Below are 144,179 nucleotides of genomic sequence, written 5' to 3'. Positions count from 1 at the left end.
GCAGTTCAGTAGCAAACTTACGCTTCCAAGTATCTACTGCAGGAAGATTATTTTTTGCCCCTTAGATGCTCACTATCAATCAGTCAATCACTCATAATTATTGAGCACTTACTGTGTGTAAAGCACTGTACTAAGCACTTGAGAGAGTACAATACACCAATAAACAGCCACATTCCCTGTCCACAATGAGCTAATAACCCACATTCTGAGAAGTATGCATCTCTTTAGAACATGCAGAGCAAACTTTATCAAAAAAAATAAAAGCTGGACCCTTTCTCACCCTTTTCTCAGATAGTGCCAGAGAGCAGACATGGCTTTTCTCCTACATTTCCTTCCTCCTGGCCTTTGATATTCACTATATTATATGATCAAGTTACAGCTTGCTCTTGACAAGGAGTGCAGCCAATTACTCTGTAAAAGCATCGTTACAGGCTTATGCAAAGAAACTCGAATTGCTTGCTTTAATTTTACAAACACACCCACATACATACATATGTAGATATGAAGTTTGTAAGTTACATGAGCAATAGAATTCTCAATGCACAAGTCTGTAATAATACTCAAGTATAATTTATAGTTGTATTTGTAGAATGTCTTAACGTGTATGTGTACATATAAATATACGGATGTGCATGTAAGATAAAGCAAGAGATGGAATTTTTTTAGAGAGACAGACAGAGAGGTAGATGATATGGCTTTCATGTTCAAAGAAGATGCCCCTGATGGTAAGTCCACTTGCAGGTGCGTGGTTGAAAAACCAGTGTGGGACCCACAGTCACCTCCACATTACGATCCTTACAAAGCTTCAACTTGAGAAGAAACACTCCTTTCTCGATGCCAGCGTGTCACGCTGGTCTATCTGCAGCATTTGATGCTTACTTTTTCACTTGAGATACCTCACTGGCTGAAGCTTTGTTTTACTGAACTTTTAAAACACTTCTTCTATACTTCTTGTTTTTGGTTTCCCAGCTGTTTGAGTAGTCTACTGTTGCCCATTCCCTTCACATATCCCATACAGCATGGCTGGGTTGAAAATATCTGTAATTGATGCTTATGGAGTTGTGTATCTGATAATGTCAAGTGTGACATCTGTGGGGGAGTCCAGGTTTCATGGATATGTATGCATATATACATGTGTGTGTGTATGTTTTTATCCTTTGTATTTATAAGTTGACACTTGATGGAGGCCCCCTCATGCACCATGGAAAGGTTGCAGATATTGTTTGAATGTACGCGGTTCTGTTGCCATACCTGGTATGGGCCTTAGACCCTGCAGCCCACTGGCTGGGTCAAGGAACCAAACCAAATAAGGAGGTAGACTCAGCCCAGCTCTGTACCAAATCTGCACCAATCCAGTCCCCACTGTTTTCAAATCTACCAATCACTGTGATCAGCAACAGCGGTATATAAGCCCATTGTATCGGGCACTCGGGGCCTTAAGGAAATTCCCTTAAGGAAATGAGCCTGCCAGGTACGTTACCCCCTATTCGATCTTCGGCCTTACCAATAAAACTGTATTAAAACTTTCGGCAGTCACATGCTGTCTGACTAATTCTTTAGTCACCCGGTGACTTGGTGGCCATTCGGAACAACCGCCGCCATCATTTTGGTGACCCATACGGGGAGATCCAGTAGATGTGACTGCCGCCATCCTGGCTGACCACAGCACAGCCTGAAGCCATCGGAGTGGCGAGTTCTTTTTTTTGAATTGTTCTTGTCTGTTCTCACGGAGGCACCCTCTAGTTCCCGGGTACACTGGGGGGAAGGAAGAACCGACTGGGTCGGTCCAGGAAAAGGACTTCTCATCTGGAGGCGGTCCAGGGAAGGGACCTCTCATCAGGGGACACCTTGAGTTGGAGGGACCACAGCTTGGGCAAGTGGGACGCCACGCGGCACTCAGGCATAACCTGAGACAGGCACAGAACCAGAATCATCATCATCATCAATCGTATTTATTGAGCACTTACTATGTGCAGAACACTGTACTAAGTGCTTGGAAAGTACAAATTGGCAACATATAGAGACAGTCGCTACCCAACAGTGGGCTCACAGTCTAGAAGGGGGAGACAGAGAACAAAACCAAACATACTAACAAAATAAAATAAATAGAATAGATATGTACAAGTAAAATAAATAAATAAATAAATAGAGTAATAAATATGTACAAACATATATACATATATACAGGTGCTGTGGGGAAGGGAAGGAGGTAAAATAGGGGGGTGGAGAGGGGGACGAGGGGGAGAGGAAGGAAGGGGCTCAGTCTGGGAAGGCCTCTTGGAGGAGGTGAGCTCTCAGTAGGGCCTTGAAGGGAGGAAGAGAGCTAGCTTGGCGGATGAGCAGAGGGAGGGCATTCCAGGCCCGGGGGATGATGTGGGCTGGGGGTCGATGGCAGGACAGGCGAGAACGAGGTACGGTGAGGAGATTAGCGGCAGAGGAGCGGAGGGTGTGGGCTGGGCTGTAGAAGGAGAGAAGGGAGGTGAGGTAGGAGGGGACGAGGTGATGGAGAGCCTTGAAGCCCAGGGTGAGGAGTTTCTGCCTGATGCGCAGATTGATTGGTAGCCACTGGAGATTTTTGAGGATGAGAATGATTCTTGTCTGCCCTCGCGGAGGCACCCTCTAGTTCCCGGGTACACTAGGGGGAAGGAAGGTCGATCGGGTTGGTCTGGGAAAGGACCTCTCATCAGGAGACGGTTCGGGCATTTCAGCACCAGTGGGATGCCACTCAGTGCATGGGCATAACCCGAGACAGACACAGAACCGGGATTGTTCTTGTCTGCTCTCGCGGAGGCACCCTCTAGTTCCTGGGTACACTAGTGGGGAAGGAAGGCCGACCGGGTCGGTCATAACCCAAAACAGACATAGAACCTCAAAAAAGGAACGTTTTCCACCCATTATGGGACAAATTTTTTCCAGCACCCCAAAAGAGGAACGTTTTTCACCTGTTATGGGACAAGGTTACTCAATCCCAGGTGACTCCCCATTGGGTTGCCTGCTGAACACCAAGAATAAGGACAAATTTGGTTTGGCCAATTTAAAATGCCTGCACTGATTTTCTTGTGCACCACAAAATGGCCCCAGTATGAATTAGAGGATCAGCAGGTCTTGCCCGAATATGGGTCCCTAAGTTATAATACTATTCTCCAGCTGGATTTATATTGCAGGCGGTTAGAGAAATGGTCAGAAATCCTGTATGTCCAAGCTTTTATGGCTTTGTCCCAAAGCCCTGAAGGAAAAAACTGCCGCATGTGTTTTTCCTGGGTCCCTCCAGGGGGTCCAGCCCTTAGGTCCGATTCCTCAGATATACTGGATGATCCTCTCCTCTGCAGGAGACCCCGGGAGGATGGCTTTCCCCCTCCCTCTGGCTGGGAATCCCAGGTACCTTCGGGCCCCCCCTCAGCCCCCTGAGGGGATGGGAAACACCACCACTACGGGGCCCACCCCTGTGTTATGTCCGCCTCCATACCAGTCCAACTCCTCGTGGGCCCTAAGCCCTTCCAGAACCTGGGGAGGCACACGCTATGCCCTTCTGGAGGGAGGGGAAAGGATACTCCCCTTGAGGGAGGTTGCAGGGGAAGGGGGAAAGATAGTGCGGGTCCAGGTGCCCTCTTTGAGTGAATTGGAAATGGCAAAACGGAAATTGGGACAATATTCTGTGGACCCCACGCGCTTTTGGGACAAATTCCGGAGCCTGACTTTGCAGTACGACCTGTCATGGGAAGATCTTAATCTGTTGCTTTCCTCCTGCCTGACCGTAGAGGAAAAGAGAGTAGTTTGGGATTATGCTGAAAGGGCAGGGGATGAAGCTGCCGTGAACAGTCATGGGCACCCACTGGGAGCGATAGCTGTCCCTTGCTCCAAACCAGATTGGTATTATCAGGGAGACAGTACTGATAGACAGCTCTGGGATCATATGATTACATGCCTACTGGAGGGCATTGAGAAAGGAATTAGGAAGCAAGTTAACTATGATCGGGTCCAAGCTGTGACCCAGGACTCTACCGAGAACCCCGCTATGTTTAGACTCAGACTGGCGGAGGCGATTCGAACGTACACCCAGCTTGATCCTGACTTGGTAGAGAGAAGTGTCATTCTGAACATGTATTTTATTAATCAGTCAGCTGAAGATATCCACCAAAAATTACAGAAGGAGCAGTTGGGGCCACAAACCCCCACGAATCAGTTGATAGAGGCTGCCTTTAGAGTTTTTAACAACCGTGACCAGGCAGCCCGGGATGACAGGGACCGCAGGGCCAAAGTGAAGGGCAGAGAGCAGGCCCAGTTACTTGTGGCGGCCCTGATGATGGGTCAGTCTCACCCTGGAAGGTCGCCCGACGTGGCCACAATGCTTGTCCGTGGCCCAGGGTCCGGGAAGCCCTGTTTTGTGTGCCACCAGTCTGGCCATTGGGCTCGGGAGTGCCCCCAGGCATGGAGGCCTGGTCACAGCCGCCAGCCACCTGGACCGTGCCCCCTCTGCCGGAGACGCGGACACTGGAAGTGGGACTGCCCACTACTGGAGGCAAGAGCCGACCCGGAGGCTGGCCAGTTCTTGGCTGTTGGCATGTCTAAGAGTCGGGACTGACGGGGCCCAGGGAACGGCCAGGCCCCCACAGGAACCATCTCCATGGCCGAACCCAGGGTGAGCGTAGAAGTGTCTGGTAAGATTATAAATTTTCTTATCGATACAGGGGCCACCTATTCTGTCCTTCCCAGCTTTCCCGGTCCTACCCATCCATCTGACATGAGGGTGGTGGGGATCGACGGCATCTCAAAATCTTGTCGCCAAACTGACCCCTTACCATGTCTATACCAGCAGGAATTGTTTGAACATAGATTCCTTATTATTCCCTCCACCCCCGCACCCTTACTGGGGAGGGATATCATGACCAAGTTGGGATCCTTCTTTTCATTGGCCCATCCAGGTGGCATCCTCATTGCCACATCCAATAGGGTGGACTTACCTAAGTACCCTGTGGAAAAAGTTGACCCCCTCATTTGGGATAAAATTCTCCCGGGCCGAGCCATTAATGCAATCCCCATCGAGGTGCGCCTAAAGGATCCCTCCGATTTTCCACACCAACGCCAGTATGCACTCCCAACAGAGCCACAGGCAGGGATCCAACCAATTATCGAGCGATTTCTTGAACACGGGTTACTTGTGCCATGCCATTCCCCTTGCAACACCCTTGTCCTCCCGATAAAGAAACCAGATGGGACCTATCGCTTTGTCCAGGACCTGTGGAGGGTGAATGCAGCTACAATCCCTATACACCCGATAGTCGCAAACCCATACGCTCTCCTTGCACAGGTACCGGGGGATACTAACTGGTTCTCAGTAATAGATTTGAAGGATGCCTTCTTTTGTATCCCCTTGAGTAAAGGGTACCAGTATATTTTCACTTTTGAGTGGACCGGACCAAGGGAAAAGTTGAGATGTCAGTACACCTGGACAGTCCTTCCGCAAGGATTCTGGGGTAGCCCTCATCTTTTTGGGGAATGCTTGGGCCAAGATCTCCGTGACCTTGAAATACGTGAGAGCACCCTAATTCAATACATGGATGATCTCCTCATTTGCAGCTCAAATGAGGAGGGCACGAAGGAGGACATTGTCCGGACACTTAACCACCTGGCCTGTTGTGGGTACTGAGTCTCCCCTTCGAAATTACAGGCCTGCAAACAAGAGGTTCGATATCTGGGTCATGTATTAAGCCCTTTAGGGAAGACCCTAAGCCTAGAGAGAAAAGACACTATCCTACAAATCCCAGCCCCCCAGACCAAGCGCCAGTTGCATACCTACTTAGGAATGACCGGTTTCTGCCGCATCTGGATTCCAAACTACGGGATCCTGGCCAAACCTCTGTATGATGCCCTTGCTGGTCCAGATGACGAGCCACTGGAGTGGGATGGCGAACAGATGGACACATTTCGAACTCTCAAGCAGAAACTTTCCTCGGCCCCAGCATTAGCCTTGCCTGACCAGAGGACGAGCCACTGGAGTGGGATGGCGAACAGATGGACGCATTTCGAACTCTCAAGCAGAAACTTTCCTCGGCCCCAGCATTAGCCTTGCCTGACCTAGCCAAACCCTTTGCCTTATCTGTAGATGAGTGGCGACACCACTGTGCCGCGGTTCTAGGTCAATCTTTGGGACCAGACATTCGGGCGCTAGCATATTTTTCCAAGCGGTTGGAAAGTGTTGCCTCTGGTTGGCCAGCATGTCTCTGTGCAGTTGCAGCCACTGCCGTGGCGGTACAGGAGAGCAGAAAGCTGACTTTGGGCCAACCCCTTACTGTCTATGCCCCACATTGGGTCCTAGCAGTGCTTGGAAATAGGGGCAAGTGTTGGCTCACGGGAGGCTGCTTGCTGCAATATCAAGCCCTCCTTCTTGACACCCCTGAGGTTATCTTAAAGACCTGTAACTCCTTGAACCCAGCAACCCTTCTCCCTCTTCCAGAAGATGGGGAAGGGGACTGGCCAGCCCCAGTTCATGATTGTTTAAATGAAATTGACGAGAGTTACTCTAGCAGACCAGACCTTAGGGACTTACCCCTTGAAAATGCGGATGCTAACTGGTTCACGGATGGGTTCCAGTTACATGGACCAGGGAGTCCGATATGAAGGGTACGCGGTAGTGAGCCTCCATGAGGTCATCGAGGCACAGCCCCTCTCTCCAGGGACCTCTGCACAGAAAGCAGAACTAGTAGCCCTATCTCGAACTATGGAATTGGGAAAGGGGATGCGTCTTAATATATTTACTGACTCCAAATATGGCTTCCATGTCTTACATGCTCATGGAACTATTTGGAAAGAGCGAGGTCTCCTCACTGCCCGAGGCACCCCTATCAAACATGCAGAGGAAATCCTCCAGCTACTCGCAGCAGTTTGGGAACCCCGGGAGGTGGCTGTAATTCACTGTCAGGGACACCAAAAGGGGAATACAGAAATAATCAAGGGAAATCATTTTGCGGACTCAGCTGCTCGACAGGCAGCCTGCACCAGGACCGAGGCAGCCAGCACATTGGCTCTTGTACCGACCCTCTCGGAGCTTGCGAGTGCCCCGGTCCATTCCGAGTTGGAGTTGGGCAAAGCAGATGAGGAAGGCTGCATCCTCCAGATGGAAGGATGGCTAGAAACCCCAGAGGGAAAGCTCCGCATTCCCCAAGCCTCTGCTTGGAAGTTATTGAATGGAATGCATCAGGCTACTCACCTGGGTCGGGATGCCTTACATACCCTCTTAGAACCCATTTTTGTGGGACGAGATATGCGGGAAACCATTAAGAGGGTTTGCCGTGCTTGCCCAATCTGTGCCAGAGCTAGCCCTGAGGGGGCCGTGAGGAAGCCTCCCTTACTGACGCCAGTACAACGGCGCGGCCAGCTGCCTGGGGAGGACTGGCAAATGGATTTTACACACATGCCTTCTTGTTCTGGACGCCGGTATCTGCTAGTCCTGATTGATACCTTCACGGGATGGATCGAGGCCTTCCCATGATGCACTGAGCACGCAATAGAGGTGGGCAAGTGGCTCCTTAGGGAAATAATCCCTCGCTTTGGACTCCCCCGCTCTCTCCAAAGTGATAACAGATCTGCCTTCACCTCTCAAGTGACCCAGTCCATTGCCCGCGCTCTAGGGATTACCTACTACCTGCATGCTGCCTGGCCACCCACAGTCCTCAGGGAAGGTAGAAAAGGCTAATCACACTTTAAAATGTATTCTGACTAAGCTCTGCCTCGAGACCTGAAAATCCTGGGTTCAGTGTTTGCCTACGGATCTCCTCCGACTCCGTATGGCGCCCCACAAAGGCCTGGGCCTCAGCCCCTTTGAGCTGCTGTACGGCCGCTCCTTTCTCACTACTGATCTCGTGGTGGACCCAGAAGCACAGACTTTAGGGCACTTTGCTTCCCAGCTAGGAGCGGTACACGCTGCCCTGTGCAGGTATGCAAATTCTCATTTGCCAGCCCCCGATGTAGACGGGGCTCCAGTGGGCACCACCATAAGACCAGGCTCACTTGTTCTCTTAAAAACTTGGCAGACGGGGGGGAAGGCGGATTTAGAGCCAGGTCCTTTCCGGGTGATACTTGCTACCCCCACTGCTGTGAAACTGGAGGGCCAGTCCTCGTGGACTCATACCTCATGCATTAAACCATATACACCTCCTGTCCCAGATTTTTCTGATACTCCCCAGGAGGATACTCCCTCACAATGCACCTGTGACCGAATCGGCGACCTCTGCCTCCGGCTCTGCAGGGAAGAGCACCAACCCACGGGACAGAAGTCACCTGAGGAACCTGAGGGGGACACTGCCCCCATCTTACAGACTCCACGAGAAATCACCCCAACACCACCACCATCTCGCCATCGAGCTCACGGCCAGTTTACGGTACACCCATACGACCCTAAACACATCTAGTTATGAGTTCATCGCCCACTGTCAGCATGAAGCCGCTCCAGAAAATGGACTATTGACCCTCAGCAACCCCTTAGGAATAAGGGTCGTATGTCTTTGAGGGGGGAATGATGGGGGCCCCCTCATGCACCATGGAAAGGTTGCAGATATTGTTTGAATGTACGCAGTTCTGTTGCCATATCTGGTATGGGCCTTAGACCCTGCAGCCCACTGGCTGGGTCCAGGAACCAAACCAAATAAGGAGGTAGACTAGACTCTGCCCAGCTCTGTACCAAACTTGCACCAATCCAGTCCCCACTGTTTTCAAATCTACCAATCACTGTGATCAGCAATAGTGGTATATAAGCCCGTTGTATCGGGCACTCGGGGCCTTTTCCCTTAAGGAAATGAGCCCGCCAGGTGCATTACCCCCATTCGGTCTTTGGCCTTACCAATAAAACTTTATTGAAACTTTCAGCAGTCACATGCTGCCTGACTAATTCTTTAGTCGCCTGGCGACTTGGTGGCCATCTGGAACAACCGCCGCCAATACACTGGCATTAAAATTCACTTGAGTGTGTGTGTGACTGAAAAAAATCAATGCAGCACTCACAGGTCCCAGCCCCATTGTGTGCATTAAAATGCTGTCCCTTTTATGCTGTCTTATTTGATGTCTGCATCATTTAATGCTGTTTTCTCTTTGGCCTCCTTGCCTCTCATTCCTTATGAAGCTTTGCTCAGAGCCACTGAGCAACATACTCGACAATTGACTCCCAGTTTGCAGGTGGGATGCAGCACTAATTTAGGCTCTGTTTTGTCTTCTGCTGAAAATGCTTCCCCTATTCACCATGCTCTTACAATTCCAGCTCTCCATACAGCAGGCATTTGGGAATCCTGCTCTTGTTTATTCTCTTCCCATGTCCCACCCAGGATAAATTATGCTGAGGTAAATGTAGTTAGCTTTGATGCCAAGAGACTGAGTTCAGTCCAGAAGTTTATTGTTTGCGATACTGCCTTGCCATTAGATGTAAAGCACAGGTCAAAATGATGTGGCGGGAACTGCTCAAAGAGCCAGGTGAGGTACCTATGGGGACCAGATCAGATTGTGTCAGATAATAATAATAATAATAATGATAGTGGTATTTGTGAAGTGCTTACTATTTGCCAGGCTCTGTACTAAGCACTGGGGGGAATACAAGCAAATCAGGTTGGACACATCGGGCTCACAGTCTTAATCCCCATATTACAGATGAGGCACATAGAAGTGAAATGATATGCCCAAAGTCACAGAGCAGACAAATGGCAGAGCAGGGATTAGAACCCATGACCTTTTGACACCTTGGCCCATGCTCTATCCAGTAGGCCATGCTGCTTTGGTGTCTCATTACTCTCCATTCAATCAATCAATGATCAGTAAATTAATGGTATGTATTGAGCACTACTATGCGCAGAGCACCATACTAATCACTTGGGAGAGTACAATATAACAGAATTAATGAGCACATTCTTCATTGTCAACAAGATCCTAGGTGGAGTGCATCTGAATCAGCTATTAAAGAACTAAAGAGCATCATTGCTGAATGTTCCCGGAAGCACCACCTGGCACAGCTAAGGCGATTGTGCTGTCTTTCAGATATAAGAGAAGGGCAGGGAATAGTCCCAAGACCTCTGAACATAGGCTTTACCAAAGCATTTGAAAGGACTGAAACCAGAATGTTGTGGGGCCAAGAAGAAAATCAGTGGAAATAAAATTACCCTCACCAAGAATTTAGATAGAAATTCCTCTCCGAACTCCTTGAACAAGTTATCTACACCCGCTACCTCAAATTCCTTTCCTCCAGTTCTCTCCTTGACCCCCTCCAATCTGGCTTCCATCCCCTTCACACCCCAGAAACTGCCCTCTCAAAGGTCATCAATGATCTCCTTCTTGTCAAATCCAATGGCCACTACTCCATCTTGATCTTCCTCAACCGCTCAGCTGCATTCAACACTCTGGACCTCCCCCTTCTCCTGGAAACATTATCCAACCTTGGCTTCACTGACTCTGTCCTCTCCTGGTTCCTCTCATCTCTCTGGCTGTTCATTCTCAATGTCCTTTGTAGGCTCCTCCCCTGCATCCAACCCCCTAACTGTGGGGATCTCTCAAGGTTCAGTTCTGTGCCCCCTTCTATTCTCCATCTACACCCACTCCCTTGGAGAATTCAATTGCTCCCATGGCTTCAACTACTACCTCTATGCGTATGATACATCTCCAGCCCTGATCTCTCCTCCTCCTTGCTGTTTCACATTTCCTCCTCCTTCATGGCATCTCTAGTGGATGTCCTCCCATCACCTCAAGCTTAACATGTCCAAAACAGAACTCCTATCTTCATACCCAAATCCTGTCCTTCCCATGACTTCTCTATCACTGTCTCACAAGCCCATACCCTTGGCATTAACTTGACTCCTCTTTCTCATTCAACCCACGTATTCAGTCCATCACTCAATCCTGTCGGTCCCACCTTCACAACATCGCTAAAATCTGCCCTTTCCTCTCCATCCAAACTGCCGCCATGTTAATACAATCACTCATTCTATCCTGTCTGGATTACTGCATCAGCCTCCTTGCTGACCTCACAGCCTCCTGTCTCTCCCCACTCCAGCCCATACTTCCTTCTGCTGTCTGGATCATTTTTCTACAAAAAACATTCAGGACATGTCTCCATGCTCCTCAAAAAACTCCAGTGGTTGCCCATCCACCTCCGCATCAAACAAAAACTCCTCATCATTGACTTCAAAGCATTCCACTACCTTGCCACCTCCTACCTCACCTCACTACTCTCCTACGACAACCCATCCTGCGCACTTCACTCCTCTAATGCCAACCTTCACACTGTGACTCGATCTCACCTATTTCACTCCTGACCTCTTACCTACTTCTTGCCTCTGGCCTGGAATGCCCTTGCTCCTCAAATCTGACAGACAATTACTTTCCCCTCCTTCAAAGCCTTATTGAGGAAGCAAACTAAGCCCCCACTTTCCTCTTCTCCCACACTCTTCTACATTGCCCTAACTTGCTTCTTTTGTTCTTCCTCCCTTCTCAGGCCCACAGAACTCATTCATTCATTCATTCAATTATAAGAATAATAATAATAATGATGATAATAATGGCATTTATTAAGTGCTTACTATGTGCAAAACACTGTTCTAAGTGCTTGAACAGCACTGTACTAAGTGCTTGAGAGCGTATAATACAACAATAAACAGGCATTGCCTGCCCATAATGAGCTTACAGTCTGGGGTGGAGGGACATGAAAATGGTCATGAATACAAATGAATAAAGTTACAGGTATGTACATAAGCACTGTGGGGCCTGGGGTAGAGCAAAGGGAACAAGTCAGGGTGATGCAGAAGGGAGAGGGAGATGAGGAACGGTGGGGCTCAGTCCAGGAAGGCCTCTTGGAGGAGACATGCCTTCAATAAGGCTTTGAAGGGGAGGAGAGTAATTGTCTGTCAGATCTGAGGAGGGAGGGTGGCAGGATGTGGCAGGCTGGAGGCAGGACGTGGGCTAGGGATAGGTGGCAAGATAGACAAAATCGAGACACACTGAGAAGGTTGGCACTAGAGGAACAAAATATGCGGGATGGGTTTTAGAAGGAGAGAAGTCAGGTGAGGTTGGAGGGGGCAAGGTGCTGGAGTGCTTTAAATTCAACAATGAGGAGTTTTTGTTTGATGCAGAAGTGGAAGGGCAACCACTGGAGTTTTTTGAGGAACAGGGTGACATGTCCAGATCGTTTTTGTAGGAAAGTGATCCAGGCAGCAGAAAGGCAGGCTTCAAGGCTCTCCATCACCTCTCCCCCTCCTACCTCACCTCCCTTCTCTCCTTCTACAGCCCAGCCCGCACCCTCCGCTCCTCTGCCGCTAACCTCCTCACTGTGCCTCGTTCTTGCCGGTCCCGCCATTGACCCCCAGCCCACGTCCTTCCCCTGGCCTGGAATGCCCTCCCTCCACACATCCACCAAGCTAGCTCTCTTCCTCCCTTCAAAGCCCTACTGAGAGCTCACCTCTTCCAGGAGGCCTTCTCAGATTGAGTCCTCTTTTTCCTCTCCTCCTCCCCATCCTTTTTCCTCTCCTCCTCCCTGCCCTACCTCCTTCCCCTCCCCACAGCACTTGTATATATTTGTACAGATTTATTACTCTATTTTACCTGTACATATTTACTATTCTATTTATTTTGTTAATGATGCATATATAGCTTTAATTCTATTTGTTCTGATGATTTTGACACCAGTCCACATGTTTTGTTGTGTTGTCTGTCTCCCCCTTCTAGAGTGTGAGCCCGTTGTTTGGCAGGGACCATCTCTATATGTTGCCGACTCGTACTTCCCAAGCACTTAGTACAGTGCTCTACACACAGTAAGCGCTCAATAAATATGATTGATTGAATGAATGAATGAACTGGACTGGAGTGGGGAGAGACAGAGGACTGGGAGGTCAGCAAGGAGGCTGATGCAGTAATCCGGGTGGGATAGGATGAGGGATTGTATTAATGCGGTAGCTGTTTGGATGGAGAGGAAAGGGTAGATTTTAGCGGTGTTGTGAAGGTGGGACTGACAGGATTGAGCGATGGATTGAATATGTGGGTTGAATGAGAAAGGGGAGTCAAAGATAATGCCAAGGGTATGGGCTTGTGAGACTGGAAGGATGGTGGTGCCATCTAGGAACTTACGGGACGACAGGATTTGAGTGGGAAGATAAGGAGTTCTGTTTTGGACATGCTAAGCTTAAGGAGATGGGAGGAGACCCAAGTAGTGATGTCTTGAAGGCAATAGGAAATGCGAAACTACAGAGAGGGAGAGAGATCAGGGTGGAGATGTAGATTTGGAAATCATCCACATAGAGGTGGTAGTTGAAGCCATGGGAGTGAATGAGTTCTCCAAGGGAGTGGGTATAGATGGAGAATGGAAGGGGACCCAGAACTGAACCTTGAGGGACCCCCACAATTAGGGGGTTGGAGGCAGAGGAGGAGCCCACAAAGGACACTGAGAATGAATGGCCAGAGAGATAAGAGGAGAACCAGGAGAGGACAGAGTTGGTGAAGCCCAGGTTGGATAATATTTTCAGGAAAAGGGGGAGGTCCAGAGTGTTGAAGGCAGCTGAGCAGTTAAGGAGGCTCAGGATGGAGTAGAGACTGTTAGATTTGGCAAGAAGGAGAACATTGGTAATTTTTGAGAGGGAAGCCAGTTTGGAGCGGGTCAAGAAGAGAATTGGAGGAGAGCAGTTGGAGACAGCATGTGTAGACAATTCACTTAAGGAGTTTGGAGAGGAATGGTAGGAGGCAGATGTGGTCATAACTGGAGGGAGTTGTGGGGTCAAGAAAGGGTTTTTTTTAGGATAGGGGAGACATGGGCATATTTGAAAGCATGGGAAAGAAGCTATTGGAGAGCGAACAGTTGAATTTGGCTGTTAGAGAAGGAACAAGAGGGGGAGCAAGAGTTTTGATAAGGTGTGAAGGAATGGGGTCGTATGCACAGGGAGAGGGGATGGCTTTTGAGTGGAAGCCAGATATCTCCTCTAGAGATACTGCAGGGATGGATGGGAGAGTTGAAGAAGGGGCTGGAAGGGAGAAGGACTGAGGAGGGGGAGGAGTGATTTTAGGTATCTCACACCTGATAGTGTCAACTTTCTTAATAAAGTAGGTGGCCAACTGGGGGCAAGGGATGGGGGAGGTAGGGGAACAGGGGACCTGAGGAGGGAGTTAAATGTCTGTTTATTTAGTTTATGTCTTTACTTTATTTCAGGCTCACTGCCAAGTCCACAAAGCTGTCCCGGATCTGGGAAGCAATTCATAGGTCACACTGTACTTCTCTTATTTTTCCATGGCGCCTTCATGGTGACCTTCCCTGACTAAGATAATAGTGTCCAAAGCAAACTTAAAGGCCTTAGTCATTTCTAAAGATATCAGTGTAAACCAACATGCCATTTTGCCATTAAACAAGACTCACAGAAAATCTTTTCTAACCAAACAATCCAATTAAAGGTCACTGTAAAGGCTAATGTCATTAAGCAATTGCCATTTATGATAGACCCACTGCTGAAGATGAAGTATCGTTTGACAAACAGTGTCTGTATTCTCCCTCCCACTTCTTCCCAGAAAGGACTCTTGGTTTACTCAATTTTCACAATGGACTATTCTGGGCCAAATGCTTGTGTTGGAAAGAGTTTGGGTTCCTCATTAATTATTTGTCTGTAGAATTCGCAATGGGAAGGGCAGTTATTTTCTAATTTAGCCTTTAGAGAAAATTCAGCCCAGAATGGCTTAGTACTTATTTTTAATTTCTTTGCCTAGCTAATATTCAACTGTATCCTGGAAGCTGAATGAAGCCCTGGAGATTCCGTCCTTTGCAAAAGGATAGATGGGAAGAGAGAATTTTTGCATGATTGGACCCATTTAAGATGGGCCAGCTGTAGATAGGATGCTAGGCATTATAGACTCCAAACATTTTGAGGTAAAATTGCACCCACAACTTGTGGCATGGGCTTTTTTTAAAAAAATGAGATTCCTCAAAAAAAAACAAACTGACAGAAATGGATTCTTTTCCCCAAATGAGCATTTTCACAGGCTATGTTATATAGAACATTTAGGACTTTTGACATAAAATATTGGGGTGAGGCTGACTCTCATGGCTTTTAACAGTAATAGCAATCAATCAATTGTATTGATTGAGTGCTTACTATGTGCAGAGCACGGTACAAAGCACTTGGGAGACTAGAACATCACAATATAACAGACACAGTCCTTGCCCACATTCATTCAATCAATCAATCAATCAATCAATCAATCATATTTATTGAGTGCTTACTGTGTGCAGAGCACTGTACTAAGCGCTTGAGCTTAGTAATAAGCCCACAGTGAGCTTACAGCCTAGAGGGGCAGAAAGACATGAATATAAAATAGTATCTATTAATAGCTTGCTATTATTTGTAGAATATTGTACTAAGCACCAGGAAAGAATACACAGGTTTCTGTTCCCAACCCAAGAATCTAATGGCACTCTTAAGTTTTTTGTTCAGCTTCACTTCCAAAATCAGATCTCTAATATCTTGCACTTTCTAAGTTACCAATCTCTAAACTCCGGTCATTTATATCACCACTCTCATTTCTGAGACCATTTCTTGGGGTCTGGAGTAGCTGTACCAAGGACTTCAGGGATGTTAGGCTGGAATGGGACGCTAAAGCCTGTAAAACAGGCCCCAAGTCCATTTGAGCTCTTTCACATAGCCACGTACTCCTGGAGGCTCAAATGGCATACTTCATAAAAATAAACATGGAATTGATTTAGTACTTGCTCTGTGCCAAGTGCTAGGATAGATACAATATGATGGGGTTGATACAGGGAAGGAGAGGAGATAGTTAATTCCCAATTTATAGATGAGGAAACTGAGGCCCAGAGAAGCTAAGTGATTTGCCCAAGGCTACCCAGCAGGCAGGTGGCACAGCTAGGATTAGAACCCAAGTCTCCTGACTTCCAGTCCTGTACACTTTCCATTAGGTCACATGGTTTCTCCGCTAGCTTCTTCTTGAACTTCTTCTTTGTCATCTACTCCTGAATATGCCTCGTTCTCCTCTTCTGGAGTGGGACTACATTCACAGGTTTATCCACCTGTTATCCTGCAATCTTGAAAAACCGTGCTGAAGTGCAATCACAGGAAACAAGAAGAATGGATTTTACTTTACATATTGGGAAACAAGTATACTCTTGAGAGCAATGGGTAAATTCGTGAAAATTGTACAGTTGACCTCCTATTCAGAGAGGACAATGCTGATGATGAGAGTCTACCCATTAGGGTGAGTGTCCCTAAGAGAGAATCTCTTGCACATTGAGCCCCCCAAATTGCTATTGCTCAGGCAACGTTGTTTAAAGAGCGAAAAGTCGAGCCTCTCTCCAGAGGGACATGCAGTTGTTTTTGCATCACTGGTGATGGCTGGCAATGAGCTACACCCACTCTGAAGCCCATTCCCATTGCTCAGGGGCTGAAACTGTCAGGCAGTTGGCAGAGAGATCAGATGCAGCCTATGGTCCCAGAACAGGTGATTTCTGAGCAGGTGAACAGCAGCAGACCCCACCGTGCCCTCACCCATTTGAATATGCAGCCCAAAGAAATTTAGTAAGAGCTGGGGGGGATGGTAAAAACAGGGAGTCTATTTCCCAGCAAGAATCAGGGTAAAGGAAAATCAACGAATGATCAAAAAAGCAAAGAGCAACAACAATATGAGTTGCCTGCCACACAGCTAAACTCAGTGGAAGTAGCAAAACCACAGCAATTTCAGGGTGGAGCATATGCTGGTGAGGGCAGATGTTTTCAAGGACATCTCAGCATCCCCTGACAGTTACTTCTACTAATGAGAAGATTGGGAAGGCTGGACCCCAGCATTGTCAGATTACAAAATCGCCGCTTGAGAGCCACTACTCTAATGATTATTCAATCAATCAATCATACTTATTGACCACTTACTATGTACCAAGCACAAAGAGAGAGAACAACCAAAAGTAGAACTGTTGCTTATCCTGCTTGATATCCCACATGCCGATACAGGAATATGGAAAACAATATGCAACTAGTAGGATCCTGGCATTTTTGAAGCGTGGTTTCAGCACTGACTGTAACCTGAGTCCAAAAATCATTCCACTGCTATTTCAATTGATTAGTGAAAAATTCCTAACTTGCCTGATTATCATGGAGCTGTTTCTAGATTGTGAACCCCATGAGGGATGGAACTGTGTTTAAATTCCCACCTGCGTGTTTTTTCCCAGCACTTAGTATAGTGCCTGGTACACAGTAAGCTCTTAGTAAATACTATTACTACTAAATACTATTACTACTAATCCAGTCCTTAGAACAGAATTTGGTGCCAAATAAGTACTTAGCAAATACCACAATTGTTATTATTGTTGTTGCTAAAATTGAAAAGGCAACAGCTCGAGTAGCTCCTAAATCAGTATGAAGCCCATTGCCTATTTATCAAAAGTGATCTCAAGTTCAACATGTCCAAAACTGAACTCCTCTTCCCTCCCAAATCATCTTCTCCACAAAATCCTCCCATTTCAGTTGATAACATCACCATCCTTCCTTCCTGCCTCTCAAGACCGTAACTTTGGCACTGCCCTTGACTCCTCTCTCTCTCTCTTTCAGCCCCCGTATCCACTTTGTTGGGAAATGGGATTGGTTCTTTCTACCCAACATTTCCTGTATCTCTCTCTTCCTCCCCATCCAAACTGCCACCATGCTGACCCAGGCACTTGCCTTATTCTGGCTTGGCTACTGCATCAACCTCCTCACAGATCTCCCTGCCTGCACTCTCTCCCCTCTCCAGTCCATAAGCTGCTCTGCTGCCTGGATTGTTTTTCTAAAACATCATTTTGCATACATCTCCCCAGTCCTCAAAAATTTTAAATGGTTACCCACTCCTTCCCTGTCAAGCAGAAACATTTGCAATTATCAGCTTTAATGAACATTCAATCAATAAATCAATGGCATTTATTGAGCGCTTTTTGTATGCAGAGCACTGTACTAAGCACTTGGGAAAGTGCACTACAATAGGGTTGGTATACACAATCCCTGCTTGCATGGTACCTAGGCTCTTCCCATTATATTTCCACTCTCTTTTCCCACTATCTCCTTAAGCCATCTCACTCCTTGTGACTTGTTCTCCTCTCTCCCACTGCTAACGTCTTTGCTCACACCCTTCTCTTGCTTAGAATTCCTCTGCCTTCACATCCAGCAGGCCATCATCAACGCCCCAATCACATCTCTCCCTGGACACTTTCCCTCACTAATTTATCTAATCTTCTTGCCCTATATCCCTACTTACACATTAACTGAACAGTTGAGTAGTTTCAGCCCTTTTTAGCACTTATGTCCATATCTTTATGCTCTATTACTTCCTCTGATCTGTAATTTATTCTACTATCCATATCCTCCACTAGATTACCAGATGCTTAGTCTAGTACTCTGAACACAGTAGGAGCTTAGTTACTGCTATAAATGGAATGACTGGTTGATTGGTGATCGACACTGGAATAAAAAAGATTATTTCATTTTGTTTACTTTGTTCTGTCTGGGAAGAAGTAGCTGTCTTTGGGAGAAGTAGCATGGCCTAATGGCAAGAGCATGGGCTTGGGAGTCAGAGGACACGGGTTCCAATGCTGGCTCCGCCACTTGTCTGCTGTGTGACCTTAGGCAAGTCACTTAACTTCTCTATGCCCCAGTTACCTCATCTGTAAAATGGGGCTTAAGACTGTGAGCCCCATGTGGGACAGGGATTGTGTCCAACCTGATTACTTTGTATCTACCCCAGAGCTTAGAATAGTGCTTGGCACATAGTGCTTAACAAATACCATAATTATTATTAATTAGTACTCTGTTCATCTGTAAGTTTGATTTCATTACAATCACTAGCTAGTGGCTAGTTTAAACAAACAGGAGTTTAAAACTTCATAGATCATCTTTTCTACCCCAAGGCCTGCTCTCAAATCACTCCAGACTGCCTATTCATGAAAATATCAAGGAAACAGACTCCACACCCTCCTTCAGAAACCCACGACAGAGGCTAACCACATTCTCTCTTAGGAAATTCATCCCTCTGAGATTTGGAAAACCAAAAAACCCAAATGAATCATCCAAACCCTCAGGTTTGGGCAAGCGAGCCAGATAGGGCATGAGTGAGTTTTATTGCAAGCTTGATTGTATTTTCCCCCTTTGATTAAGTTGGAAATAACCTTGAGGCAGCTTTCTTTGTACCCCAACCATTCTTAATGTAACTTCATTGCAGAAGTGCAAAATTAGGAGAAAATTAAAATGAATACAACAGTTTTCTCTCCCTCCCATATCTCCCATTCTTTAAACCTCCCAAGAGTTTAGAAGTGAAAACGTTCTCTGCTTAGGCTTTTTCAGCAAAGTCTATGAAAGTGCTATCTGAAAGGGTATCTAATTTTTTCCAAATGGTTTTGTTCTCTGGGGACTTAAAATATTCGACATTAGTGATTTCTTTTCTGCTTTCAATACAATGTACTCTAGAATAGATTTCTATATTCCCTTTCATCAATTGCATATTTGTGTGCATCTCTTCCCTGTAGAAATGAAATGTTTTGAGCCCACACAATGGGGAAGAGATGAAACAATGCAGTGTTTGTTTGAATCTTCTAGGAGGCTAACCTCAGAAGGTAGGAAAATTACTCTTTTAAATGCTGTCCTCTAGTGGGTAAGAAATAAATTGGCAGTTTCTCATGGGGCCCTATGTTGCTGTGAGTTTTACTCAATTAATTCCCAGGGCAACATCATGAGCTCTAATCTATCAAGAGCAAGGCTTATTTAAAAGAAGGTCTAGTTTAAAGGAGCATTGTTGCTTTCACTTAAGTTTCTGCTGCTCCAAAGTTTGAGCAAACATGGGGAGGGCTATGAAAAATGTTCCCACACAGACAAGACTTTGTAATTCATTCCTTAACCATTGTTCTCGAATCCAAGAGCCGATGGTCTGAAACACTGTGTGGGCATCCTCAAACTCAAACCCTTCCTTCTCCCCCAGTGGAAATTCAGAAATCTATTTTGAAAGCCCATCTCTCAGTCAATCAATCAGTCAATCATATTTATTGAGGGCTTATTGGGTGCAGAGGACACACTGTACCAAGTGCTCGGGAGAGACCGACATAGTCAGGAAACATGATTCCCACCCTTCGAGATCTTACCATCTAGTAGACCTCCTGCCTACCATCAGGAGTTGCAGGTTTAGCTAAGTCACTCCATGATCAGAAAAATGTAAAAAAGGGACTAGTTAGCCCCTCTATCTCTGCAGCCCTAGTTGTCAAGAAGAGACTCCAAAACGGCTGGGATGCCGTCCTGGATCTATCAGAACCAGATGTCACGATTTGGGTGAAAGGTAGTTTACCTTTGGCCACCATCCTGCTTCCTGAATTCTGGCTGACCACTCATCAGCAAGGTGGTGGCAGGGAGCCATTGCTTCTTCGCAGAAGGCTCCCTAACCAATGGCAGGTCCAGTCTTCTCCTCTGCTCTCTGAACACCACAGTGCTCCCTGCTGCTGATCTGGTTGTGAGGAGTCCTTGCCACTGCAGTCTCCAAGGAGCAGAAAATGTTGATGGGAAAAGTCTCAGAAGTTGAGCTTGGCCCCAAGATCTCAGAAGTTGAGCTTGGCCCCAAGAGGGACTTGAACTCTTATCTACCCCAGTGCTTAGAACGGTGCTTGGCAACTAGTATGCACTTAGCAAATACCATAAGTATTAAAAAAGGAAGTCAGGCTGGGTCCCTGGCTGCTTTCTTACTCCCCTCCCCTTCGACCCTCACCCCCACCCTTACCCCCCAACCGAGCAGCACTGGTCCCAGCCTGCTTCTGGAGGGAGCGGTTATGCCCACTGCCAGAGATTTCTCACTGGTCTCCTGGGTGCCATGAGAGCAAAACCCAGCAGCTGCTGCAGCAGCTGCTCCCACGGCAGGGTCTGGGAGGGGGGCAGGAAGCTAGCCAAGCTATAGAAGCACTAGGAGGGGAGAAGCCTTGCTCCCTTGCTTGGCTTTGCTGGGGGAGAAAAAGGTTCAGCATGACTCACGTACTTGTGTTTTGATTTGTGGGGACTGAGTGTGTCTGGGTGGGATGGGTGTTGTGTCTTTCTGTGAGTGATGTGTCATGTGTGTCTTTTAATAATAATAATAATAATAATGCTGGTATTTGTTAAACGCTTACTATGTGCTGAGCACTGTTCTAAGCACTGAGATAGATACAGGGTAATCAGGTTATAGTCTCAATCCCCATTTTACAGATGAGGTAACTGAGACACTGAGAAGTTAAGTGACTTACCCAAAGTCACACAGCTGACAAATGGCGAAGGCGGCATTAGAACCCACGACCTCTGACTCCTAAACCCAGGCTCTTTCCACTAAGCTACGTTTTAACCTTCCCTTTGTCTAGCTCTCTGTCTCAATCTCTATCTCTCTGTCTCTCCCTCTCTGTCTCTCTCTCTACCTCTTTCTGGAAATCTCCATCTGCTCTCTCTTTCCTGCCTTTTCTTTCCCTCTTTATCTTGGATCGCTTAAACCTCTGGTCCACCCTCCACCCTCCCTCCCCAACAAACTCTATTCTCCAAACTACTTTGAGCTCAAAAAATATGATCACTTTCATCTTTCATATTTTCCCTTTTTGTATACTACACAGTATGCACACACACACACACACACACACACACACACACAGAGTACACTACTCCTTTCCCAACATAATTCCCTCTAGACTGAAAGCTTACAGAGAATATGTCTACCAACTCTATTGTATTGCACTCGTCCAAGCACAAGTACAGTGCTCCTTACATAGTAAATGCTCAAAAAATAAGATTGATTAATTGATTGATTAAATTCAAAGCCAGGCCTGAATATTATGTCTGCTCATTTGCTATTGAAATAATTTTGACAGCTCCTCCATAAAGGTCCCCATTCCCCACACTGTAGGGTTTTCTTCCACTATAAAGCTTGAGAATCCCTGTTAAGTCTCCTCTGAGATTTTGTTTTCTCTTCCGTATTTCCTTCTGCAAATGAATTTCAAGACCCTCTCTTCCTTCTTTTCCTCCAGAAGTTGAGTAACTGTAGGAGGACGATTTATGCTGCAAGATGTCTTAAACGTCTCAGCTCTGACACCTCCTTAGGGAACAGTACACTATCAGGTGTCATTTTATGTGACTAAGCCAAATGTCCTAGCTTCATGAAATCACAATGAAGAGCATTGGCACAGCCAGGTTGGCTGCTATGTTAATCAGTTCCCAAAATAGAGTTTCGAGATCCACTCCAAAACGGACACAAACCAAAGCCTTGTTTGAAAAGGAAGTTTCTGGAAAGCCAAGTGTGGGAGATAATCTGTGAAATATTCATTCTTTGCATTGCTGCACAGATGATACTGAGTGCTGTTCTTAGGATACAAAAATGTTTTGCCACCATCAGTTCCTTTCTCCATCAGTGGCTAAAGCCTCTCTGAGATAATAATGTCTGGTGGGGCTAGCAGGGTAGCCAAGGCACTGAGCTAGCTCTTCGTTCAATTTATCAGACCACTGGCCCCTGGGCTACGTTGCCCATTCCTTGTTGCATGAAAGGAGCTGTAGCTGTGCCAGTCCCCACTTTTCATTCCCAAGCAACAGTCTCTGCCCAAATCCACAAAGGTCGAAATGACCCAAGCATGTTGCAAGCGACTGACATATCAATCTGAACAAGATGGAGAAGAGCAACCCGAGGAGGGAGGGAGAGAAGAGCGTGGAGAAGAATGATAGCGTGACTGTTTTAGAAGGGCAGCAATCAGTGACAGCATTTCCGAAAACCCCCATTGCATCAGTGCATATTTTGCCAAGAATTAAATTTCCCTGTGCCTAATCCCTGTAGAGTGGCATCAGAAGGGAGTGTCAAAGAAATCAAAAGGCCAGTCTGGCCACTGACAAGACTGAACCATGTCTATGAATAAACAAAGAGCCTCCCAGTTCACCTCCATCGACCTGCCCCATTCATGGGCAATAAATCCAAATCACTGAAACACTGCATTCCATCTTTAAACAAAAGGGAGAGAAGTCGTTTCATCCTGGCTGTCCCCAAGGGAATCATTGGCCCCATAAATGTCTCTATCTAAGAGGAGTTTCTTCTCCTGGCTCATTATACGCAGCTGAACTCTTTAAGTAGTATAGTCTTTTAGTAGTATAGTCTACTAGTAGTAGCAGTACATTTGTTAGGCATTCACTGTGTCAAGCACTGTTCTAAGTACTGAGGCTGATACAATAAAATCATGCTGGATGTAGTCCCTGTCACAAACGGGACTCCCAGTCTAAGTAGGAGAGAGAAGAGATCTTGAATCCTTTCTGGTACCCTGAAGTGCCTTGTTTGCCTCTGCTTGCCATAGCAAGTATTAGGATTGCTTAAGAAGGATGTTTGCCTAGGGTGCCAAGCAAAATTGTTTTCCAGCATTTGGAGAAGTCCTTGAATAATGAAATACTCATATAACACTAGGAAAGGGGACTTGACTAACCTGGATTCTTGGGGGAGTTATAATAATGATGGTATTTCTTAAGTGCTTACTATGTGCCAAGCACTGCTCTAAGAGCTGGGACAGATACAAGGTTATCAGGTTGTCCCAGTGGGGCTCACAATCTTAATCCCTATTTTACAGATGAGGTAACTGAGGCACAGAGAAGTTAAGGGACTTACCCTAAGTCACACAGCTGATAAGTTGGAGAGCCAGGATTAGACCCCATGACCTCTGACTTCCAAGCCCGTGCTCTTTCCACTAAGCCATGCTGCTTCTCACAAAATTTCAATGTTTCCACCCGGTTTCGAACCGGGGACCTTTCGTGTGTTAGGCGAATGTGATAACCACTACATGACTTTGCATGCCTTAAATCTGCCCTCTCCTCTGCCCAGCAAAACTATTTCTCTTCCCTTATTGATACCCATACCCATTGGCCTCACCATTTGTTTCAGACATTTAACTCCCTCATCAAGCCCTCTGTCCCCTCGCCTCCTCCATCCCTGCCCCCAGTGACCTATCCATCTACTTTATTAAGAAAACTAACACCATTAGGTGTGAGCTCACTAAAATCATTCCCACCCCCCCTCAGTCCCTCCCTCTTCTGGCCTACTCTTCAACTCTCCCACTCTTCCCAGTAGTATCTCTAGAGGAGATCTCCTGCCTCCTTTCAAATGCCACATGCACATCAGACCCCATTCCTTCACACCTTATCAAAACCCTTGCCCTGTCCTCCTTCCCTCCCTAACAGCCATTTTCAACCATTTGCCCTCCAATGGCTTCATCCCCTCTGCCTTCAAACATGCCCATGTCTCCCCTATCCGAAAAAAATCTTCCCTTGACCTAACCCAGACTGAGCCCCCTCCTTCCTCTCCCCCTCCCCATCCCCCGCCTTACCTCCTTCCCTTCCCCACAGCACCTGTATATATATATATCCCCAAAATATGTACAAAATATATTTGTATGTATTTATTACTCTATTTATTTATTTATTTTACTTGTACATATTTATTCTATTTATTTTATTTTGTTAATAGGTTCTGTTTTGTTGTTTGTCTCCCCCTTCTAGACTGCGAGCCCACTGTTGGGTAGGGACCGTCTCTATATGTTGCCAACTTGTACTTCCCAAGCACTTAGTACAGTGCTCTGCACACAGTAAGCGCTCGATAAATACGATTAAATGAATGAATGAATGAACGGCTCCCTCAAGTTACTGCCCTATCTCCCTCCTACCATTCCTCTCCAAACGCCTACACCCGCTGTCTCAAATTCTTCTCCTCTAATTCTATCCTGGAACCCCTCCAATCTGGCTTCCTTCCCCTTCACTCCACATACCCCACCCTCTCAAAGTTAATCAATGATCTCCTTCTTGCCAAATCCAACAGACTCTACTCCACCCTAGTCCTCCTTGACCTCTCAGCTCCCTTTGACACTGTGGACCACCACCTTCTCCTGGAAATGTTATCCAGCCTTGGCTTCACTGACTGTCCTCTCCTGATTCTCCTTTTATCTCTCTGGTCTTTCATTCTCAGTCTCCTTCTTGGACTCCTCCTCTGACTCCCACCCCCTAACTGTAGGGGGCCTACAAGGTTCAGTTCTAGGTCCCCTTCTATTCTTCACCTACACTCACTCCTTTGGAGAACCCATTTGCTCCCATGGCTTCAACTACCATCTCTGTGGAGATGATACTCAAATCTACATCTCCTCCCTCTCTCTCGCTCCTCTCTCTCTCTCTCTCTCTCTCTCTCTCTCTCTGTGTGTGTGTGTGTGTCTCTCTGTCTCTCTCTCTCTCCTCGCATCTCTACCTGCCTTCAAGACACCTCTAATTGGATGTCCTCCCATCATTTCAAACTTAACATTTCCAAAACAGAGCTCCTTAACTTCCCACCCCCTCTCCCTCCCTGTTCCATCACTGTAGATGGCACCACCATCCTTCCCATCTCACAAGCCTATAATCTTGGCATTCTCCTTGATTCCTCTCTCTCACAATAATAATAATAATAATAATAATAATAATAATAATAATGGCATTTATTAAGCGCTTACTATGTGCAAAGCACTGTTCTAAGCGCTGGAGAGGTTACAAGGTGATCAGGTTGTCCCACAGGGGGCTCACAGTCTTCATCCCAATTTTACAGATGAGGGAACTGAAGCACAGAGAAGTTAAGTGACTTGCCCAAAGTCACACAGCTGACAATTGGTGGAGCCGGAATTTGAACCCATGACCTCTGACTCCAAAGCCCATGCTCTTTCCACTGAGCCAAGCTGCTTCTTCATTCAACCTATATTCAATGTCATGAAATCCTTTTAGTCCCACCTTCACAACATTGCTGAAATCTGCCCTTTCCTCTCCATACAAACTGTTACCACATTAATTCATTCATTCATTCAGTTCATTCAATCGTATTTATTAAGTGCCTACTATGTGCAAAGCACTGTACTAAGCACCTGGAAAGTACAATTCAGCAATAGAGGAAATCTCTGCCTACACTGGGCTTACACTCTAGAAGGGGGAGGACAGACATCAAAACAAGTAAACAGGCATCAATAAAAATAAATAGAATTATAGATATATACACATCAAAACAAGTAAATAGGCATCAATATAAATACATAGAATTATAGATATTTACATATATACATAAGTGCTGTGGGGAAAGAAGAGGGGGGAAGAGCAAAGGGAGAGAGTCGAGGTGACATGAGGGAGCTGAGGAAAAGGGGGGCTTAGTCTGCGAAGGCCCTGAGGTGGAGAAGAGTGATTGTTTGGCACATTTGAGGAGGGAGGGCGTTCACACATTTGTTTGGCACATTTGAGGTAGGAAGTGGTCCAGGGGTCGACTGGGGGACAGGCGAGAACAAGGCACAGTGAGAAGGTTAGCACCAGAGGAGCGGAGTGTGAGGGCTGGGATGTAGAAGGAAAGAAGGGAGGTGAGGTAAGAAGGGGCAAGGTTATGGAGAGTTTTGAAGCCAATAGTGAGGAGTTTTTCTTTGAAATGGAAGTTGATAGACAACACTGGAGATTTTAAAGGAGGGGGGGTGACATGCCCAGAACGTTTCTTTAGAAAGATAATTTGGGCAGTGGAATGAAGTGTGGACTGAAGTGAGGAGAGACAGCAGGTTGGGAGGTCAGAAAGGAAGCTGATGCAGTAATCCAGTCGGGATTGGATGACTGATTGTACTAACGTGGTAGCGGTTTGGATTAATACAACCATTCATCCTATCTCACCTGGATTACTGCATCAGCCTCCTTCCTGACCTCCCAACCTCCTGTTTCTCCCCACTCCAGCTCATACCTCACTCCGCTGCCCAGATCATCTTTCTACAAAAACGTTCAGGACGCATCACACCCCTCCTCAAAAATCTCCAGTCCTATCCACCTCCATATCAAACAAAAACTCCTCACCATTGTCTTTAAAGCACTCCATTACCTTGCCCCCTCCTACCTCACCTCACCTCTCTCCTTCTACAACTCAGCCACATACTTTGTTCCTCTAATGCTAATCTTCTCTCTGTGCCCCAGTCTCTCCTATCTCACCGCCGACCCCTGGCCCACGTCCTGCCTCTGGCCTGGAACACCCTCCCTCCTCAAATCCAACAGACAATTACTCTCCCCCCTTCAAAGCTTTACTGAAGGTACACCACCTCCAAGAGGCCTTCCCAGACTAAGCTCCACTGTTCCACATCTCCCACTCCCTTCTGCGTCACCCTGACTTGCTCCGTTTGCTCCCCTCAACCCCCAGTCCCACAGTGCTTATGTGTACGTTTGTAATTTTATTTGTATTAATGTCTGTCTCCCCACCTCTGTAGACTGTGAGCTCATTGTGGGCAGGGAATGTCACTGTTTGTTATTGTATTGTACTTTCCCAAGCACTTAGTACAGTGCTCTGTACATAGTAAGTGCTTAATAAATATGATTGAATGAATGAATGAATTTCTATACTTTTGTAAAAGGCATTATATGTTTCAGTGCTTCTGAAAAAATTCTACCTCATCACATTCATTCATTCATTCAACCATATTTATTGAGTGAGTATTGTGTGCAGAGCACTGTGCTAAGTGATATTCCCTGCCCACAATGAGCTCATAGTCTAGACTTGGGGTGATGGACATTAATGCAAGTAAATAAAATTACAGATATGTACATATGTGCTTTGGGGTTGGGAATGGGGAAGAGCAAAGGGATAAATAAAATTGCAGATATGAACATAAGTGCTTTGGGGCTAGGAGCGGGGAAGAGCAAAGGGAGCAAGCCTGGGGAATGTAGAAGGGAGTGGGAGATGAGGAAAAGTGGGGCTTAGTCTGGAAAGGCCTCTTGGAGGAGTTGTGCCTTCAGTAAAGCTTTGAAGGTGGGGAGAGTGGTTGTCTGTTGGATTAAAGGAGGGAGGGCGTTCCAGGCCAATGGAAAGCAGCATTTCCTAGTGAACAGAGCCCAGGATCAATCGGTGATATATATTAAGTGTCGGGGTGCAATTTGCATGCTAGGAATTTGGTTGGATTATGGCTATGCCTGGGAGTCCTAACAAACCAGTCAAGCCTTTGTAGAAGGCAATGAACTATGATCCAACATGGTGCCCCCTCCCCTTGCCAGTCATAGGATGCAATCCGATACCAACCTGGAGCTGTGTCTGTGCAACCATGAAGCAGGCATGGCCAGAATCCCAGTGCAGATGTCAAGGTGGGTGCTGATGTCACTAGGCCCCAAGGCACGGGCCGGTCCTCAGAGGGGTCAGCTCTGGTGGGTCGCGGTGACAGCTGAGGACAGCTGGGAAGGAGGTACAGGCCGTCTTCCTCGGCTAGGTCAGGTAGTGACCACAGTCCTCGCTCGCCAGTGGATCACCTCTGCCCCATGTCACCTGACTGGGGAAGAGACAAACCTTTCTGTGGCTGGAGCAATTCTTATGGACTCGTTAGGGAAAGGAAAAAGAAAAATGAAACCCAAATTTTTTTCATTATTATTATTAATTTTTTAAATGAAAAGAAAACAAGCATGCAGCTTGTCCTTTCGGCCCCGGCCAGGGTTCAGTGCCAGCCCGCTGCAAAGGCGCCAGATGAACCCAATCCCTGTGTCTTCTCCACCCACTGGGGGTTGGAATCTGAGGTTCTGGGGCCCAGGGAGGGCTGCAGTGCTTTCCTGCTTTGAGGGGAGGGAAAAAAGGGCTTTCCTGCTCCATTTGTTGTTCTAGAGCCTGAGTTGATGAGTGGGGGGAAGGACCTCCTCACTATTGGCTTCAGAGCTCTCCATCACCTTGCCCCTTCTTGCCTCATCTCCCTTTTCTCCTTCTACAATCCAGCCCGCACACTCCACTCCTCTGGTGCTAACCTTCCCACTGTGCCTCGATCTCACCTGTCCTGCCGTCAATCCCTTGCCCGCATCCTATCTCTGGCCTGGAACACCCTCCATCCTCAAATCTGCCAAACCATCACTCTCCCCACCTACAAAGCCCTACTGACGGCTCACCTCCTCCAAGAGGCCTTCCCCAACTAAGTTCCCCTTTTCCTCAGCTCCCCCTTCCTTCCACATCACCTCGACTGGCTCTCTTTACTCTTTGCCCCATCTCCCCACCCCACAGCAGTGATGCATATATAAATATATGTATATATATATAAATATATAATTCTATTTATTGACATTGTTTCATTCATTCATTTAATCATATTTACTGGGCACTTACCATCTGCAGAACACTGTACTAAATGCTTGGGAAGTACAAGTCGGCAACATATAGAGACGGTCCCTACCCAGCAACAGGCTCACAGTCTAGAAGGGGGAGACAGATAACAAAACAAAACATGTAGACAGGTGTCAAAATCATCAGAATAAATAGAATTATAGCTATATGCACATCGTTAAAAAAATAAATGTAGTAAATATGTACAAGTAAAATAGAGTAATAAATCTGTATGAATATATACAAGTGATGTGGGGAGGGGAAGGAGGTAGGGCAGAGGGGGTGATGAGGAGGAGGAGAGGAAAAAGGGGGCTCAGTCTGGGAAGGCCTCCTGGAGGAGGTGAGCTCTCAGTAGGGCTTTGAAGGGAGGAAGAGAGCTAGTTTGGTGGATGTGTGGATGGAGAAAATGGTGCCAGGAGTTGGGACCCCTCATTAAGGAGGATGGCAGGGGGATCCTTGGGTTCGAGGAAGATCCCATCACCAGCGGGAATGTAGCTGTGTCTGAGGGTCACGTCCAGAAGCCCTGGCACACAGAGGGACTAAGACAATAGCCTTGCTCCATTTCATTCAGGGTGCACTTCACTGAAATCCCCAGCAAAAAGGTTAATCCGGCACACCTGTTGCAAAGACTTTTCATTTATTAATTCATTCAATCGCATTAATTAATTAATGATGGTATTTAAGCACTCACTATGTGCCACGCACTGTTCTAAGCGCTGGATTGAGTGCTTACTGTCACAGCACCTGTATATATGTATATATGTTTGTACATATTTATTACTCTATTTATTTATTTTACTTGTACATATCTATTCTATTTATTTTATTTTGTTAATATGTTTGGTTGTGTTCTCTGTCTTCCCCTTCTAGACTGTGAGCCCACTGTTGGGTAGGGACTGTCTCTATATGTTGCCAACTTGTACTTCCCAAGTACTTAGTACAGTGCTCTTCACACAGTAAGCGCTCAATAAATATGATTGATTGATTGATTGATTGATTGATTGATTGATTCCAGGCCAGGGGACAGACATGGGCTGGGGGTCAACAGCGGGACAGGCAAGAATGAGGCACAGTGAGGAGGTTAGCGGCAGAGGAGCAGAGGGTGCTGTGTGGGCTGTAGAAGGAGAGAAAGGAGGTGAGGTAGGAGGGGGCGAGGTGCTGGAGAGCCTTGAAGCCGAGAGTGAGGAGTTTTTGCTTGATTCGTAGATTGACAGGCAACCACTGGAGATTTTTGAGGAGGGGAGTAACATGCCCAGAGCGCTTCTGTACAAAAATAATCCAGACAGCAGAGTGAAGTATAAACTGAAGCAGGGAGAGACAGGAGGATGGGAGATCAGAGAGGAGGCTGATGGCAGTAATCCAGTCGGGATAGATTGAAAGATTGAACCAGCAAGGTAGCGGTTTGGATGGAGAGGAAAGGGTGGATCTTGGTGCTGTTATGGAGCTGAGACTGGCAGGTTTTGGTGACGGATTGGATGTGAGGGGTGAATGAGAGAGTGGATGACACTAAGGTTGTGGGCTTGTGAGATGGGAAGGATGGTAGTGCCGTCTACAGTGATGGGAAAGTTAGGGAGAGGACAGCATTTGGGAGGGAAGATAAGGAGTTCAGTCTTGGACATATTGAGTTTTAGATGGCGGGCAGACATCCAGATGGAGATGTCCTGAATGCAGGAGGAGATACAAGCCTGGAGGGAGGGAGAGAGAGCAGGGGTGGAGATGTAGATTTGGGTGTCATCAGCACAGAGATGATAGTTGAAGCCATGGGAGCGAATGAGTTCACCAAGGGAGTGAGTGAAGATAGAGAACAGAAGGGGACCAAGAACGGACCCTTGAGGAACCCCTACAGTAAGGGGACGGGAGGGGGCGGAGGAACCCACAAAGGAAACTGAGAATGAATGGCCGGAGAGATAAGAGGAGAACCAGGAGAGGACGGAGTCTGTGAAGTCAAGGTTGGATAACATGTTGAGGAGAAGGGGGTGATCCACAGTGTCAAAGGCAGCTGAGAGGTTGAAGAGGATTAGGATGGAGTAGGAGCCATTGGATTTGGCAAGAAGGAGGTCACTGGTACCTTTGAGAGGGCAGTTTTGGTGGAGTGTAGGGGACGGAAGCCAGATTGGTGATTGATGCCTGTTTACTTGTTTTGATGTCTGCCTTCCCCCTTCTAGACTGTAAACGCGGTGTGGGCAAGGATTGTCTTTCTTTACTGCTGAATTGCATTTTCCAAGCATGTAGTACAGTGCTCTGCACACAGTAAGTGCTCAATAAATGTGATTGAATGAATGAATGGATTGAATGAATGACCTCCATGTCCCCAAGCCCCAGCTAGACCGGCAGCTCTGATCTCTGGAAGGGCCACCCCAATCCCTCCCGAGGATCTGGGACAGAGCTGCTTTCATTTGTGCCTGCCCCCTGGTCCAGCATCCCCAATCCACATGACTGTGGTCAATCTGGATCCCTTCCACCTATGGAGCCTCATAGAACATCCCGCCTCCCTCTCCCCCAGTACCACCCCTTCTTCGGAAGATCAGGTGACCACATAATTTAAACTTTGAAGACAACTAATCAGAAACCACCATAAATTTCTTTTTTTATTGGGTCATCTTGAAGGATTTTTCCTAATTAACGTGCTGTAGCATAAGATGAGCCAATCCAGGGTAGCACTCAGTTATAGTGTACAGATCACTGTACTAAACAATTGGGGGAATACAGTACTCTAGAGTAAGTAGACTAGTAGCCGGGGACAGACGTTCAAGTAAATTACAGGGGATAGGTAGATAGTGCTGTGTGGTGGGGTGAAAATCGAAGTGCTTAAGTGGTACAGATCAAAGTGCATAGGCAACATAGAATGGAGGGAAAACAGACAAAGTGAGGACTTAGTCTGGGAAGGCCTCTCGGAGGACATAGGATTTTAGGTGGTGTGAAGGTGGTGTGAGTGTTGTTCTGTCAGATATGAATGAGGAGGGAATTCCAGCCAGAGGAAGGGATTGAGATTCTAGACAGAGCTCAACCACTTGCCTCCTGTGTGACCTTGGATGAGTCACTTAACTTCTCTGTGCCTCATCCTAAATGGGGACAAAATACCTGCTATTCCCCTTGACCACGAGTGCCTGTCCAATTTTATTAATGTGTCCTTAATAAATGTTATTATTATTATCAATATTAAGCCCAAGATATATTTTAAGAGTTGGGGTTTTTTGTGCCTGTCTCCTGAAAATAGGCATTGCTTATTCGGGTGTTGAGCCTAATAGCTATAAGATGCATTTGATAAGTTAAATTCCTTTTTTAAGATCAGTCATCCAATAACTTACTTAGCTTTCTCTGTTTGGGCTTGTTTGATCCTTAACTTGTTCCTCAACTTCTCTGTTAAGCCCAAATGAGGGTGCTTAGTCAATGCTCTCATTAAATAAAGGTTGCAGCCTCCAAGATTTTTAATGGACTTCACAGACTCCAGTTGCAATCGATTCCTTCTCTTGCAGTTAGCTGGGCCTTTAAATTCCTTCTCTTCCTTTCCACTTTTGTCTGCTCTCCCTTTTGTCACATACTACAAGTGTCCACAGATGTCAAGTGTGAAATCGGCATGTGGTGCTAATGCTTTAGTGCTGGCACAAAAGGTACTTCCTGAGGAAGATAGGCCCCTTGCAGAGTAATCTAAATTTATTATAGCTTGGTGCTTACTCTTTATTCAAATTGTTTCCCAACTTGTGAGCTGGCAGGATGCCACCCAAGAGATCAGTCAATTGGCCATCCAGGAGTATCACGCGAGGCTGTTAAGGACTGACAGTCTGACAGGGAATGTGCATACTGCCTCCCGTGAAGAGTCTATGAGCTCTTTGATTGGAAAAACATCCAAAAAAAATCCAAAAATAAAAAATAGACACCCAGGCCATGTTTTTCGACCTGTAGAACAGGGATTAAAAATCTGTGGAAAGCAGACCTGTGAATTCAGGCCTAAATGAATGAATATTCACGAATCATTCAGGCCAGCAGAATCAGAACTGAATTCACCCTTTCCAGAACAATAATTGGAAATCTGGGAAAGAGCAAAACATGCCTAAAATTGCCAATTGGTATTTTCATCTCAGTGATTTAGCTGACTTGGAGTAAGAGTACCATGGCCTGTACATAATTATTATTCTATTTATTTTATTAATGATGTGCATTTATCTATATTTATATTTATTTTGATGGTATTGACACCTGTCTACTTTTTTCATTTTGCTGAATGTCTCCCCCTTCTAGACTGTGAGCCCATTGTTGGGTAGGGACTGTCTATATATGTCTCCAAATTGAACTTTCCAAGCACTCAGTACAGTGGTCTAAACACAGTAAGCGCTCAATAAATACGATTGAATGAATGAATGAATAGTGGAAAGAGCACAGGACTGGAAGTCAGAGGAAATCTGCACTCTGACCCTTGTCTGGTGGGGCTAGCAGGGTGGCCAAGCCACTGAGATAGCCCTTCGTTCAATTTATCAGACCACTGGCCCTTGGGCTACGTTGCCCATTCCTTGTTGTGTGAAAGGAGCTGTGGTTGTGCCAGCAAAACAAAAAAAGTAGACAGGTATTAATGCCATCAAAATAAATATAAATATAGATATATAAACATCATTAATAAAATAGAGTAATAATTATGTATAGGCCACGCTACTCTTTCCTAAGGCACAGAGAAGTTAAGTGACTTGCCCAAGTACACTCAGCAGACAACTGGCAGAGCTGGGATTAGAACCCACGTCCTCTGACTCCCAAGTCTGTGCTCTTTCCACTAAGCCACGCTGCTTCTTGCTGTTTGAAAGTAGAGGGGAAGGAGTCAATGGAGAATAAGTAATTAGAGATAGTTGTGAAGGAGGGAAAAAGGGTGAGCACAGATATTCATTCATTCATTCAATCGTATTTATTGAGCACTTACTGTGTGCAGAGCACTGTATTAAGCACTCGGGAAGTACAAATTGGCAACATATATGCCAACATATATATTGGCAACAGATATGTTAATGATGTATGAAAGGATGGGGTCTGAGGTGCAGATGGACGAATGTATTTACATTTATTGTACTATTTATTATACTTATCTTTATATTTATGGGGGCTTGGGGGGTTGTCTTTTTAATGGTATTTGTTAAGTGCTTACTATGTGGCACACACTTTTCTAAGCATTGGGGTAATTACAAGGTTTCAGGTTGGACACAATCCATGTACTGCATGGGGCTCACAGTCTGAATCTCCATTTTACAGATGAGTTAATTGAGGCTAAGAGGTGTGAAGTGACTTGCCCAAGATCACATGGCAGAAAAGTGACAGAGTCAGGATTAGTCATGGGTTCTAATCCCGGGTCCGCCACATGTCTGCTGTGTGACCTTGGACAAGTCCTTTAACTTCTCTGAGCCTCAGTGACTTCATCTGTAAAATGGGGATGAAGACTGTGAGCCCCACGTGGGACAACCTGATCACCTTGTACCCTCCACAGCACTTAGAACAGTGCTTTGCACATAATAAGTGCTTAACAAATGCCATCATCATTATTATTATTATTATTATCAGAACCCAAGTCCTTCTGATTTCCAAGCCCGTGCTCTATCCACTAGGCTACAATGCTTCTCAGTTTATTGGACTATCTTGGATAGTGTAGTTACATATTTTTATTATATAATAAAATAATTTATAATTTATTCATTCACCTTCATATTATTTACATTACCTATCTTGGAAGAATTCACCATATAGATCACTACCCATAAAGATGCACTTCCTTCATGGAACCCCCTCAAGGAATTCTAGGAATATAAGTGGGGAGAGAGGACTGGAAACAGACACCAAGGAACGATGAAACAATAAAACACCAAAGCAGCATAAAAGACAAGGAAAAATGCACAAAAAACCAGATCATTTGGTTTTGTGGCTAGAAGAGCAGAAATTCAGGCTCCTTGTGTGTCTGAGTCCAGAACGTACCTGTAGCCTCAGTGACCGTCACAGCAGCCATTAGTCTTCCTGGGGTTTTGAGGAGACCTTCTGCTGCGGGTGCTCTTCTCTACAGGACAGGATGGAGTCTCCTCGATGGCGCAGAGGAAAGCTGGGGCTGGTTCCTGTTGGGGAGGTAGAACTGGCTGTCTGGTGCAGGAGATGCCAAGGGAGCTGAACTGCAGCTTAAATGCCAGTGGCCCGGTGCACAAAGAGCAGGTTGGGAGCAGGGGTCCTGAAGGGCAAAGAGGAGAGGCAGCTTTGACTAGTTGCTTTGCCCAGGCACGGTAGAGAGCACTTACTGATCATTGCTAAATGATACTAACAACATTTGTCACAAATATAATCTGAATACTGTGAAGTGATATTGGTGTATGTATGTGCACGGTGAAAACATGAAAATTACTTGCTTTTTTGTTGCTCTGGTTCTTCATATTTCGAGGAGACTGATTACAAAATTGAACCAGGCACTGTTCAGTGACCAGTAAAAATTATATTTTCACTGTCTGAAAGTGCCTTCAATACTTGTGTCTCAAAACTTGCATGAACCTTTCATTTTATTAGAAATCCTGCCCTTGGCATTTTGATTTTGATTATATTATCAGAGTGTCCTCGATGTAGCTGCAGCTAAATTCACTTATGAATCACATTTGAATCCCTGTAGACTGTAAGCTCGATGTGGGCAGGGAATGTGTCTGGTATACTGCTATATTCTAGTCTCCCAAATGCTTAGAACAGTGCTCTGCATACAGTAAGTGCTCAGTAAATATGATTGATTGATTGATTGATTTGAATGAGTTACAAAACAATTGATGCCTTTAAGAGATTTATTTTATGGAGAAATCTGTCAGGAATAAAAAGAATTATGGTATTATGGTATGGTATCCCTGCTCTGCCAATTTCCAGCTGTGTGACTTTGGGCAAGTCAGTTCACTTCTCTGGGCCTCAGTTCCCTCATCTGGAAAATGGGGATGAAGACTGTGAGCCCCCCGTGGGACAACCTGATCACCTTGTACCCTCCCCAGCACTGAGAATGGTGCTTTGCACACAGTAAGTGCTTAAAAAAATGCTATTATTATTATCATTATCATTAGATTATATGTAACTAAATTTCTTGAAGTAAATTAAGGGGAACCAAGAGGGAAAATGAATCACATAGCCGGACTTCAGTACATGCAAATTCCTTCCCTTTCCTTCCATTTTCCCTGAAAGCTGTTGCTTAATTTTTCTGACCTTATTCAGCCAATAGTCATCCCACCCACTCACTGGGCAGAGTTTCCAGGGAACTGAGGAAGTGCAGACTAGGGAAGGGAAATGGAAAGCAAGGGAGTCTACAGGTATATCAATCAATCAATTAATTGTATTTATTGAGTGCTTATTGTATGCAGAACCCTTGGGAAAGTACAATTTAACAGAGTTAGTAGACACATTTCCTGCCCACAAAGAGCTTTCAGTCTAGACGGGGAGATATGTTCCAACCCTATTCCTTCGCACCTTATCAAAACTCTTGCCGCCACCCCCGCTTCTTCCATCCCTAACAGCCATCTTCAACTGTTCACTCTCCAATGGCTTCTTCCCAACTGCTTTCAAACATGCCCATGTCTCCCCTATCTTAAAAGAAAACTCCCATGATCCCATGATTCCCTCGAGTTATCACCTTATCTCTCCCTCCTATCATTTCTCTCCAAATTCCTTGAGCAAGTTGTCTACACCCACTGTCTCAAATTCCTCTCCTCAAATTCTCTCCTCGAACCCCTCCAATCTGGCTTCCATCCACTTCACTCCACAGAAACTGCCCTCTCATGGGTCACCAATGATCTCCTTCTTGCCAAATCCAACAGCCTCTACTGCATCGTGATCCTCCTTAACTGCTCAGCAGGGTTTGACACTCTGGACCTCCACCTTCTCCTGAAAACATTATCCAAACTTGGCTTCACTGACTCTGTCCTCTCCTGGTTCTCCTCTTATCTCTCTGGCTGTTTGTTCTCAGTATCTTTTGCAGGCTCCTCCTCTGCCTTCCACCCCCTAACTGTGGGGGTCCCTCAAGGTTCAATTTTGAGTCCTCTTCTATTCTCCATCTACACCCACTGCCTTGGAGAACTCTTTCGCTCCCAGGGCTTCAAATACCACCTCTACACGGGTGATATCCAAATCTACATTTCCAGCCCTGATCTCCCTCTCTCCAGTCTCACATCTCCTCCTGCCTTCAAGCCATCTCTACTTGGATGCCCTCACATCATCTCAAACTTAACATGTCCAAAACAGACCTACTTATCTTCATATCCAAACCCTGTCCCCCCTCTGACTTTCCCATCACTGTAGATGGCACCACCATCCTTTCTGTTTCACAAGCCTGTACCCTTGGCATTATCCTTCACTACTCTCTCTCATTCAGCTCACATATTCAATCCATCATTCAATCCTGTCGGTCCCCCTTCACAACATCGCTAAAATCTGCCCTTTCCTCTCCATTCAAGCTGCTACTACGTTAATACAATCCCTCATCCTATCCCGGTTGGATTACTGCATCAGCTTCCTTGCTGACCTCCCAGCCTCCTGTCTCTCGCCACTCCAGTTCATACTTCTCCCTGTTTTCTGGATGTTTTTGTAGAAAAACATATTAATAAAATATTTTTAATTCACTTAGTCTCAATGATTACATTTTCAGAGGGAACAGAATTGCATTTTACTGTCCAGGAAAACACAGTAGGGTCCAACTCTAATGGAATAACAGAAGATAGGAAATTTTGAACTAAAACTGAACTATCCAGGGTCACTCAAAGCTCTGCTTATAATTCCATAAAACCAAAGAGGTTGGCCTGCCATAATCTCAGAGGCAGAAAATGGGTCGTGCAGGGGAGAGCAAGGACGAGGAATGACTTTCCGTTTTGAGTAAAAGTGATTTTTTTTTGCCACAGCAATTGGGAAAGCAATGGTTCAAATGGTACAACCCGATGGTGTTCATACAATTAAGACAGCTAGTTGCATATTTTAGGGCTTGCATCTGATTTGAAAGATGGAAGACTTTCTGTGCAAATCTGTACAAATGTATGGATTAGAGTGAAGTAAACCAATGTGTCCTCATCAGTGGTGTCTACCTGAGTTTGATCTAAGAAGATTTGGGTGCTTTTGTTTCTACTTGGAATTCCCTTCTAGGAGAGCAAAGTAGGGTTGGGAAGATTGTCAATCTTTAGCCCAAGGACAATTGAAGCAGACTCCCTCTGAGAGTGATGGACTGCTCCTTTCCTTGCTGTGACTGTTTCCATTTGCACTGAGGTATCCATCCCCACCCCTCGCACCCTCCCCACAGCCTGTCAAGTACAACCTGTGAAACCTCTACTCCATCACTGGAAAGCTTCCCTTCATCCTTGAGCTATTCCTGACCCAATCAATGCTCCCCCTCATCATCACTGAAAGCTGTCTCTCTCCAGATGACAGTCTACCTGCTGCTTTCTCTGGGGGGGGGGCGGGGGGGCTCATCTTCCCCCATCCCCCCAGACTCACTGGGAAAGGGGGAGGAGCTGACTTCCTTCACGCTCCCCAACACCACTTTCACACCATCCCACCTTCCCACATCCCTCCCTTTCCCTTTCTTTGAAGACCACATCACCCGCCTCTACTCCCCATTCCAGTTACAAGTCACAGTCATTTATGGTCCCCCAGTCCCCATCTCCAACTTTCTGAGCCATTTTGATCCCTTCCTCACATTCCTCTCTCATTCTCCATCCCTACACTGATCCTCGGGGACGTGAATATCCACATAGATGTTCCTGACGACCCTTCCGCTTCCCGCTTTATATCACTCCTCAATTCCACTGACCCGCTGCTCCACCCCACCTCACACACTTAATCTCATAATCTCTAGTCACTGTACAATCTCTACCCTCACCAATTCCGTGTGCTCTGCAATCAGTGAACACTCAATGAATAACGTTAATAGTAGTATATATTAAGCACTGAGTTGGTGCAGTGCACTTTTCTACAAGGAATGGAATACAGAAATGATTTATTCCCTACCCACAAGGAGTTTACACTCTAATGGGGAAAGAAAACAAAAATATCTACAACTAGACTGATGAAAATAAATAAGTACATATATGTACATGAATGCTAAAAAAGGTGTGAATAAGTTCATGAGTACTACAGTTAGGTTAGTGAGTGATATGGATCAGAGTGCCATGAATTCAATTAGAGATAATTTCTTGGAGGAGGTGAAATTTATGGAGGGATTTGACTGTGGGTAGAGCTGTGGTTTGGCTGCTGGATGGGAGGAGCCTGGTGAGGACAGGGATTGTCTCTCTCTTTATTGCTGAATTGTACTTTCCAAGCGCTTAGTAAAGTGCTTTGCATACAGTAAGTGCTCAGTAAATATGATTGAACGAATGAGGAGGGAATTCCAAACTAAGTATGAGTGAGGGGCAGATATGGGAGGGTCTAGAGTGAGGTTCAGCTAGAAAACAAGCTTCAGGGGAATGAAGACAGCAGGTTGGGGAATAGCTGGTGAAAAGAGCAGATAATGGTATTTGTTGAGTATTTACTATGTGCCAGGTGCTGCTACAAGTGCTGGGGTGGACACAGTCCACCCCCAATCAATTTGGACACAGTCAATGTCCCACATGGAGCTCATAGTCTTAATTCCCATTTTACAGATGAGGTAATTCAGGCACAAAGAAGTGAAGTGATTTGCCCAAGGTCACACAGCAAACAAGCTGGGAAGAGAACTCAGGTCCTTCTGAGTCCCAGGCTGGTGCTCTATCCACTAGACTACACAGGTTGGGTTGAAGAGGGCAGACAGGGTGGGGCCAGATGTCGAGAGGTTTGAAGTTTATCATGCATGACAAGTTTTGTTTGCAAAGAGACACAGGTGTGGGAGTTTGAAGGAGAAGAGAGATGTGGACAGAGCAATGTTTCATGGAGAGTAATGAATAATGGCAAGAAATGGCAAAACTCTGCATAACGATTAAAAGTATTCTATTTAGCAGAGTGAAGGAAAGAGATTGAAAAGCAGAAGAGGACGACTACATCAGAAGTTTGCATTGTGCCTTAAAGAAAAGCATCATTGTTTTTAAATAATGGCAAAAGTCAGAAATTTACCGAAGCTGTTATTTTCATTTCAATGTTTCTTTTCCTTTAAAAAGTGAAATTATGGCAGGTTTTTATGAGTTTTGACTGATGCCTTTAGGTAGAGTTTATGGTTTCCAAGTCACTGACCGCAGCAGCACTATGTCTTCATAACTAACGGCGACAATAAAATCTTGATATTGAGCTTTGTAATGGATAAACATTAGGTTATAAATTGTTTTGCAATATGATATTAGCTGCCAAAAATTCAAAATTCTTCTCCATCATTCCCAGGGATGGTACTGAAATAACAGGATATGATCTTTGTCCATACAATGTCTTTTGTTCTTTTTTAATAATGAAAAAACTGTGAGCATATATGACTACTTGGGGATATCTGCCAACTTGCTTAATTGTAGAATTCCCATATCTATGAAGAACACTGTGTATTTTTTAGAAAGGAGCAACCAAGACACTTCACATTCAGGATAGTGTTATCCACATGGAACCCTAATGAAAATTACCAAATCAACCAATTAATCAGTCAACGTATTTATTAAGTGCTTATCGCAATGTTTAGAGGATGTTATCTATGTCTTAATTATAATTATGAAAAGCCCAAAAAGTAGTGCTTACATCTAAACATCATAAAAAATGAAATATTTGAGGAATCAAACCCAATATGTTACTCATATAAAACCATTAATATGTGCAATTACCTAATTCTTTGGCTCTGTTGGATGCTAATAATTTGATATTGTGCTGCTTTAATCAACATTACCTGATTTAAGCAATTTCATATTACTTAATTTTTTCAAGGGATTAGGCACTCTCCTATTTACCAAAGATCAGGGCTTACTGGTTAATTACAGGCAGGTGGATAGAACAGAATGCAGTGCATTTCGATTCAATTCAGTCATATATATGGAGCACTTACTGTGTGCAAAGCACTATACTAAGTGCTTGGGAGAGTGCACTATAACATTGGACACATTCCCTGCCCATGATAAGCTCACAGTCTAGAGGGGACAGACATCAATATAAATAAATTAATAGGTTACAGATATATACATACATCTGTGCTGTGGGGAAGGGAGGGAAGATGAATGAAGGAGCAAGTATGAGTGGCACAGAAGGGAGTGGGAGAAGAGGAGAGGAGGGCTAAGTCAGGGAAGACTTCCTGGAGGAGATATGCCTTCAATAATCAGTGAATCGATGTGAAACAGTGCATTGTTTCAAAAAAGTACGAATTTTTCATTTGCATAGAGGTGTTTTGCATTAGTGAGCCAGATGGCGAGAGTGTATCTGTGTGTGGTGAAGTGATTGCACCTGGCTTGTTAGTTTCACTATTTTTAGTCATTTTCTTTCTTTCTGCTCTGGGATGTCCTTTCTGGTCTGCTGAAGAGGTGAGGAAGAGAGTACACAGTGCAATACTGACTAAGACCCTGAGGTTGGAGAAAGATTCAGCAGATACAAAACTATTATACAACAATCTATAAAGCCAAATTCAGATTCCTTGAACATCTTCCTAGGGAGAGAATTCTCAGCTAGTTGTAATATCACACGGGTGGTGATAAATATCCTTTGCCTAAGGAACAGCTGTTATTATTGGCTAAGATGATTGAAATTAAAGAGAATTACAACCAGCTGCAAAATTCATTCACTAGAGAGTGAGAGAAATTGGCAGCTGGTGTCTGCTTGCTATAAATATTTTTAATTAAAATTTCTCTCCTCTTTTTGAATTGCCATAATAGCAGTGATGGTTAGTCAGAGTTGCCACTGGCTGGGGGAGGGTCAAGAGTGGGGAATCTCCTTTATATAGAGCTAGACTATTCGTTTTTGTACCGTATGGACAGATTTCAAAGTCATCTGCGTGCCCTCAACATTGCAATAAGGACAGCAAATACCATTCCTGATATAAAATGTCCCTTTTCAAATACTCTCTTTCCCCCTGCCATGACACTACCGGCTGCTTCCTGAGGTGGTGTTGACAGGAATGGGTTGTAAACACCCATGGCCTTCACTTGCTCTCCACTGATCTCTTAAGTAACCCAGTGGCAATCAGGTTTTCACTCCCTTCACTCTCCTAAGACTCCACTTTCCAAGGGAAATAATGACCTCTATCCCTAGCCAAGTCTACTCTGTCCTAATCCTCCTTGACTTCTTGGCCATCTTTGACATTGTTGATCACTCTCTCTTCCTCGAAATGCTATCACACATTATTTTGCCAAAACAGTCATTTGCCCCTTCTAGCGTTCCTGCCTCACTGATCATTCCTTCTCCGTCTGTCTCATTCGCTGATTATTCTTCCACATCTCATCCCCTATCCATGGCTGTCCTCCAAGACTCTGTTCTGGATTCCCTGGTCTTCTCAAACGCTAAACAATAGGTTTGCAGTTTGTTAATCTATGATTCCCATGACAAATGAAAGGCTTCCAGGAAATTTTTCTTGTTCAGATTCTTACAATTAAAACATTGGTTTGTCATCCACCCCTCCTGTCCCCTCTGATTGATCACCTCAGGCAAGATCTGATTGGTGAGTAAATCTGTCTGCTGAGTCCCACGTGCTAATGATGTAATCCCCAGGAGAGCACTCAATATCCCCTGTATCTTGCTTCTCATGGTAGCAGACGGTTTGCTTCCCAGGTCTCCTGACTACAGTTCTGTGCTCTTTCCATAGCGGAAGTCAAAACTCCAGGAACAGGGATACCAGAAACTGTGGGAGGTGGGGGTGGGGGAAGCAGTTGGATAGGCAATAGGGAGTACACTCATTCAGAACTTAGCCAGATCCATGAAAAATTGGGGATCAATGGGTGGTCTCTGGAGAAGAAGGAGGACGTCTCATCCCAGGTGGGACTATGGGAGCTTCATGCTTTAGGCTGACATGTTTTCTCCTGCTTCTCCATGAATCACCTTGAAAGCCCCCATGCAGTACTCTGAACACACCCTGTCTTCTCTCCCCAACTTGGACTCCACCACTTGGCTAGCAGAGATAGAATCAAGCATTATTTGAGTAGGAGAAAAATCATTCTGAAAAGCCACCTCTTAGACAATCGGTCTTGGGGAATTGGCCAAACATGAGGTTCACTGTACAGAAAATTGGATTATCTTCACAGGACCCTTCTTTCCTCACACTCTCTCTCAGGAAGCGAACATGGCTTCAGGTACCATATGATTCCAAATTACCTTCTAGTCCTGACCTCTATCCTGCTATACATTCCCACAGTTGCAATTAACTTGAAGATATCTCCATGACACCTCAAAATATTTTTTCATGGTATCTGTTAAGCACTTACTATTTGTCAGGCAGTATTCTAAGCACTGGGGTAGATGCAAGATTATCAGGTTGGACACAGTTCATACCCCACACGGTGCTCACAGTCTTACTCTCCATTATACAGGTAACTGAGGCACAGAGAAGTTAAGTGAGTTGTCCAAGGTCACACAGCAGACAAGTGGCAGAGTGGGATCAGAATTAGATTAGAACCCAGATTCTTCTGATTCCCAGGCCCACACCCTAGCCAGTGTGCCATACTGCTTCTTCTCACACTTGACAAATCTAAAAATTATTATTACTATGATATTTATTAAGCACTTAATATGTAGAGAAGCAGCATGGCTTAGTAGAAAGAGCACAGGCCCAGGAATCAGGGGACTGGGGTTACAATCTGAGTTTTGCCACATGCCTTTTGTGTGACCTTAGCTTTTCTGTGCCTCAGTTTCCTCACCTGTAAAATGGGAATTCAGTACCATTCTCTCTCCCCCTTAGACAGTGAGCCCCCTGTAGGGCAGGGACTGTGTCCTGGTGATCTTATATCTATCTATTCATTCATTCATTCATTCAATCGTATTTATTGAGCGCTTACTGTGTGCACAGCACCGTACTAAGCGCTTGGGAAGTACAAGTTGGCAACATATAGAGATGGTCCCTACCCACCAATGGGCTCACAGTCTAGAAGGGGGAGACAGACAACAAAACAAAACATATTAACAAAATAAAATAAATAGAATAGTAACTATGTACAAGTAAAATAAATAGAGTAATAATAATAGAGTAATATTATATCTACCGCCAGCACTTAGTATAGTGCTTGGCACGTAGTATGTGCCTAACAAATACCATAGTTATTATTATGCAGTAAGTGCTGGGCTAGATACAACATAATCAGGTTGGACAGAGTTCCTGTCCCACCTGGGGCTCACAATCCTACCAGTTCTTCCTACCCAATACTTCCTGTAATAATAATAATAACAATGATGGTATTTGTTAAGCGCTTACTATGTGCCAGGCACTTTACTAAGCCCTGGGGTAGATACAAGCAAATCAGTTGGATACAGTCCCTGTCCCACGAGGGGCTCCGAGTCTTAATACCCATTTTACAGAGGAAGTAACTGAGGCACAGAGAAGTGACTTGTCCAAGGTCACAGAGCAGACACTTGGTGGATCCAGGATTAGAACCCAGGTATTTCTGACTCCCAGGGCCATTCTCTATCCATTAGGCCATGCTGCTTCTGTACCTGCCCTTTCCCCTCTAGCCAAGTAGATACCTCTCCCAGGGCCAACCTCTCGTTGTCTCATGACTAAACTGGTGTATGATGTCCCTCACTGGTCTCCAGCTTCCAGTCTCGCTCCTCTTCATTCTCTACTCCTTGCTGCAGCCCAGATCAGAGAATATTACTTGGCAGTGGCGTCAAAACCTCCAATGGCTATCAACTTTCCTCTGAACCAAGCAGGCACACCTTACTACTGGCTTCAAGGTTCTTCGCCAGCTTTCACCAATCACCTGCTTCTTTCCAGTTCCCTCTCTTGAGTCCTCCCAAAATAACCTGACAATTATTCCCTCTCCCCGACTTCAGAGTCTTACTGAAGGCACATCTCCCCCAAGAGGCCTTCCCTGACTAAGCCCTCCTTTTCTCTTCTCCCTCTCCCTTCTGCGTCGCCCTGACTTGCTCCCTTTATTCGTCCCCCTTCCCAACCTCACAGCACTTATGTACATATCTGAAATACATTTATTTATGTTACTGTGTGTCTTCCCCTCTAAACTGTGAGCTCTTTATGGGCAGGGAGTGTGTCTGTTGTTATACTTTACTCTCCCAACCACTTAGTACAGTGCTCTGCATACATTAAGTGCTCAGTAAATACAAATGACTGACTGACAGATGGACCCCATCCCCACCGAACTGCCAAGCAAAACCATCTGAACCCCATTGGCCTTCCCACCATGCTCCCCAGGACCCTCACTCTCCAACTGTAAGCTTGTACAGAGGAACAGCAAAGCGTAGTGGATACAGCACAGGCCCGGGAGTCAGAAGGTCATGGGTTCTAATCCTGACTCCACCACATGTCTTCTGTGTGGCCTTGGGCAAGCCACTTCACTTCTCTGTGCCTCCATGACCTCATCTGTAAAATGGGGATGAAAACTGTGAGCCCTGTGTGGGACAGGGACTGTATCCAACCTGATTTGCTTGTATCCACTCCAGTGCTTAGTACAGTGTCTGGCACATAGTAAGTACTTAACAAATACCACAATTATTATTATTATTGTTGTGGACAGGGAAAGTACCTGAGGAGCAGGGAAGATTTTAAGTAGATCGTGACTGATAGTTTCAATTTTATCAATAAAGTATATGGACAAGTCATTAGGGACAAGAGGTGGAGGGGGATGGAGGGAGAGGAGGTTTAAAACAGCTGGTAAAATACATGTTTATTCTATTTATTTTATTTTGATAATATGTTTTGTTTTGTTCTCTGTCTCCCCCTTCTAGACTGTGAGCCCACTGTTTGGTAGGGACCGTCTCTATATGTTGCCAACTTGTACTTCCCAAGCGCTTAGTACAGTGCTCTGCACACAGTAAGCGCTCAATAAATACGATTGAATGAATGAATGAATGAATTCAATCGTATTTATTGAGCACTTACTGTGTGTAGAGCACTGTATTAAGAGCTTGTGAAGAACAATTCAGCAAAAAATAGACACAATCCTTGCCCACAATGGGCTCACAGTCTAGAAGAGGGGCCCGTTGTTGGGTAGGGACCGTCTCTATATGTTGCCAACTTGTACTTCCCAAGTGCTTAGTACAGTGCTCTGCACACAGTAAGTGCTCAATGAATACGATTGAGTGAATGAATGAAGAGGGGGAGACAGACAACAAAATAAGTAAACAGGCATATTATAAATAAATAGAATTATAGATATATACACATCATTAATAAATATAAATAGAATTATATTTATAAATATGTTCATATATACACAAGTGCTGTGGGGAGGAGTGGTAGAGCAAAAGGAGCGAGTCGGTGTGATGAGGAGGGAAGAGGGAGCAGAGGAAAAGGGAGGCTTAGTCAGGGAAGGCCTGTAAAGCTGGAGAAACAATGTTGCCAGACAGAGGAGAAGGCACTGTTAAAGGAGATGAAATAGAACATAGATTTCAGAGCCCTGTCAGAAGTATCACTCATTTTCAGGTGGCTTTAAAATTCTCCTTTTCCTGGAAATGGTACTACTCTCAAGTGGTTTTATTAAAACTTTCTCCCATTTCTATGATGAAATCCTCTCCTTTGATCCCACCTGGAAAGAGAGGCACAGACATCCTGGACCAAACTCCTCAAACCACACTGACTACTACAATAATAATAATAACAATGATGGCATTTGTTAAGCACTTACTATGTGCAAAGCACTGTTCTAAACGCTGGAGGGGATACAAGGTGATCAGGTTGTCCCATGTGGGGCTCAGTCTTCATCCCCATTTTACAGATGAGGTCACTGTGGCTCAGAGAAGTGAAATGACTTGCCCAAGGTCACACAGCAGACATGTGGGGGAGTAGGGATTAGAACCCATGACCTCTGACTCCCAAGCCCGGGTTCTTTCCATCGAGCCATGCTGCTTCTCAAGTTGTACTAGTAGTCATAGTAGTCTAATAGTAGTAGTAGTAGTCATCACAGTATTAATAATAATAATAATAATAATTGTGACATTTGTTAAGTGCTATGTTCCTGGCACAGTACTAAGCACTGGGGTGAATATGAGCAAATCGGGCTAGATGCAATCCCTGAGCTATGTGGGTTTTTTTAGGATAGGGGAGACATGGACATGTTTGAAAGCAATGGGGAAGAAGCCATTTGAGAGCAAACAATTGAAGATGGCTGTTAGGGAGGGAAGAAGGGAGGGAGGCGAGAGGTTTGATAAGGTGCAAAGGAAGGGGGTTGGATGTGCAGGTGGAAGGGGTGGCTTTTGAGAGGAGGCAAGAGGTCTTCTCTAGAGATACTGCTGGGAAGGATGGGAGAGTTGAAGAGGGTCCAGAAGGGTGAGGGACTGAGGAGGTGGCCAGGTCGTTGTGGGAAAAGATACGGGAGGCCGGGGGACAGGGAGACTGAGGAGAGAGTTAAGTGTCTGGAATAACTGGTGGGGGCAATGGGCATGGATATCAATAAGGGTGGGGGAATAATTCTGCCGGGCAGGAGAGAGGGCAGAGTTAAAGCACGGAAAGATAAACTTGAAGTGGAGGAAGTAGGCCTGATATTTAAGTTTCTGTCAACAGTGCTCTGTGGCTCATGCACGAGAGCGAAGAAGGAAGACTGTGAAGGCGATCCACAGCTGTGGGTTAGTGATACGAGATCGATGAAGAAGACGTGGGAGTGAGTGAGTTGAGTTCAGTAGAGAGGGTGGTGTTAACAGCATCAATTTGGTAGCTTGGGTATGGAGTCTAAATGGGGCATGATGAGCTGAGAAATTGGATGGGGGTCAAAAGATCAGAGGTCTCTGTGGAGGAACAGTACAGATTTTACCGGGATGAGATGTGTGGGAAAGGAGGCAAGTGAGGAGGTTGTGATCAGATCAGAGTTGGTGAGGGTGAAGATGTGTAGTGGTTAGAGATGATGAGATCGACTGTGTGTCCACGTTGGTCTGTGGGCGAGGTGGAGTGGAGCAGGAGGTCAGCAGAGTTTGAAGAGTGGTAGAAGGCAGGCAGCAGAAAGGTCATCAGGAACATCTATGTGGATATTGAAGTCCTCCATGAAGTCCTTAATGTGGGCACGGAGAAAGAAGGAATGTGAGAAAGGGATCAAAATGGTTAAAGAAGTTGGAGGTGGGAGCTGGGGAGTGGTGGATGACAGTTTCTAGGATCTGTAGTAGGTGGTAGGCTTCCACTCCCATCTGCGTCACCCTTGCACTTATATTTGCACCATTTATTCACCCACCCTCAGCTCCCACAGCACTTGTGGGCAAGGAATATGTCTTTGCTATATTGTACTCTCCCAAATGCTTAGTGCAATGATCTACACACAGTAAGTGCTCAATAAATATGACTGACTGATTGTTGCACTTTCCCATGCACTAAGCATGGTGCATTAGACCCAGAAAGTGTTCAATAAATACCATTCCTACCACTACTGGTTTAGATTTGTATAACATCTTTTGGGGGCAGCATTCCAAAGGGCTCACAATCACCACACATGGGTAAGTAGAGGCTCACCTGGCTAGTCAGGAAGTGGAAGCCTCCTTCCTATCATGTCCTGTGCCCGGTGGGCCCCAGAGGATTTAAACTGCAGCAGGGTGACCCTCAGCCCCTCATTTCACCAGACTGCCAAGTGAAAACACCAGAAACCTCTGCCACCATGCCCCCCCAAAGCTCTCTCTCCCACATGAGATTTGGCTCTCATTCCCAACATGCTCTGAGCCTGTGAAACCACAAATAGGTTAAGATGCAGCATGAATTTTAAAACACTGAGAAGGCCTTCTTTCATTTTCTTGTGCTATTATTTGTAAAGAGAGCTGTTCCAAGCTCTGAGTAGGTACAAGTTAATCCAATTGAATGGAGCCCCTTACCCTCATGGGGCTCATAGTCTAAGTAGGAGGAAGAACAGCTATTGAATCCCCATTTTAAAGATGAAGAAACAGTGCCAGAGAAGGTAAGTGACTTGTCCAAGGTCACACAGCAAGCAGAGCCAGAATTGGAACCCAGGTACTCTGACTCCCAGGTCTGTGTTCTTTCCTCTGGTCAGTCAGTCAATGGTATTTATTGAGTGCTTACTGTGTGCAGAGCACTGTACTAAGCACTTGGGAGGACACATTATCACAATATAAAAGACATACTGGGACCAGGCTGTTTCTCAGTTGTGAATGTCCTCTGAATGCCCAGGGCAGCAGCAGTCCCCTCCAGGTGCCCTTTACAGGTGGACTGGTTGGGAACTGCTATCTTTTACTTCTTCTATGTTGTTTCTGTATTTATAGGATTTTATCTTTCCCAGTGTGTCCATCATTCATTCATTCAATCATATTTATTGAGCACTTACTGTATGCAGAGCGCTGTACTAAGCACTGGAGAAGTACAAGTTGGCAGCATATACAGACGGTCCCTTCCCAACAGCGATCACCAAACTTGATTCTTAGATTCTTGGATTCAGGACCCCTAAAGGGCCAGAGACTGTGGCTAATTCTCATCCCTGTAGTTCTTTCCCCAGTCCTGAGTAAAGCATGCTGCCGGAGAAATACTACAGCTGCTACTACTACTACTGAGATGTGTTCACTCCCAATCAATTAATCAGTGATATTTATGGAGCTTTCCCTGGGAAATGAGCATTGTAATCAGCCAGTCAGTCAATTGTATTTTGTTGAGTGTTTACTGGGTGCAGAGCACCATACTATGTTCTTGGGAGAGTACAATATAACAGACACATTCCAGGCCCACAGTGAGCTTACAGTCCAGAAGGGGAGAAAGTCATTAAGATAAATAAGTTACAGATATTTACGTAAGTGTTCTGGGGCTGAGACGGGGGATGAATAAAGGGAGGGACACAGAAGTGATTGGGAGATGAGGAAAGGAGGGTTTAGGGAAGGCCTCTTGGAGGAAATGTGCCTTCAATAAGGCTTTGAAGGGGTGGGGAGAGTAATTGTCTGTCGGACATGAGGAGGGAGGGTGTGCCAGGACAGAAGCAGGACATGGACGAAGGGTAGGGTGTGATATAGATGAGACTGAGGTACGGTGAGAAGGTTAGCATCACAGGAGTGAAGTGTGCCGGCTGAGTTGTAGTAGAAGAGTAGCAAGGTGTGGTAGAAGGGGGCAAGGTAACTGAGTACTTTAAAGCCAATGGTGAGGAGTTTCTACTTGATGCTGAGATGGATGGGTAACCACTGGAGGTTCTTGAGGAGAGGGGAAACTTGTCCTGAATGTTTTTGTAGAAAAATGATCCAGGCAACCGAATGAAGTATGGACGGAGTGGGGAGAGACAGGCTGCTGAGAGGTCAGCAAGGCAGCTAATATTGTAATCAAGGTGGGATAGCATAAGTGATTGGATTAATGTGATAGCAGTTTGGATGGAGAGGAAAGGGTAGATTTTAGCGATTTTGTTAAGGTCAAACCTACAGGATTGGACAGATTGAGTATGTGGATTGATTGAGAGAGAGGAGTCAAGGAAACAGACATGAATACAAATAAATAAATTACAGATTTGTACATAAGTGCTGTGGGGCTGGGAGGGGAAAGAACAAAGGGAGCAAGTCAGGATGATGCAGAAGGGAGTGGGGCTTAGTCAGGGAAGGCCTCTTGGAGGAAATGTGCCTTCAATAAGGCTTTGAAGGGTGGGGGGCAGGGGAAAGTAATTGTCTGTTGGATTTGAAGAGGGAGGGCATTCCAGGCCAGAGGCAACGTATGGGCGAGGGATTGGTGGCAAGATAGATGAGATTGAGGCACCGTGAGAAGGTTACCATTAGAGGAGAGAAGAGTGCTTATTGGGTTGTAATGAGAAGAGTAACAAGGTCTCCTCCCCCTCTAGTCTGTAAGCTCCTTATGGGCAGGGAATGTGTCTGCTTATTGTTATATTGTACTCTCCCAATGCTTAGTATAGTGCTCTTCAAATAGTAAGTGCTCAATAAATACAACTGAATAAATGAATGAATGATAACTCCAAGGTTACGGGCTTGGGAGAAAGAAAGGATGGTGGTGTCGTCTACAGTGACGGGAAAGTCAGGGGGCGTAGGGAGCGGGGGAAGGCGATGAGACAGGCAGTATGTGCACACAAACCGTACCCAACGGCTCAAGGCCAAACAGACTCAACAACAGGAGATAAAGAGACCAGGGCAAGAAAAACAAGCTTGCACCTGCAAGGCTCGGAGGCAACCTCAAGGCCATATCCACAGCCAGCGATGGTTGGCAATGGGTGGCTGGGGGCGAGCCAGAGCAAACCCTTCGTGACTGGACAGAGCTGTTGTTAGGCTAGTGGCTGGAGGGCGGTCAAAGCCTCGATACGCCATCCCCCGAGAAAACCCTGCCCCCGGGCAATGGGGGGTATAAGAGACGAACAAGACAAAGGGGGGGCTCTCTCTCTCGCATACGTGCGCTCTCTCCCTCTCTCTCTCTCGCTCTCTCTCTCTTTCAACCATGTAACCGCTGATAGCAAATAAACGGCAACCAAGCTTTGAACCTCTGGCTGACTCTTCCTGGTATGAACGCGCGGGCCGCGTCCGGAGACGTCCGAAGACCCGGAGAGGGTAAGAACCCGAGCGTTGCCCCCGAAACCACGGGGAGCAACGAGTGGCGCCCAACGTGGACTCGGATACCCCCATTTGGGAAGACCAGGGAGAGTGCCCCGTAGGCCAGGTAGCTAAAGGTCAGGCGGGAAGATGGGGACGGCACGATCGTTGCCCATATATAAGCCAGAAGATAAGGAATTGTACACCCGGCACTGTTACAAGATTTTGAGAAGTAAGGGGGTAAAGATTGAGCTGAAAACAATAAGGGAATTTATAGGGAAGATAACTATGACCTCCCCGTGGATATTTGATTCCGGGATCACGGAGGAGCGGTGGGACGTTATTGGGGAACAGATTACGGCCTATGAAGACTCCCACCCGGGGGAGCTAAAGGACGTGGACTTCCTTATACATGGTATCCTCCGTGCAGCCTTTCAAGGGCAGCAGACACTCCTAGCAGCCATCCAAGAATTGGGCCGTAAACCCCCTAATTGGGACTCCTTCCACGGGATGATCCAGAGGGAAAGGGAAACCTCTGATGACTTTTTCACTCGTCTTAGTGAGAGAGAAGAGACGATGGTTAAAAGAATTGTATGTGTATAAAGGAAGAAGGAGGGAAAAGGAGAAAGAAAAGAGAAGGTGCAGCAATTGCAGTTGAAGGAAATTGTCTGCTCAGGCATCTACACCCTGCGAAGCAGGTGTCCCATAAGGGCGAATGATAGGTGGAGAGATTGCCTCTGAAGGAAATTGTATGTGTATGAAGGTTAGAGTAAGTGTGTATGAAGGAGAAAGAGAAGAGACACGAGGGAATTTTAGTCGAATGTCAGTCTTCCTGTAATACTCCTGTGTTGCCTGTGCGAAAACTGGGCTCCCCTCTGTCTTATCGGTTAGTCCAGGACTTGCGTGCAATTAACTCTTACGTTTTGCCTATGCATGCTGTGATTCCTAGTCCCACGGCAGTAGTTAGCTCCATGAGCCCCAAAGCAACCTGTTTTACTTGTATTGATCCAACTAGTGCTTTCTTTACTATCCTGGTGTCCTGGGAGAGCCAGTACCTTTTTGCCTTTACCTGGGAAGGTCGTCAACTAACCTGGACGAGACTTCCCCAGGGTTTTGTTCACTCCCCAACTATCTTTTCGAGAGAATTGTGCAGAGCCTTCTCTCCCCTCATATTACCCGAAGGGATCAGTATGTTCCAGTATATGGATGATATCCTTATTGCTGGGGACACGAAGGATCTGTGTCAGTCAGGTTTCCTCCAGGTCCTAGCATGTTTGCATCAGCTTGCTCTTAAAGTTAGTCGCGAGAAACTGCAGTGGTGTCAGCCCCAGGTAAAATATCTTGGGTTCATGTTGGGTTCATGGAGAAAGAGCAATCGCCCCCAAGCGAGCAAGCCTTATTCAATGCATGCCTCGCCCCACCACTAAGAGGGCCTTGAGAGGTTTTTTTGGTGCGGCTGGGTTTTGTCGAGCTTGGATTCCAGAATTTGGGTTGTTAACCAGACCCCTTTTTGAGCTCCTAAAAATTACTTCCCCAGAGCCCCTGGACTGGACTCCCGAGACTGTAGAAGCCTTTCAATATGAGGCACTGGAACGGGACGGACTCTTTTGGGTCCCTGATGGACGCCCTATTTTGCCCGCTGCTGCACTGCGACCAGTTTGTCTGAGTCTTCACCAGGAGACTCACTTTGGTGCAGATGCCTTGGCAGCCACAGTTCTTCGAGTTTGGTTTGCCCCAGGTATCCATCCTGTTGCCAAATGTGTCACAGCCAGTTGTGCTACTTGCCAGAGCTTCAATGCTCACCCTGGTTATCGGGTTCCCTTGTGGGGGACGCCCTTGGGTCTATTCCCCTTTTGAGGGTTTGCAGGTTGATTTTGTGACACTTCCGAGGGCTGGTCGTTTCCGATATTTACTAGTCATTGTTGATCACCCGACTAGGTGGATGGAGGATTTCCCTTCCTCCCGAGCAACTGCTCTTATGGTGGTGAAATGTCTCTAGCGGGAAGTCATTCCCAGGTTTGGGCCACCTGCTGTTATTGATTCTGATCAAGGATCACATTTTACTGAGTCTGTTCTATCTGAAATTTATCGACCTGTCTCTATATGTTGCCAACTTGGACTTCCCAAGCGCTTAGTACAGTGCTCTGCACACAGCGCTCAATAAATACGATTGAATGAATGAATGAATGAATTGACCACTTGGAATTGAATGTTCTTTACATGCACCATACCAGGGCGATGATGCCCTGCGAGCCTATGTTTTGTCTCTCCAGGGAATTCTAGCTGAGCTGCAGGCTGCTGGAATCCTCCGTCAGTGCACCCCTCTCACCGATCATCTGCATCCGTTCATCGCTGGAGATTGGGTTTGGGTTAAGCGCATGGTCGGCAACGGTTCACTTAAGCCATCCTGGGAGGGGCCCTTCCAGGTTCTCTTGTCTTCCTTTTCTGCAGTTCGTGTTGCCGAGCGCCCCTCATGGATCCATCACTCCCAGGTGAAGCCAGCCATTTTTGATGCTTCACCTCCTGATTGTACTCCCCCGTCGGTTTCTGCTGACTCTCAAGATTCCGAGCCATCCACTGTCTACTGGATAGGCCTCGGTCCTGTGAGATTTTGTCTGGTTGCTTATTTGTGTGTCTTGCCGCTGGTTTGGTTTTTGCTGTGCTGTGTTTTTCAGCTCCTGAAGGCCTGCCTCTGATGTGCTTCATCTACCCTGATGCTTCTACAAACCCCGACCACACGCCTGTCCAAAGCTGAAGTCGCAGACATGCAGCGCCGTCTGGACGCTGTGTTTCGCTGAGGAGGGGGATTGTTGTGTGTGCTCCGTTGTGCTTGAATTTTTCTGTTGGATTTTTCTATCTTTTCTTTTGCCTGGATGTTTTTGTCTTTTCCTTATCTTTTACTTTAGGCGCCGGCTTTGCGGAAGACCTTTGTTATCCCGAGGAGGGTCGTATGTGATCCTCCCGGTGGCCATGGGCCTCGGAAGGATCAAAAGTGGTTTTTGCTTTTGCTCATGTGCCTCCCGTGCCTCCTTCATCTCTTTTGCTCCATTGTTGCCCGGGTGGTCCGCGAGATTAAGGTCGAGATGCTCCCATTGCGCGGACGCCCTTAGCGGTCCCCGCCATAACGGGAGGGGGACACGTAGGGAGCGGGGGAAGGCGATGAGACAGGCAGTATGTGCACACAAACCGTACCCAACGGCTCAAGGCCAAACAGACTCAACAACAGGAGATAAAGAGACCAGGGCAAGAAAAACAAGCTTGCACCTGCAAGGCTCGGAGGCAACCTCAAGGCCATATCCACAGCCAGCGATGGTTGGCAATGGGTGGCTGGGGGCGAGCCAGAGCAAACCCTTCGTGACTGGACAGAGCTGTTGTTAGGCTAGTGGCTGGAGGGCGGTCAAAGCCTCGATACGCCATCCCCCGAGAAAACCCTGCCCCCGGGCAATGGGGGGTATAAGAGACGAACAAGACAAAGGGGGGGCTCTCTCTCTCGCATACGTGCGCTCTCTCCCTCTCTCTCTCTTGCTCTCTCTCTCTTTCAACCATGTAACCGCTGATAGCAAATAAACGGCAACCAAGCTTTGAACCTCTGGCTGACTCTTCCTGGTATGAACGCGCGGGCCGCGTCCGGAGACGTCCGAAGACCCGGAGAGGGTAAGAACCCGAGCGTTGCCCCCGAAACCACGGGGAGCAACGAGGGGGAAGACAGAGTTTTGGTGGGAAGATAAGGAGCTCTGTTTTGGACATGTTAAGTTTGAGGTGACAGAAGGACATCCAAGTAGAGATGCCTTGAAGGCAGGAGGAAATCTGAGACTGCAGAAAGGGAGAGAGAACCAGACCTGGAGATGTAGATTTGGGTATCATCTGCATAGAGGTGGTAGGTGAAGCCATGTGAATGAATGAATTCTCCAAGGGAGTAAGAGTAGATGGAGAATAGAAGGGAACCCAGAATTGAACCCCGAGGGACGCCCACAGTTAGGAGGTGGGAGGCAGAGGAGGAGCCTGAGAATGAGGGTCCAGAGAGATAGGAGGACATCCAGGAAAGGACAGTGTCAGTGAAGCCCAGTTTGGATAATGTTTCCAGGGGAAGGGGATGGTTATCAGTGTCAAAGGCAACCGAGAGGTAGAGGAGTGTTAGGATGGAGTAGAGGCCGTTGGATTTGGCAAAGAGGTCATTTGTGACCTTTGAGAGGCCAGCACCAGTGTACCAGCTGTACCAGGTATCACTATAATCTACCATTTTACCAGGTGCTTGGGAGAGAACAGGAGAGGAAACTCTTTCCGTTGGATCAATCAATCAATCTATCTATTTATTGAGCGCTTACTGTGTGCAGAACACTGTACTAAGCACTTGGGAAGTACAAGTTGGCAACATAATCAATCAATCAGTGGAATTTATTGAGTGCTTAGTATTTGCAGAGCACTGTACTTAGTGTTTGGGAGAGTCCATTCAACAGAAGTAGCAGACAGGTTCCCTGTGTAAAATGAGCTTACTGTCTAGAGGGGGACACAGACTTTATTATGACTACATAGGTAACATAATATGTAATTTAAAGATATGAATATGACTTCTGTGGGGTTGTGGATGGAAGAATATCCAATGTGCAAAGGTCACACATCCAAGAGCCACCATTCTATTGGTCTTCTCTCATGTTGGGGGAGGGAACATGACTACCAACTGTTATACTGTACTCTCCCAAATGCTTAGTACAGTGCTCTGCACACAATAGCGCTCAACAGTGTACTTGATTAATTGAGCTTCATCAAGACAGGACTATAGAATGAGGTTTTCTTCAATTAACCACCCCCAAGTTTTTAAAGTTAATTAATATGGTTTAACTGAACTGCATTTTTTTTATCTTGTCAGTATTCAGCTAAGTCCCCAAAAATTAAACTTTAGATATGTCAGGCTTTTTATATTGTCACTGAATTTGTTGTTCATAATCATTTCTTTTATTCCTGATTATGCTGTTTTAAACATATATTTTCAGTTAACAAAAAAGAAATGAAAAGACTGCTTTTGCTAGTTCTTTTTGTTGGGAGCTCATCAACTTTAACACATGACTCTTTTTCTCTTTTATGTGGTGGATTCTGCTACCCTATCAAGATTTTTTTTTCCCAAAAGGGGAATTCATCTCAGAAGTGGAGCAAGCTGGGGAAAAGAGGGCTTATTCGAGGAAGGCCTCTTGGAGAAGATGTGACCTCAGTAATGCTCTGAAGGTGGAGACTGGTGGTCTGGTATAAATGGAGAAGGAGGGAGTTCCCTCTTCTGTCCACTCACCCCCATGACACATTAAGGCTTCGTCAGTGTTTTTGACCCTGGCATGCTAATTTAAATTCCGTAAATACTGAAAGGACAACCAGTGAAACGAAGAATTTGTTCACTGACAGTCAAGAAATAGTATGGCATCATTTCGCCCTCTAGTGACTGACATCTTTAAAGCTTTTTCTTCATTGAAAAGTGCATCTTCGCCACAGAAACATCAGATAAACCATTTGAATTAAGGATTCATTACGCTGCAATAGAAACAATAAAATAAGAAGAAGAAATTCCTCTGAGCTTTCTTTAATCCAAACCTTAACAAATGAGATTCTGAAGTCCCTGTCTGGGAACACACGGGTTTTCATAAGAGAGGTGTGGCTAATGTCACATTTTATGGTCTAGCTCCACCATCTGTGGCCATCCTGAACCTATCGTAAATGAAGAGGAGTTAAAGTAAAACAACTATTGACCTTAAGCAGAGGAAGATTAGTGAGATGCTCTGGGCATGTTACTCCCCTCCTCAAAAATCTCCAGTGGCTGCCAGTCAATCTACGCATCAAGCAAAAACTCCTCTCTCTTGGCTTCAAGGCTCTCCATCACCTCTCCCCCTCCTACCTCACCTCCCTTCTCTCCTTCTACAGCCCAGCCCGCACCCTCCGCTCCCCTGATGCTAACCTCCTCACCGTGCCTCATTCTCGCCTGTCCTGCCATAGACCCCCGGCCCACGTCCTCCCCCTGGCCTGGAATGCCTTCCCTCCGCACATCCACCAAGCTAGCTCTCTTCCTCCCTTCAAAGTCCTACTGAGAGCTCACCTCCTCCAGGAGGCCTTCCCAGACTGAGTCCCCTTTTTCCTCTCCTCCCCATCCCCCCCGCCCCACCTCCTTCCCCTCCCCACAGCACCTGTATATATGTTTGTACAGATTTATTACTGTACTTATTTTACTTGTACATATTTACTATTCTATTTATTTTGTTAATGATGTGCATCTAGCTTTATTCTTTTGTTCTGATGACTTGACACCTGTCCACATGTTTTTTTTTTGTTGTCTGTCTGCCTCTTCTAGACTGTGAGCCCATTGTTGGGTAGGGACCGTCTCTATATGTTGCCAACTTTGTACTTCCCAAGTGCTTAGTACAGTGCTCTGCACACAGTAAGCGTTTAATAAATACAATTGAATGAATGAATGAATGAACCTTATGTATTTTAGATATTTGCTTGGGGTTCAGTCCCATAAAAGAAAGAGTTAGAAGAAAGCATGCACCACCCTAAACCTGTGTTTCAAACTACATTTAAAGAAAGCAGTATTGACATCTGCTCCCAACAACTTTACAGCCTCTCAGCATAGCTCCATAGAACCATCTGCAAATCTTTCAAGATTTAATTTTCTCTTCATTTTACCAACACATCTTCCTCTTCCCTCAGCACGATAAATAGTAAGAAAAAAATGCTGTTCTATTAAACAAGAAAATGATCCCCAGTTGATAGCACAAGGACTACATTGTTTGCATCAATTTAAATAGCATTCTTTTCCCTCTGCAGTCTATGTGTCTGTGACAGGGAATCCAAGGGAACAGTATGTGCTGGCCCTCGGCAGGCCTCAGCTGCATCTATGGCAAGACAGATTGTTAGCCAACACACCCCAGGACGATTCTCAGATCCAAAATGACTAAGAGCTAAAGCACCTAGAGTTTGCAAGTTTCATGAGCTACCACTACCTAATGGCTTGATACGGTCTCCCAATTCAGCCAAGAATTCCTCAATAAACATTGATTGCAACTTTCAATAGCAGATTCAGTAGTCACAGGTAAATTTGAAAATTGACCTGTTTTATAATAATAATTATAATAATGAGTGTGGAATTTGTTAAGCGCTTACTATGTGCCAAGCACTGTTCGAAGCACTAGGATAGATAAAAGGTAGTTAGGTTGGACCCAGTCCTTGTCCTATATGGGGTTTACAGTCCTATGCTGTCGAGTAATCTCCGACCCACAGCGACTCCATCGATGCATCTCTCCCAGAACATCTCACTTCCTTCTGCAATCATTCTGGTAGTGTATCCGTACACTTTTCTTGGTAAAAGTACGGAAGTGGTTTACCATTTCCTTCTTCCACAGAGTAAACTTGAGTCTCCGCCCTCAATTCTCTCCCATGCCACTGCTGCCCAGGTAAGTAATCATGATTAATATTTACTAAAGCACAAATTTTACTGTGCTAAACAGCTTCACGGCTAAGGAAAAGAATCAAAATATTAAATACAAAAATCCCCTCAGACTTTCTTGACTCTGGATTCTTCTCTAAACTAGGTTTACAGCATTTTGGTACACTTGGTATTCTTGACACTAATCAGATGATGCGGTTGTTTCACTCGCCAAACACACGACCACAACATCCTGACTAGCAAGATGCCTCAGAGTGCATAATCTATATTAGTCATGGGAGTACAGGTATATCTATGTTGATAAGATGCAGGCTGCAAAGTGTGGCTGGAAAGAGATAGAGAGATGGGAAAAATGTCCTGGTAAGCAGAGACAAAAGTCATAAACTCAGGATAAAGCACAACATTACCTAATCTTTTGTGCATTTATTGGAAGGCTGTCAATCACGCAAGAAATTGTATTTCCTGAGTGCATACTGCATGCAGAGAACTACATAAAGCACATGGGAAAACACAATGCAGTAGAGTTGGTAAGACCCAATCCCCACCCTCAAGGAGCTTTCAGTCTACAGGGGAAATAGGCATTAAAATAAGTTACAGCTAGGGAAAGGAGTATAAGGTTGTGGGTGGCATGAGTATCTTCTGATCTTCTCACCCAAACCCTGTCCTCCCCCTAACTTTCCCATCACTGTAGATGGCATCATCATCCTTCCTGTTTCACAAGCCCATAACCTTGACATTATCCTTGACTCCTTTCTCTCATTCCTACCTACGTATTGAATCCATTACAAAATCCTGTCAATTCCACCTCCACAACATTGCTTGTCTTCCCTTTCCTCTCCATCCCAACTGCTACCACATTAATCCAATCACTTATCCTACCCCACCTTGATTACGAACCACTCTCCCTCCTGTCTCTCCTCAGTGTGCTGCCTGGATCATTTTTCTACAAAAATGTTCAGGCCATGTTTCCCCGTTCCTCAAGAAACTCTAATGGTTGCCCATCCACCTCTGCATCAAAGAAAAATTCCTCATCATAGGCGCTGAAGCACTTAAATACCTTGTTCCCTTCTACCTCATCTCACTCCTCTCCTACTGTGACCCAGCCCACATATTTCGCTCCTCTAATGCTAACCTTCTCACTGTATCTTGATCTTGTCTATCTTGTTACCAACCTCTCACCCACATCTTGTCTCTGGCCTGGAACACCCTCCCTCCTCAAATCAGACAATTTCTCCTCCTTCAAAGCCTTACTAAAGGCACATCTCCTCCAAGAGGCCTTCCCTGACTAAGCCCCCCTTTCCTCTTCTCTCTCTCCTGTCTGCATCACCCTGACTTGTTCCATTCATTCATCCTCCATTCCTTGCCCCACAGCATTATGTACATATCTATAATTTATTTATATTAATGTCTGTCTCCCCCTCTAGACTGTAAGCTCATTCTGGGCAGGGAGTGTGTCTGTTTATTGTTGTATTGTACTCTTCCAATTGCTTAGTACAGTGCTCTACATACAGTAAGTGCTCAATAAATACAATTGAATGACTAATTAAATGAATGAATGAGTAGCTAAATGTTTAAAGGTTTATGGACCTAAGTGAAAAGGCAACACAAAGGGGAGGATGAATAGAGTGGGGAAATGAGAGTTAATTAGGGAAGGCTTCTTGGAGGACATAGGATTTTAGTAGGGCTTTGAATATGGAGAGAATGGTAAACTGTCAGATATAAAGGAGGAGGGAGTGCCAAGTCAGAGGGAGGATGTGAGAGTGGGGTCAGTGTCAAGAAAGGTGCGATGGAGGTTCACTAAGTTGGCCTTAGTTTGGACACTACAATTTCATTCATTCATTCAATCGTATTTATTGAGTGCTTACTGTGTGCAGAGCACTGTACTAAGCACTTAGTTATGGTATTTGTTAAGCACTTACTATGTGCAAAGCACTGTTCTAAGCACTGGGGGGGTACAAGGTAATCAGGTTGTCCCACGTGGGGCTCACAGTCTTAATCCCCATTTTACAGATGAGGTAACTGAGGCTCAGAGAATAATAATAATGATGGCATTTGTTAAGCACTTACTATGTGCAGAGCACTGTTCTAAGCGCTGGGGAGGATACAAGGTGATCAAGTTGTCCCACATGGGGCTCATGGGGCCCCATGTGAGCCACATGGGGCTCACATTTTACAGATAGGTAACTGAGGCTCAGAGAAGTTAAGTGACTTGCTCAAAGTCACATAGCTGACAAGTGGCAGAGCCAGGATTAGAATCCATGACCTCTGACTCCCAAGCCCGGGCCCTTTCCACTGCACCACACTGTTTCTCTAAATGCCCTAAGTGTTTTCCGTTTGGTCTGAATCTTGATGCTCCGCTCTCTACAAATTCTGTCTTTGAATTTCCCAGAGGACACAATGTTGTTGATTTGGTTTTTTTCATACTTCTCTATCCTTCAAACAATGGGCAGTGGGCTCTCCAGGTGATGGAATTCAGTGAGAGTGTTTAATTCACTGTGGCTGATATCGATCCTCAGTTGTACAGCAACCCACATCTCTCTACTGATTCTGAGATGTGACTCAGAACCGCTTGACTAACTTCTTTGCAAATCTGCTTCCAAAGTGAAATCATCAGGGCCTGCAAGAGTGACGCAAGCTGACTAAACTGAACTTTGAAACCCATGAGGACATTTTTTATTCTTCTGTAGACTTGATTAATATTAAACTCTAATTTCTGGGAAATAGTGTTTATTTTCAGAAAAAAAATTACCACCTACACTCTGACTCTCTGGGATCGGTTCCAAGGGGAGAAGCTTTTTGCATTCCAAGCCAGAGGAGTGTTGCTTGGGAAACACTGTGAAGATGCAGCTGGAGGAGTTTTGGAGCTTAAATTCTGCTCCTCTCATATAATAATGGACTAATGAAAGCATGTACAACAATGAAGAACTCATGTCCCCACACTTAATTTGCATCTCAAAATAATATGTGTAACATAAATGGATTAAAATGATTTAAATACATCCTCTGAATAGTTCATTGCACAGGTACTAATTTACTATCCCCTACCTGCCCTTTCCTCTCCAACCAAACTGTTACCACATAACCCATGCACTTATCCTGTCAGTCCGTCAGTCAGTCATGTTAATTGAGCACTTATTGTATACTGTACTGTGTAACAATAATAATAATAATAATTGTATTTAGTAAGCACTTATTATATGCCAAGCACTATTCTAAGCTCTGGGGTAGATACAAGATAACCCAGTTGTCCCATATTGGGCTCACACTTTTAATCCCCATTTTACAGATGAGGTAACTGAGGCCCAGAGAAGTTAAGTGACTTGCCCAAAGTCACACAGCAGACAAGTAGCGGAGCCGGGATTCAAACCTATGACCTCTGACTCCCAAACGCATGCTCTTGCCACGGAGCCACGCTGCTTCTAAGTGCTTGGTCAAGTACTTGCAACAATATAACATAATAATAATAATGATAATAATAATAATAATTGTGGTATTTGTTAAACACTTAACTATGTGCCTGGCACTGTACTAAACACTGGTATGGATACAAGCAAATCAGGTTGGACATAGTCCCTGTCCCACATGGGGCTCACGGTTTCAACCCCCATTTTACAGATGAGGTAACTGAGGCCCAGAGAAGTGAAGTGACTTGCCCAAGGTCACTCAGCAGACAAGTGGTGGAGACAGGATTAGAACCTAGGACCTTCTGAGTCCCAGGCCCATGCTCTATCCACTATGCCATGCTGCTTTATACACATTCCGTACCCATAATGAGCTTACAGTCTAGACAGGGAGACAGACATTAATATAAATGAATAAAATTACAGATATGTACATAAGTGCTATGGGGCTAGGAGGGGGCAAGAATAAAGGGAGCTTGTCAGGGTGATGCAAAAAGGAGTGGAAGAAAAGGAAAAGAGCACTTAGTCAGGGAAGATGTGCCTTCAATAAGGCTTTGAAGCAGGGAGAGTAATTGTCTGTGAGATTTGAAGAGGGAGAACATTCCAGGCCAGGGACAGGAGGTGGGTGAGAAATCGGCAGTGAGATAGATGAATGGGTTGGTTTTAGAGGTGCAAAGTGTGTGGGCTGGGTTGTAATCGGAAAGTAGTTAGGTGAAGTAGGTGGGGTCAAGGTGTTTGATTGTTTTAAAGCTGATGGTAAGGAGCTTCTATTTGATGCTGGGGAAAGTCAAACACTGGAGGTTCTTGAGAAGTGGGGAAACATGGACTGAACATCTTTGTAGAAAAATTATTCAATTCAATCATACTTATTTATTGTGTACAGAGCACTGTACTAAGCACTTGGGAAAGTACAATACAGCAATTGCCCACAACGGGAAGGGGAGGACACAGACAACAATACAAGTAAAAAGACATCAATATAAATAATAAAATTACTGATATATACATAAGTGCTGTTTGGTGGGGAAGTGAGGAAGAGCAAAAGGAGCAAGTCAGGGTGATGCAGAAGGGAGTGGGAGGTGAGGAAAAGTGGAGGCTTAGTTTGGGAAGGCCTCTTAGAGGAGATGTGCCTATAGTAAGGCTTTGAAGTTGGGGAGAGTAATCGGCAGATTTGAGGTGGGAAGGCGTTCCAGGCCAGAAGTAAGACATGGGCCATGGGTCGGCGGCGAGATAGGCGGGATCAAGGTGAAGTGAGAAGGTCAGCACCAGAGGAGCAAAGTGTGTGGGCTGAGTTACAGAAGGAGAGATGCGAGGTGAGGTAGGAGGGGACAAGGTGATGGAGAACTTTAAAGCCAACAGTGAGGAGTTTTTGTTTAATACGGAGGTGGATGGGCAACCACCGGAGATTTTTGAAGAGGGGGGGTGACATGTACTGAACGTTTCTGTAGAAAGATAATCCGGGCAGTGGAGTGAAGTATGGACTGGAGTGGGGAGAGGCAGGATGTTGGGAGGTCAGAAAGGAGGCTGATGCAGTAATCTAGGTGGGATAGTATGAGTGATTGTACTAACGTGGTAGCAGTTTGGATGGAGAGGAAAGGGCGATTTTAGTGATGCTGTGAAGGTGAGACCAACAGGATTTGGTGACAGATTGGATATGTGGGTTGAATGAGAGTGGAGTCAAGGATAATGCCAAGGTTATTGGTTTGTGAGATGGGAAGGGTGGTTATGCCATCTACAGTGACAAGAAAGTCCAGGAGAGGTGACGTTAAGTTTGAGGTGACTGGAGGGCATCCTCCTGTCTTGAAGGCAGGAGGAGATGTGAGCCTGGAGAGAGGGAGAGAGATCAGGGGAGAAGATGTAGATTTGGGTATCATTCGCACAGAGATGGTAGTTGAAGCCGTGGGAACAAATAAGTTCTCCAAGGGAATCAGTGTAGATGGAGAATAGAAGGGGACCCAGAACTGAACCTTGAGGGGACCCCTCAGTTAGGGGATGGGAGGCAGAGGAGGAGCCCGTGAAGGAGACTGAAAATGAATGGCCAAAGAGATAAGAGGAGAACCAGGAGAGGTCAGAGTCAGTGAAGCCAAGGATGGATAACGTTTCCGGGTGAAGGGGGTGGTCCAGAGTGTCAAAGGCAGCTGAGAGGTCCAGGAGGATTAAGATGGAGTAGAAGCCATTGGATTTGGCAAGAAGGAGATCATTACCAAAACTTGATTAGTTAGCTCACTGGTGTTGAATAGTAAAGTAGTAGATGCAATCACTTCCTTTTATCTCCAAAGAGAAAGCTAGAAGAGTCAACTTCACAATTCATGTAACTTCTCTGTGCCTCAATTTCCTCAACTGTAAAATGAGGATTCAAAACCTGTTCTCCCTTCTACTTAGACTGAGAGCCCCATGTGGGACAAGGATGTTTCCAAACTGATTAACTTGCATCTACCCAGTACTTTGAGCAGTGCTTGACACTTAGCACTTAAAAAATACCATTATAATAATAACAGATGTCTCTCTTGCTGTGGTCTAACCAGGGCTCAGGAATTAAGCAGGAGATCTGCAGCAGGTGAGTACCAAAAACAGCAGGTATCATTTGTTAAAGGGGAACAGGGGGAGGAGGAACCTCAATCAATATGCCCCTTCCTACTTCACCTCATTGCTCTCTTACTACAACCCAGCTCACACACTTCATTCTTCTAATGCCAACCTTCTCACTCTTCCTTGATCTCGCCTATCTCACCGCCTTCTCACCCATGTCCTGCCTCTGGCCTGGAATGCCCTCCCTCTCTACATCTGACAGACAATGACTCTCCCCTCCTTCAAAGCCTTATTGAGGGCACATCATCTCCAAGGGGTCTTCCCTAAGCCCTCCTTTCCTCTTCTCCCATTCCCTTCTGCGGTGCCTTGACTTGCTCCCTTTTTATTCATCCCCGCTCCCAGCCCCACATTACTTACGTGCATATCTGTAATGTCTGTCTCCTTCTCCAGACTGTAAGCTCACTGAGGGGAGGGAATGTGTTTGTTATATTGTACTCTCCCAAACACTTAGTACAGTGCTCTCCACACAGGAAGGGCTCAATAAATACATTTAGCAGTCGCCATGCTCCTGCACAAGGTTATCGTGCGCGTCAGACAGGAATGTTTATAAATACAAGTAGTAATTATTATCATTATTATTGTTGTCATTGGTATTATTATGATATTATTATGGTATTTGTTAAGTGCTAACTGCGTTCTAAGCACTGGATTAGTCTGACTTTATAAAGAGAGATCCTCCTATTTAGTGAATTTCTCAAAGATTGTAGTCGCCTCAACAGGCAGATTTGCCCACAAATCAGATCCTGCCTTGGAGGAAACCAATCAAATGAGGGGGCAGGAAGGGTGGCTCACTAAGCAATGCTGTAACTGGAGACAGCCAAACAATAGACACTCCCAGAAGACTTTCAAATGAAAAGGGAGTCATAGATCAGTAAACCACACCCTTTTTGGGTACCTCTGCTATTGTGTGCCCACTTTATATATCAGGAAACTGAGGCACAGAAAAGTTAAGTGACTTATCCAAGATCACCCAAGACACAAGTTACAGGGCTAGGATTAGAATCCAGGTCCCCTGACTCCCAGATTCATGCTTCTTCCACTACGCCCTGCTGAGTCTTACCCTGTTTTTCCTTTAAAACAGACCATTCCTCTAGGCTGTAGGCTCCCTCTAGACTTGTACGCATGTTGTGGGCGGGGAACGTCTCTCTAATTTTGCTCTACTGTACTCTCTCAAGCACTTTAGTACAGTGTTCTGCACACAATAAACCCTTAATAAATACCACTGTTTGATTGACTGATCGATTCCTGAAACTTGATTTAGCTTTGAATCCACTAGGGGTCACACTACTCAAGTGAGACTCATCTGCTGACAGAGAAAAAAAATGCCAACTTCAATCCAGCTTTTAAAAACTATTTTAACCACGATTTTTCAATGTTTACCATTACCTGACTGCTTACTGGATTATTTGAACGATGGGGAGATTGGTGGTCTGTCGGATATGAATGGTGAGGAAGCTCCAGACCCGAAAGGAGGACACAGGCAAGGGGTCAGCTGAGAGTCAGACGAGATCGAGGTACAGTAAGTAGTTTGTTTATTCACCTACACTGTCATCCCCACACCCATTTTCCCTCTCTGCTGCCTTACTCATGCCCTCCTTAGCCCCACCCCCTAGACAACCCTACAGCATATAATAATAATAATTGTACTTGTTAAGCGCTTGCTATCTGCAAAGCACTGTTCTAAGCTCTGGGGAGGTTACAAGGTGATCAGGTTGTCCCACGGGGGGCTCACAGTGTTTAATCCCCATTTTTCAGATGAGGTAACTGAGGCACAGAGAAATTAAGTGACTTGCCCGAAGTTAAGCTGACAGTTAGCGGAGCCGGGATTTGAACCCATGACCTCTGACTCCAAAGCCCATGCTCTTTCCACTGAGCCACGCTGCTCCTAAGCATATGTGTACTTATCCTCATTCTCAATTTCTTCCCTTACCTATGTGATGACCAGTTCCACTGGCCTCTAAACTTAGGAGAAGGAGGAGGAAGCTAGGTACTCCGTTCTGAGGGAAGTTTAAAGATAACCGAGTCAATCGGAGAAAACGATTTGGGAGGAAGTAGCCAGATACATGAAGAAGACCCTCGGCCATCTTGACTGTGACAGACCACAATTCTGCCCACCTTCAAAACCCTCCTAAAATCACATCTTCTCCAAGAGACCTTCCCTAAGTCCACATTTCAACTACCCATCCTCCCCTCTGCATCGCCTGTACATTTGGTTCTGTATCCCTTAAGAACTTAACATTCACCCCACCCTCAGCCCCACAGTGCTTATGTAATGGTTTGCCCTTACACTCTACCATTTTCCCTAGCTGTAATTTTTCATATCCCCTCTAGCCAGTAAGATCTTTGTGGACAGTGATCATGTCTACCAACTCTATTGTTTTGGACTCTCCTGAACACTTAGTACAGTGCTCTGCACTCAGCGCTCAATGGATACCACTGACTGATTGATTGAGAGGTAGCAAGCTGGGTGTCTGGGAGAGCAGGACACAGGGAAAGCCTGTGCTGCGGACTCTGGGCAGACACGGGCCACGGGGGGGATTGGAGAGTATCCCGGTTTAGGATTGGGACACCCTTCAGTACATCTAATGGAAAAATCCTGGATCTGCCACTTGCTGGCTGTGTAACCTTGGAAAAGTCACTTAACTTCTCTGGGCCTCAGTTTCATCATTGGTACATAGCATGCACTTAGCAAATACCAAAAAAAAAAAAAAAGGGTATTGGGATACATGCACATTTTAGCTCTCTCAAGATCATGTGTCTTGGCCAGGCCTACCCCAAAACCCCACAGTCCTAAACCAATCCCGGGAAGTCTCCATGTTAAACCACCACAGCAGTTCAAGAGGGTTTCATCTGGAAAGGTTCCAAAAACGCAAATTTGAATCAAACTTTCTGTTTAATGTTGAGAAATCAAGGACAACTCCCATATGTGCTGGCTAATTCCTTTCCCAAGTGCTTGTTTAGCTGTAATGAAGACATGGCTCAGATGTTTCTTCGTATTTATTACTTTTAAATTTTTAGAATGTGAACTCATGGGTAAACATAGACTTTTTATTGTCTTTATATAGCATCTGCTGCATCTACCTCATCACCCAAATCTACATCTCTGCCCCTGCTCTCTCTCCCTCCCTCCAGGCTCGCATCTCCTCCTGCCTTCAGGACAACTTCATCTGGATGTCTGCCCGCCACCTAAAACTCAACATGTCCAAGACTGAACTCCTTGTCTTCCCTCCCAAACCCTGCCCTCTCCCTGACTTTCCCATCACTGTTGACGGCACTACCATCCTTCCCGTCTCACAAGCCTGCAACCTTGGTGTCATCCTCGACTCCGCTCTCTCGTTCACCCCTCACATCCAATCCGTCACCAAAACCTGCCAGTCTCACCTCCACGACATTGCCAAGATCCGCCCTTTCCTCTCCATCCAAACTGCTACCCTGCTCGTTCAAGCTCTCATCCTATCCCGTCTGGATTACTGTATCAGCCTCCTCTCTGATCTCCCATCCTCCTGTCTCTTCTCTCTGATCTTCCATCCTCCTGTCTCTCTCCACTTCAATCCATACTTCACACCGCTGCCCGGATCGTCTTTGTCCAGAAATGCTCTGGGCATGTTACTCCCCTCCTCAAAAATCTCCAGTGGCTACCAGTCAACCTACGCATCAAGCAAAAACTCCTCACTCTCGGCTTCAAGACTCTCCATCATCTCGCCCCCTCCTACCTCACCTCCCTTCTCTCCTTCTACAGCCTAGCCCACACCCTCCGCTTCTCTGCCGCTAACCTCCTCACTGTGTCTCATTCTCACCTGTCCCGCCATCGACCCCCGGCCCACGTCCTCCACCTGGCCTGGAATGCCCTCCCTCCACACATCCACCAAGCTAGCTCTCTTCCTTCAAAGCCCTATTGAGAGCTCACCTCCTCCAGGAGGCCTTCCCAGACTGAGCCCCCTTTTTCCTCTCCCCCTCCCCATCCCCCCGGCCCTACCTCCTTCCCCTCGCCACAGCACCTGTATATGTTTGTACAGATTTATTACTCTATTTATTTTACTTGTACATATTTACTATTCTATTTATTTTGTCAATGATGTGCATCTAGCTTTACTTCTATTTATTCTGATGACTTGACACCTGACCACATGTTTTGTTTTGTTGTCTGTCTTCCCCTTCTAGACTGTGAGCCCGTTGTTGGGTAGAGACCATCTCTACATGTTGCCAACTTGTACTTCCCAAGTGCTTAGTACAGTGCTCTGCACACAGTAAACGCTCAATAAATACGATTGAATGAATGAATGAATCTACTAAAATGCACCCGAAATCCAACTCAGGTCTTTAACAAATTTTATTTTGATTAATTTGACAGAGCTGCAGAGGAAAAGATTTAGGTTAAAGTAAAAAGAAGATCTTTCTTTGTTAAACAGTGGATAGGGTTCCTGAAAGAGGTTATACAATTTCTTTTCCTGGAAAGTCGTATTTCATTCATTCGTATTTATTGAGCACTTACTATGTGCAAGGCACTGTACTAAGCGCTGGGGAGAATACAATATAAAAACAGACACATTCCTGCCCACAACAAGCTCGCAGTCTAGAAGGGGAGACAGATATTAAAATAAATAAATAAATAAATTGCAGATATATACATATGTGCTGTGGGGATGGGAGGGAGGGTGAGTGAAAGAGCAAGTAAGAGGGGCAAAGAAGGGAATGGGAGAAGACGAAAGGAGGGCTTAGTCAGGGAAGGCTTCTTGGTGGAGATGTGCCATAATAAAGCTTTGAAGTAGGGGAGGGCAATTATCTTTCTGATATGAGGAAGGAGGGCATTCCAGGCCAGAGGTAGGATGTGGGCAAGAGGCCGACAGCAAGACAGACAAGATCAAGGTACAGTGAAAAGATCAGCATTAGAGGTACAAAGTGTGTGGGCTAGAGTAGGAGAGTAGCGAGGTGAAATAGGAGGGGGCAAGGTGAGGAAGTATTTAAAACCAATGGTGAGGAGATTTTGTCTGATGCGGAGGTGGATGGGCAATCACTGGAGTTCCTTGAGAAGTGGGGTAACATGGTATGAACGTTTTTGAAGGAAAATGATTTGGGCAGCAGAATGGAGTATGGACTGGAGTTGGGAGAGGCCGAGGCAGGGAGGTCAGCAAGGAGGCTGATACAATAATCAAAGCAGGATAGGATAAGTGCTTGCATTAATGTGGTAGCAGTTTGGACAGAGAGGAAGGGGCAGATTGGGCAGTGTTGTGAGGGTAGAACTGGCAGGAATTAGTGATGGCTTGAATATGTGGATGGAGCGAGAGAGAGGAGTCCAGGAAAATGTCAAGGTTATGGGCTTGAGAGTCAGGAAGGATGGGGTGTCATCAATAGTAATGGTTGAGCATTTATTGAGCAGCTGGCAGTGGACATGATCCCTGCCCTCAAGGAGCTTACAATCTAGTGGGAGAGATAGGCAGTAAAACAAATTATAGAGAGGAGGAAAGAATGGAATATGAAGATATGTACAGATATGCTACTGGAGGTTCTGAGTACTGCATGAAATAATCATTGTAGTATTTGTTAAGCACTTACTGTGTGTCAGCACTTTACTAAGTGCTGGAGCGGAAACAAGCAAATCGGGTTGGACACAGTCCCTGTCCCACTTGGGGCTCCCAGTCTCAATCCCCATTTTGCAGATGAGGGAACTGAGGCACAGAGGAGTGAAGTGACTTGCCCAAGATCAAATAGCAGACAAGTGGTGGAGCCGGGATTAGAACCATGACCTTCTGACTCCCAACCCCGTGCTCTATACATTACGCCACACTGCTTCTAATGGCAGTTGGGGATATAAACTGTGCAGAACAGAAATCAATCAGGGAAGGTCTCCTGGAGGAGATGGAGTTTCCAGTAAGGTTTTGAAGATGAGGAGAGGTATGGTTTGTCACCAGATGTGAAGAAGGGAGTTCCATGCAGGAGGAAGAGCATGATGGTGGCAGGAAAGATGGGAATGGGGCAGTGAGTAGGTTAGTTTGAGAAGAACAAATTCTGCAGATTAGGATATAACGGGAGAAGAGAGTGAATAAGCAGGAGGAAGAGAGAATTGACCGAGGGCCTTGAAGCTAATGGTTCAGAGCTTCCACTGATACAGAGAGGAATGGTCAACCAATGGAAGTCCACTGGGGTGACACTTGCAGAGTGGAATTTTAGAAAAATGATCTGGAGAATAGAATGAAGAATGGACTGGAGAGTGGAGAGGATGGAGGTCTGCAAGGAGGTTTATGCAGTACTTGAATTGGGATGATAAGTGATTGAAAAAGCTTGGTGACAGTTTGGAGAGAAAGAGAAGAGAGGATTCTGGAGATGTGAAGAAATCACCACAGGGATTTAGCAACTGACGAAACTTGGGTTTTGTTCCTCCCATCTCCCCTTCCCAACTACCACGTTCTACAATTCACTTTCCAAAGGTTTTCACCACTGCTTTCCAAAATGCACATGTATCCCCTATCCTTAAAAAAAAAAAACCTTGCTCAGCCCCTCAGCTCACTCCAACTATCATCTTATCTCCCTCCTACCATTCTTCTTCAAACTTCTTAAGAGAGTTGTCTACAACAATCGCTTTCATTTCCCCTCCTTCAATTCTCCCTTGACTCCCTCTAATCTGGCTTTAACTCCCTTCACTCCAAGGAAACTGCCCTCTCTAAGGTTACCAGTGACTTCCTTCTTCCAAAATCCAATAGCCTCTAATGCATCCTACTCTTGCTCGACCTCTCAGCTGACTTTGACACTGTAAATCACCACCTACTCCTGGAAATATTATGTAACCTTGGCTTCACTGACACTGTCCTCTCCTGGTTCTCCTCTTATCTCTCTGTCCACTCCTTCTCAGTCTCTTTCACAGGCTCCTCCCCTGCCTCCCACCCTCTAACTGAAGGAGTCCCTCAAGGCTGTTTTGGGTCTTCTATTCTCCACCTACTCCCACTCCCTTGGAGACCTCATTTGCTCCCATGACTTCAATGACCATCTCTCCTTGGATGATTCCCAAATCTACCTCTCCAGCCCTATCATCTCTCATTCTCTACAGTCTCGTATTTTCTCCTACCTTCAGAACGTCTCTATGTGGATGTCCTGCCCAAACTTCAAACTTTGCATTTCCAAAACAGAACTCATCTTCCTACCCAAATCCTGTCACTCCATGACTTTCCCATCACTGAAGACAATACCACTGTCCTCCCTATCTCACAAGCCTGTAACGTTGATATTATCCTCAACTCATCTCTCATACAATAATAATTATGGTATTTGTTAAGCATTTACTATGTGCCATGTACTATTTTAAGTGCTCAGGTAGATACAAGATAATTGGGTTGGACATTGTCCCCATCTCACATAGGGCTCACATTCTTCATCCCCATTTTACAGATGAGGGAACTGAGGCACAGAGAAGTGAAGTGACTTACCCAAGGCCACACAGCAGAAAAATGGCAGAGCCAGGATTAGAACCCATGACTTTCTGACTCCCAGGCCTGTGCTTTAGCTGTTGTACTCTCTCAAGCGCTTAGTACAGTGCTCTGCACCCAGTCAGCGCTCAATAAAGATGATTGAATGAATGAATGAACGATCTTTATTCGTTCAATCATATCTATTGAGCACTTATAGTGTGCAGCGCACTGTACTAAACGCTTGGAAAATGCAATTCGGCAATAGAGACGATCCCTGCCCACACTGGGCTAGTTTGGGGAGAACACTGCACTAAGCACTGGGAGTGTCCAATCGAGATAGCAGACACTGACCCTGCCCCGAAGAAGCTGGTGAGGTGAGTGGGCTGGCTGGGCGGGCGGGGAGGGGGAGGGAGCGCTGCCGCCCCGACCTCTGACTCCTGGCACCTGACCTCTGACCCCAGGACGCTCCGACCTGGTTGGGCTGCTCGTGGATGAGCTGCTTCAGCTCCGTCTCCTTCTCCGGCGGCAGCAACATGACAGGTTCCGGCTCCAGGTTCCTGGTTCCAGCTCTGGGCTCCCACAACCCACATATTCAGTACGTCACCAAATTCTGTTGTTCCACCTTCATAACATCATTAAAATCTATGCTTTTCTCTCCATCCAAACTGCTACCACACTGATCTTCAACCGCTCACTTTCCACTGGTTCCTTCCCCTCTGCCTTCAAACATGCCCAAGTCTCCCCCATCCTAAAAAAACCCTCTCTTGACCCCACCTCCCCTCCTAGTTATCGCCCTATCTCCCTCCTACCATTCCTTTTCAAACTCCTTGAATGAGTCATCTACACCCGCTGCCTCGAATTCCTCAAAGCCAACTCTCTCCTTGACCCCCTCCAATCTAGCTTCCATCCCCCACACTCCACCGAAACTGCCCTCTCAAAGGTCACCAATGACCTCCTGCTTGCCAAATCCAACGGCTCCTACTCTATCCTAATCCTCCTCGACCTCCCAGCTGCCTTCGACACTGTGGACCACCCCCTTCTCCTCAACACGCTATCCAACCTTAGCTTCAAAGACTATCTTCTCCTGGTTCTCCTCTTATCTCTCCGGCCATTCATTCTCGGTCTCCTTTGCGGTCCTCCCCCTCCCATCCCCTTACTGTAGGGGTTCCTCAGGGGTCACTTTTTGGTCCCCTTCTGTTCTCTATCTACACTTACTCCCTTGGTGAACTTATTCACTCCCACAGCTTCATCTCTACGCTGATGACACCCAAATCTACATCTCTGCCCCTGCTCTCTCTCCCTCCCTTCAGGCTCGGGGCTCCTCCTGCCTTCAGGACATCTCCATCTCGATGTCTGCCTGCCATCTAAAACTCAATATGTCCAAGACTGAACTCCTTATCTTCCCTCCCAAACCCTGCCCTCTCCCTGATTTTCCCATCACTGTAGACGGCACTACCATCCTTCCCATCTCATAAGCCCACAAACTTAGTGTCATCCTCAACTCCGCTCTCTCGTTCACCCCTCACATCCAATCCGTCACCAAAACCTGCTAGTCTCACCTCCGCAACATTGCCAAGATCCGCCCTTCCCTCTCCATCCAAACTGCTACCTTGCTGGTTCAATATCTCATCCTATCCCGACTGGATTACTGCATCAGCCCCCTCTCTTATCTCCCATCCTCCTGTCTCTCCCCACTTCAGTCTGTACTTCACACTGCTGCCTGGATATTTTTGTGCAGAAATGCTCTGGGCATGTTACTCCCCTCCTCAAAAATCTCCAGTGGCTGCCAGTCAACCTACACATCAAGTAAAAACGCCTCACTCTTGGCTTCAAGGCACTCCATCACCTCTCCCCCTCCTACCTCACCTCTCTTCTCTCCTTCTACAGCCCAGCCCGCACCCTCCGCTCCTCTGCCGCTAACCTCCTCACTGTGCTTCGTTCTCACCTGTCCCGCCGTCGACCCCCGGCCCACCTCCTCCCCCTGGCCTGGAATGCCCTCCCTCCGCACACCCACCAAGCTAGCTCTCTTCCTCCCTTCAAAGCCCTACTGAGAGCTCACCTCCTCCAAGAGGCCTTCCCAGACTGAGCCCCCTTTTTCCTCTCCTTCTCCCCAGCCCCCCGGCCCTACCTCCTTCCCTCCCCACAGCACCTATACATGTTTGTACAGATTTATTACTCTATTTATTTTACTTGTACATATTTACTATTCTATTTGTTTTGCTAATGATGTACATCTAGCTTTATTTCTATTTATTCTGATGACTTGATACCTCTTCACATGTTTTGTTCTGTTGTCTGTCTCCCCCTTCTAGACTGTGAGCCCGTTGTTGGGTAGGGACCGTCTCTATATGTTGCCAACTTGTACTTCCCAATCGCTTAGTATAGTGCTCTGCACACAGTAAGTGCTCAATAAATACGATTGAATGAATGAATGAATGATCTAAGCACTTATCCCATCCCACTCTGACTACTGAAATCAGCCTCCTTGCTGACCTACCTGCCTTCCTTCTCTCCCCACTCCGGTCCATATTTCACTCTGCTGCCCAGATGGTTTTTCTACAGAACCGTTCGGTCCATGTCTCCCCATTCCTCAAGAATGTCCTGTGGTTGCCCATCCACCTCTGCATCAAACAGAAACTCCATACTGTTGGCTTTGAAGCTCTTAATCAGCTTGCCCCCTCCTATTTTACCTCACTGATTCCCGACTATTTAGCCCAGCCTGCCCGTTTCACTCTTCTAGTTTGCTCACTGTACCTCAAGCTCACCTATCTCACTGCTGAGCCCCTTCCCATGTCCTCTCCCTGAAACTGCCTCCCCCTCCATCTATGCTAAGCACTACTCTCCCCATCTTCAAAGCCTTATTAAGGTCACATGTCCTCCAAGAGGCCTTCCCCAACTAAGACCTCTTTAGTCCCTTTCTCTTCTGTACCATCTATGCACTTGGATCTGAACCTTTTGGGCACTAGACTGTAAACTCGTGTGGGCAGGGAATATGTCTGTTATATTGTTAATATTGTACTCTCCTAAGCACTTAGTATAGTGCTCTGCACACAGTAAGTGCTCAATAAATATGATTGACTGACTGACTTGGTATTCACCCCATCCTCGATCAATCAATCGATGATTGGTATTAATGGAGTGCTTACTGTGTGCTAAACAACGTGACAAGCCCTTGGGCGAGTATAGTACAATAAACTTAGCAGCCACATTCCCTGACCACAATGAGGCTAGAGGAGGAGACAGACATTAACATAAATAAGTAATTTAAACTATATAATTTCAGCCTTACAGCACTGAGGGCTGAAATTCATGTATCTGTATTAATTTTTGTCTCCCCCTGTAGACTGTAATCTCATTTTTAATTCATTCAATCATATGTATTGAACATTTACTGTGTACAAAGCACTGTACTAAGCACTTGGAAGAGTACACTACAACAACATACACATTCCTGCCCACAATGAGCTCACAGTCTAGAGGGGGAGACAGACATTATTAATAAATAAATAGATTAAATAAATAATATATAATATATGCGTATATCCTATGGGTATGAAATGGAGGTTGAATGAAGGAGCGAGTAAGAGCGGCATAGAAGGGAGTGGGAGAAAAGGAGAGGAGGTTTTAGTCAGGGAAGGCTTCTTGGAGGAGATGTGCCTTCAATAAGGTTTTGAAGTTGAGGAGAGCAATTATCTGTCTGATATGAGGAGGGAGGGTGTCCCATGCCAGAGGTAGGATATGGGAGATAGGTTGGCGGTGAGATAGATGAGATCGAGGTACAGCGAGAAGGTTAGCAGTAGAGGAATGAAGTGTGCAGGCTGGGTTGTAGTAGGAGAGTAGTGAGGCGAGGTAGGAGGGGGCAAGGAGATTAAGTGCTTTAAAGCCAATGGTGAGGAATTTTCATTTGATGCAGAGGTGGATGGGCAACTACTGGAGTTTCTTGACAAGTGGGGAAACCCGCTCTGAACGTTTTTGAAGGAAAACTATTCAGGCAACAGAATGGAGTATGGACTGAAGTGGGGAGCAACAGAAGGCAGGGAGGTCAACAAGGAGGTTGGTACAATAATCAAGGTGGGATAGGATAAGTATACAATACAATAAGTATACAATAATATACAACGCCAACTCTCTCCTCGACCCCCTCAAATCTGGCTTCCGTCCCCTACATTCCACCGAAACTGCCCTCTCAAAGGTCACCAATGACCTCCTGCTTGCCAAATCCAACGGCTCCTACTCTATCCTAATCCTCCTCGACCTCTCAGCTGCCTTCGACACTGTGGACCACCCCCTTCTCCTCAACACGCTATCCAACCTTGGCTTCACAGACTCCGTCCTCTCCTGGTTCTCTTCTTATCTCTCCGGCCATTCATTCTCAGTCTCCTTTGCGGGCTTCTCCTCCCCGTCCCATCCCCTTACTGTAGGGGTTCCTCAAGGGTCACTTCTTGGTCCCCTTCTGTTCTCTATCTACACTCACTCCCTTGGTGAACTCATTCGCTCCCATGACTTAAACTATCATCTCTACGCTGATGACACCCAAATCTACATCTCTGCCCCTGCACTCTCTCCCTCCCTTCAGGCTCAGTTCTCCTCCTGCCTTCAGTACATCTCCATCTTGATGTCTGCCCACCATCTGAAACTCAATATGTCTAAGACTGAACTCCTTATCTTCCCTCCCAAATCCTGCCCTCTCCCTGACTTTCCCATCACTGTAGAAGGCCCTACCATCCTTCCCATCTCACAAGCCCGCAACCTTGGTGTCATCCTCGACTCTGCTCTCTCGTTCACCCCTCACATCCAATCCATCACCGAAACCTACTGGTCTCACCTCCACAACATCGCCAAGATCCACCCTTTCCTCTCCATCCAAAGTGCTACCTTTCTGGTTCAATCTCTCATCCTATCCTGACTGGATTACTGCATCAGCCTCCTCACTGATCTCCCATCCTCCTGTCTCTCCCCACTTCAGTCTCTACTTCACACTGCTGCCTAGATCCTCTTTGTGCAGAAATGCTCTGGGCATGTTACTCCCCTCCTCAAAAATCTCCAGTGGCTACCAGTCAACCTACGCATCAGGCAAAAACTCCTCACTCTCGGCTTCAAGGCTGTCCATCACCTCGCCCCCTCCTACCTCACCTCCCTTCTTTCCTTCTACAGCCCAGCCCGCACCCTCCGCTCCTCTGCCGCTAACCTCCTCACTGTGCCTCATTCTCGCCTGTCCCACCATCGACCCCCAGCCCATGTCCTCCCCCTGGCCTGTAATGCCCTCCCTCCACACATCCACCAAGCTAGCTCTCTTCCGCCCTTCAAAGCCCTATTGAGAGCTCACCTCCTCCAGGAGGGCTTCCCAGACTGAGCCCCCTCCTTCCTCTCCCCCTCCCCATCCCCCATGCCCTACCTCCTTCCCCTCCCCACAGCCCCTGTATATATGTTTGTACAGCTTTATTACTCTATTTATTGTACTTGTACATATTTATTATTCTATTTATTTTGTTAATGATGTGCCTCTAGCTTTACTTCTATTTATTCTGATGACTTGACACCTGTTCACATGTTTTGTAGCCTGCCTCCCCCTTCTAGACTGTGAGCCCGTTGTTGGGTAGAGACAGTCTCTATATGTTGCCAATTTGTACTTCCCAAGTGCTTAGTACAGTGCTCTGCACACAGTAAGCACTCAATATGATTGAATGAATGAATAAGTGCTTGCAGAATATGAGCTTGTATAAATACGGTTAAATGAATTAATGTGCTAGCAGTTTATACAGATAGGAATCGTTGGATTTTGATAATGCTGTGGAGGTAGAACTGACAGGATTTAGTGATGGCTTGAATATGTGGGTGAAACGAGAGAGTGAAGTCAAGGATAATGCCAAGATTACGGTTTTGTAAAACAAGAAGGATTATGGTGCTGTCTACAGTGATGGGGAAGTGAGCAGGAGGACAGGGAAGTTAAGAAGCAGTGTGGCTCAGTGGAAAGAGCATGGGCTTTGGAGTCAGAGGTCATGGGTTCGAATCCCAGCTCCACCACATGTCTGCCGTGTGACCTTGGGCAAGTCACTTCACTTCTCGGAGCCTCAGTGACCTCATCTGTAAAATGGGGATTAAGACTGTGAGCCCCACGTGGGACAACCTGATCACCTTGTATCCCCCCCAGCGCTTAGAACAGTGCTTTGCACATAGTAAGCGCTTAATAAATGCCATCCAAAAAAAAGAAGTTTAGTTTAAGCCATATTAAGCCATTGGATTTGGCAAGGAGGAGATAACTGGTGACCTTCGAGAAGGTGGTTTCGGTGGGGTGAAGAGGACGGATGCCAGATTGGAGGGGGTCAAGAAGAGAATAGGAGGAGAGGAATTTGAGTCAGCGGGTGTAGACAGCTTGCTTAAGGATTTTGGACAGGAATGGTAGGAGGGAGATGGGGCAATAACTGGAGGGAGCCATGGGGTAAAGGGAGGGCTTTTTTCAGATAGAATAGATATGGCCTGTTTAAAAGCAGTGGGGAAGAAGGCATTTGAGAGTGAACAGCTGAAGATGGCAGTTACAGAGGGGGCAAGTATCTTGTTGAAGTGTGAAGGAACGGGTCGAATGCACAGGTGGAGGGGATGGATCTTGAGAGATTTGAGATTTTGTGTGCAGGGAGTGTGCCTACCAACTGTATTATATTCTCCCAAACGCTTAGCACAGTGCTCTGCACACAGTAAGAGCCCAATAAATATCACTGATTGATTGGTTGATTGACTACAAGATGCTTTGAGTTTCTCTGCTTACTATTAATAACTAGGAAAATAGTGTGGAAATGATAATCCCATCACTTTTCTTGCTGCATTTCTAGTGAATAATTCAAAATAACATATATACACAATTTACAGAAAGCCCATTAACACCATTCCTGAGAGCCTGCGGAGCGCAGGAGGAGTATCACTAGTAACTTGGGAATCTAGAATAATAATAATGATGTAGTATTCATTAAGCGCTTACTATGTGTCAGGCATTATACTAAGCACTGGGGGGAATACAAGCCAATTGAGCTGGCCACAGTCCCTGTCCCACATAGGGCTCACAGTCTTAATCCCCATTTTACAGAGGAGGTAACTGACGCACAGAGAGGTGAAGCGACTGGCCCAAGGTCACACAGCAGACAAGTGGTGGAGCTGGGATTAGAACCTATGACCTTCTGACTCCAAGGCCCGCATTGTAGAAGACGAAGCACCTGTCCTCCATATGGAGGAAACAAAAGGGGAGGCATATAGACTTCCATCTTCAACCGCTCACTCTCCACTGGTTCCTTCCCCTCTGTCTTCAAACATGCCCACGTCTCTCCCATCCTAAAAAAACCCTCTCTTGACCCCACCTCCCCTTCTAGTTATCACCCGATCTCCCTCCTACCATTCCTTTCCAAGGTCCTTGAATGAGTCGACTACACGCGCTGCCTCGAATTCCTCAACGCCAACTCTCTCCTCAACCCCCTCCAATCTGGCTTCCGTACCCTACATTCCACCGAAACTGCCCTCTCAAAGGTTACTAATGACCTCCTGCTTGCCAAATCCAACGGCTCCTACTCTATCCTAATCCTCTTCGACCTCTCAGCTGCCCTCGACACTGTGGACCACCCCCTCCTCAACACACTATCCAACCTTGGCTTCACAGACTCTGTCCTCTCCTGGTTCTCCTCTTATCTCTCCGGCCATTCATTCGCAGTCCCTTTTGCAGGCTCCTCCTCCCCCTCCCATCCCCTTACTGTAGGAGTTTCTCAAGGTTCAGTTCTTGGTCTCCTGTTCTCGATCTGCTCATTCGCTCCCACGTCTTCAACTATCATCTCTACGCTGATGACACCCAAGTCTACATCTCTGCCCCTGCTCTCTCTCCCTCCCTCCAGGCTCGCATCTCCTCCTGCCTTCAGAACATCTCCATCTGGATGTCTGCCCGCCACCTAAAACTCAACATGTCCAAGACTGAACTCCTTGTCTTCCCTCCCAAACCCTGCCCTCTCCCTGACTTTCCCATCTCTGTTGACAGCACTACCATCCTTCCCGTGTCACAAGCCCACAACCTTAGTGTCATCCTCGACTCCGCTCTCTCGTTCACCCCTCACATCCAAGCTGTCACCAAAACCTGCCGGTCTCACCTCCACAACATTGCCAAGATCCGCCCTTTCCTTTCCATCCAAACCGCTACCCTGCTCATTCAATCTCTCATCCTATCCCGTCTGGATTACAGTATCAGCCTCCTCTCCGATATCCCATCCTCCTGTCTCTCCCCACTTCAATCCATACTTCACGCCGTTGCCCGGATTGTCTTTGTCCAGAAACGCTTTGGGCATGTTACTCCTCTCCTCAAAAATCTCCAGTGGCTACCAATCAACCTGCGCATCAGGCAAAAACTCCTCACCCTCGGCTTCAAGGCTCTTCATCACCTTGCCCCCTCCTACCTCACCTCACCCCCCCCCACCTCACCTCCCTTCTCTCCTTCTACAGCCCAGCCCGCCCCTCTGCTCCTCTGCTGCTAATCTCCTCACCGTGCCTCGTTCTCGCCTGTCCAGCCGTCAACCCCCAGCCCACGTCATCCTCCTTGCCTGGAATGCCCTCCCTCCACACATCCACCAAGCTAGCTCTCTTCCTCCCTTCAAGGCCCTACTGAGAGCTCAACTCCTCCAGGAGGCCTTCCCAGACTGAGCCCCCTCCTTCCTTTTCCCCTCCTCTCCCCCATCCCCCCGCCTTACCTCCTTCCCCTCCCCACAGTACCTGTGTATATGTATATATGTCTGTACGTAGTTATTATTCTACTTATTTATTTATTTTATTTGTATGTTTCTTCTATTTATTTTATTTTGTTAATATGTTTTGTTTTGTTCTCTGTCTCCCCCTTCTAGATTGTGAGCCCACTGTTGGGTAGGGACCGTCTCTATATGTTGCCAACTTGTACTTCCCAAGCGCTTAGTACAGTGCTCTGCACACAGTAAGTGCTCAATAAATATGATTGAATGAATGAATGGACTGTGAGCTCCATGTGGGACAGGGACTGATTTTGCTTGTTTCCACCCCAGCGCTTAGTACAGTGCCTGGCACATAGTAAGCACTTACCACATACCACAATTATAATTAGACAACTAGTAGGAGCGTGGCTCAGCGGAAAGAGCCCAGGCTTTGGAGTTGGAGGTCAAGGGTTCAAATCCCAGCTCCGCCAATTGTCAGCTGTGTGACTTTAGGCAAGTCACTTAACTTCTCTGTGCCTCAGTTACCTCATCTGTAAAATAGGGGTTAAGACTGAGAGTACCTCGTGGGACAACCTGATCACCTTGTAACCTCCCCAGCGCTTAGAACAGTGCTTTGCACATAGTAAGCGCTTAATAAATGCCATTGTTAGTGGGAACAAAAGTAAGCCCAAACTGTAAAAACGACTTAAAAAATCAGTTATTTATCTGGGTGTTGGAGTGACTCACGGGGGACGTGTTCGAGCAGATTCAAGAAGGGAAAGGCAGGCTTTACAAGGTCTGTGGGCAACTCACTCAGCAAAAATAGTTCATTTTAGGCAAATCGGAGCCAAAGGATTAAACTAACGATATGCCTGCTGATGTTTCAATGGAGTAACCTTTACCAAAATGAGGTGGATACAAGAGAGAGCAGAGCCCTGAATTCTCGGACATAGTTTGTACTTCCCAAGCGCTTAGTAGAGTGCTCTGCACACAGTAAGCGCTCAATCAATCAATCTTATTTATTAAGCGTTTACTGTGTGCAAAGCACTGTACTGAGCGCTTGGGAAGTACAAGTTGGCAACACAAGTTGTTGTGCCGAGAATCAGCGAGTGAGACCCAGGTAGAAATTTAGAAGTGGATTTTATTAGCGCGCGGCTGCAAGGGGCCAGGGACCCAGATCAAGCAGCCCCGATCCCATTCTCACTGCGTCTTTTATTCAGTTACAGCAACATGGGAGGGAGCATTTAGGAATTTCAGGAATCCAATTAGGACCAACAGGATGCTGTAAATTCTCTGTTTTTACTGCCTTGTAAAGGTTGTTGTTATCTGCCATATGGCCTTGTATAGATAGGTGTGTAAATTCTGTTATCTTCTGTTGTCACTGTCTTGTCAGGATGTCATCTGACCTAGGACCTTACATAGATAAGTGTTACTTATTTAATGGCCTTGAAGGCATCTGTTGCAGACAATACAAAAAGGAGTTGTTCTCTCAGCCTGCACAAAATGGAGTCAGTCATGTCAAGTCCGCTAGTGGACAACAGGGATGGCTTTTGTCAGGCAGGTCAGGGTGGGGGAGGCCTTGGTTAGGCAGGTTTTGTGGCGGGAAGTTTTTGCGGGCATTCTTCTTCCGTGAAGGGATGGGAGGAAGGGATGGGAAAACAAAATGGATATCAGACAAACCCGATCACAACAAAGTGAATGAATGAATGAATTCATAGGCTGTCCTTGGCCCTGTCCTGAGGCAGGCCTAGGCTCTCTTCTCGCGAGAAGTCCCCCGAACTCCAAGTCCCAAGATGCATTGCTAAGCCTTGGCACCGCAGTGCACCCTGGGACCCTGGCTGGGCCGTACGGGCCTGGGCGCAAGTGCGGTCACGTGCTGCTGCGGCGGCCTCCGTTTTCCCGGGTTGCAGGGCGGCGGAACCCGTTTCCCCGGGGCCGGGTGTTCCCCCGGAGGACCCGGCTTGGTTGCGCTTCCGGGTGCCGGGCCGTTCGCCGGAGGCCGAGGGCGCCGGGAGGGCAGGATGGCGTCCTCCTCGCTGGAAAGAACGAAGACGAAGGCCGCCGGCGGATTTCGAAAGCAGAAGCGGGAGAAACAAGGTGAGGCGGGGGGGTCTTGTGGCTGGGGCCCGCGGTGGTCAGGCTCCGAGGGGGGACGGACGCGGGGCCGGGGAGAGGCGGGAGGACGCTAAGGGCCGTGAGCCTTGACTGCGCATGCGTGCGGCCTTGCTTCCGGCAGGTGGCCTCAGCCGGCCCTGCAGCCCCGAATCATAATTGTGGCATTTGTTCAATCAATCAACCAATCAATCAATCGTATTTATTGAGCGCTTACTGTGTGCAGAGCACTGTACTAAGCGTAGCGCCTGCCATGTGCCGGCGTAGGTACAAACAACTTGCCCGCTGTGGGACCTTGGACAAGCCACTTCATTTCGCTAGGCCGCAATCAATCGTATTTATTGAGCATTTACTGTGTGCAGAGCACTGTACTAAGCGCTTGGGAAGTACAAGTTGGCAACATATAGAGACAGTCCCTACCCAACAGTGGGCTCACAGTGTAAAAGGGGGAGACAGAACAAAACCAAACGTACTAACAAAATAAAATAAATAGAATAGATATGTACAAGTAAAATAAATAGAGTAATGAATATGTACAAACGTATACATATATACAGGTGCTTTGGGGAAGGGAAGGAGGTAAGTTGGGGGATGGTGAGGGGGACGAGGGGGAGAGGAAGGAAGGGGCTCAGTCTGGGAAGGCCTCCTGGAGGAGGCCGCAGTTCTCTCATCTGTAAAATGGGGATAAAGACTGGGATTCCCCACGTGGGACAACCTGATCACCTTGTATTTACCCCAGCGCTTAGAGTGCTGCTTGGCCCGTAGAAAGTTCTTAGCAAATACCGTTATTATTGTTACTGTATTATTCAGCAAATTGCAGGGCCACAGTCCCTGTTCCGCGTGGGGCTCACAGTCTCAATCCCCATTTTACAGATGAGGTAACTAACGCCCAGAAAAGTGAAGTGGCTTGCCCAAGGTCACACAGCAGGCATGTGGGGCAGTCGAGATTAGAACCCATTACCTTTTGATTCCCAGGCCCATGCTGTCACCCCCAACGATCTGGCCTCCTACTTCATTAGTAAAATCAACTCCATCAGGTCTGAGCCCCCCAAAGTCACTCCTCCCCCTTTCTCCAACCCCCCAGTGCTCAACCCTCTCCGCTACTCTCCCATCCTTCCCAGCAGTATCCTCAGATGAGAATCTCCTCCCTCCTCTCAAGTGCCACTCCGGCCACCTGTGCTTTCGACCCCATTCCCTCTTATCTTATGAAATCTCTCGCTCCGTCCCTCCTCTCCTCCTTAACTTCCATCTTCAACTGCTCACCCGCCACTGGTTCCTTCCCCTCTGCCTTCAAACATGCCCACGTTTCCCCCATCCTAAAAAAACCCTCTCTTGACCCCACCTCCCCTTCTAGTTATCGCCCTATGTCCCTCCTGCCATTCCTTTCCAAACTTCTTGAACGAGTCATCTACACCTGCTGCCTCGACTTCCTCAATGCCAACTCTCTCCTCGACCCCCTCCAATCTGGCTTCCGGCCCCTACATTCCACCGAAACCGCCCTCTCAAAGGTCACCAATGACCTCCTGCTTGCCAAATCCAACGGCTCCTATTCTAATCCTCCTCGACCTCTCAGCGGCCTTCGACACTGTGGACCACCCCATCTCCTCAACACGCTATCCAACCTTGGCTTCACAGACTCTGTCCTCTCCTGGTTCTCTTCTTATCTCTCTGGCCGTTCATTCTCAGTCTCTTTTGCGGGCTCCTCCTCCCCCTCCCATCCCCTTACTGTAGGGGTTCCTCAAGGGTCAGTTCTTTGCCAACTTCTGTTCTCAATCTACACTCACTCCCTTGGTGAATTTATTCGCTCCCACGACTTCAACGATCATCTCTACGCTGATGACACCCTAATCTACATCTCTGCCCCTGTACTCTCACTCCCTCCCTTCAGGCTCATGTCTCCTCCTCCTGCCTTCAAGACATTCCCATCTGGATGTCTGCCAGCCATCTAATACTCAATATGTATAAGACTGAACTCCTTATCTTCCCTCCCAAACCCTGCCCTCTCCCTGACTTTCCCATCACTGTTGACGGCACTACCGTCCTTCCCATTTCACAAGCCTGCAACCTTGGTGTCATCCTCGACTCTGCTCTCTCGTTCACCCCTCACATCCAATCCGTCACCGAAACCTGCCGGTCTCACCTCCACAACATCGCCAAGATCCACCCTTTCTTCTCCATCCAAACTGCTACGCTGCTGGTTCAATCTCTCATCCTATCCCGACTAGATTACTGCATCAGCCTCCTCTCTGATTTCCTATCTTCCTGTCTCTCCCCACTTCAATCTATACTTCACGCTGCTGCCCGGATCATCTTTGTGCAGAAACTCTCTGGGCATGTTACTCCCCTCCTCAAAAATCTCAGGTGGCAACCAATCAACCTATGCATCAGGCAGATACTCCTCACTCTCGACTTCAAGGCTGTCCATCACCTCGCTCATTCCTACCTCACCTCCCTTCTTTCCTTCTACAGCCCAGCCCGCACCCTCCGCTCCTCTGCCGCTAACCTCCTCACTGTGCCTCGTTCCCGCCTGTCCCACCGTCGACCCCTGGCCCACGTCCTCCCCCTGGCCTGGAATGCCCTCCCTCCGCACATCCGCCAAGCTAGCTCTCTTCCTCCCTTCAAAGCCCTACTGAGAGCTCACCTCCCAGACTGAGCCCCCTCCTTCCTCTCGCCCTCCTTCCTCTCCCCCTCCTCCCCATCCCCCCCGCCCTACCTCCTTCCCCTCCCCACAGCACCTGTATATATGTTTGTACAGATTTATTACTCTATTTTACTTGTACACATTTACTGTTCTATTTTATTTTGTTAATACGTGTTGTTTTGCTGTCTGTGCCCTCCTTCTAGACTGTGAGCCCGCTATTGAGTAGGGACCGTCTCTATACGTTACCAACTTGTACTTCTCAAGTGCTTAGTACAGTGCTCTGCACACAGTAAGCACTCAGTAAATACGATTGAATGAATGTGTCTCCGTAGGGATTGAACGTGACTCCCCTGCAAGACTGTGAGCTAGTTGTTGGGTAGGGATTGTCTCTATCTGTTGCTGAATTGTACTTTCCAAGCACATAGTACAGTGTTCTGCACACAGTAAGCGCTCAGTAAATACGATTGATGGAATGAATGAATGAAATCCCTCCCAAGTACTGCAGGGGAGGGAGACCCCGTGGTCAGCATGCCCATCCCAGCTCCTCAGGCCTGCCCCAGTCACCCTGGGGGCAGCCAGATAGTGTGGAGGGAGCCAAGGGTCATTTTGGCCAGTGAAGGCCAGCGGGAGAACTAGCCCAGCTGGACCTGGGGGTGTGAAGAAAGAGCGGTAGCCAGAGGCCGTGATGGAGCTGTGCCGGATGTGCGAGTGCCGCTGAAAGTGGCCAGGCTACAGCAGGCTGGGTTGGAGCCAGGGCCCTTAGCAGCATCACTCTAACATCCATGTAGATCAGGCCTTAGTGGCATTTGTGTTAGAAGGTACCTTGCACATGACATTCATTTATTTGCTTGTCAGTATTTATTGGGAGACTCCCCTATGGGAACACTCTTAGGCACTTGGAGCAAACAGTAAAAGTGAGACTTGACCCCCAGCCTACAGTCGAATCGAGGTGCAGATGTTAAGATTGTTTTTTGCTAAGATGGAAATAATAATTGCAGTATTTAAGCACTTACTGCCTGTCAGACGCTCCAGTGTGTGCAGGGGTGGATATACAGTCCCTGTTCAGGGGCTCACAATCTAAAGGGGGAGAGAAAGCAGGTATTTCAGCCCCATTTTACAGCTGAGGAAACTGAGGAATGGGCACAACCCACCACCTAGTGCTTCTGCCCTCAATTCTTGAGCTCTTACCATTTCTTATTTACCATCAGTATTTCTCAGATGCCGTTGAATTTGTGATTGGTAGATCCTGGCCTTTTTTTTAAAAACTCTTTCTATAGTCTGTTATTGCTGGAGAAGAGTGAAACTTTTTCTGGAAAAGAGTGACTCCGATGGTTGGCTCTCCTTCTAATTCATAATTTGCCCTGTTTTAGTGCTAGTTAGTTATCTTCTACTTGCCAGGTCAGCTCTAACTTGCTCCTTTGGGTTTTGGCAGGGTACTAAAAGGTGAATATGGGTGCAGTTAGTCTTGGAATGGAAGTGGATGGACCACAGTGCTTCAGTCAGTTCAGAAAAGAACAGAAGGGTGGGTGTGTGCCTTGGCCCATTCCTCTAGACCTTCAGGAGCTCTCTCTTTGGGCCACAATAGCTGGGTTTCGGGACTGCATACATGTATGTTTGAATGCCACATATTTTTATTGCCGAGTGAGTCTTAAAGGAATAATATAAATATTTTGCAGCTGTAGATAAATCCGAGCTGCTCACTGTGCCTAATGGATGGAAAGAACCAACTTTTACCAAAGACGACAATCCCAGAGGGTTATTGGAGGAAAGCAGTTTTGCAACTTTGTTTCCAAAATACAGGGAAGCCTACTTGAAGGAATGCTGGCCACTTGTGCAGAAAGCTCTACAAGAACACGTACGACTTTTCCTTTATTTTTGTAATGCAGACATTTAATCATCTGTTGTACAATGCACTTAGCTGTTGGAAAATTGTTTTGTTTTTAAAGTGTTAACACCAAATTTGGTAATCTACGTCCCACAGGATAAAGCTGGTCTCACTAGGGATTGACATGACTTCCCTTCTAAATCCCCTCCTCCCCCCCCCCCCCCCCCCCCGCCCCCCAATTAGAGGAAGCTCTGCGAGCCTTTGAGATGTATAGTCCTTTACAAATGGCAGGCTTGAGTAGAGCTATGGTATTGGCCCAGTTAGGCATGAAAAATATCATCCATGTGCCACATGTATAAGTTCTTCCTTTCTCTCCCTCATCATTTCCTTCCTCTCCAGCCATCAAACATGGCCAGGCTTGGGCCAGAAGGGTCCACACTCCTGAAGTTTGCCCCAGATCAGCTTAGGGTGGCCTGGGGGTAGGCCACAAGATCTGCGCCCCCGCGGGAGAGGACAGAGTGATGGGTCCAGGCAGTGGAGCGTTCCTCTCCTGGCTGCCTTAGCTACACTCCTGGAACCTTCTCACACTTGAGAGGCCCAACTCCAAACATTGCCACCCCCATGGCAGTATGTTGCAAGTTGAAACTGAACCACATATAGGTGCTCTTAGTACCAGATCACTTCCATTAGTCACAGAGAAGATTAGCCTTTTGTGGGTAAGGAATTCTATTGTTTAAAAGAAGAAAACTATATTCAAAAGTAAATTTGCAAGAGGAAGTCTTGAAAATTAGGAAGATGGTTAGGTAACTTGATTGAAAGCTAACAGTTGATTCTCTGACAATGCAGGGGTTACATTTTTGAACTAACTGCGTATCAAGGAAAATTTGCATTGTTGTGCTTTGCTGCATGCCTGCCTTCAACTGCTTTTGACAAGCACATCATCCATGCAGCAGAGCTATATGTTGAAAGAACATTCTTTAGATCTGCCATTTCATCATCTCTGTGTGTTATGGCAGAACTGGCTATATTTTGACACGACGATCTCATTTAAAAATCTTATGTCGCCTGAATGATCACTCTTTTTTTCGTACTCTTCCACAGCATGTGAAGGCAACACTGGATTTGATTGAAGGAAGTATGACCGTTTGTACCACAAAGAAGACTTTTGATCCATATGTGATCATCAGGGCCAGAGACTTAATAAAACTTTTGGCAAGAAGTGTGCCCTTTGAGCAGGTATGCACCACAACCCTCTTAAATTCTTATTTAGATTTTCATTCATTCATTCATTCAATCGTGTTTATTGAGTGCTTACTGTGTGCAGAGCACTGTACTAAGCGCTTGGGAAGTACAGGTTGGCAACATACAGAGACGGTCCCTACCCAACAACGGGCTCATCATTGAGAGCTTACTGTGTGCAAAGCAATATACTAAGTGCTTGGGAGAATACAAAACAACAGAGTTGGTTGATACAAGATAATCAGGTTGGACACGGTCCCTGACCCACACGGAACTCCCAGTCTCAATCCCCGTTTTGCAGATGAGGGAACTGAGGCACAGAGAAGTGAAGTGACTTGCCCAAGGTCTCACAAGCAGACATGGGTTCTAAACCCGGCTCTGTCCATGTGTCCTTTTGTACATATCCATTTCCCCTATTTGTAATTCTTTGGAATGCCTAACTTCCCTTCTAGACTGTAAACTCCTTGTGGACAGGAAACAACGTGCCTTCCAATTCTATTTTATGGTGTTTATTGAGCACTCACTGTATTCACAGCATTGTACTACGTGCTTGGGTGAGTATAACAAAACAGAGTTGGTAGGCATGTTCCTGGTTCATAAGTATGGCCTAGTGGAAAGAGCATGGACCTGAGAGTCGGGACCTGGGTTCTAATCCCAGCTCCACCACTTGTCTGCTGTGCAACCTTTGGCAAGTCACTGCACTTCTCTGTGCCCCAGCTACCCCATCTGTAAAATGGGGGTTGAGACCGATCTCCTTGTGGGGCAGGGACTTTGTCCAACCTGATTAACTTGTATCTACCCCAGTGCTTAGTACAGGGCCTGGGACATAGCAATTGCTTAAAAATGTCATTTTAAAAAATTAATAAGGAACTCACAGTCTAGAAGGAAAGGCAGGCATTAAAATAAATCATGGTTTCATACATAAGTACTGGGGGTGAGGTGAATATCAAAGGCTTGAGGAGTAAACATCAAAGTGCATAAGTGAATAGGGGAAATGAGGGTGTAGTTAGACTTTTAGACTGTGAGCCCACTGTTGGGTAGGGACTGTCTCTGTGATGCCAATTTGTACTTCCCAAGCGCTTAGTACAGTGCTCTGCACATAGTAAGCGCTCAATAAATACGATTGATTGATTGATTGATTAGTTAGAGAAGACTTTTTGGAAGTGTGATTTTATAGGGTTTGGTAGGTGGGGAGAGTAGAGGGCTGCCTGATGTTAAAGGGAAAGAGTTCCAGGCCAGAGGGAAGAAGGTGGGTGAGGGGCAGTAGTGAGAGATGGAGGTACAGTGAGTAGGTTGGAGTAAAATGTGTGGGCTGGTTTATAGTAGGAAAGTGAGGAAAGGTAAAGGGAGCAAGCTGATTTATCTTCTGTGCAATGCAGAAGTGGATGGGCAACCACTGGAGGTTCCTAAGGAGTCAGGAGTTGTGGGATGGATGGTTTTTCAGAAAAATCTGAGCAGTAGAGTGAAGTGGGAACTGGAGTGGGAAGATACAGGGGGCAAAGAAGTCAATGAGAAAGCAGGTGCAGTAGTCAGGGCAGGTTATAAGTACTTGGATCAGCATAGGAGCAATTTGGATGGAGAAGAAAGGGTGGATTTTAGTGATATAGTGAAGGTAGAACCGGCAGGATTTGGTGACATTGACTATGTGGGTTGAATGAGAGAGATTAGTCAAGGATAATGCCCAGTTTTAAGGGTTCATGAGACAAGGAGGGTAGTGGTTGTGTCTACCCTTATGGGATGGTCAAGATTTGAGTGGGAATATGAGGAGTTCTGTTTCGAGTGTGTTACATTTGAGGGATAGGTGGGTCATATAAACAGTGTTGTTCTTAATGCTTAGTGTAGTGCTTTGCACTCACTAAATGTAATTGATTGAAGAGCATGATATTAGATGCTTAGAAAAATGTAACAGAAATAAAAGTAATTATCTTTGTCTAGTTAATATTGATGAAACTTTGAAAGGCTGGCTGTGGTGTCCTTGTCAGTTCCTATTTAGACTGTTGATCAATGTCTCAGCCCAGCATTCTTTTGTTTGAAAGAAGGACACCATTGAGCACACAGTAAGTGCTCAATAAATATGATTGAATGAATGGAATTGTCATCCTTAAGCAAGGTGCCACTGATCTGGGTGGGTTGGTACATCACCTTGGTCTTCAAATAATTTGTTAGTCCTTAGCACTGCGTTGTCACTGGAAAGTGAATCATAATCCTTTGGATGTTTTCATGGATATGCCCTTGGAGAATGTAGCATTTTCTAGATAACCATCTCAAAATCTTGATGGTGCTCATAACCACCTTGCAGAGATTCTCTGAGGACTGGAGAAAGTAGCTTCAGAAAGCAGCCTTCTAAGTGAAAACGTTAAAAATTCGAGTCAGTTTTCTCAGGAACAGTGGAGCGATTTGGTCCTGAAATCAGTCCAATCAATTAGTTAATTGTATTTATTGAGCACTTCCTTTGTGCAGAGCACTGTACTAAGTACTTGGGAGAATACCAACTCTGTTACATTGTAAACATGTTCCTCCACAGTCTAAAGGAGGAGACAGGCATTGATATAAATTAATAAATTGCAGGTTCCTACATAGGTGCTGTGAGGCTGAGGGGAGGGTGAATAAAGGGTCCAGATCCAAGTGCAAGGGTAAGGCAGAATGAAAAGGAAATGAGGGCTTAATCAGGGAAGGCCTCTTAAAGGAGATGTGCTTTTAATAAGGCTTTGAAGGTGGGAAGAGTGAGAGTCTGGCAGATTTGATCAGGGAAGGCATTCCAGACCAGAGGTAGGATTTGTGGGGGCCAGTGGCGAGGGAGATGAGATGGAGGTACAGTAGTAGGACCAAAGTGTGCGGGCTGAGTTTTAGGAAATCAGGTAGGTAAGGTTGGAGGGGGTAAGTGACTGAGTGCTTTAAAATCGATGGTAAACAGTTTCTGTTGTGATACACCCACCGGAGGTTCTTGAGGAGTGGGGAAACAAGGACTGAAAAATGATCCAGGCTGTGAAGTATGTATGAACTGAAGCGGAAGGAGACTGGAGGCAGGGAAGTCAACAAAGAAGTTGATGCAGTAATCAAAGTAGGATAGGATAAATGCTTGGATTAATGTGATGGCAGTTTTTTTACCAGTACTGCTCAGAACTGTGGACTCCATCAATTGCAGTAACATAGCTACGTAAAACGTGTCAATAGGGAGTCAGGGGATTCCCCTGCTTAGCTGACTTGTACCTCACTGGAAATGAAATGGTGACTCTGCCTAGGAGTCGGTCAAGGATAATACCACGGTTGTGGGCTTGTGATACAGGAATGAAGGTGATGATGTCTAAAGTGATGGGAAAGTCAACAGAGAGGTTAGGGTTTGGGTGGGAAGGTAAAGAGTTGTGTTTTGGCCATGTTAAATTTGAGGGGTTGGTGGGAAATCCAAGTAGTGATGTCCTGAAGGCAGAAGGAAATGCAAGACTGCAGAGAAGTGAAAGATCAGGGCTGGAGTTGTAGATTTGGGAATCCTCTGCCTAGAGGTGGTTGTTGAAGTCATAGAAGCAAATGAGTTCCCCAAGAGAGTGGGTGCAGGTGGAGAATAGAAGGGGCCTGTCCCACTGTTGAAGAGTGGGAAGCAAAGGAGGGGTCCTCGAAAGAGACCGAGAATGAATGGCCCCAGAGACTTGTAGGCAGCACCACCACTCAACCAGTCTCACAAGCCCATAACCTTCCACTCTGTGCATCACCCTGATTTACTGCCTTTAATTACACCCCACTCCCTCCCCGCTATCCCAACCCCACAGCACTTGCGTAAATGTCTGTAATTTATTCATTTATGTTAATGTCTGTCTCCCCCTCTAGACTCTAGGCAGGGAATGTGTTTACCAACTCTGTTATACTGTATCTCCCAAGTGCTATCACAATAAGTGCTCAATAAATAGAATTCATTGATTGATAAGAGAACCAGAAGAGGATAATGTCAGTAAAGCTAAGATAGTTTCCAAAAGAAGGGGGTGGTCGACAGTGTCGAAGGCAGCCGAGAGGTCGAGAAGGATTAGGACGGAGTAGAGGGTGTTGGATTTGGCAAGAGGGAGACCGTTTGTGGCCACTGAGAGGGCGGTTTCTGTGGAGTGAAGGGGGCAGAAGCCAGATTGGAGGGGGTCAAGAAGAAAACTGGAGGAGAAGTTGAGAGAGGAATGGTAGGAGGGAGATAATACTAATAATAATAATAATGGCATTTATTAAGCGCTTACTGTGTGCAAAGCACTGTTCTAAGCTCTGGGGAGGTTACAAGGTGATCAGGTTGTCCCATGGGGGGCTCACAGTCTTAATCCCCATTTTATAGATGAGGGAACTGAGGCCCAGAGAAGTGAAGTGACTTGCCCATAGTCACACAGCTGACAATTGGTGGAGCCGGGATTTGAACCCATGACCTCTGACTCCAAAGCCTGGGCTCTTTCCACTGAGCCACGCTGCTTCTCTGCCCGCAATAACTGGATGGAGCAGTGAAGTCAAGGGAGGTTTCTCGGGGGATAGGGGAGGAATGAGCAGGTGGAAAGCAGTGGAGAAAAAGTCTTTGAAGACCGAGCAAGTGAAGATGGTGATCAGGGTTGGGGCAAGTGCTTTGATAAGGTGTGAAAGGATGGGTTGAAGATACAGTTGGGAGTGGATTTTGAAAGAAGGCAAGAGATCTCCTTTTGAGTTACTGATGGGGGAAGAAGGAATATGAGGAGGGAAGAACTGCAGAGGAGCTGAGGAGACTTAAGGGAGAGCATGCCTGATAGTTTCAGTTTTTTCAATGAAGTACATGACTAGGTCCTAGGGACAAGAGATGGCCGAGGCCGGGGGACAGGAGGTTTGAGGAGGGAATTAAGCATCTGGAACAACTGATGAGGGCAGTGGGCATAGGAGTCAATAAGGATGGAGAAATAATTTTGCCAGACAGAGGAGAGGGCAGAGTTAAAACAAGCATTGATGAATTTGAGGTGTATGAGGTTGGCTTGATGTCCAGATTTCCACCAGCAGCACTCAGCAGCTTGTGCATAGGAGGCAGGGGAGTGGACTGTGGAGTTGAACCAGGGCTGTGGTGTTAATAGTATGAGATTTGACAAGTGGATGGGGCAAGTGAGGTGAGTTCAATTGAGAGGGTGATGTCGACGGCATAAATTTGGTTGTTTGGGTATGGAGACTAAATGGAGCATGAAGACTCAAGAAAATTGGATGGGGTTGAAAAATTAGAGATTGCTGTTGGGGAACAGGACAGATTTGTGGGGAGGAGGTGTATGGAAGAGAAGGTGTCCAGTCAGTGAATGAGTTGGTGAGATGAGGTGGAGCAGGAAGTCCATGGAGTTAAGTGATAGAAAATGGGCAGCGGAAGGGTTGTTAGGAACATCTCTGTGGATATTGAAGTCCCCAAGAGTCAATGTAGGGTTGGAAAAAGAAGGAATGTGAGAAAAGGATCAAATAATTCAGAAAGTTGGAGGTGGGGCCTGGTAGCAGTAGCTGATCATGACTAGTGTCAAGTGGGTGACAGAGGCAAGTGATATGGGCTTCAAAGGAAGGGGAATAGAGGGATGGAGGAGGTGGAATGGTGTGAAAGCGGTATTGGGGAGCAGGAAGAAAGCCACCTCTTCCCGGTGAGTTTGGGGGAGGGGTAAAGATTAAGTGCTTAGTACAGTGCTCTGCACACAGTAGGCCCTCAATACATAATGATTAAATGAAAGATGAGGTCCCTTCTAGAGAGCAGCCGGGGAGATTATGTCATCTGGGGAGAGCTGGGTTTCAGTGATGGGGAGGAGGAGCAGTGATTGAGTCAGGAACAGGTCAAGGATGAAGGGAAGCTTTCCCAAAGTGGAGTAGGGTTCCACGGGCTGAGGCTGTGAGGGGGCATAGGGTGGGGAGTGGTTGGATGGGAGTGAGCTCATGGACGCCGGTGCAGGGGGAAGGGGAATGAGGGTGGTGCTGGGACAGGATAATAGGGATGGAGTCAGGGAGGGGGGGTGGGGGTGGAGAGGAATTGGTTAGGGGGAGCTGCTGGGAAAGGAGGACAGGGATGGTGTGATTGGATGGAGGGGACATAGGTCAGAGATGTTGAAAAGTTGTAGATGAGTTTATCAACAGGCAATGACTGCTGAATCCAGTGGTTCCATGATTAAATTCCTGAATTGTATGCAGATCCTTGGGTGAAAACAGTTGTCACAAATTCTGCCATCTACCTGCTTACCTTCCTTGTTGAAGGTGGTGCTCACAGAGCGCAGTCTCTGAAACCATGTGGAATTTAAACAGTTTCATAGCTTGAAGGAAAGTCCTAATTCAGCCCTGCCTTGATTGTAGATTTCATTAGGTGTATCATCAGTAGCTTTAGTGTGTCCTTTAGGATAAACACATCTCTCCACCTTTGAAGTTACTGTAGCATAGCAAACATTCACTCAATTGTCCCATTGGTATTTCCTCTATTTCACAAATCTACCACTTCCTCCCTACCCTTAAAACCCCTACTCTGAGGATACAAGGTCCTCTGACCCGATTGGACAGTTGTAACAATCTCCTTATAAGCCTTCAGCTTCTCCCCATTACAGCCTATTTTGAATATAGTTGCACATGGCTTTCTGAAACATCAGCTGGAGCATTTATCCCCCTGTTGGAGAAGCAGCATGGTCTAGTGGATGGAGCACGGGCTTGGGAGTCCGAAGGACCTAGTTCCTATCCCAGTTCTGCTACTTGTGTGCTGTGTGACCTTGGGCAAGTCATTTAACCCCTCCCTGTCTCAATTGCCTCAGAGGGATTAAAACAGTGAGCCCTGTGTGGGACAGGGACTTTGGTCCAACCCAATATGCTTGCATCTACCCAGCACTTTGTATAGTCCCTGGCACATAGTAAGTGCATAAGAAATGCCACAATTATTATTGTTAACTCTTTTTGCCTCCCAAAGCAGCATGGCTCAGTGGAAAGAGCATGGACTTGGGAGTCAGAGGTCATGGGTTTTAATCCCGGCTCTTCCACTTGTCAGCTGTGTAACTTTGGGCAAGTCACTTAACATCTCAGCGTGGCTCAGTGGAATGAGCATGGGCTTTGGAGTCAGAGGTCATGGGTTCAAATCCTGGCTCTGCCAGTTGTCAGCTGTGTCACTTTGGGCAAGTCATTTAACTTCTCTATTAATTAATCAGTCGTATTTATTGAGCACTTACTGTGTGCAGAGCACTGTACTAAGTGCTTGGGAAGTACAAGTTGGCAACATATAGAGACGGTCCCTACCCAACAGTGGGCTCACAGTCTAGAATGCCTCAGTTCTCTATGCCTCGGTTACCTCATTTGTAAAATGGGGATTAAGACTGTGAGCCCCATGTGAGACAACCTGAACACCTTGTAACCTCCCCAGCGCTTAGAACAGTGCTTTGCAAATAGTAAGTGCTAAGTGCCAACATTATTATTCTCTGTGCCTCAGTTACCTTGTCTGTAAAATGGGGATTAAGACTGTGTGTCCCCATATGGGACAATGTGATTACCCTGTATCTCCCCCAGCGCTTAGAACAGTGCTTAGCACATAGTAAGCACTTAATAAATGCCATTATTATTATTATTATTATTCTGCCTGTCTGCTTTAAAAACGAAAAGAGGTTATAAGGCTGTCCTTCAGTTAGTTTCTTATCATCTGCTCTGGTCTGCTCCAGTTGGTTTCTGCACTTCCAGGTGTCAACTCTTCCACCTCCAACAAATCATTTCTGCTTTTCCCCTTCACATCTGCCCTCCCTCCTTACCTTTGCCAAACCACATTTCTTCTCTCTTTCAAAGCCTTTGAAAAAAACCATTTCCCCCTTGAGGCATTCCTTGATTAACCCACTCATTCTTATATGTACCATTCCCTCAGCCATCTGAGCACTCGTATGTACTTACTTGTTCATTTGTTACTGATTTATATGTGTGTTTATTATTTGTAGAGTATCCTCCCACACCAAGGTAATGTATAACTATTACTTTATTGTTACTTGCCCCCCTCATTGGTTTGTAAACTCCTTGAGGATAGGGATCACATCTTGTACGTCTGTAGATTTTTCTAAATGTCTAATACAGTGCTCACAAACATTATGCACCAGATGAGTATCGATTGTGCTGATAATGTTTCTATTCTTAGGATTCATTAAGTTTCAGCTATTTCTTCATAGATGTATTAGCATGAGTCTGAAAAGTGTATTTGTAAAAATCACACGATAGGGGGGTTTTTTGCTTTAATTCTCTGACAGGCAGTACGAATTCTTCAGGATGGCACAGCCTGTGATATTGTTAAAATTGGTTCTCTGGTCAGAAACAAAGAAAGATTTATAAAAAGACGCCAGAGGCTTATTGGGCCCAGAGGATCTACTCTGAAGGTAAGTGAGATGCACTGAGTTCTCCCAAAATGTGGGGCATCACGATTGTGATAAATTCTGCTTTCAGGAAAATTCACATACGGTAACCGCATCATGTGGGTGGGAAAAACTGTTTCTTCCAACATTGCCTCGTGTTCTGTTACACACATTGTCGGACAAATGTCCCCAAATTTTCTAACAGCATCCAGAATATGGAGTAAAAATGTGTTATGGAAAACCTGGGTGTAATCTTTATTTTTTGTTGTCAGTGTTCATCTACTGAATTTCTACTTGCATTTCTTTGTAGGCCCTGGAGCTGTTGACAAATTGTTACATCATGGTTCAGGGGAACACAGTTTCAGCTCTTGGCCCTTTTAATGGCTTAAAAGAGGTAATGTTGGGATGGCTTAATTTCTGGTTTCTGGAATGCATACGGAATCTCCTGGGTTAAAGTACTTTACATTTTTTTACCTGGTTACAATTTGCTTACAAGGGCAGCAATTTGCATTATAAAGCTTGGTCTTTCCAAGTTTAATGAAATCTTGCTAAATCTTTGTGTGATAATTATTTCAAAGATTCCTGATTTTAAAGAATTGTGAAATAACTTGTATAGGCTTTTACTTCCAAACCCTCCTGAACATTTAGTATTTTTAATGTAATTTTAACATTTCATTTTGTAACTTAGAGGAGCAGCATAGCCCAGTGGATAGAACTCTAGCCTGGGAGTCAGAGGACCTGGGTTCTAATCCCGGCTCTGCCACTTGCCTGCTGTGTGACCGTGGGCAAGTCACTTCACTTCTCTGCCTCAGTTACCTCATCTGTAAAATGGGCATTCAGTACCTCTTCTCATTCCAACTTAGACTGTGAGAATCGTATGTGTGACAGAAATTATGTTTGATCTCGTTATCCTGTATCTTCCCCAGCACTTAGAACAGTGCTTAACACATACTAAGTGCTTAACAAATACCATTATGATTATTATTGTTGTTAATAATAGTCATAATGGTATTTGATAAGCGCTTACTATGTGCCAAGCACTGTTCTAAGCATTAGGGTTGATAGAAAGTAATCACAGTCCCATGGGGCTCACAGTCTTCATCCCCATTTTACAGATGAGGTAACTGAGGCACAGAGAAGTTAAGTGACTTGCCCAAGTTCGGACAGCAGACAAGTGGCAGAGCCAGGATTAGAGCCCACATCCTCTGACTCACAAGCCCATGCTCTTTCCACTAAGCCACACTGCTTCTCTAAAACAATGATCTTATTCCGTATGCATGTTCTGCACTGTCATGATGTTTACTCCATTAAAGTGAGTGACGAGTTAATCAGTTATATTTATTGAGCACTTACTGTGTGTAAAGCATCGTAGTAAGAGCTTGGAACAGTACAATAGAGTTGGAACATACAATCCCTGCCCACAAGTTGCTTACAATCTAGACTGAGCTCGCTGTGGATAGGGAATATATCTACCAACTCTGTTGTACAGTACTCTGCACACAGTAAGTGCTCAATAAACATGATTGATGGGGAAGACAGACATTAAAAGAGATTATGGATAGGGGAAATATTAGAGTATAGGGATTTGTACATAAAGGCTATGGGGCTGGGGTAAACTCGTGGGCAGGGAACGTGTCTGTTGTACTCTCCCAAGTTCTTAGTACAGTGCTCTGCAGATCTCCCAACCTACTGTCTCTCCCCACTTCAGTCTATACTTCACTCTGCAGCCCGGATTATCTTTCTACAGAAACGCTCTGGGCATGTTAGAGAAGCAGCGTGGCTCAGTGGAATGTGCCTGGGTTTGAGAGTCGGAGGTCATGGGTTCTAATCCTGGCTCCGCCACATGTCTGCTGTGTGACCTTGGGCAAGTCCCTTAACTTCTGAGCCTCAGTGACCTCATCTGTAAAATGGGGATGAAGACTGTGAGCCCCATGTGGGACAACCTGATCACCTTGTATCCCCCCAGTGCTCAAAACAGTGCTTTGCACATAGTAAGTGCTTCACAAATGCCATCGTTATTATTATGTCACCCCCTTCCTCAGAAATATCCAGTGGTTGCCTATCAACCTTCACACAAAGCAAAAGCTCCTCGCTGTTGGCTTCAAAGCTCTCCATCACCTTGCCCCTCCACCCCCACCTCACCTCCCTTCTCTCCTACTACAGCCCAGTCCGCACACTCTGCTCCTCTGCCGCTAAACTCCTCACTGTGCTTCGTACTCTCCTGTCCCGCCATTGACCCTGGCCCACGTCCTATCAATCAATCAATCACTCATATTTATTGAGCGCTTACCGTGTGCAGAGCACTGTACTAAGCACTTGGGAAGTACAAGTTGGCAACATATAGAGACAGTCCCTACCCAACAGTGGGCTCACAGTCTAAAAGGGGGAGACAGAGAACAAAACCAAACATACTAACAAAGTAAAATAAATAGAATAGATATGTACAAGTAAAATAAATAAATAAATAGAGTAATAAATATGTACAAACATATATACATATATACAGGTGCTGTGGGGAAGGGAAGGAGGTAAGATGGGGGGGATGGAGAGGGGGGTGAGGGGGAGAGGAAGGAAGGGGCTCAGTCTGGGAAGGCCTCCTGGAGGAGGTGAGCTCTCAGTAGGGCCTTGAAGGGAGGAAGAGAGCTAGCTTGGCGGATGGGCAGAGGGAGGGCATTCCAGGCCCGGGGGATGACGTGGGCCAGGGGTCGATGGCGGGACAGGCGAGAACGAGGTACGGTGAGGAGATTAGCGGCAGAGGAGCGGAGGGTGCGGGCTGGGCTGTAGAAGGAGAGAAGGGAGGTGAGGTAGGAGGGGGCGAGGTGATTGAGAGCCTTGAAGCCGAGGGTAAGGAGTTTCTGCCTGATGCGCAGATTGATTGGTAGCCACTGGAGATTTTTGAGGAGGGGAGTAACATGCCCAGAGCGTTTCTGGACGAAGACAATCTGGGCAGCAGCATGAAGTATGGATTCCTACCTCTAGCCTGGAATGCCCTCCCTCCTCACATCTGCCAAACAACCTCTTTCCCTGCCTTCAAAGCCCTACTGAGAGCTTACCTCCTCCAGGAGGCCTTCCCAGACTGAGCCCCCCTTTCCCTCTGCTCTACCCCCTTCCCCGCTCCAAAGTACTTGTGTATATTTGTCCATAGTTTTAATTCTATTCTCCAGCTTTGATCTTTCTCCCTCTCTGCAGTCCTGCATTTCTTCTTGCCTTCAAGACATCTCTACATGGATGCCACCCATCCCCTCTAGCATAACATGTCCAAAACAAAACTCCATATCTTCCCACCCAAACACTGTCCTCCCCATGACTTTCCCATCACTGAATACGGCCCACCGTCGTTCCTGTCTCACAAGTCCTTAACCTTGGCATTTTCCTTGACTCCCCTCTCTTTCAACCCACATATTCTAACCATCACTAAATCCAGTCAGCCCCACCTTCACAACATTGCTAATATCCACTCTTTCCTCTCCATGTGCACTGCTACCACGTTAAGACCATCACTCATCCTATCCCACCTGGTTACTGCATCGGCCTCTTTGCTGACCTCCCAATCTCCTGTCTCTCCTCACTCCCATCCATACTGCACTGTGCTGCCTGGATCATTTTTCTATAAAAGCATTCAGAATGTGTCACCTCACTCCTCAAAAAACTCCAGTGGTTTCCCATCCACCTGAGCAACAAACAAAAACACCAGTAATTTAAAGCACTCAATCACCTTGCTCCCTCCTTCCGCACCTCACTATCCTCCTACTACAACCTAGCCCGCATACTTCGCTCCTCTAATGCTAACCTTCCCACTGTGCCTCGATCTCACCTAATTTGCCACCAGCCCCTGCAGGGCCCACGTCCTGCCTCCTTAAATCTGACAGTTACTCTCCCCCCGTCAAAGCCTCATTGAAGGCACAACTACTCCAAGAGGCCTTCCATGAGTAAACTCCCCTTTTCATTTTCTCCCACTCCCTTCTGCTTCACCCTGACTTGCTCCCTCAGTTCTTCCTCCCAGCCCCACAGCACTTATGTACATATCTGTAATTTATTCATGTTAATATGTGTCCCACCCCACCTTCTAGACCCTAAGCTCATTGTGGGCAAGGAATGTGTCTTATTGAAATGTACTCTCCCAAGTGCTTAGTACAGTGGTCTGCACACAGTAAGCGCTCAGTGTATATGATTGAATGAATGAATGGTATTTACTGAGCGCATACTATGTGCAGAGTACTACACTAAGCACTTGGGAGAGTACAATACATACACTACAAGAGAACTGGCAGGCATGCTCCCTGCCCCATTCATGTTAGAGATTGCCATAAGTGGGAGCTACTGAGTGGCTCCCTACTAGAGGAACCTGCATTAGTCACTCTTGTCTCATGCTGTCGAGTCGTCTCCAACCCATAGTGACGCCCATGGACACATCTCTCCCAGAATTCCCCTCCTCCATCTGCCATGGTTCCGGTAGTGGATCCATGGAATCCATTGGTCGCTAAGGCACTCAAAAATGAGTGGCGGCAGCACTGGATTTTCTTTCTTGAATGCCTTTGTCTCACCCCCGGCCCCCATTTCCTCTGTCCCCTCCCTCTAGTCACATCACCCCTTTCCCACATTGCTCATTTTCTAAAAAACAAAAATTCAGTCAACATCTTCCTGCTTCTCACAAGCCTTCAGTTCAGTAGTTGCCCATCCACTTCTGCATCAAACAGAAACTCCTTACCATCGGCTTTTTTAAAGCATTCGATGAGATTGCCCCCGCTTAACTTACCTCACTCGTCTCCTACTACAGCTCAGCCCACACACTCTGCTCCTCTAGTGCCAGCTTACCGACCCCTTTCCCGTATCCTCCCTCTCACCTGGAAGTCACCTCCCCTTAATATTTGCCTTAATCTTGTTTTCTGTGTGACCTTGGGCTAGTCATTTAACTTCTCTGGGCCTCAGTTATCTCACTGCAAAGTGGGGATTGAGTGTAAACCCCATGTGGAACATGTGGGACATGGATGGTGTCCAACTGGATAACTTGGTATCTACCCCAGCACTTAGTACATTGCGTGGCACATAGTGCTTAAAATATATTTTAAAAAAACAGGTGGTCTCTCCTCACCACATCATCACAAATAATAAAGGTCCTCTTTGCCTACCATACTATTTTTTAATGGTGTTCATTTATTGCTTACTATGTGCTAAGGGCTGGGGTAGATACAAGATAATCAAGTCAGACACAGTCCCCGTTCCACGTAGGGTTCACAGTCTGAGAGAGAGTTGCATTCCCATTTTCCAGATGAGACAACTGAGACACAGAGAAGTTAAGTGAAGTGCCCAAGATCACATAGCAGGCAAGTCGCTTTGCTGAAATTAGAACCCAGGCCCATGCCCTACGCACACGCTACCTCTCTTGGCTATGAAAGCTGAACGCTGCCATCTAGGGCCTTAGCTTAACTTTCTCCCTTCAGGAATATTCATTCAGGCCTTGGACTTCTTTTCAAGTGATGTCCTTGGGCCTGTAAAATCCTGAAGAATAAACTCACAAATTATATTGTGTGTGTTCTGGAGAAGCAGCATGGTTTAGTAGAAAGAGCACCGGTTTGGGAGTCAGAGGTTATGGGTTCTAATCTCGGCCCCACCACTTGTCTGCTGTGTGACCTTGGGCAAGCCACTTAACTTCTCTGTGCCTCAGTTAACTCATCTGTAAAATGGGGATTAAGACCGTGAGTCCCACATGGGACAACCTGATAACCTTGTATCTACCCCAGCGCTTAAAACAATGCTTGGTGTATAGTAAATGCTTAACAGATATCATTATTATTATTATTTGCCCTGTGCTTTAGAGTTTTAATTCATCTGACACTGCCATACACATTCAGTGGTATGGAAATATTCGTTAACCACTTGCTTGACTCAGTGTTCATAAACTAATATTTTTGCATCTAATGAAAAAAAATGTTTTCCCTTTAATTTCAGGTAAGAAAAGTCATCCTGGATACAATGAAGAATATTCACCCAGTATATAATATTAAAGTGAGTATGTGACTCTTAATATTAAGGCCAAATCATCATGTAGTGCAGAAAAGAAAGGAACACCCATTTTTTTTTTGCAGATGTTATTTATTGTTAATGTTATTTATTGAGTGCTTACTGTGTGCAGAGCACTGTACCAAGTGCTTAGGTGAGTACAGTACAATTTAATTGGTAGACACGATCCCTGCCCACAAAGAGTTTGCAGTCTTGATGGGGAAAATCTATATAGTCTGGCTGATACAGCTTCTCTCCCTCACATATATAGTTAGTTATAGACCAGTCTACTGGACCATGTATTTTGGAGAGAGGTGTAGGCTATTTTTGTGCTGAGTTAGGGGCTAAAGTTAGACCCATTTCTAATGTAACATGCTCCCTGAAAATACTGTCCTTTTTTTGAAAGCAACTTGAGTGTGAGAAAACTGTGAAGACTTTTTATACAGTTTATTAGTACAGTAAACCAGGAACAGGTTTTATACTTTAAGACAGTGGAAAAGACCGTGCTTAGTGGCAAAACACTTTTTATTTAAATTTTAACAGTACCTCGATGTTTGATCATCTCTTACTGCTAACAATCATCTCTTTAGTTTTTACCATTGAAACTAAATTCATCTGAGACTCCAAAATCTTGCTGTGTGCACTGAATTCTCTTCTTTGATAATTGCTATTTTCTACAAATTTTGCTGGGAATTGAAGACTTTGATGATTAAACGGGAACTGTCAAAAGATTCTGAACTAAGAACACAGGATTGGGAAAGATTTTTGCCAAAGTTCAAACACAAGAATTTGAATAAACGCAAGGAGCCTAAGAAGAAAAAGGTCAAGAAAGAATATACACCATTCCCACCTCCACAACCGGAAAGCCAGGTCAGTTCAATCTTTGAATTATTTTGTTGGGGGAAAAAATATTCATTAACTCTCTTCTAAATCCCTGTTTGAGGGCATTCCAGTTTCCATATGTAGAAGTAGAACACCACGACCTAGTTCTACTAAAGAAGAATCCGGTGTTTGTTTTTGAGGGAGGAAGCCAACTTAATGCAAACAAGGCTCAAGATTAGTGTTCTGTCTGAGTGATAAATGTCTTTGATTACTGCTTTGATGTAGATGCATCTGTATACAGTGACTTTCTGCATTTACATTTCTTCATTTCTTACTGAAGCATTAAGAATCCACATCCGAATTGCATACTGAAATCAATCAGTCAGTGGTATTTGTTGAGTGCTTATTGTGTGCAGAGCACTGTGCTATGTTCTTGGGAGAGCACAGTGCAATACAGTTGGTAGAAGTGATCTCTGCCCACAAGGAGCTTACAGACCAGAAGGGGAGACAGACACTAAAGTAAATTACAGGTTGTGGGGGAAGCAGTAACTTTTCACAGCTTGCATAGTCTCATCATAAATGTTCATATGGAGTATGAAACACCTGTATATATGTATGTATGTTTGTATGTATTTATTACTCTATTTTATTTGTACATATTCTATTTATTTTATTTTGTTAATATGTTTTGTTCTCTGTCTCCCCCTTCTAGACTGTGAACCCACTGTTGGGTAGGGACCGTCTCTATATGTTGCCAACTTGTACTTCCCAAGCGCTTAGTACAGTGCTCTACACACAGTAAGCGCTCAATAAATACGATTGAATGAATGAGTAATCAATCATTACATCATTTTTATAGATTGACAAAGAATTGGCCAGTGGTGAATACTTCTTGAAAGCAAGCCAGAAAAAGAGGCAGAAGATGGAAGAGATAAAGGTAAGACTTTCTAGAGGATCTAATTTGCATTGCCGGTCACAACCTTAGTGAGAGGTAAAATCAACATTTTTTAAAAAAAAACTGACTTGCTTGCTATTTTGTATTTGTTATTGCAGGCTAAACAAGCTGAAGTGCTTAGTAAGAGACAAGAAGAAAGGAACAGAGCCTTTATTCCACCAAAGGAAAAAATAGTCGTGAAACCTAAGAAAGGTAATGTACATTTTTGGGTGTATACTGTCATAATTTTATTACCGAATTGTACTTTTCAAGCATTTAGTACAGTGTTCTGCACACAGTAAGTGCTCAATAAATATGAATGAATGAATTTGATGACTATTCAAGATCTAGCATGAATAGTAAAGCATTAGTATTTAGTAACTCGAAAGGGGGAAGTGATTGTTGTACTACCATGTAGATTTTATTTTTTTCTGAAAAAAATCTCTCCCACAGTGATTCAGTTCAATTAGTAGATGATTGGGGACGTCCCCTCCAGGGCTAGCCTCACTTTGCTCCAGGTGTTCTTAATCAACAGTCAAGAGGATCAGTTGTGATGCAGAGATTCTTAGCAGTAACTAGACAATGCTAAAACATAGAAGACAGGTCACTTAATTGGAGGAGCTATAAGACATATTTTCGTAATTTAAGGGTTCTGCTATTGGGGGTGTTTTGGTTGGGGAAGAAAGGGAGGTTAGTTTTGTTTTTTCCAACTTTGCTGTAGTATCCCTCCCTGATTGCATAGGAAGGGTTAGCAGAGCAATGGGAATCTTACCATCTGCCTTATCTCCTCTGAATGATTTTTCTATTAGTAGCATTTATTAATTTATTAATTTTTCTATTAGTAGCAATAAATGCTCCACTTGTATGCAGAGCATTGTACTGAACAGTCATTGAATCAGTCATTTATTGAGCACATACAATGTACAGAGCACTGTACTAAGCACTTGGGAGTGTACAATGTAATAACAGACATTGCCTGCCCACAACAAGCTTACAGTCTAGAAGGGGAGACAGATGTTAACATAAATAAATTACAGATATGTACATTAAGTGCTGTGGGGCTGAGAGGGGTGAATAATAATAATGGTATTTATTAAGCGCTTACTATGTGCAAAGCACTGTTCTAAGCACTGGGGAGGTTATAAGGTGATCAGGTTGTCCCATGGGGGGCTCACAGTCTTAATCCCCATTTTACAGATGAGGTAACTGAGGCCCAGAGAAGTTAAGTGACTTGCCCAAAGTCACACAGCTGACAATTGCCAGAGCCAGGATTTGAACCCATGATCTCTGATTTCCAAGCCCGTGCTCTTTCCACTGAGCCACGCTGTTTCTCTAAGGGAGAGTAAAGGGAGCAAGTCAAGGTGTCGTGGAAGGGAGTGGAGAAAAGGAAATGAGGGCTTGGAGGAAGTGTCTCTTCAATAAGGCCTTGAAGGTGGGGAGAGTAATTGCTTGTTGGATATGAAGTGGGAGGGTGTTCCAGGCCAGAGGCAGGACTTGGGCAAGAGGTCTGAAGCAAGGTAGATGACATCAAGGTACAGTGAGTAGGATGGAACGAGAGAAGTGAAATTTGCAGGCTGGGTCGTAGTAGAGTAGTGAGGTGCGGTAGGAGGGGGCAAGGTGATGGTGAGGTAAGCACTTGGGAGAGTGTAATGGAACTTAGTGTACAGGATCCTTGCCTTCAAGGAGCTGTGGAAACCAGCATCATCCACGGTTCCAAAAGATCTTTGTTTCGTAACTGTCAATTTTTGTATTACTGTAGGCCAGCGTACCAATTTGCATTAATACTGTACACAGTAGAGAACTCTCAAGCTTTGCTTCTAATTATAGTCTTTTATTAAGTGGGTTTGAACAGAATGATTGCAAGGTGTTTATTTTAGCATTCAGTGACTAAAATTTCAATCACATTGAATAATTTATCTGTTCAAATCCGTACCTCTTTGCCCCTTTGTCTTAATAATCTAGAGTTGGCTACACTATCCAGCAAACACTTTTGAAAGGGAATCTAACATAAATTTTTTTAAAACTTTTCATTTGGTATCTTGGTATGGTTGTTCCCTGCCCCCGGCAGGCTGATTCAGTTCTTTGGGTTGTTTTTTTTCCTTCTAATCCCTTCGTCCCACTAATTCTCTACTGTGTCCTACGTGATGAATAAAATTGGCATGTGCTCTCTTCCCTCTTAGAACATAATCAGTGGTGCGTACTGAGTTCTTACTGTGTACAGAGCACTGTACTAAGGGCGTAGGGAAGTATAATGTAATGGAGTTACTAGGGACAAGCCCTGCCCTCAAGGAGCTTACAGTCTACAGGACATAAGTATTTAGCCTTGACATACCATAATATGTCAACATGACCTTGTCAGTGTAGTCATTCTTGGGGGTGGGGGACACTGAGATCTCTACGGCCAACCTCAAGTAACCGCAGAAGCACTATGGCCTAGTCGGTAGAGTATGGGCCTGGGAGTTAGAAGGACCTGTGTTCTAATGGCGGCTCCACCACTTCTCTGCTCTATGACCTTGGATAAGTCACTTAACTTTCCTGGGGCTCAGTTACCTCATCTGTAAGATGGGCATATAAACTGTGAGCCCATGTAGGACGGGGACTATGTCCAACCTGATTTGCTTGTATCCACCCCAGCACTTAGTACAGTGCCTGGCACATAGTAAGTGCTTAACAAATACCATTATTGTTAGATTAATTTACTTTTAATTTATTGATTAATTTACTTTTCAAATCTCTATAAGTGATGGAAGTCTTTTCATCCTGCATACGGAATAGACAAACTCCCAGAGGAAACCCCCAGAAATGATTGAAAGAAAATTCACTTTTCAGTTTCCATTTTCTGTTTTGGTTCATTCAAGTATGCATAAAGACAAAGGTAGCCTCCTAATGGTTCATGTAAAAATACTTTTTGTAGCTGAATCAAGTAATTAACATAAATGGCCTTTACACATACAATTAGGTTACTTCAATTTTGGATTTGTGAAACCTTCTTTGGTAACAGGATCCAATTGTCATTTTGAAAATGTAATAATGTCTTTTTATTTTTGCAGTTTCTGAAAATAAAATTGACATAGCAGCCATCAAGGAAAAGGTAAAGAAAGCAAAGAAAAAGAAACTGGGAGCACTTACAGAAGAGGAAATTAAACTTAAGATGGAAGTAAATGAAAAGAATAAGAAGAGAAAAGTGTGACACAAAAATTGACTTAAAATGTATGTATATTCTTCCTTTTGTAAAGGATTATTGGACTACAGGTCTTGGTTTCCTCAACTGTTAAAAGAAGGTGTTTTGAGGGCTTCTGTTATCATTTTTGGCACCAGGGATTAAGGTCCTTCCTCTATAGCTATGATTCACATATTTGCTACAATAATAAATTATAAAGAAGTTGTAATGTAGGTGAATTTCAGATATGAGGCTGCAAGACATTTTAACCTGTGGATCTTCCTTTCCTTGCCCATCACTTCTTCCAACAGAGATGTGGAACAGCCTCTTTCCTGCCTGCCTCATCCCCCTCCCCCTTTTCTCTCTCTCTCTCCCCCTGCACTTTTCTCTCTTGCTCCCTCCCTTCTCGTTCTTTTCCCAGGACTAGAATCCCAGCAGAGATAGGAAGGCAGGAGACCAGTGAGGTAGTCAGCTAGCAACCTGCTTCCAGCATGCTTGAATTTCCCGGCTCCAGATCCCTCTCCCCTTCCCCAGCCCAGGACAAAGGTGTCAAGATTTTTTGCAGGCAAAAGCTAGGACACACCTTTATTTAGTACAGAAGGATTTTTAATAAATCGTCGTATATTCATCTGTGGGACTTTATCATCTGTTCTGCCTGTTCCATTTTACCAGAATGAAAGCTGCCATTGAGAGGCCCAGAGATATTGAAATAGTGATGAGGACAAAACCTAGGGTCCGATTACGAGTGAATAATTCCCAGTCCGCTTTCCAACTGGAGTCTCCTGTTGGATGAAAACAAACACATTTTTGTAAAGAAAGATAACTGCATCCTGCTACAAGTGCCTAAAATGTCACTTTTTAGTATGTGAATTAGAATCTAATGGAAGAACACAGAGGAAATCCATTAGCACGCAGTACAGCTCTGCAGGAATCCTTATGCCAAGCTGGATCAATAGATTGCTCAGTAACACTATCGGCTTGCTGGCATTGCAAGATTTTACCCATTATTTAAGGGAAACCAAACTTTAAGCAATCGCTGATGGATACCGGTGTCAAAAAGATGAATAGTCCAGTTGGAAGGTGATACTACCTAGGGTAAGGCTGCATCCATGAGTTTGAGTGTCTCCCAGAGACCACAACCTTCTTTAATATTACCTATTTCAATTTCACCTAGTTCCCCTCTAATTCTTTACTCATGAAATTATGGCTGACCCAATGAAATTTTGATAGCCATAGGGTTTCCAAGAAAGCAACTACCATTATTATAGTACAGATGCTATAACTTGATTTTTAATAACAGTGCAGGGTTTTGATGGGCGTGATTTTGTTTTTCATTGGACTTTCTGCAGAGGGAAAATAGAATGTGAATATTATCCATTGGTTATTTGTTGAAAACCCAGAATCAATCAGTGGTATTGATCATTATGTGCAGATCACTGTACTAAGCACTTGGGAGAGTACAGTACAACAGTTGGTAGACCCATTCTCTGCCCACAAGGGACAATATAAATAATACAGACAATATTAATAATCACTGATATTTATTGAGTGCTTACTAAGTGCCGTGCACTGTGCTAAGTGCTTGGGAGAGTGCAATGCAACAGAATTAGCAGGTACGTTCCCTCTCCACAAGTTTATAGTCTAGAGGAATAATAATAATCATGGTATTTAAGTGCTTACTGCATTCCAAGAGGTGTACCAAGTGTTGGGGTAGATTCAGGATAATCAGGTTCCAAATGGGGCTCACATGGTAAGTAGGAGGCAGAACAGGAGTTGAATCCCTATTTTGCGGATGCGGGAACTGAGGCACAGAAAAGTAAAGTGACTTGCCCAAGGTCACAGCAGATAAGTGGCAGAGCTGGGATTAGAACCCAGGTCCTCTGACTCTCAGGTCCATGCTCTTTCCACTAGGCCACTATCCTAGTGGATATCCTATCCACTATCCTATGGATTATGTGTATGTACATAAGTGTGGGGATGAACGTGGAGTGAATATCAAGTATAAATCAAGTAACGGTATAAATCCAAGTGCTTGTACAATGCAGAAATGGGACAGAGTTGGGGGTAGGGCTTAATCAGTTAAGGCCTCAAGGCATTGAGGGTGGGGAGAGTGCCAGTCCATTGGCTATGAAGGGGGAGGGAGATAATAATAATGATGGCATTTATTAAGCGCTTACTATGTGCAAAACACTGTTCTAAACGCTGCAGAGGTTACAAGGTGATCAGGTTGTCCCACGGGGGGCTCACGGTCTTAATCCCTATTTTGCTGATGAGGTAACTGAGGCACAGCTGATAATTGGCAGAGTCGGGATTTGAACCCATGACCTGTGACTCCAAAGCCTGTGCTCTTTCTACTGAGCCACGCTGCTCCTCTAAACCAAAGGCAGTAATGTGGGTGAGGATCAGTGGTGATATTGAGATCTCGGCACAGTGAACAAGCCACTGCTGGAGGAGCGAAGTGTGCAGGCTGGGCTGTACTAGGAAATCAGTGAGGTTTCCTCACTGGATGGGGGTGAACTGATTGAGTGCTTTAAAACCAATGATTAGGAGTTTCTGTTCGATGCGGACATAGGTGGGCAATCTTTAGAGGTTCTTGGTTCACAAGGAGTGGGCTGAACATTTTTGTTGAAAAATCCAGGCAGGAGAGTGAAGACAAAGCTGAAGAGTGGAGAGACAGGAGGAATCAGTGAGGAAGCTGATGCAGTAGTCTTAAGTGGGGTAAGATCAGTATAGTAGCGGTTCGAATGGAGAGGGAAGGACAGATTTTAATGATCTTGGGAGCATAGTGTTCAGCGTTTAGGCAGAGGAGATGACCTAGGAGATGAACCAGGAGAGAGCGGTGTTAGTGAAGCCAAGGTTGGATAGTATTTCAAGGAGGAGAGTGCAGTCCACCGTGTTGAAGGCAGCTGAGAAGTTAAGAAGGGTAGTTGCACTAGAGGCCACCGGATATGGCAAGAAAGTCTTTGGTAACCTCAGAGAGGGAAGTTTCTTTGGGGTGAGGAAGGGGGAAACCATATGGAAGAAAAGTAGGAATGGAAATGGAGACTGTGTAGACAACTCAAATTTGGACAGGGATGGTAGGTGGGAGATGAGGTGATAACTGCAGGGAGCCATGGGATCAAGGAAGGGTTTTTTTTTAGGATGGGGAGATGTGAGCTTGTGGGCAAGGAATGTGTTTGATGTTATATCTTACTCTCCCAGCCACTTAGCACAGTGCTTTGCACATAGTAAGTGCTCAATAAATATGATACATAATAATAATAATGAATATGTTTGAAAGCAGGGAAGAAGCCATTGGAAAGTGACTGGGGTGAGCCAGGTTTCAGTGGTGAGGAATAGCAGTTACTGAGTCAGGAATAGGTCCAGGATGAAGGGAAGCTTTCGCATGACGAAGCGGGGGCTCCACAAGCTGCGTCTGTCGGGAAGGTGTTGAGGAAGGAGAAGGCCAAAGGAGTAGGGGGGTGTTGGGTGGGAGCAGCTTAGGGGGAGGGAGATGAGGGGTGGCGCTTGGACAGGATAATGGATGGGACAGAGGCGGCTCAAGGAATGGGTTGGGGAGGGAGATGATGGGGGTGAGGCTGGACAAGAGGAGCAGGGTCAGGGAGACTGGATGTGCGGGACTGAGGACATGGTGGGCTAGGGTGTTCAATAAAGTCCAGAGCTGCAGCAGCTGATCTGGAGCGCTCAGCAACCAATACACATTCCTCTAGTAGGTGGAGACTTAGCAGCTCCCAGTTGCTGGTAAGAATGAAAGTTATCAGAACCCAAAATAACTAATGGCCACACTCCAAATAGCCCTCATGGCTCAATTTTTGCTCCTTGGATGTTTTAAGTTCTCCTAATGCAACCTCATTACCTATTTGAGTAACCACTTTGGACCTGGTTCCCTCCTTAGCGCACAACTTCAACAATATGATTAAGGGCCAAAAGAAGGTATGAATGAAAAATGTCTTCTGCAATGGGATAGAACCAGCTGAAAGCTTGGTCATTTTTTTTCCTGTAGCCTTTGAGCTGAAGATAGAGACACTCAGGGACCAATTGCTGTTGACAAAAATTACCCATCTGAAACTGCACAGCATTATAAGCACTAATTATGCCTCACAATGAAGAAACTATATTTAAGAGTAAGCAAATCCTCAACACAGAAGTTGGTCTTAAATCAGTGGTGATCAAATTAGACACCTTGAGTAAGGTTCCAGATACTGAATGGTCAAAGTTCTAATTGCCATGTCTGTTCTGTTCGAAGCCAAAACAGAAAGTGCATAATTATTGAAATCTGTTTTTGCCTGAATTGCTGCCTCAGTTTTCTTAATCACTTGGTCAGTTATTGAGCACATACTGTATGCAGAGCACTGTACTAAGCGCTGGGGATAGGACAGTATAACAATATAACAGACACATTCCCTGCCCACAGTGTTCTTATAATCTAGAGGTCTTGACTGTCCCAATAGTAGTGCAAAGGTTAATGAATAGGGTAGAAGGAAAAAGGGAATGTGATCTCAAGAGGCTAGTTCTTGGTTTGAGTTCTAAAATAATTTTGGGCTGAAGATCAGTGAACTGCAGCGAGGGTATCCTGGAAGTAGAAAAAGCTTGGGGCACCGGGAAAAGTCACCGGAGGCCAGGGCAATTCCTGAGCTGACGCTGCACTTGCCGATTACAGCCATAGGAGGGGCTGGATAGTGGGCTGCGGGGGCGTCAGGGCTGGGGTTGAGTTGAGCACACAAAGTTGGGCTTTGTGTGGTGAGTATGGACAGTGGTCCTCCACAAATACCAGGGCCGGGGTAGATGAGGTACGCGGAGGAGGAAGAGGAAGTTGAAAACAACTAGAGATGAGTTCATTCCCCAACTTCCTGTCTCCCCTTTCCCTCCCACCACTTTTCCTCTCGACCCTTTCTCCATCCTCCACTTTGTTAACAGTGTGGGACTCACAGAGAGCTAGTAAATGTTGGCCAAACCAAATCCCCTCACCCAACTTCTACTGACATCAGTGTGGCCTGAGAGTTTCCCCTCAGTCAGCCCCAGAACACACTGTCTTGTGGGCCAGGCAGGGGCCAGGGTCAGCCACCTTCCCTCTGACCACCCAAGCTACTGTGCCCCTGCAAGCGTCCATGGTGGGCAGAGATTTCCCCTTCTTCCAGTAGCCATGAGGGGCAGGAGGAATGTCCTCTCTAGCCAGTTTTGGATGCAGTTTCCTTGGGCCGAAAGACACAGGGCAGCTAGCCGTGAGGAGCTCCCTTTGGGGCTCCCAAGGTGGGACCAAGTCTGGGGCCTTCTGGGGTTGGTGCCACTTCCCTAGCAGAGGGCCCTGGGGAGGACTGCCCACATATTTCATGGCTTTGTAAACTTGAATGACATCCCATCAGCTTTTGTTTTTACAGATGAAGGAATCCTCATTTTTACAGATAAGGTAAGGGTTGTGTCAGTGGGAGTCCATGGGGGAAGACTAGAAGAGTTGTCCAGAAGAGAGAGAGGAGTTACTGCACTGAAGCAGCTTGGCATAGTGGATAGAGCATGGGAGTCAGAAGGCCATGGATTCTAATGTTGGCTCCCCAACTTGTCTGCTGTGTGATCTTGGACAAATCACTTCACTTCTCTAGGCCTCAGTTACCTCATCTGTAAAATAGGGATTGAGACTGTGAGCCCCACATGGGACAGGACAGTGTCCAACCTGATTAGCTTGTATCCACCCCAGCACTTACAGCAGTGTCTGGCATGTAGTATATGTTGCCGATTTGTACTTCCCAAGTGCTCTGCACACAGTAAGTGCTCAATAAATACAATTGAATGACTATAGTAAGCACTTAACAAATACCATCATTATTATTATCATTGTAGGATGGAGTGAATTTATTAATGGAAGAAGTCAGACCACTGCCTAGATTCCCGCCAGCCAAATTCAGCTACACAAGCACAAGAGCAGAGGCCTGAGGGGAGATCCAGGGCTGGGGGTTGATGCAAGAATGACAAAGGGGCAGGGCAGGAATTGAGTTTGGTGGACATGGCTGAATTGAGGGTATGTATTGCCACACCAAGAGAAGGGAGGTAAGGAGCCCAGGAGTGGCACGATATTCTGGGAGAGTGGAATGGGGTCCCTAGTATGGAAGTCATGATAGGAGGTGAAGTTTGAGCTAGTGGGAGAAGGGAGGGGAGAAAGGTGGATTGTTATGCTTTACCCACCCCACCCTGTAGCCCTTTAGCACTTATGTTCACGTCTGTAGTTTCTTTTAATGTCTGTCTCCCTCTCTGTACTGTAAGATCCTTGCGGGTAGGGAACATACCTACCAACTCTCTTATATTTCATTCTCCCAATCTCGTTGCCCAGTGCTCCACATTCATTCATTCATTCAATCAATCATATTTATTGAGCGCTTACTATGTGCAGAGCACTGTACTAAGCACTTGGGAAGTGCAAGTTGGCAACATATAGAGACGACCCCTACCCAACACAGTAAGTGCTTACTAAATATTGATTGATTAGAGATATCCTGAAGGCAGGTGGAAATGTGAGACTGCAGAGAAAGAGGTCAGGGTTGGAGAAGTAGATTTGGGGAATCATCATTGTAGAGATGGTAGTTGAAGTCATTGGGGCAAATCAGTTCTCCAAGGGAGTGCGTGTAGATAGGGAATAAAAGGGGACCCAGACCTGAACCTTGAAGAACTCCCACAGTTAGGGGGTAGGATGCAGAGGAGGAGCCTGAGAAAGAGACTGAGAATTAGCGGCCGGTTAGGACGAGAACCAGGAGAGCAGTGTCAGCGAAGCCAAGGTTGGATAGTGTTTCCAGGAGAAGGGGGTGGTCCATAGTGACAAAGGCAGATAATAATAATAATGATGGTATTTGTTAAGCTCTTACAATGTGCAAAGCACTGTTCTAAGTGCTGGCAGATGAGAGGTTGGGAAGGATTAGAATAAAGTAGAGGCTATTGAATTTGGAAATGAGGTCATTGGTGACTTCTAAGAGGGCAATTTCCATGGAATGAAAGGGGGTGGAGTCAGTTTGGAGAGGGTCAAGGACTGGTTGTCTCCATCCCTTCTGTGTTGTCCATGCACATGGGTCTGTACCCTCTGAGTCCGTTGATACCCACTCCACCCCCAGCACTTATGTACGTACCCTTATGCTCTGCCACTTCCCCTACCTGTTACTTATTTAGGTTTCTGTTTTCCCCCACTAGATTGAAAACACCTTGAAGATAGTGATTGTGTCTACCAAGTGCTTAATACTGTGCTCTACAGAGAGTAAGTGCTCAATAAATACCACTGATTGTAATGAAGGAAGTTACCAGGATTCATATGAGCAGGACTGTACCATTCCAGACATGTAACCTGGAACTGCCACCCCAGAGATGTCAGGACCCTGAGCTATCAAGCCCAGCATGTGGAGCTGAGGTCTGGAAAATTTCAAGCACAGGATACAAGAAAAGACTAAAGAAGTAAAACAAAAACAAAACAAAAAAAGAAACCTGACTCCAGAACAACAGAACACTCTCCCCATGGGAGAGTGACCTTCAGAATCCACAGTCACATTTAAATGGGATCATCATTGACAGTAATGTTTCATTGTTGGTAGTAATGTGGGATAGAAATTCCTCACTTTCAGCTATTCAAACTTTTCATAAAGAATGAAACTAAGGATCTAAACAGCTTGGTTTATCAATCAAGCAATCAATGGCATTTATTGAGCACTTGTGTATAGAGCATGGTACTAAACACATGGAAGAATAAAATAGAGTTGGTAGACATGATCCCTGACCCCAAGGAACTTCCAGTCTAGTGAATTAGTGGTATGGCATGGTCTGGAAGTCGGAAGATGTGGTTTTTAATTCCAGCTTCACCATTTGCCTGCTGTGTGACCTTGGGCAAGTCAAGCAATCAATCAATCGTATTTATTGAGTGCTTACTGTGTGCAGAGCACTGTACTAAGTGCTTGGGAAGTACAAGTTGGCAACATATAGAGACGGTCCCTACCCAACAGTGGGCTCACAGTCTAGAAGGGGGAGACAGAGAACAAAACAAAACATATTAACAAAATAAGTAGAATAGATATGTACAAGTAAAATAAATAAATAGAGTTATAAATACATACAAACATATATACATATATACAGGTGCTGTGGGGAAGGGAAGGAGGCAAGGCAAGGGGGATGGAGAGGGGAAGGAGGGGGAGAGGAAAGAGGGGGCTCAGTCTGGGAAGGCCTCCTTCCCAGTCACTTATATGTGTCTCAGTTTCCTCCTCTACCAAAATGGGGATAAGATCCTGCTTCTCCCTCTCCCTCAGACTGTGAGTCAAATGGGCCTATGTGGAACAGAGACTGTGTCCAATCTGTTCATACACAATCTACCCAAGTGCTTAGTACAGTGCTTGGCACGTAGTGAGTACTTAAGAAATATCACCATCATTATTAACCATAATGATGACTTCTGATTTTGCTTGACCATAGGCCAATTGTCCTAGAACTCACCAAGCACAAATCTCAGGGTAATATAAAGTTTATATCTTCTAGTTTTACAATCCCCTTTGGTGCCCACAGCTGACATGCTATGACACATTGTTACTAGTGCACCTCCCTACCTATAGCTGTCTGAATGCCCCGTCACTGCAAGTCTGAAACTTTTCTCCTGTCATTGATCAGCACAGGACAAAGCACTGGGGCTCTGAAAACCAGAATGTCTCCCCCCGCTCTGCACACAGTCTCTTTGAGACAGGAGGTAGGGGCACCCCCAGAAACCCCGACTTGAACAACTTTGATCAAATCAAATCAAGTTCCCCTTCTTTTTCCACTCAGCTTGAACTGGGGGAAGACAGGGTGGGAGAGGGAGGAGGATGGCTGATCAGAAGCTCCAGGACTGAGTGTGGTAGCCCATGTGGGGAGCTGTCGTTGGTCAGAGGGTCCCTGCCTTCCGCTCCTTAATGGTGCCAGGGCTCTATCCCAAGGCACAAAGAAAGCCCTTTCATTGATATTAGTTTCCCTTTCCTAAAGCATTTTGTCTGATATCTAACAAGGCTCATGCCAACAGCCAAATCACCATTCATGAATATAGCCATTAGGGGAACCTCTTCTGCAATAAGGCATCAGTGTGGCCTAGAGGAAAAAGCATGGGCCTGAGAGTCAGAGTGCTTCTGTTCTAATTCCAGCTCCACCACCAGTCTGCTGTGGGACCTAAAGTTAGGTAAGTCACTTAAATTTCTTTGTGTGTCAGTTTCCTCATCTGCAAAATGGGGATTCGATACCTGTTCTCCCTCTTACTTAGATTGGGAGCCCCATGTAGCTCCAAATTATCATGTATCTACCCAAACTACTTAGTATAGTGGTAGCACAAGGTAAGCACTTAACTATTACTGCAATTATTATTTCTTGTTCTCTGCTTTCATGTCCCATCTAGTGAGGTGCCATTTCCAACTCCTTGACTGATCAGAGCCACTCAACTTCCTAAGGGTGGAAGATGCATTCTTAACATTGAAATCTCAAGTTGCTTCACATTTCACATGGGCAGGGAATGTGTTTTGATTCTGCTGTCCTTTCCCAAGTATAGTGCTTTGCAATCAGTAGGTGCTTAATAAATAGCATTCATTGAATTCCTTTGGTTCTAGGACAAAAAAGAAGCACCAATTGCACAGAGACCCATGTATGCTTCCAACATAACTCAGGATAATTGTTGACGGGGATACGAATTTCCCAAATTGGTAAATTTTGAGGATCTAGTGAACAGCAGAATGAAGTTATTTCCATTTGGCTGGGCTCAGCCTGCCTACTCAATCAAAAAAATAACCATTTAATGGACTCAGGTAAATCCTGGGCCCTACAGACTCTGACTTGAAATGAGCTCATTCTAGAAATTAAGGTCTTGATTGCTGCCTAATACATATTTCAAAAAAAAGAGCTACAATGTTGAGGTCTTACTGCGAAGAAAGCAAATCTTTTACTTATTTACACTTACTGCAGAGCTTGTTCACACAATTTTCATTTTCATTGCAGGCACTGCAGGCTGCTCCTGCCTTATATGGGGCTGTCGGGCTATTTCCACTACAAAGCAAAAGATTGTCCATTAAATGAGGCTTTCAGATCATGAACTAAGTAGGGAATAGGGCTTGTAGGGGGAGTGGGGGAGAGGAGGAAAGGAGACTTTAGGTTTCAGAAGACAGGCCTCCAGGATTAGTCCTCTGTGAGAGCAACACAGAGTAGTGACAGGGAGCTGAGAAGTGTTTCTTCAAAAGAAGGTCTAAGGTTCAAAAAACAAGCCGAAGTTGTTGGCCTGCCATTGCTGCTTACCATATTAGATCATATATACACTGAGGCATTCTAGCTAAAAATGCAGATCCTATATCAGTCTGGGATGTACAGCATGATGTCTACAGAAAAAAGGATGTTGCCTAGTCAGTTAACTTATCCGTGCCTCAGTTTTCTCTTCTGTAAAATAGAGACTAAATGCCTGCTCTTCCTCCCACTTTACACTGTGAACCCCATATGGGACGGACTAGGTCTGATGATTATTTTGTATCTGCCCCAGTCCTTGGCACATTAGTAAGCTCTGAACAGATACCACCATTATCATCATCATCATTACTATTATTCTATTGCTTGGGAACCTTCTGAAGATCTGGCTTTTCAGGGTTGTGCTGAGAACATCTGGAACAGTTCTCTGATTCCCCATTTTTAATTCATCAAAGAGATTTTTGATGAGTAAATTTTTCTCTAGATAAAAATAAGGGGACTCCCTACGTGAAGTCTGTGAAACCCCCAGCAGAACATTATTTTTTTTTGGAGGGATTTGGGTTTCTCCCAGTCACCCAGAGAATGAGATCAGGTTAAGCCTAATTAACCTACCTGGGTCCATAGTTGCAAATGAAATGAGCTACATTGGTCAGTCCTTTACCGCCAGAAACTTGAGGGCAAAATTGAACTGCACAGCCAACTTTATAACTGGTCGCCCAGACAACCTGAAATTGGAATTTTAATTTAATAAACCTAATGCAATATTCAACACAATATTGTTTGGTTGTCATGCAAATGCAAAACTGGCACTGAATTGAAAGCATATTTTGCTCTCTTACAATTAAACCAAATGGCATTTCAATTTTGTCTATTTTTTGTGTGTAACCTCCTTTCTCTAAGGAGTTCAAGCCTTTTCCATACACTCCGGTAGCAGCTTTTCTAGTATTGCCACAGGGAAGATATGGGATTGAACAAGTCTGACCCAGAGCTCAGATAACACAATTTCAATTTACTGGCAGCTCTACCAAAACTGATGAGAAAACGTGCCTTCCCCTGAGTAAGGAGTAATTGCTGGCAACTTTTTAATCCATAGAGCAATGGAGCAAACAGACGTACCTGAGTGTAATGGCCGCACATTTTAGTGCAGGAGCGAGTCTTGTAGGTGTAATACTGGACCTCATTGTACCAGCTTTGGATGGCCGAGCTTACAGAGAAGGCACTGAGTGATCCTGTCCAGATATTTTCTCCCACTGACAAGAAGCTAGGATGGATCTTCTTTGGCTCTTTCAAGTAAACATTATGTTTAAACTGGCAGGTTTTAGCCCAGGCCCTGGCAGTCTTAGCTAAATCTGGATCCCAGGTCTGCAGTGGAAACAGTCAGCCATGAGTAGAACATTTAGAAAATCAGGTAAGATGAAATCACATTGGAATGGTACATTTTTAAGTGGTTACCACATGGGTGTTTTTTTTTTAATGGCATTTATTAAGCACATACTATGTGCAAAGCACTGTTCTAAGCGCTGGGGAGGTTACAAGGTGATCAGGTGGTCCCATGGGGGGCTCACAGTCTTCATCCCCATTTTACAGATGAGGGAACTGAGGCACGGAGAAGTGAAGTGAATTGCCCAAGGTCACACAGCTGACAAGTGGCGGGGCCAGGATTTGAACTCATGACCTCTGACTCCAAAGCCCAGGCTCTTTCCACTGCTTCTCCTATTACCTTTGGAAACAACATACCTAGGAAGCAGCATGGCGAAGTGGATGGAGCACGGGCCTGGGAGTCAGAAGGTCATGGGTTCTAATCCTAGCTCCACCACTTGTCTGCTGTGTGACCTTGAGCAAGTCATTTCACTTCTCTGTGACTCAGTTCCCTCATCTGTAAAATGGGGATTAAGACTGTGAGCCCCACTTGGTACCCGGGACTGTGTCTGACCTGATTTGCTTGTATCCACCTCAGTGCTAAGTACAGTGCCTGGCATATAATAATAATAATGCATTTATTAAGCACTTACTATGTGCAAAGCACTGTTCTAAGCACTGGGGAGATTACAAGGTGATCAGGTTGTCCCACGGGGGGCCTACAGGCTTTCAGGCAGAAACTCCTCACCCTGGGCTTCAAGGCTCTCCATCACCTTGCCCCCTCCTACCTCACCTCCCTTCTCTCCTTCTACAGCCCAGCCCGCACCCTCCGCTCCTCCGCCGCTAATCTCCTCACCGTACCTCGTTCTCGCCTGTCCCGCCATCAACCTCCGGCCCACGTCATTCCCCGGGCCTGGAATGCCCTCCCTCTGCCCATCCGCCTAGCTAGCTCTCTTCCGCCCTTCAAGGCCCTACTGAGAGCTCACCTCCTCCAGGAGGCCTTCCCAGACTGAGCCCCTTCCTTCCTCTCCCCCTCGTCCCCCTCTTCATCCCCCCCGTCTTACCTCCTTCCCTTCCCCATAGCACCTGTATATATGTATTTATGTTTGTACATATTTATTACTCTATTTATTTTACTTGTACATATCTATTCTATTTATTTTATTTTGTTAATATGTTTGGGTTTGTTCTCTGTCTCCCCCTTCTAGACTGTGAGTCCACTGTTGGGTAGGGACTGTCTCTATGTGTTGCCAACTTGTACTTCCCAAACGCTTAGTACAGTGCTCTGCACACAGTAAGTGCCCAATAAATATGATTGATTGATTGATTGACTTTAGTAGGGCTGTGAAGTTGGGAAGAGTAGTGGTCTGTTGGATTTGGGAAGCAGCGTGGCTTAGTAGAAAGAGCCCAGGCTTGGGAGTCAGAGGTCATGTATTCTAATCCCGGCTCCACCACTTGTCAGCTGTGTGACTTTGGGCAAACCACTTAGCTTATCCGTGCCTCAGTTACCTCATCTGTAAAATGTGGATTAAGACTGTGAACCCTATGTGGGACAACCTGATAACCTTGTATCTATCCCAGCACTTAGAACAGTGCTTGGCACATAGTAAACGCTTAACAAATACCATCATTATTGTTATTATTATTTAAAGAAGCGGGGTGTTCAGGCTAGAAGGATGATTGAACAAGGGGTTAATGATGGGAGAAATGAGATAGAGGTGCAGTAATTGAGGGGTTAGAGGAGTGAGGTGTGTGGACTGAACCGTACTGAGAGAGGAGTGAGAAAAGGCAGGATGGGGAGAGCTGATAGACTGAGTGCCTTTAATGCCAATGGTAAGGAGTTTCTGTTTCCCCCCCTTCTAGACTGTGAGCCTGTTTTGGGCAGTGATTGTCTCTATTTGTTACTGAATTGTACTTCCCAAGCGCTTAGTAGAGTGCTCTGCATACAGTAAGCGCTCAATAAATACAATTGAATGAATAAGTGAATGTTTGTGCAGAGGTGGATGGGCCAACATTGGAAGTTTTTGAAGAGGGGGAGACATGGCCTGAACTTTTTTTAGAAAAATCATGTGGGCAACAGAGGGAAGTATGAATTGGAACAGGGAAAGTATGGAGGTAAGAAAGGAGGTTGATGCTGCAGTTGAGGCAGGATACAATAAATTCCTCAATCAGCAAGGTATGGTAATAGTTTGAATGGAGAGGAAGGATATTCTAGAGATGTTGTGAAGATAAAACTAATAGGATTTGGAGATGGACTTAATATGCTTGTTGAATAAGAGCGATGAGTTGAGGCTAACACCAAGGTTTCGGGCTTTTAAGAAAGGGTAGTTTTGTCCACAGTGCTGGGAAAGTTGTGGGGAGGAGAAGGTTTGGGTGGGAAGACAAGGAATTCTGTTTTGGACATGGTAAAATTGAGGTGATGGTAGGACAGAAGACTACAAAGAAGGAAAGAGGTAAGGGTTGGCGAGCCCAACCACCTCCACATCAAACAGAAACTCCTTACCATTGGCTTTAATCACCTTGCCCCATCCTGTGAACCAAGTTGATTTCCTACTACAACCCAGCACGGTCACTTCACTACTCTAACACCAACCTATGCATTATACCTCGATCTTGCCTATTTCAAAGCCGACCCCTGCCTCTGGCCTGGAACTCCCTCCTGCTTCATATCCAACAGATGATCACTCTCCCCAGCTTCAAAGCCTTACTAAAATCACAACTCTTCCAAGAGTCCTTCACTAAGTCCTCATTTCTCTTACTCCCTCTCACTTCTGCATCACACTTGCACTTGGATTTGTATACTTTATTGACCCCACCCTCAGCCCCACAGCACTATGTTCATATATTTCATTCATTTTAATATTTGTCTTCCCCCTCCAGACTGTAAGCTCCTTGTGGGCAGGGAACAGGTCTATGATCTCTGTTACACAGTGTTCTTCCAAGCCCTTAATACAGTGCTTTGCACACCATAAGAACTTAATAAATATTATTGATTGATTGATTAGATTTAATAATAACAATAATAATAATAATGGCATTTATTAAGCACTTGCTATGTGCAAAGCACTCATCAAAGTGCTGGGGAGGTTACAAGATGATCAGGTTGTCTCACAGGGGCCTCACAGTCTTAATCCCCATTTTACAGATGAGGTAGCTGAGGCACAGAGAAGTTAAGTGACTTGCCCAAAGTCACACAGCTGACAATTGCTGGAGCCGGGATTTGAACTCCTGATCTCTGACTCCAAATCCCGTGCTCTTTCCACTGAGTCACGCTGCTTCCCCGAATTTGGGAGTTATCCCCATAGAGATAGTAATTGAAGCCATAGGACTGAATTAATTCTCCAAGGGAGTGGTGCAGATGGAGAACAGAAGAGGACCCAGAACTGAGCTTTGAGACCCTCCCAGTTAGTATTTATTGATCACCGTAATAGGTTCTTGGCAGAGTACAATATAACAGAGTTGATAGGCATATTCCCTTACCACAAGAAGCTCACCATCTAGATGGGGAGAAAAACATTAAAATAAATTGTAGCTATGTACATAAGTGCTGTGAGGCCAAAGGTGGGGTGAATGAAGCGTACAAATCCAAGTGCTTTACTAGGTGCCAGGCACTGTACTAAGCAGTGGGGTAGAAATAAGATAAACAGATTAGACACAGTTCCTGTCCCATGTGGGGCTCACAGTCTTGATCCCCATTTTACAGATGAGGTAACTGAGTCACAGAGATGTTAACTGACTTGCCCAAGGTCACACAGCAGACATGAGGTGGGACCAGGATTGTCTGCCTACCCCATTAGACTGTAAGCTCCTTGAGTGCAGGGATCGTGTCTATTTCCCAGAAGCTTAGTGCAGAATGCTGCACAGAGTAAGCACTCATTAAACACTCTTGATTGATTCTTCTTGAGAAGAGACCAATCTGCTTTCAGGAACTCAAAGTACTGATGGGGTCCCCTACCAAAAAGGTTAGCTCCTTCTAAAGCCCCCAGGCCTTTCTGGAAGCTCCTCTGACTCCTCCAATCATAGTTCCTCCCCAACTCAGAGCTCACCCCTGGACACCCGGTTTCAGTATATACTCATCATCATCAATCGTATTTATTGAGTGCTTACTGTGTGCAGAGCACTGTACTAAGCGTACTAAACTGCACTAACTATATAAGTAATATATACTCCTACTTGATAGAGCAGGCTTTCTCACCATCTCTGCCCTGGGCTCGAGGCAGCTCAGACAGGCAGACAATGAGTTAAAACGGGAATGCAGGACTCCATCCCCAGACCGCAGCTGTCAATCATCTTGGGTAAATCATGGGGAGAATTCAGGCTCCCTGAAGTGTTATCAGGTCTCCAGGAGCTCACAAGAGACTGTTTTGGCCCTACATGCTGATAGCTGATTAGTTTTGAAACCCAATATACTGCCTTCAACAAGAGAGCTGGAGGGACAAGCAAATGTTCAACCTTTGACCAGGGTGGTGGGGCAAACTCTGGGAGGCTGATGGCAGCAGCTGTTGCTGATTACAGCAGAGACATCAGCCACAGCTGTCAGTTTCCTGGGTTTCTGCTTGCCACTTCCTTCCTCCATCCACCACAGAGAAGGGCAGCTTACTGACTCCTTGCAGGGCATCAGAGGTGGGAGTCTCAACAAGCAATGACTGCTGGACTGCAGTGCTGCCATTTCTTACCTCCTCTCCTCCCGTTGCAACTTGACTTTACCCCAATACGTAGTTACCACCTTGGTTAAAAAAAAAAAAAAACCAAGAATGAGAAGCAGTAGTGCTTCATCAATCCAGGCATTCCAAAGGAATAACAGATGTGAATTCGATCCAGAATCAGAAGAGCAAACTCTGCCTGAATAGTTTTAAGGACTATAAAACTTTAATTAAATGTCTGCTAACAAATAATATTTTAATCAAAGGTCAATCAATCGGTGGCATCTATTGAGCACTTACTATGGGCTGGGGAAAGTGCAATATAGCAAAGTTGGTAGACACTTTCCCTTACAGTCTAGACCAGAGATCACAGTCTAAAGGATGCAAACGATGCAATTGCAAAGACTGCCTGATAGTAACTTCATTCATTCATTCAGTCATATTTATTGAGCACTTACTGTGTGCCGAGCACTGTACTAAGCACTTGGGAGAGCACACTATAAAAATAAACAGACCCATTCCCTGCTCATAATGAGTTTACAGGCTAGAGATGGGGAGAGAGACATTAATATAAATAAATAAACTACAGATCTATATGTAAGTGCTGTGGAGCTGGGAAGCAGGGAGAACAAAGGGAACGAACGAGTCAGGGTGATGCAGAAGGGAGTGGGAGAAGAGGAAAGGGGGGCTTAGTCAGGGAAGGCTGCTTGGACGAGATGTGCTCTCAATAATGCTTTGAAGGTGGGGCGGGGAGAGTAATTTTCTGTCAGATTTGAGGAGGGAGGGCGTTCCAGGCCAGAGGCAGAACATGGGTGAGGAGTTGGCAGTGAGACAGATGAAATCAAAGCACAATGAGAAGGTTAGCATTAGAGGAGCAAAGTTCATAGGCTCTGTTGTAGGACCGCAGTGATGTGAGGTAGGAGGGGGCAAGGTATTCGAGTGCTTTGAAGCCAATGGTGAGGACTTTTTCAAACAGAGAATTAAAGCCACAACTTAAGTTCTACACCAGAAAACTCCAAAATAAGCCATCAACCCCCACTTCCCTGGCCTACCCGCCCATCTGCTTAACTGGGGACTAGGGACTTCCTATCCATGTGGAGCCAGCTCTGCAAAGCCAGCCAAAGCCACTCCACCATCACCAGGGAGAGAAAGCTTTTTCTCCATCTCTACGAAGAAAACTCGGCAGGGGGTGGAGTGGGGGCCTCCATCCAGAGCCACCTCTTACTGTGGTGCAGAAAGGCAAAGCAATGTGGCCCAGAGAATAGAACATGGGCCTGGGAGTCAGAAGGACCTGGGTTCTAATCCCGGCTCCTCCACTTGTCTGCTGTGTGACCTTAAGCAAGTCACTTAACTTCTCTGTGTCTCAGTTACCTCATCTGTAAAATGGGAACTAAGATTGTGAGTCCTTTGTGGGATGGGGACTATAACCAACTTGATCAGCTTGTATAATACTCATGACATTTGTTAAGCAGTTACTATGTGCCAGGCAGCATGGCATAGTGGAAGGAGCCCGGGTTTAGGAGTAGAGGTCATGGGTTCTAATCCTGGCTCTGCCACTTGTCAGCTGTGTGACTTTGGGCAAGTCACTTGACTTCTCTGTGCCTCAGTTCCCTCTCTGTAAAATGGGGATTAAAGACTGTGAGCCCCAAGTGGGATGACCTGATTACCTTGTATCTACCTCAGTGCTAAGAACAGTGCTTGGCACATAGTAAACGCTTAACCACCATTATTATACAAGCAAATCAGGTGTGACGCAGTCCCTGTCCCATGTGGGGCTCACACTCTCAAATTCCATTTTCGAACTCATAACCTTCTGACTCCCAGGCCCATGCTCTAACCACTGTACCATGCTGCTCTTCTTCTTCTTCTCTTTTGTATCTACCCCAGCACTTAGTAGAGTGCCTGGCACCTAGAAAAATCTTTTAAAATACCATTAAAAAAACGCAGTGAATTCACCCCTTTGCTTATTAGGAAATACAGTTTTTCATTTCCTCTTCTGCAATTCCCTTGCCAACCTGCAATAGGACTGACACATGTTTTAAACACACATAACTCTCACCAAAAACTGACCATAAGTTAGAACAGGCTAATAAATATCCATGTGTCTGGGTATGCCTATATATCTGTGCATATCAATCAATCAATCAATCAATCACATTTATTGAGATTCTATTTTGTGCAGAGCACTGTGCTGAGCCTTTGGGAGAATACAATGCAGTTAGTATAATACTGTACAATTTGCATTATACAATACTATTAGTATTGTTATTGTACAATTGTACAATAGTAATAATGGAGTACTGCGCAATTAGTTTTAGTACAATTAGTATTGTACTAATTAGTATTGTATTAATAAAGAGAAACAGTGTGGCTTAGAGGAAAGAGAGTGGGCCTGGGAGTCAGAGGTCCTGGGTTCTAATCCCCACTCTGCCACTTTTCTGCTGTATGACCTGGGGCAAGTAATTTCACTTCTCTGTACCTCAGTTCCCTCATCTACTTAGACTATGAGATCCATGTGTGATCTGATTATCCCATATTTACCCCAGTACTTAGTAATAATAATAATAATGATATTTGTTAAGCACTTACTATGTGCCAAGCACTGTTCTAAGCACTGGAGTAGTTACAAGGTAATTAGGTTGTCCCACCTGGGGCTTGCAATCTTAATCCCAATTTTACAGGTGAGATAACTGAGGCACAGAGAAGTTAAGTGACTTCCCAAAGTCAAACAGCTGACAAGTGGTGCAGCGGGAATTAGAACCCATGACCTCTGGCTCCTAAGCCCGTGCTCTTTCCACTAAGCCATGCTGCTTCTCTAGTACAGAGCTGGGCAAATAGAAAGTTCTTAATAGATGTCACAAGTATTATTATTAGCAATAGTAATAATTATGGCATTTATTAAGTGCTTACTACATGCAAAGCACTGTTCTAAGCACTGGGGAGGTTACAAAGTGATCAGGTTGTCCCATGGGGGGCTCACAGTCTTAATCCCCATTTTACAGATGAGGGAACTGAGGTACAGAGAAGTAAAATGACTTGCCCAAAGTCACACAGCTGACAAGTGGCAAAACTGGGATTTGAACCCATGACCTCTGATTCCAAAGCCCGGGCTCTTTCCACTGAGCCATGCTGCTTCTCAGTAGTAGTAGTAGTACACAGGATCCTTTTTTTAAATTTATGGTTTTTTGTTAAGCACTTACTATGTGCCAGACACTGTACTAAGCGTTAGGTAGATACAAGATAATCAGGTTGGACACAGTCCATGTCCCACGTGGGGCTCACAGTCTTAATCCCCATTTTACAGATGAGGTAACTGAGTCACAGAGAAGTTAAATGATCTACTCAAGGTCACACAGCCCACAAGGGTGGAGGCAGCATTAGGACCCAGAGCCTTCTAATTTCCAGGCCTATGCTCTATCCACTAGGCCACACTGCTTCTCATGATCCCTGCCTTCAAATAGTTTACAATATATTGAGGAAGACAGGCACTAAAATGAAATACTGGTAGGAGAAAATAATAAGACAGTATAAAACTATGCTTATAAATTGTGAGTACTTTAGTGCCCTTTAGTGCCCATGTGACACCAAAGGATTGATGCAGAGTTTGAGAGATGTAAAATGCAGAGATTAGATTTAAACTGGAGGAGGTCACCCAGAGGATACATGACTTCAGAAGCACTTTGAAGATTCGGAGATCTGTGATCTGGTGGATTTGAAGAGCGAAAGAATAACAGGCCTGAGGAAACATGAGCAAGAGATTAGAATCAGGAGAGATGAGAATGAGATCCAGTGAGTAGGTTAGCTTGTAAGGAATGAAGAGTGTGAGCTGGGGTGAAGCCGGAAAACAAAATGGATAAATGAAAGGGAAACAACTGACTGAGTGCCTTAAAGTCAGTGTTGGAGAGTTGCTGACTGATGAAGAGAGGAATGAGCAATCACTATAGGTTTTTGAGAAGTGGGGAGAACTGTGAAGAATGCTAATTTAGAGAATGGATCCAGGCAGGAGACTGATGTATAGAACAGAGTGGGGAGAGGCTGGAGGCAAGAAGATCTGTGAGGAGGCTGATGAAATAATCCAGACAAGTGTCTGGACCAGTATAGTAGCCATTTTGGATGGAGAGGCAGAGAAACATCCTGGAAATATTGTGGATGAAGAATTGATGGGGAGTGGCTCTCTTCCATCACAGATGAGTGAATGTGCCTGTCTATTTTTATATTGTACTCTCCCATGTGCTTTGTACAGTGCTCAGCACACAGTAAGCACTCAATAAATATGATTGAATGAATGACTAAATGAATGAAATGTGGCCCCTGCACACCCTCACCCCCCTTCCTCCACTCATGTGACTGAGAAACTCTCTGCCTGCCCCTGCAAGCTCTGTGCATGCTGGGTTATATATAAAAGCCACTTTGAGCCCCTTGAGGGACAGGCTTCATGTCTAATTCCCACAAGCGTGCTCTTTTCCAGGACTTAGTACAGTGCTCGGCACACAGTAAGTGTTTAATACTATTACTATATTTTGGTAACAGCCTAAAAAAAAATAATAATAATAATGACATTTATTAAGCACTTATGATGTGCAAAGTAATAATAATAATAATAATAATGGCATTTGTTAAGCGCTTACTATGTGCAAAGCACTGTTCTAAGCGCTGGAGGGAGATACAAGGAGATCAGGTTGTCCCAGGTGGGGCTCACAGTCTTCATCCCCATTTTACAGATGAGGTAACTGAGGCGTAGAGAAGTGAAGTGACTTGCCCAAGGTCACACAGCTGACAATTGGTGGAGCCGGGATATGAACCCATGACCTCTGACTCCCAAGCCCGGGCTCTTTCCATTGAGCCACGCTGCTTCTGTACTGTTCTAAGCACTGTACAGTACTGTACTGTTCTAAGCACTGTGGAGGTTACAAGGTGATCAGGTTGTCCCACGGGGGCTCACAGTCTTAATTCCCATTTTACAGATAAGATAACTGAAGCACAGAGAAGTTAAGTGACTTGCCCAAAGTCACAGAGCTGACAAGTGGCAGAGTCGGTATTTGAACCCATGACCTCTGACTCCAAAGCCCATGCTCTTCCCATTGAGCCATGCTATAAGGGTTCAAAGGGAGGAAGAAGGTTTGTTAAGGAAGATGAAAAGTTCAGTGTCATATATATTGAGTTGGAGGCAGGGCAAGATGCAGCGTTGCAAAAAAGAAAAGTTCAAGTGTAGCATGAGAAGCAGCACGGCCTAATGTTAAAAGCATAGGCCTGGGAGTCAGAAAATCTGCATTTAAAAATCTACCCCTTCCAGCTGCGGCTCCCACCCTATCCCTTTGCACGTTATCATCATCATCATCAATCGCATTTATTGAGCGCTTACTATATGCAGAGCACTGTACTAAGCACTTGGGAAGTACAAATTGGCAACATATAGAGAGAGTCCCTGGAGGAGGTGAGCTCTCAGTAGGGCCTTGAAGGGAGGAAGAGAGGCGGATGGGCAGAGGGAGGGCATTACAGGCCCGGGGGATGACGTGGGCCGGGGGTCGATGGCAGGACAGGCGAGAATGAGGTACGGTGAGATTAGCGGCAGAGGAGCGGAGGGTGCCGGGTGGGCTGGAGAAGGAGAGAAGGGAGGTGAGGTAGGAGGGGGCGAGGGGATGGATGGACAGCCTTGAAGCCCAGGGTGAGGGGTTTCTGCCTGATGCGCAGATTGATTGGTAGCCACTGGAGATTTTTGAGGAGGGGAGTGATATGCCCAGAGCGTTTCTGGACAAAGATAATCCGGGCAGCAGCATGAAGTATGGATTGAAGTGGAGAGAGACATGAGGATGGGAGATCAGAGAGAAGGCTGATGCAGTAGTCCAGACGGGAAGTAGTCCAGCGTCGAAGACGGCTGAGGTGGCGGCGGCGATCCGGTCCGATCCGGGAGATGGAGCCAGTATGGAAACACTTGCCCCTTCCCTCCTTCCCTCCTTGACCACCATCCTCAACTCTTCACTCTCCAGTAGGATCTTCCCCACTGCTTTCAAACATGCTCATGTCTCCCCTCTCCTAAAAAAAACCCTCCCATGACCCAACGTCTCCCACTAGTTAACACCTCATCTCCCTTCTTCCATTCCTCTCCAAACTCCATGAGAGAGTTGTCCGCACACCCCAGCTCCACTTCCTCTCCTCCAATTCTTTCCTTGACCCCTCCAATCTGGCTTCCAGACCCTTCACTGCATGGAAAGGTTACCATTAATTTTCTTCTTGCCAAATTGAACAGCCGCTACTCCATCCTAGCTGCCTTTGAAATTGTGCCCTCTCCTGTAAACATTTTCTAACCTCGGCTTCATTGCCACTGTCCTCTCATGGTTCTCCTCCTATGTCTCTGGTTGCTCATCCTCAGTCTCTTTTGAGGGTCCCCCCTCTGTCTCCCAACCCCTAACTGTGGGGTCACTAAGGGCTCAGTTCTGGTCTCCTTCTATTTTCAATCAGTCATATTTATTTGGCGCTTACCTTGTAGAAAGCACTTGGGAGAATACAATATAACAATAAACAGACATATTCCCTGCCCACAACAAGGTCACAGTCTAGAGAGAGAGACAGACATTAATATATATAAATGAATTAATTAATTAAAGATATATACACAAGTGCCCTGGGGCTGGGAGGGGGGATGAATGAAAGGAGAAAGTCAGGGCAGAAGGGAAGAGGAGAGGAGGGCTTAGTCAGGGTAGGCTTCCTGAATGAGATATGCCTTCATTAAGGCTTTGAAGTGAGGGAGAGCCAGCCAAGAGATAGGCGAGATCAAGGTACTGTGAGAAGATTAGCATTAGAGGAACGAAGTGTGAGGCCTGGGTTGTAGTAGGAGAGTAGCAAGGTGAGGTCACTGTAGACAGTACCACCACCCTCCCTCTCTCAACAGCTAATATCCTTGGTGCTATCCTCAACCCGTCCCTCTCATTTAACCCACATTTTCAGTGTGTCACCAAATCCTGTCCATTCAAACTTCACAATATCTCTAAAATCCTCCCTTTCCCCTCCATCCATGTTGCTACCGCATTAATCCAAGTATTTGGATTACTTGGATTACTGCATCAGCCTTCTTACTGACCACCCTGCCTTCTGGGAGGGAGCATGAGAAGCAGCACGGCTCAGTGGAAAGAGCACGGGCTTTGGAGTCAGTGGTCATGGGTTCAAATCCCAGCTCCACCAATTGTCAGCTGTGTGACTTTGGGCAAGTCACTTAACTTCTCTGGGCCTCAGTTCCCTCATCTTTAAATATGTCCAACCAGATTACCTGGTATTTACCTCAGTGCTTAGAACAGTACCTGGCATATAGTAAGTGCTTAAGAAATATCATATATTATTATCATTATTATTATTTGTGGCAGTGATAATAGTAATCCTGGCTCTATTACTTGCCCACTGAATGACTTTGGGCAAATCACTTAATTTCTCTGTATCTTAGTTTCTTTGTCTGTATAATGGGGATTAAATATATGTTTTCCCTCCTATGGGAGGACAAGGACCATGTCTGACCTGATTATCTTGTATCTTGCCCCATGTACCAAGTACAGAACTTGGTACATACCACAATTACTATTATTATTATTATTAGCAAGGCAGGTTTGGAAGTCAACCACACTGAATTAGTAGTTGAAGCCACTGAAGTTCAAGAGCTCCCCAAGGAAATGAGTATAAATTGAGGTGAGAAGGTAATCAAGAATAGAATCTTGGGGGTCAGGTAAGAGAGAGGAAGGTAGGTGAAGAGCTAGTGAAAGCTTCTGAGAAGGATCAGCCAGAGAGAACTGGGTCAGAAAATCTTAGTGTTTCCTGGAAAATAGAGTGGTCTTTAGCACTGAAGGTAGCCAAGAGGACAAGCAGGATTGTGGTGAAGTAGGGTCTGTTAGGTTTGCCAAAAGGAGGTCATTAGAGAGCTTGGAAAGAGTGTTCTTAGTGGAGTGAAGGAAGCAGAAACCAGATTGTAGAAGGTCAAGAAGTAGGAGAGGATGGGGAGCTAGTAGATATATGATAATGGTATTTGTGAAGTGTGTTCTATGTCTCAAGCACTGTTCCTCGCACTGGAAGATACAAGTTAATCACACAACACAGCGTTTATCCCTTGCAGTCTAAGGAGGAGGAAGGCTGCATTGAATCCCCATTTTACAGATGAGGAAACTGAGGTGCAGAGAAGTTAAATGACTTTCTCAAGGTCTCACAGCCGGCAAGTGGCAGACCTGGCATTAGAACCCAGGTCCTGTGACTCCCAGGTCCATGGTATTTCCACTAAGCTCTGCTGCCTCTAAGGAACATTCAGCTCATTTGAGGAGTTGGCATAGAAATGGGAGGAGGGAGGTTGGGCAATAGCTGGATGGTGCAGTCGGATCCAGAAAAGTTTGTTTTTTACAATATGGGAAACGTGGACATGCTTAAAGGTAACAGGGAAGAAACCATCAGGCAGTAAGTGGTTAAAGATGGCAGTCAGGGACTTGGGGGTGGTGGTGGTGTAAGTGCTTTAGAAGATGAGAAGTGATGGGATCAGAGGAAAAAGTAAGTGTGGGTCAATTTTGAAAGCTGATGGAAAATCTCAACTTGAGAGTTGGCAGAAAAAGGTGAGGGAGTAGATGTGGGAGTGGGAAAGAAATGGGAAGCAAAGGGAAAATTGGGGGGAGCTACTGCTTGATGGTTTTGATTTTGCAAAAAAGTAGTTGGCAAGATCATTAGGAACAAGAGGGCTGGAGGGGAAAAAGTGGGAGTTTAAGGAGAAAATTGGTCTGGATAGTTGATGGGGCAATGGGACTGGAAAGTAATGAGGAAAGAGGAGAAGTAATGTTGCTGAGTTTTGTTTTGTTGTCTGTCTCCCCCTTCTAGACTGTGAGCCCGTTGCTGGGTAGGGACCGTCTCTATATGTTGCCGACTTGTCCTTCCCAAGTGCTTAGTACAGTGCTCTGCACATAGTAAGTGCTCAATAAATACGATTGAATGAATGAATGAATGAATGAATGAACCAAGGTCAGAATTATGCTAGGTAAGTAAGACTGTAAAGGGCTGAAGTTGTTCTGGTGCCTGGATTTCCCCCAAAGGTGTTTTGTGGCACAAGCACAAGAGGGGAGGAAGGGCACTGTGGAGCTGATCCAGGGCTGGGGCTGGTGGTGCAAGACTTAGAAACAGGGGTCATAAGGGGTTGAGTTGGCCAGAAAGGGTGGAGTTGGGGACCTCATCTCCCTTCCCCCTGACTCACAAGCTGCTCCACACCTCCAAAGCCACTTCAACACATCCTCCTACCCTCTTCCCTCATTCTCCTTTTAATGCCACCATTCTACCACGCAGTAGAATTACTACAGTAACTGTAGTAATTTTCTCTCAAATTTTCTCAAGGCCTTTATAATAATAATAATAATAATGATAATAATAATAATAATAATAATAATGGTATTTGTTAAGCGCTTACTATGTGCAAAGCACTATTCTAAGTGCTGGGGAGGTTACAAGGTGATCAGGTTGTCCCACGTGGGGCTCACAGTTTTAATCCCCATTTTACAGATGAGGGAACTGAGGCACCGAGAAGTTAAGTGACTTGCCCAAAGTCACACAGCTGACAGTTGGTGGAGCCAGAATTTGAACCCATGACCTCAGCCCAGGCTCTTTCCACTGAGCCACACTGCTTCCTTTGCCACCTGTCTCACTTTCCTTGGCTCATTTACTTCCTCCCCTACATTGATTCTTCAATATTCTCAGGCATATGCTTCCTTTACTCAATTCCTCAGATCTCCTGCTCCACTCCACCTCGTCAATCACCAGTTTGGTCCATTGACATCTCAAATTTACCATGTGCAAAACAGTACTCCTTATTTTCCCACCCAAACCCTGTCCTCCCCATGACTTTCCCATCACTGTAGACAGTACTGCCATCCTCCCTGCTATCCTTGACTCATCTCTTTCATTCAACCCACATATAATAATAATGATAATAATAATTATAATGATGGTATTTGTTAAGCACTTACTATGTGCCAAGCACTATTCTAAGCACTGGGCACTGTTCTAAGCTGTGGATCTAATCAGAAACCATATCCTCTTGGCCCAACCTTCACAACATCTCTAAAATCTGCCTTTTCCTCTCCTTCCAAACTTCTACTATGTTAATCCACTTATCCTATCCCACTTTGATTACTGCATCATCCTCCTTGCTGATCTCCCCTCCTTCTGTCTCTCTCCACTTCAGCTGCACTTCACTCTGAGGCCCAGATTCTTTTTCTACAAAACCATTTAGTCCACGTTTCCCAACTCCTCAAGAACCTCCAGGGGTTGCCCACCCACCTCCACATCTAATCTACTCCTAATCCTAACCTCCAAATTAAACTGAAACTCCTTATTTTGGGCTTTAAAGCACTCAATCACTTTGTCCACTCCTACCTTACCTCTCTGATTTCCTATGACCACCTAGCCTGGACAATTTTCTCCTCTGATGTTAAACTACTCACTGTACCTCGATCTCATCCATCTTGCGACTGACCCCTCACCCACGTGCTGCAACTGGCCTGGAACTCCTTCCCTCTTCATATCCAATAAACGATCACTCCCCACCTTCAAAGCCTTATTAAAAGCACATGTTCTCCAAGAGGCCTTCCCTGCCTAAGCCCTCATTTCCTCTTCTCCCACTCCCTTCTGTGTTACCATTGCACTTGGATATGTACCCTTTATTCACCCCTCAGCCCCACAGCACTTGAGTACAGATCAGTAATTTATTTACAATAATGTCTCCCCCTCTTAACTGTAAACTTGTTGGGGGAACGTGTCTACCAACCCTGTTCTATTGTACTCCCTCAAGCACTTAGTACAGCACTCTGAACACAGTAAGCACTCAATAAATGTGATTAATTGATTGACTGATTGATCTCATCCTCACTAGTCACTGTACTGTTTCCACCCTCCCAAACTCTGAAATCCCACTTTCTGACCACCTGTCTTCCCTCTCACACTGCCCATCCCACAAAACTGTTCTCTCCCTGCATTGAGGTCCCAGAGTGACAGGCACCATGTCTAATTTACACCTGTGTATTCGCTCCCAATTAGTATAGTGCTCTGCACATATTATGCACTTAAATACTATACTATTACTACTACTAAGACCTCTGATCTTCAGACTTCACCTCCACTTAACTTCGCCTCCACTTACTCCAAAAGGTGCACATCATCATCATCATCATCATAAGAGTAATAATGGCATTTGCCAAGTGCTTACTATGTGACAGGCACTGTTCTAAGCAATGTTGTGTATACAATCAAATTGGGTTGGACACAGTCCCTGTCCCATGTGGGGCTCACAGTCCCAATCTCCATTTTACAGATGATGGAACTGAGGCCCAGAGAAGTGAAGTGACTTGCCCAAGGTCACACAGTAGACATGTGATGAAGTCAGGATTAGAACCCATGACCTTCTGACTCCCAGTCCCGTGTTCTATCCACTAGGCCATGCTGCTCCATGTCCTTGTCAGATACACAGCAGGAGTGGGGAATGCCTAAACTATGTCTGATTGGAATTCGGCCATTCAAGGTACCCCTCATTTTTTTAATGGTATTATTTAAGTACTTAAATTGTTTCAGGTACTGTACTAAGCGCTGGGGTAGATATACGCTAATCAGGTTGGATACAGTTCCTGGCCTACAAGGGGCTTATAGTCTTAATCCCCATTTTACAGATGAGGTGACTGAGGCTCAGAGAACTTAAGTGACTTGCCCAAGCAGACTATATTAGTAATGTCTGTCTCCCCCTCTAAACTGTCGGCTCTCTGTGGGTACGGGACCGTGGGTACGGAACCCAGCGCTTAGAACAGTGCTTTGCACATAGTAAGTGCTTAACAAATACCATTATTATTATTATTATTATTATTATTATTATTATTATTATTATTATTATGGAATGTGCCTGCTAATTCTGTTGTATCATATTCTCCCAAGTGCTTAGTACAGTGTTTTGCACATAGTAAGTAGCTCAATAAGTGTCACTGATTGATTGGTTTGATTGACACAGTCCATGTCCCATCCCCATATTACGTATGTGTAACTGAAACATAGAAAAGTTAAGTGATTTGTCCAAGATCACCCAGCAGATGAGTGATGGAGCAGGAATTAGAATCCACATCCTCTGACTCCCAGGATCAGATCAAGCCCCTTCCTTCCTCTCCTCCTCCTCCCCTTCCCCATCCCCCCGCCTTACCTCCTTCCCCTCCCCATAGCACCTGTATATATGTTTGTACATAAGGACTGTCTCTATATGTTGCCAATTTGTACTTCCCAAGCGCTTAGTACAGTGCTCTGCACATAGTAAGCGCTCAATAAATACGATTGATGATGATGATGATGATATGGTCATCCTTCACTCAGCTGAAGGGATTAATTTACAGCACAGTTATGAGCTACAATTTTTTATTGCTCCCCATCCCAGCTCTATTATCCTTGCAGAGGGAGGAGTTTGGAGCCTGGATCTTCCTGATAGAAGGATCTGAATCCTTATTAAAACTTTATTAGAGATGGAGAGGAGAGAAAGTGTCTGAAAAATCAAATTCCTTATCCTTTCCCATCCCCAAGCCCATGGGACTGCTAAGGGGAGAGAAGAGGGGATGGAGAGAAGACGGTTGAAGCCAAGGCTGCTGCTTCTCTGTTCCCACAGCTATCCCGGCTCCTGGGGGCAAAGAATCACAGAAGGGACAGAGAAGAAGCTGGAGGGGGTGTGGGGTGTGGGGTGTGCCAAAAGGGGTAAACCACAGTCTCACCAAAAGTGCCACCAGAGCTGAGACTGCCCACAGCCACTCTGGCCCCTTGCAGTGCAGAGCCATGGAGGGGGACCCAGAGGAAGCAGAGTGGGAGGGCCAGAAGGGGCAGAAGCCAGGCTCACTAGTGCCAGAGGATTTATTTTTTATTCATTTTAAAATAAAAAGAATGACCACTGCTGCCCTGCCCCCGACAGACCAGGGGGCCCCGGCTCCAAGCCATGGGGATCAGCTCCAGGTTCACCCACACACACTTCAATTTCAGAGAGAATTCTGCCATCCTCCTGGGTTCCTACTTAATGGAAGTTCCCCACTCCTTCCCCATCTCACTCTCTTCCCTGGCTCCTCCTCCTGATTACCGGATCCAGTGACCCAATAATTCAAATTGAGACAGATTGCCCCAAAGACATTCAAAAACACAACCTCATAGGTCATCTTGGAGGATTTCACCTGAATTATGTGTCACAGTGAAAAAAAGTGCCTCCCTGTGATGGAAACTGCCTATCTAAATGTATATGATGGAAGTGAGTACTACTCTCAAAAATGGCATAAAAACCTGACAAGGGCCCATCCTCACTGCTGAGTAGAGCCTGCAGAGAGATTCCATTCTATCACCACAGATTTCATCTTTAATCTCAAGCAGCCACCACCCAAAAGTGTTTGCCAAAGTTGATAAGGAAGTAGGGAGAAAGAAGAGGGGGGAGGAGGGGTGGAAGGGGGAGAGGGAGAGAAGGAGGAGGAGGAGAAGGAGGAGCAGGAGGGGGAGGAGAGGGAGAGGAAGGGAGAAAGGAGAAGGAGGAGTGGGGGGAGAGGGGAAGGAGGAGGAGAGGGAGGAAAAGGAAGAATCATATTTATTAAGTCTACTGTATGTAAAGGAGAACAGTACTAATTGTTTGGAAGTAATATAAGTGTGAGGATTAGCTATGGTTCCTGGCCCTCAAGTAAGAGTAAAAGGGGGAGAAGGGATTGGTTACAGACATGTAGAGGAAGATGAATGATAAGACATACAAAAATAACATAAAAGGCGAGGACAAAAATAGATTTGAGTCATGGAAGTACAGCAATCATCCTTTGGCACTTGTTACAAAGTAATCAGATATGGAGTTGATACCCCAGAATTAAGTAAAACAAGGAAAGGAGAGTTTACAGTAATATGTGCTAAATTCTTCTTCTGTAAATCTTCATTATTATATTATTATTGAGATGATTATTATTACCATTATTATTATTAAGAAGAATAATGATGTTAAATTGTATTAGTCAAGCACTTAAACACTGCACTAAGTACTGAGACAGGTACAGGGTAATCAGATTGGACACCATCCCTGTCCCACATGGGCCTCACAGTCTTTCACATCTTCTGAATCTAAGCTCATGAGGTAGGTTGTTGCTTCCAGACTCAAAGCTTCCACATCTGCCCAGAGGCATTACCGCAGATCTACATCTCTGCCCCTGCTCTCTCCCCCTCACTCCAGGCTCGCATTTCCTCCTGCCTTCAGGACATCTCCATCTGGATGTCTGCCTGCTACCTAAAACTCAACATGGCCAAGACTGAACTCCTTGTCTTCCCTCCCAAACCCTGCCCTCTCCCTGAATTTCCCATCTCTGTTGACGGCACTACCATCCTTCCTGTCTCACAAGCCCGCAACCTTGGTGTCATCCTTGACTCCGCTCTCTCATTCACCCCTCACATCCAAGCCGTCACCAAAACCTGCCGGTCTCAGCTCCGCAACATTGCCAAGATCCGCCCTTTCCTCTCCATCCAAACCTCTACCCTACTCATTCAAGCTCTCATCCTATCCACTCTGGACTACTGCATCAGCCTTCTCTGTGATCTCCCATCCTCATGTCTCTCCCCACTTCAATCCATACTTCATGCTGCTGCCCGGATTGTCTTTGTCCAGAAATGCTCTGGGCATGTTACTCCCCTCCTCAAAAATCTCCAGTGGCTACCAATCAATCTCGCATCAGGCAGAAACTCCTCACCCTCGGCTTCAAGGTTCTCCATCACTTCGCCCCCTCCTACCTCACCTCCCTTCTCTCCTTCTACAGCCCAGCCCGCACCCTCCGCTCCTCTGCCGCTAATCTCCTCACCGTGCCTCGTTCTCTCCTGTCCCGCCGTCGATCCCCGGCCCACGTCATCCCCTGGGCCTGGAATGCCCTCCCTCTGCCCATCTGCCAAGCTAGCTCTCTTCCTCCCTTCAAGGCCCTACTGAGAGCTCACCTCCTCCAGGAGGCCTTCCCAGACTGAGCCCCCTCCTTCCTCTCCCCCTCGCCCCCCTCTCGATCCCCCGTCTTACCTCCTTCCCTTCCCCACAGCACCTGTATATATGTATATATGTTTGTACATATTTATTACTCTATTTATTTATTTCTTTATTTTACTTGTACATATCTATTCTATTTATTTTATTTTGTTAGTATGCTTGGTTTTGTTCTCCGTCTCCCCCTTTTAGACTGTAGGGACTGTCTCTATATGTTGCCAACTTGTACTTCCCAAACGCTTAGTACAGTGCTCTGCACACAGTAAGTGCTCAATAAATACGATTGATTGATTGATTGATTCTAAACAGAAGTGCTATGCTCCAATAACTTACATAAATGGGAAGCAAGGAAGATTTGATCAGGATATAGATGAATTGTACTCTCCCAAGCACTTAATACGGTGCTCTGCACACAGTAAGCACTCAGTAATTTAGAGAAGCAGCATGGCCTAGTGACACGAGCACCAGCCTGGGAGCCAGAGGACATGGGTTCTAATTCCGCTTCGCCACTTGTCTGCTGTGTAACCGTGGGCAAGTCACTTAACTTCTCCGTGCCTCAGCTACCTCATCTGTAAAATGGGACAAGAACTGGATCCAACCTGATAATCTTATATCGACCCCATTCATTCATTCAATTGTATTTATTGAGCGCTTACTGTGTGCAGAGCACTGTACAAAGTGCTTGGGAAGTACAAGTCGGCAATAGAGACAGTCCCTACCCAACAACAGGCTCACAGTCTAGAAGGGGGAGACAGACAACAAAACAAAACATTACAAATCTGTACTGACCCCAGTGCTCAGTACAGTGCTTGGCACATAGCAATTGCTTTATAGAAGCAGTGTGGCTCAGTGGAAAGAACCTAGGCTTGGGAGTCAGAAGTCATGGGTTCTAATCTTGCTCTGTCACTTGTCAGCTGTGTGACTTTGGGCAAGTCACTTAACTTCTCTGTGCCTCAGTTACTTCATCTGTAAAATGGGGATTAAGACTGTGAGCCCCAGGTGGGACAACCTGATTACCTCATATCCCCCTCAAAGCCTAGAACAGTGCTTGGCACAAAGTAAGCGCTTAACAAATACCATCATTAGTATTATTAACAGTGCTTTGCGCATAGTAAGCGCTTAACAAATACCACCATTATTATTAACAAATACCTCAAAAAACATATCATCTGGGACTTCAATCTAAAGGATGTTTTACATCACTTTTCTTTTGTTATGGTGACAAATGCTAGACTGGCTATTGCCTGATATATTCCAAACTTTAACAATAAATCTAATGTATCCTTGAAAATGACACCCAAATATGGCGCTCAGACCACTCAAACCCCTGAAGCATGAAGTAAGTTGGAAAAAATGTGTGCAAACCATTAAGGCAGTCCAATTGGACCAAATAAACCCTCAAAACAAACAAAAGTCTCTAGTTGCTTCTGCCTACCAGACAAGCGATTGAATGTCTCTACAGGACACTCCCTACCAGGAAGCCTTTAAGACTGAGAGTGATTCTGAAAAAAAATACTGGGCCTGGTTTGAGGAGAATGACTCTAATGTAAAAGTGTGGCGTGGGAGTGTGGCCTGTGGCTCTAATCCCAGGTCTGATACTTGCCTGCTGAGTGATCTTGGCAAGTTACTTAACTTCTCTGTGCCTCAGTTTCCTCAACTGCAAAATGAGTTGAGGAAACTCAACTCACATATACTTAGACTGTGAGCCCCAGGTGAAACAGGCACTGTAACTGGCCTGATTAACTTGTATCTACTCCAGTGCTTGACAAATAGTAAGCGCTTAACAAATATCACAAAGAAAGAGCTACTAGCTGCAAATTTATCAATCTATCGAGGACAACTTTTGGAGCTTCCAAACCCTGGCCAAAGGGGTGCGTATGTCACGGGCTACAAAAATACAAGGAAGCAAACAGGACAAGTGGTGGGCTAACCAAGTTGGAATAGCCTGTGCTGATATTGCCTGACTCCTGGGAAATGCACACAAGCTTTGAATAATCCATGTTTCGGTCCTGTTAGACTGATAAACTGTTGCTGGTTTCCCTACTAGAGTTTTATCTAAAGTGATGGTGATATGAATATCTATGTGATTCGGGATTTCCTGCCAATCTTCTCCTTGATGTTTCCCCTTTCTGTTTCGTGAATTATAAATGAGTATTAATTCATTCCTTCATTAATTCGTATTTATTAAGCACTTATTGTGTGCAGAGCACTATTCTAAGCACTTGGGAGAGGACAATATGACAGTAAGTAGACACATTCTCTGCCCACAACAGTGTATCACAGGAACGCCAGTTTCTCTGAGGAACTGGGGAATGTGTGGGCACATTCATTCATTCAATCAGTCATATTTATTGAGTGCTTACTGTGTGCAGAGCAAAGTACTAAGCACTTGGGAGAGTACAATACAACAATAAACAGACACATTCCCTGCCCACAATAAGCTTACAGTCTAGAGGGAAGGGAGACAGACATTAATATAAATAAATAAATTAAAGATTTGTACATAAGTGCTGGGAGGGGGGATGCATAAAGGGAACAGGTCATGTCCACACAGAAGAGAGTGGGAGAAGAGGAAAGAGGGGCTTATTTCTCCACCCTATTCTCCCTCTCTTCTGCATCACCTGTGCATGTATACTCTGCCATTCCTCATACCTGTAATGTATTTTAATGTCTGTCTCCTCTATTAGACTGCACAGCTCTTGTAGTCACTTAACTTCTCTGTGCCTCAGTTACCTCATCTGCAAAATGGGGATGAAGACTGTGAGCCCCCTATGGGACAACCTGATCACCTTGTAACCTCCCCAGTGCTTAGAACAATGTTTGGCACATAGTAAGCGCTTAACAAATACCATTATTATTATTATTGTATGCAGAGATCATGTCTACTGACTTTATCATGTGCTCTCCCAAGTGCTTAGTACTGTGTTCTGCCCACAGAAAGAGTTCAATAAATGCTACTAAGTGATTGATTGAAAACTTCCTCTCCTTTAAAGATGCACAGGCTGCTGGATGGGCAGTGAGACATGTTCTCATTAATAATTTACCTGTATCAATTCGCATTTGGAATTACTTTCTGATGTGACGTTTCCTTTCAATAAATAGGATTTAAAGAGTGCCTGCTGTTCCTAGATCACTGTGTAAGGCACTTGGGAGAGAATAATAGAGGTAAATAATAATAATAATAATAATAGCATTTATTAAGTGCTTACTATGCACAAAGCACTGTTCTAAGTGCTGGGGAGGTTACAAGGTGATAAAGTTGTCCCACGGGGGCTCACAGTCTTAATCCCCATTTTACAGATGAGGAAACTGAGGCCCAGAGAAGTTAAGTGACTTGCCCAAAGTCACACAGCTGACAATTGACAGAGCTGGGATTTGAACCCACAACCTCTGACTCCAAAACCTGGGCTCTTTCCACTGAGCCATGCTGCTTCTCTAAAAGGTAAAAAACATTATCTCTTCCTCAATTAACTTCCCAACTAATAGAGGAGACAGATACAAAATGATTTTGTTTGGAGGAAAAAGAGAATGGAAGATGGATAAATGGAAGATGGATTAAGATGAATAAATACTTAGTTAAGTACATGATCCATATGTACAAAAGTGTCACAGTGTACTCACCTGTGGGTACAAAAGTGCTAAGATGGTAACTGGGAAAATACAACTGGGGAGAAGAAAATTAATAAGGCAGTACCTCGTGGAGGTGATGGCATATCAGTCAACTAATAGCATTTATTGAGCTCTTACTCTGTGCAGAGCATTGTACTATGCATTTGGGACAGGACAATAGAGCTAGCAGGTATGATCCCAGCCTTCAAGGAGTTTACAATCTCCTGAGGGAGACAGATACTAAAATAAATCGCTGATAGGCAGAAGCAACAGAGTTTAAAGGTATGCTTACAAGTGCTGTGAAGACGAGGGGTGGGGATGAATCCTCAAGTGCTCAGTGAGTGCAGGATTCAAGTTCATACGTAATGCAGAAATGTCTAAGTGGTATTTGGGTGGGGGGCACAGGTGTGGAGGGGAATAGGTTGGGGAGAGGAGAAATCAGACAGGGAAGAATTCCTGGAGAAAAAGTGATTTCAGAAGGGCTTTGAAGAAGGGGAGAGAGGTGGTTTGGCAGGTGTAAAGGAGGAGGGAGTTCCAGGCAGAGGAAAGAGAGTGAAAAAGGTGGGAGACGGTGGGCGGGGGTGGGAGTGAGAATGAGAAGCAAAGGTTTGCTTGGGAGGAGAGCAGACTGGGAAGAAGCAGGTGCAGAAAGATAAATAAAGAGAGAGAGAGCTCACGGAGAGCAGTAAATACTGAGTTTTTGCTTGATGTAAGAAAAATAAATAACCATTGAGTATCCCTTACCATATAGAGCATGTTGCTGGCTGGTGGATTTACCTCTGATCTCAGCTTGTTATGAGTTTGAACACAATCCTTGATAAAGTCTTCATTATCTATGTCAGGCAAGGAATTCTGTTTGTCCGAGTAACTGCAGACGGAGAGAACTGAGAATGCTATCACACGGAGTCTCATCTCCATGGCCAACCAGGCACCCAAGATTCTAGAGGAGGCTGGTCCCAGGACTGATTTTATATTACTGTGGGTTTCTTTGCACCATTCAAACTTCGGAGGCTTTCCAATACCTTGGTTGATGAAGCAACAGAAGCGAAATTGAATTGGCTCAAGCAACTTAGTTATGAAATTGAGAAAACTTGTTCTTTCTGTTTCCCATTTCCGGGTTAAAACCTGCTGTGCTTAACTCTTTGTTGGTTCTTCAAGAAAAACTCATTCCCCTGGGGCAAGTCTCCTCTGGTTGGAGCCATACTGAGCTATTCACTTCACCTGGGGTGAAGACTTCACA

General features: G+C 45.6%; 2 protein-coding genes across 2 annotated transcripts; one reads left to right on the top strand and one right to left on the bottom strand.

The window, feature by feature from the left end:
• The first annotated feature begins 82,999 nt into the window (after positions 1 to 82,999).
• Positions 83,000 to 108,757, top strand: KRR1 (KRR1 small subunit processome component homolog). Its single transcript, XM_038756135.1, has 10 exons — positions 83,000 to 83,176; positions 87,509 to 87,687; positions 88,759 to 88,893; positions 97,098 to 97,223; positions 97,510 to 97,593; positions 103,149 to 103,205; positions 103,899 to 104,069; positions 104,881 to 104,958; positions 105,075 to 105,168; positions 108,006 to 108,757. The coding sequence occupies exons 1-10, from the start codon at positions 83,101 to 83,103 to the stop codon at positions 108,143 to 108,145; spliced, it is 1,140 nt and encodes a 379-aa protein (XP_038612063.1). The 5' UTR covers positions 83,000 to 83,100; the 3' UTR covers positions 108,146 to 108,757.
• On the bottom strand, positions 108,692 to 143,979 carry LOC119936694 (glioma pathogenesis-related protein 1-like). The gene is made up of 5 exons (XM_038756136.1): positions 143,684 to 143,979; positions 119,441 to 119,686; positions 118,937 to 119,049; positions 118,050 to 118,135; positions 108,692 to 108,897 (listed from the first exon to the last, which is right to left on the bottom strand). Exons 1-5 carry the CDS (start codon positions 143,855 to 143,857, stop codon positions 108,758 to 108,760), a joined length of 759 nt encoding a protein of 252 aa, XP_038612064.1. The 5' UTR covers positions 143,858 to 143,979; the 3' UTR covers positions 108,692 to 108,757.
• Between the last annotated feature and the right edge of the window lie 200 nt (positions 143,980 to 144,179).

Source organism: Tachyglossus aculeatus, chromosome 14 (assembly GCF_015852505.1).
Source record: "Tachyglossus aculeatus isolate mTacAcu1 chromosome 14, mTacAcu1.pri, whole genome shotgun sequence".
Classification (NCBI taxonomy): domain Eukaryota; kingdom Metazoa; phylum Chordata; class Mammalia; order Monotremata; family Tachyglossidae; genus Tachyglossus; species Tachyglossus aculeatus.
This window is presented reverse-complemented; position numbering and strand designations above follow the sequence as displayed.

Coding starts and splice junctions, on each gene's coding strand:
- LOC119936694 (XM_038756136.1), bottom strand. CDS start 143,857: ATGGAGATGAGACTCCGTGTGATAGCATTCTCAGTTCTCTCCGTCTGC. Junction 119,687..143,683: donor CCAGCAACATGCTCTATATG/GTAAGGGATACT, acceptor TTTCCACTGCAG/ACCTGGGATCCAGATTTAGC. Junction 119,050..119,440: donor TGTGCGGCCATTACACTCAG/GTACGTCTGTTT, acceptor TTCCAATTTCAG/GTTGTCTGGGCGACCAGTTA.
- KRR1 (XM_038756135.1), top strand. CDS start 83,101: ATGGCGTCCTCCTCGCTGGAAAGAACGAAGACGAAGGCCGCCGGCGGA. Junction 104,959..105,074: donor AGAAGATGGAAGAGATAAAG/GTAAGACTTTCT, acceptor TTGTTATTGCAG/GCTAAACAAGCTGAAGTGCT. Junction 105,169..108,005: donor AGTCGTGAAACCTAAGAAAG/GTAATGTACATT, acceptor TTATTTTTGCAG/TTTCTGAAAATAAAATTGAC.